This window comes from Anoplopoma fimbria, chromosome 3 (assembly GCF_027596085.1).
Source record: "Anoplopoma fimbria isolate UVic2021 breed Golden Eagle Sablefish chromosome 3, Afim_UVic_2022, whole genome shotgun sequence".
NCBI lineage: Eukaryota > Metazoa > Chordata > Actinopteri > Perciformes > Anoplopomatidae > Anoplopoma > Anoplopoma fimbria.
The window spans coordinates 9,355,909-9,500,087 of NC_072451.1; the positions used below are offsets into that span (position 1 = coordinate 9,355,909).

The 144,179-nt window shown below is 41.2% G+C and overlaps 2 protein-coding genes across 2 annotated transcripts; one reads left to right on the forward strand and one right to left on the reverse strand.

Annotated features, from left to right (window-relative positions):
- The first annotated feature begins 54,250 nt into the window (after positions 1-54,250).
- On the forward strand, positions 54,251-103,461 carry frem1b (Fras1 related extracellular matrix 1b). The gene is given in 36 exon segments (XM_054626102.1): positions 54,251-54,472; positions 54,549-54,643; positions 55,590-55,849; positions 56,983-57,182; positions 58,677-59,000; positions 59,463-59,571; positions 59,708-59,839; positions 67,627-67,971; positions 71,322-71,464; positions 71,591-71,787; positions 71,978-72,068; positions 73,155-73,322; positions 73,526-73,734; positions 81,017-81,110; positions 81,227-81,269; positions 81,272-81,478; positions 82,767-82,961; positions 86,310-86,498; positions 86,578-86,774; positions 86,900-87,125; positions 88,723-88,867; positions 90,698-90,839; positions 91,559-91,763; positions 93,737-94,001; positions 96,490-96,910; positions 98,755-98,956; positions 99,049-99,193; positions 99,608-99,737; positions 99,873-99,945; positions 100,319-100,468; positions 100,553-100,905; positions 101,125-101,169; positions 101,250-101,411; positions 101,655-101,773; positions 102,849-102,934; positions 103,151-103,461. Coding segments are annotated over 36 exon segments (6,483 nt in total). The 3' UTR covers positions 103,345-103,461.
- Positions 103,462-106,317: 2,856 nt separating this feature from the next.
- Positions 106,318-112,939, reverse strand: LOC129088953 (sterile alpha motif domain-containing protein 9). The gene is made up of 3 exons (XM_054596239.1): positions 112,806-112,939; positions 112,345-112,627; positions 106,318-111,891 (listed from the first exon to the last, which is right to left on the reverse strand). The coding sequence occupies exons 1-3, from the start codon at positions 112,878-112,880 to the stop codon at positions 108,281-108,283; spliced, it is 3,969 nt and encodes a 1,322-aa protein (XP_054452214.1). The 5' UTR covers positions 112,881-112,939; the 3' UTR covers positions 106,318-108,280.
- Between the last annotated feature and the right edge of the window lie 31,240 nt (positions 112,940-144,179).

Genomic DNA, 144,179 nt, shown 5'->3' on the forward strand with positions numbered 1-144,179 from the left:
CCGTGTTTTTTATGCTGCTGTATTAATAGTAGATTTTTGCAATGTGATGCTTTGTCTACAATCACTTATTCCTATATTTAGGAATATTTAGGAATGTTGGGCATGTAAGACTATTTTTTATTACATTTGACGGTTGTATTAAAATATATGTCATCGTGCAGAAGTGACAAAAGTATTGTTCTGCAGTGTGGAGTTTAAATACCTAAGTGTCAATACATGATTTTATCTACGCAAAATGTCTGACAGACATTTACCTTTTCAGTGCGTGGACTTCATGTGTAAAAAACAAATGTTCTTATATTATGTGGCACTAAATATAACTATATGCGTGTGATATCCCTACATGAAGAAAATGTGTACTGTATACTCAGTGAAAATGTTTTCCAAATGCTGGTCATTCATTCAACTCCCAGTAGGAGGCAGTGTTGTGTTTCCTGGTTTAATTTACAATTTTAACTTGAAGAGTAAAGTTAACTGAAATCAGTAAAGATGTTTCTTTTTCATTTTTATTTTGACTGCATCTGATTTTACAGAAGGTTTCTACTCACCTACTCACTGACTGTAGACGTCACTGCCTGCTGTCATGTTCCAGTGGTTTTGTGTTTCTGTTGCAATAAAAAAAATAAATAATAATAATTGATGGTAAACTACAACATCTGTGTGACTCGTTTGTCTCTGTGCAAATAACTTGAATGACATACTTTGTGTTTCTGGGGCAGATGAGATAAAGTTAGTATTCATTTACATGGTATTATTATAAAGGCCAGGGTGTCTTAAATTCATTAAATTCAATCTGAAATTGTTTACAAGTACATACTGGGCTGAAGAATCATGGTTTCCCAACCTCAGAAGGGGCTTGGGTTTAAGCCTTTAATATTTCAGTTTATATTATGCTTACATGGTGCATATTCTTAAATAAATGTGCTTAATCAAGTTACCACAAACATAACACAATTCACAGCGAGTGATAGGTTAGGGATTGAAAGGGAGCCTACAGCTCACTTTGCCCCCTGGCCTAGCAGAACATTAAATCTGGCCTTGTATAAAATGTTAAAATCTCTACACAGCAGGGAAAAAGACAGAAAGGCTGAAATGCTACATGTTGATAAAGCTTTGAAAATCATTAACATACAAATTATTATAAAATACAAATGCTGGCAAAAACGGGGCTAATGTCTACAGCAACAAAAATATGTAAAAAGAAATGTAAGTCCTCAAAAAACACTGTCCGTCTGTTTTTTTTTATCTTGATAGTTTGGTAAATTATCATAGTGACAAATTATTTTTTAACAATTTTTTCAGCATTAACAAGAAGCTTGTAAAGACCTCTCATGTGGACCAGATGGGTACACAAACTCCTGGCAGCATGTTGATGCTTCAGTCAAGATCCTGTTAGCAGAACGACCCCCGACACGTTTCTCCAATTTATCCCCAAAATCCGATAAGTTACCCAAATATGTGCATTTCACTTCCTTCCTCTCACTAAACCAGTGAGAGAGAGAAGGGAAAAAAGTCCTGATTGTCAACATCTGTTTTCCCTTTACCCCCCCCCTCTTTGTGGAGCTCGGCGGCGCCCTTGGGCGTCGCAGCAGCAGCAGCACCCTGCCACCCAGCACTGCATCCACCCACCCTCCCATCCATCCATCCGCCCGCCCGCCCGCCGCCTGGCTGGCCTGCTGAAGCTCAGTGAAGCCAAAGTGTCCATATGAAGACACATTAACAGGGATGGTTCACCAGCTGTCCTTCCACTACCACAGTCACCACATCAGCCATATTAAATGACCCTTTTTTTTTTTCCTCTCCTCCACACTCAGTCCAAGAGACCTTGTTCGCGTCGTCTCCCGTGTATTCTCCTGTTGTTCTTCCCCTCATTTTAAAATGTTTAGCTCTGCAGCATCTGCACTTGCGGTACATTAGAGGATTTGGAGCACGGAGCATTTGACAAAAGCCAGGAAGCCTGAGCTCCAAACAAGAGTGTTTGTTTTCATGCGTTTTTTCCCCCTCGTCCTGATTGCTGTCAGATGCCTTTGTGTTCCAGGTGGTTGAGACTGCGGAGGGAGAACCACACAGAGAAATAAATACCACATATCCTCCTTTATTTCTGCTGCTGTTGACGTATATATTGCACTCGGTATGAAGTGTAAATGGGCCAAATGGCTTTGAAATCCACCACATGAACTGATTGCTCTCTTGAGGGCTGGGACCATCTGATTTATTGTAGGAAGTGAATAAGATCAGAGGAGATTCACTGATTCATTGGTGCCATTTAACCTGTCCGTTTGGTTTTCTCGGTTCTGGTAGAATTTCTGGTCTAAAATATGGTGTGCTGTAACAATACCATTTCCCTTCATTGGAACTATGGAGCCCAAACCAAGAAACACAAACCCAGATGAAAAATATATTGAGAGGGGTGTCCACACCCTTTTGCCAATAATGCATATAAAGATTTTCCAATCTCTACCTACTGCAAACATCGACAGTGAGACACTTGAATAAATACAGTTGTTTAAAGGAGATGTTTATTCAGTAATATAAATTAGAGATCCTGAAAAATCTTAATGTCAATGCCTGGACATATTTTTTTGTAATTGCTAGATACCCTTTTTTTTTTTTTTTAAGAAACATTCCTTGTGCTAGCTAGCACATTTTACCACTTTATCTCGTTACATCAGGAGACGTTCTCGTTATTGTGCTGTCTGAACCAACCAAAACCGTGACGTTTTATTTGTATTTACTAGAGCCAGCAATAGCAACAGCAATAGCAACAGCAACGAGACAAAAAACAAAGTTGAAAAGGAATCTTGTCTTATTTCCTGAACCCTAACTACTTTGAAGACGAATGCTCCAATGTACAGATCTCTACCGCATTCCCCGAACGCAGCACAAGGACAGTAATAAGGACCTGCTGGACACGTGCTCTGACAATTAGAGACACACAAAGATCATCCAGGCATCTGGGTCACTGAGCAGAAGAAACAAATCAGTGCAATAATGACTTCATTGTGCTCCAGCAGAGACTGTGAAGAGGCTCAGCTGAATAATCAGTTAAATGATGAGTTGTCAGATGTTAAATATTGTTTAAATACGAACAGTTGTGTCTCTCTGATCCGGGGCCCGTAACACTACATGTCATGCTCCAAAACCACGAAACGGCAGAAAAAAGAAGTGGAACAAGAAGAGGTTTGTTTAGTTTCTCCTCCAAGTTTTTTGAAGTATGTTTGTGGTCCGTTTCACATCATGGAGTTAGTTCCACCTGTCAGTTAACTGCTAACAGGGCCTGAGGCATCAGTACTGTTGCTAGGGTTACCTGCATTTAAGTTTACTTTGAGCTATAATTAAGAACAAAGGTCAAACTGTTGACTGAACTATGTTTAAGGTTAATGTATATACACTATATGGCTGTATGATTCAAGCAGACTGCTGACTAAGAAAAGGGTGAAACCAGAGGTCCTTGAGGAGGTTCAATGGGTTCTGGAAGAGGCAATTGGCCCTCTGGGTGTTTAGAGAATTCCTTAAAGAGGTTTCCAATGTCCTGGAGAGGGTTCCAAGGCTCCTTGAGGACATGGGTTTCGAGCAGAGATTTCCTAAGGATCATTAAGAGGGTTCATACGACTCAGGTAGACGTTTAACCGGACCTTGAAAAAGAACCAGGGGTTCCTGCAGTTTTTGACCTTAAGGGGTTCCAGCGACCATGTACAAGAGGCTATTCCCTGATCCTTGAAGTGTTCCGGGTGTTCTTTAGGGGCCTCCTTGAAGAGGTACCTGGAGTTGTGGATTGGGTTCCAGGGTCCTTGAGAAGATGCCAGAGGTCCAGTGGAAACTGAAATTGTCATTAAGGAAGTTCCAGAGCTCTAGAAGGGTTTTGATGGGTAATTGAAGAGAATCTGGAAATCCCTGAGGAGGTTCTTGGGGTCATGGGAGAGGTTGCAGTAGTCCATGAGGGATTTTGGGGTCCCTAAGAATATAAAAGAGACCCTGGTATGATCCTTAAAATAATCTGAGAAGATCCAGGGCCTCTGTTACAACCCGGCTCTTTCAGGAAAAGGAAGAAACATAAAACCCAATGTTTTAAGGTTTAAAAAGTCATTAATTTAAGAAAAAATGGAGCGCTTTAGTTAAACATAAGTGAAGTTGAGAGTAAACACTGTCTAATCTAATCCTTAAAAAACAAAAGACCCCCTGTTCCTAACATCCAACATCATCCATGAGAGGTTCCCGGAGTCATCGAGGAGGTTAGATGGTACCAGTGGTCCTTGATGATGCTCCAGCTGCCCCTGCTGGGGATTTGAGGAGTCCTTTGAGGGTTCTAGGGTCCAGAAAGGACCTGACACCTTTGTGCGGTCTGAAAACAGCCTTCAGGAGTTTCAGGGGATTTTTTAAAAGAATCCCGGAGTCATGGAGGAGGTTCCAGGGTCTTTGAGGAGAAACCAGAGGTCAGGTGGAGACTTAAATTGTCATAGAGGAAGTTCTAGGGGTGCTGGTGAAGGTTCTGAGTTGTGCTTGAAAGGGTTCCAAGAGTACTTGGGGGCTTTCAAGGTCTTTATCTGGAAACAAAATGCACAGCATCACTGTCGCTATGGTTACCTGTTGTTTATTGCCTTGAGCACTTGTTTAGAACAGTTGACCAGAACAACTGGATAATTACATATTACAGCCAATCAGAGAGCAGGATTTCCCCCTGGCTCTGAGCTGAAATAAATTCAGTAGCTCTGACTGACAACTAAGTGGACTACAGAGACTCTGTGGGATAAAGTGAACAACTGAGGTCAATATATTCTGCTGGAGTCTCCATACAACAGAGTTGACACCTTCACTGTACAAGCAGCTGCTGCACTACAGCATCTATACACTCCGATAGTGTGTGTGTGTGTGTGTGTGTTGTCCAAACATATTGAATGGTGAATGTAGAGGCAGCCACAGTGCCCAGAGGGCTGGCAGACAACATGGACCAGAGTGTGTGTGTGTGTGTGTGTGTGTGTGTGTGTGTGTGTGTGTATGAGTGTGTGTGGAGAGTGTGTGTGGAGGGTTTTTGAGCATCAGCCACGAGCACCATCTGCCTCTCTTGTCACTCAGAGCCAAGATGTTCGGTCAAACCGCTCGCCGGTGAGTTTGGATGTGGTTGTGAAGCTTGGCTCGCTATGTTTGGATTTTTTCCTTATTTTTATTTTCTTATCCATAAACGCTCAGAAACAGTCGATTATCAACAAACTGCTATACAGCCTGAATATTCATCTGTGTGTCAAATAGCAGAGAGATTTACCAAACACTTCTGCCGCCAATTGAACGAAACTGGATCTAGAAACCACCTTTTATTTTGACCCCATAAATCTGCTGTATACTCATGTATTTAATAAAAAAAAAAAATTATGGATTGTAAAAAAATGGCACTGTGTGCATCTCTGAAAACAGGCAGCCTTTTCTCGCTCTCGAGACAATATTAACTCACTGAACAGACCTGTATGTAATTGTATCAGAAAATCTATTAATTCTTAATTACCTTTTAAGTTAACATTTAGTGTTAAAGAACAAACAAAATTTAAATTTATTTATCAGTTGTTTATACAAAAAATGGTACCTAAAGTCATTTTGTGTTTGCTTTTGAGTTTTCGGTGATTTTGGCTGTAAAGACATAAATCATATAATAGACATATTTCTCAAACTTCTAGTGCTTAAATAAAAATTCGTACAGGGAGCAGACAAAATAATAAAAGCACATTGCAGTGAAATAATTGCAAAACCACCATAATCACGTTCTCAAACTGTTAAAATAAACTTTACGCAGCCTAAAGGATTAGGGTGTGTTAGACACTTAATTAAAAATCACTCATTACTATATTAACTGAACATTTACAAATAAAGAAGCTGTTTAAGTGTGTTGGCTCAAGTTCTCTAATCCATAACAGTGAACATCACAATAAATAAAGTTTTACCTAATATATTTTTTTAATAAATAATCTTATATTGTGTGAAGAAGAATAGAATCCAATGGGAATTGGGAAAATTATTTGCAAATTTCAGGGCTACAGGGCTATTACAATGATGGTCTTTTTGTAAAGTACACTTAACGCACTTTTTTATTCTGAAAGGCTTCATTAATTCAAATTGGGTCATGGCAGCTTTCTAAAACTCATAATCTGTCATTTATTTGGTAAAATAATAAAAAAGATATGGTTGAAATAGTATGTCATTGTATCTAAATTTACCCTCAGTGCCGCTGAAAACTGAGAGTCGGTCACATGACTTGAAAACTTTCTTATTTATACAACATTTCAGAAGCTTTAAATTAGGTCATGGTCAAGAAAAGGTCAAGAAATCCGTTTTTGTCCAACCCTGTTTATCCCCACCGGAGGAACAAATGTCACAGGCCACCTGACAAAGATGTTTAATAACAGACAAAACACCTCCGTGTTTCCAGATTAATGAGGAGTTTCAAGCGTGTCCTCTTCAGTTTTATTTCCCTCAGATGACTCTGCATGGCGCCCTTGAAGGCTATTTATACCCCGCGACCTTTAACCGTGTCTTAATGGATTATCAGAAGGCACTCATCAATTCAGCCGGGTGAGGGCTGACGGTCACGTTGGCACCCAACATTAAAGTTTTGGAGTGATTTGTTCGGCGCTTATTCCAGATAAAAAAAAAAGAAGAAGAAAAACACACAGAGGCGGTGCGGTTCCCTCCAAAAGAAAAAAAAACAACCCCCGAAGATACCAGAACGGCAGCCAAATGACGCCGAGGCGGACGGCCGATGCCAAAAGCGCTGCGGTCCTTCCCCTAAAACAAGATATTGTGCAGTTTGTGTTGGCATTGGAACGGACAGGCCGGGGCTGGTAGCCAGAGACCCCGGCTGCGCTGATGTCCATCCTGGCACATCACTGCCGATCAGGAAGAGTGGCGGTTGAGTGGCAGCCAAACCTGTCATCCTCATGTCCTCTGACAGCCAGGATCCCACCCCCACCCCTCAAAAAACACTCAAACCTCCCTCCTTCCGACCAACAGGGTCGGAGGATGGTGCTGTTTGGCATCCATGGTATCGACGCCAAACGGCACCACTCACTAACAGAGGCAACATGCCTGTAGAGTTAGGAGGGAGGAGGCTGAAAATGTCATGACTTCAGTTACATGAGTCAGTTTTCGTTTGATGGTTTTATTGACTGGTATCACAAAGGTTGACTATCATCGGGCCGAGAAGAAACCCATTATATCGCAGTTACATCAAATATCTTACATTTCGGGCACATCATCTCAAACATAGTTACACAAAATGATAGAATTTCATATGAAATTATTTGTCACTGCAGAAACATGACAAAATTCTTTACACAAATAGTTAAAAATAAAGTTTTGTATTCATTTTAATACATTTTGTTGACAGTTAAATAATATGTTCAAATACTAAAACTACTTCTTAAAAATTAAAATGTTTTTCCAGAGATAGCTGTATATACATGACTTAAACAACAAAATTTAAGTTCTTTCAAATTACTCGCATATGTACTGGAGAAGAAATCTTTTCCTGCGAGGGGTTATTGCTGTGGTCGACATGACATTATACGTCCCACAATTTAATAAAGTTCCTGAAATAAATAAAAAAGCCCCATGGCTAAAGCTTCTTTTTCATTTTGCTCAATATTTAAAAACTATTAGTGAAATATTAGCAATTAACTCTGTTTCTGTTGCTAAATAAAAGTTACGGTGTTTGAACACTACAAAAAGTAAAAACATCAACATGCTCTATGTGTATTTTTGCATGTACTGCATGTTACGCAAAATGTCTGAAAGATGCAGGACTGTTGTGCTTTGTAATGACACACAGAGAGCATGAGACATCAATAAAAAACACCCTTCAAATCAATAATGATTGATTATTTTTTTGGTTCTTACCCTCTCAGGCCAAAGCAGCCTCTCTGGCTTGGCAGCTCGTCTCGTCCTGGCAGCTCTGCAGGGTTTCTCCAGCCAGCAGCCAGGGAGCTTCAGCCAACAACACAACAAACACTTTGCCATAGTTTCTCTCTGCAAAGTGTTCAACTGCGTCACAAAAAAGAAAAAAAAACTTCAGTCTTCATTTCTAGAAATCTTCCAAAACACCAAAATTTAGCAGGATCACAACCTGAGGCTGTTTATCAACACAGTGTTGAGTGTAACGCGAATGGAACAGCTCAAACAATTATATACCCTCCCAGAAATTAACTGAAGTGGATTACACCTCATCATACGTCTCAAAAATACTATTGGCAAAATATATATACAATTTACAATGTTTAGAACACAAATCAACAAAGAACCACAGGACCAAACATTTTTGTAAGCACCACTTTCAGGAGAACGTCTTTATGTAAAAAAACAAACATTTGCTCAACCCCTGCTTCTCAAACACAATGAAAACAGGAAGTGTAAATAGCTGGTAGTTACTTCTCAGGCCCTTTGTCCAAGAAGCAGACAGAAGGTAACAAAGTAAGAGTACCACCATCAACTGTATTCACACAGCCTGAAATAAAACACCATAAGGTGAAGAACTTCCATCATACTACTAATTTACTTCGATGACTTCAGCTTGCAGTAAAATGAAGAAGCTAAGTAATCTGAAGTTAGCATGCTAGTTGTATTTCTATAGTTCTTATTTTACATGTAAACTGTAACCATGACAAAAGGGCAAAATAATGTGTTCCCTAAACCTACCTTTCGTTTAGTTGCCTAAAACAAACGTTGAATTATATCAGCAGTGTTCACACTTAATTTGAATGCATAATGTGCCAACACCACGTAAAACGCTGTCAAGAGGATGTGGTGTCCTCCGCTGCTCGCCAGATTTCTGTTGTTTCGATGTGATAGTTGTTGCACTTACCGACGAGGAGACAAGGCTTGGCTGTTTTTCTACAGAATCCCGTCTGAGAAAAAATAATCAAAAAGAAGAAAAATGTGGATTTGTGCCATTAAACATGCCTCCATTACTGGTGAGGGCAAACAGTGGCAGCCGTCAAAGATAGAAAAATACACTAGTATAATGCTTTCTGTTTATTTCATGTGCGTTTCACACAGCATCACAACTTTTGGGGAATTGAGGTAGGAATACGTTATAGTTAAAGTGGCCCTATGCTTTTCCACTTTTTCCCTCTCCTTTAGTGTGTTATATATATTTTTGTACATGTAAAAGGTCCATAGAGTGTAAAACCTGAAGTCCACGCCTAAAAGGAGTTACCCTCCCCCTCAGAATCACTGCTCCTGAGCTGCCTGAAACGGCTCCATTGAATTCTCTCCTTCACTTCCGTAACTTTATGAGGTCATAATGTTACGGAAGTGACGTAAAACTCCCTCCAGATAGTTTGGCCCTCAAACAACAAAAGAGAGAAACAGAGCTCAAGCTCACGTCTACCATGGTATAGTGGTTATGACAACAGTCTCAGACCCAGGTGGCCCGGGTCCGAATCCCGTTGTGACATGTTGTTCAGTTGTCAAGCTCCAGAGGAAGAGTTTTTTGAAATGTGAAACGTTGACCAATCACAACAGAGCGGGCTAGTCGACCAATGAGGGCAGACTTTGCTTTCTGGAGGGATGAGCAAGCGCTATAACGGAGCATTTCAGAGAAAGGGTGAGAAGAAATAAAAGGTGGATTATGAGCATTAACGCATGTAAACATGTTGTAACTGTAACTTGAGATAAAAATATGCACCCAGAAAATAGCACAATAGGGCCTGTTAAAAGGAAAGTAGTTAATTTTCAGTCTGAAGAGTTATGAGCAGTTGTATTACATGAGAGAGGGTTTAACCAGTGTGCAGAAATTATATCACATGTTTTTTTAAGTTTTGTGACATAAATTATCATTATATGTGCCAAATCTGTTGTCCCCTGACTGGGTTAGTCCATCTTCTCAAATACCAGCCACCAAGAAGATGAAAAGGGAAAAAGACATCGCCATTTTCGGACATTTTATAGACCAAAAAGTAATTGATTCATCAAGAAAATAATGAACACGTTTTATGATGAACTTCACTAGAAAAACAGCCTTCAGAATCAGGACTGTTTTAAATTTTTGTTGTCCTGGTGATGTCAGTTAGATTTGATTCAGTCGGAGCTGTGGAATATTAAATCATCCATCTCACTACATCTGAGCCTTTCTTACCATCAGGTGTGCATAAGCTACAGGTTGTATCAACCTCTTTTTTAAATACATACATGTAAAATTATTGGTTATCTTATCAGTATTTTCCAACAGAAGTAAGTAATTATCAGCTATCATATCGGCTGAAAAAATGTATATTGTGTATGCATAAACAATATCAATAAGTAAGTTGAATACAAAATAATCTGTCAAACTTCTTTCTGAAAACAATCCTGTTTTTAGGGCACTGCAAAAACATTTAATTTGTAAAAGGTTTGTAAAGCAGGAGCTAAGTTTACATATATGTTGCAAAAAAATGTACAGGATGTTTTCATTACACAAGCATGTAAAACTTGCATGTTTATATGTCAAAAAGTATGTGGCCTTTGCTGATTAAAACACTTCCAATTTATACTCTGTGCAGTTTCTTTTAGTTATCGCTCTTATGTTTAGCTATAGCTTGCAAACAGTTGTTTCATTCCTAGCTTGTTATTTAAAATGTGTGGCACACTGAGCATTTCACTTGACAAAAAATATGGATATCTTTTTGCCGCAACCTTACCCCAAATACATAATTTGGTCGGCATCACAAACACGTAGCCTCTGTGTTTAGTATTCAACTGGCATGTCATAACATTTGACCACTAGCTAGAAAACTGTACAACTAGATAACTTATGTAGCTAGCATTAGCCCTATGAGGAAGCAAGATATGTAACTTATGAGGCTAATGTTTACAATCAAAGCCAGCTAGTGAATGAGACTGGATGACTAATGTTTGATATGTTTTATCTCATGTGGAGCGTTTCTCTACGCTAGCTAGCGAATATGACCTTCAGTGCGTTCGTAATCCAATATGATGCTACACACTTAACTGGAGCACCGTTGTTTGAAGAAACAGAGCATTATTTCCATATGAATGAACAAACAGGAGTTAAAATGGATTCCTTTCATACACTTTATCGAGTAAAGTGCAAAGTAGCACTTCAAGAGCTTGTTATTAGTGGTGAGGAGAATGATTATGATGAGTCTGTATCAAGAGTATATGAAAAAAGGAATATTTTGCAATCGAACAAATGTTATTGGGGTCAATGCCAAAGACCTATACATTTTTGAAAAGCATCTGAATCTCTGTAAACTTGTGGTTTTCCTTGGTTGAAATGATGTTGTTTGGACTACAGGGCGCATTTGCATGAAACACTTTTCTCTCTGGGGAAACCGTTATAGTTGGTCTGGTTACTGCACAAGTATGTCTATTTACTATAAAGAGTGCTGAAGAAGGGGACGCCACCCACTTTCTATCTCCTGTAAGGAGGGCCAATAATTTGAAATGGTGGGAGCGGGGAGGTTTGGGTGAAAGCTGGATCTTAGATTTCCCCTTCTTCGTATAATGCCCCCTTTGTTGTGACTGCAGATTAGAGACTGGAACTGAAGTTCACAAAATACCTGCTTTCCCCTGAGTGGGCTTCCTGAAAGCTCACTTTTATTCCTCCTACCTTTTCAAATGTTCCTCCCGAGGCAGCCTAGAACTGTCGGCCCAGGCCAGGTGGCTTTCATCTGTTGATTTGGTGGAAGCGGGTGGCTTGCACTCCACCACCCAAATTAGCCTGTCCATCTTGACGACAATACTGCAGAATCTTCTTTGATATACGATCGGCTGCCTGTCGTGATAGGAAATCTTCAACTGTGCATCGTGTAAAATAAACTTCCTACTTTTTCCCCCAAATCCACATCAGTTTTCCACAACCTTTTTGCCATCACTTGTTTGAATCAGCACAGTCCTTAATCCTCAAGTAAGCACCTGTTTTTGCTCCAATTACATTTTATTATTTTGTATGCTATGTAAAGGATAACCAGCCATCTGAAAAACACAACTCCACGAGCTTCAGTACCTTTCAGGTTTCTTCGGTTGGCATGGTGGAGTGGAGAGCCGATATGTTATACCATTATCAAAAAAAATTGCAAACTGTGTAGCCATACCTATGAATGTTGTCCATGCAATATACCAAGTAGTAGGGCTAACAGAACTTTTCATTTCCTTATACTGAACCGTGACCGGACAGATGTCACGGTCTGCAAAACGTAAATGCAAGTGCAAGCTCCGCCGGCTGCCACCTGTTAGCAACGTGTCTTTAGGTTACTAGTGCCGGTGTAATTCCAACACTGGACTACTTAATATGTTTTTAATGTTCCTTGGCTATTAGCCCACACTAAATTAGATCTGCACTTTACTGAGTGCAACTTTTAGTTCTGTTTTTTACCAGATTATCTTCTGTTGAGCCCTTGTCACACCTGGATAAACCTGACATCCAGTTCCAGCTGTAAACTGGTCTATCCTTCCATATCCTAAGCCCACGACCGCCTTACTCAAATTGTATCCTGGATAGCTTGCGGACCAAACAAAGACATTTCAATAATTCAGGCAGCAATATAATTTGGTATGGGAATGCTGAACAATTCTCTGGATGTCTCCTTTCTATCTCCAAGAACTTGCTGCAGAGATATGAGCGACAAAGTATGAAAAAGTCATCTTTAAATAAGAAATGCAGCAGAATGAGGCTGTGAGCTCTCCTCTCGCTCAGAAGACCTGGTCCTTCCAAAATTAGACTGCTCCCTGCTGATGAATGAAGACATTAATTGAAAATGGTCACTATAGGAGATCCCAACATGAGGTTGAGGGCCGTGCCAGCCGGATAAAGTGCTGAAAGAAAAATGAGACGCTGGGAGGAAAAATGTGAGGAGAGGGGGAGTACAGGAGGGAGGGGGGAGGAGAGGGACACAAAGGACAATGTGGGGATTGAAGGTGATCTCTATTTCTCTGTATATTTCTCTGAATTTCAGGTCAGCACGTGATTTCTACTGGAAGATGGCATTAATCATATGCTCACATTTTAACTAGAGGTGTAAAGAAACTAGGTACATTTATTCAAGTACTATGCTTAAGTACAATTCTAAGGTACTTGAGAGGGAATTATTGTACTTTTTACTGCACTGCATTTATCTGATAGTTAAGAGTTTTAAAAACCTGTAATGATCCTGTAAAAATACAATGTATTGTTATAAAGGGAATTAAACCACCTTGCAGTAAATAAAATAGTACATTTGCTCTACTCCAGTCGAGTACATTATTTAAATGGTACTGAGAGGATTATGAATAATTCTAATTGAAAAATATATAAAAATGGAACATTGAAAGAATCCATTTTTGCGTGTAATGAGGTTTTATACCTTTAAGTACATTTTATGTTAATATAGTGCTGCAGGAATGCATCCTGAAACCTTGAAATGAGTTGGCATTTTTGCACTTCTGGTTCCCTCGTCTCGAAGTCTGTGTTTTTTTTTTTAAATGGGTTTTTGGGTAGATGTCGGAAATGCTCCCTGGTCTCACAGAAATACGTGAAATGACCACGGCACATTATGGGGAGGTGGCACATATAGTGTAAAATTGACGGGTCCGCACTACAGAAGCCATACTAGCCTAGGGGTGGATAATCAGACGGACATCGGACTTTCAACCATGAGACCGGTGTTTGTGTCCCAAAGTATTTTTGAGTTATGTGACGTTACAGTCTTGACCTTTTCCCTAAACCTTTAAGTGGTTTTGTTGATTGTTGACTTCATGTACTATCCAGACAACCACACACTTTGTTTCCGCTACAATCCCTTAAAAACACGCAGATTTCTACATTGGAACAGAATGTAAATCACGTGCGGCAAATTTGTCCAGTATGAGCACAATGTCTGGGATACCGGGCCGCTTTTGTGGACTCTCTGGCTCTCCGTTCCCTCAAAGGTCTTCACTGTTTATACATTCAACAAATGTGTGTCGAAGCTGAACGCAGAATTTCCTCTGCAAGCGGATCTGTTGATATAAGATCCGCTTTTTAAAGCTGACATTAATGCTGATATGACGAGGCCCTTACTTTGGCCTTTGGTCTCTTGACCCCCGTACAGCTCTTTTTCTTGTTTTCTATACATTTTTTAGTATATTGTGTTAGATTTTTTTTGTAAAGCACACCTTCTCTGTCTGCCATCCTCCTCCAGCGGCTGTACGTTTCTGCTAGTATCTTCCTGTCTCACCTCCAGCCTGTATGTAAAAACACATTGTTATCCATGTTTTTTATTTTTTTCATAGAACAAGCTGGAACGTGCCACAACACTTCTCTTCCACTCCACGAGAGGCCATGATTCATGATAATGTCTCTGCCCTCCAACCCTGTTTTTAAAAAAACTCGACCTGAGTTCCGACCGTCTCGTACGGTCGTCACAGCTGACTGCAGGCTGCGATCCGTGAACGCCACCAGGCCCGTCCATTTATTTCCCAGGGAAACAATGTGGCTCGCTGCCCTCCCCTCCCCTCCTGCTTTAACCACTGTTTAGCATAATTAATGTGATCGGCCCACAGCGAGGCTCAGTGAGCTTGAGCCTCCTGCCATTGGGAATCACATCGCCGCGCTAACCAGTTTAACGCCACAGTGGCCGAGCGGCTTGCCGTTCATGTGGAGGAACACTGGGTAGAGACATCAACATCTGAACGCATTATCAGCTTCATGCTGCTTTGCAGAGCAGTGAAACTGTAAAATTAATACATATTTGAATTTTAATAGCAATGCATACACTACATGCCTAAATGTTTGGCTCCAACAGCCTCCACTCTTCTGGTTCAGGTCTTTCCACCAAATGTTGCTACAGAGATTTAAATCGTATTCAGACACAAGAGTAATAGGGAGGTCAGGTGACCAAAACCATTATCTTTTCCTGACCTTTATCAAGTTTTTTTTATTTATTTTGCCTCTACATAACAACAGTTTTATAAAGTGAAATTGGTCACGTTTAAACCTGCTACCGTGCGACCATTTTAACATGTTACATACTCAGATTTTGGGCGTTTTATTGATCTTGACAAAATGATTCTATGGCGAAATTGTGGTTTAAAGTTCCAGAGAATATATAAATATACAGTTATTATCTATTCCACGATAATGCCGTGACAATATCCATGAATTTAGCAAAATATTAACCCACACCAAAGCCATAAACCAATAGTATATTTGTAAAATTTGTGCAGATATGCACATATTGCATTTAGCAGAAACATTTTTTACTCAGTCAACAGTCAAGAAAACTGTAAAAACTCAAGCTGTTTGTCAAAGAGGAAAATGTTTTCTAATTTGTCTTGTAACCTGCAAGAAGGAGGATATGTTGCAGTAAATCTGAATTCTCCCACAGCTGGAGAGTTATGATGGAGAGTCTGTTGGTGTTATAAATATAAACTCAGTGGAAACAGGACAGCAGGGTGACCTCAGAGCCGGAGCCAAACCTCCTCCTCCTCCTCTCAGCAGCACATCCAAACTCTAAACACCTACACATCAACACTCTTTATGTTGTGGTTTTAGTTTTTTTCCACCATGCATTATTTTCAAGGTTTTTTTTTTTGTAATTGGAAGGACATAAGATTGTCGTCTTTGTGGGAAGAAACATATGTTGACCAACCCCCCCACCAGATGTCAGACTCCAGGCTCCAACATGCCACTTCTGCTGCTGCTGCTGTGATTCCAACCTCAGCCGCCTTCTCCTGGGTTCACAGCAGACAGCACAGAGACTTTTCAAGTCTGAATCCACTTTTGTAGCTCATTTCATTTCTCTAATGAAAAACAAGCCCTTTCTCTCAAATGCAGATGTGTGCTGTGTTCCAAATACTGATACTCAAATTGAAAGTATCCTTGACCTTCAGGACTCCCTCAGTTGTACGAAAGAGGTTAGACTACTGAAATATGACTATAAGACTATAAAACTAAATTTGATGATATGAGATGGCTAATTTTGCTCTGTTACCGAATTTGGTCTCATAACTTGGGTCAGTGATGCAGCTTATTTACAAAGTACAATAATAAAGAAAACATTTTGTATGTTTTCAATAAATGTTTGGGCTATCTTTTTAGCGACACACATCCAGACAATGGTGGTATGTCTAATGATATGTATTTTTTTTTATCATAAAATAAAGTTTTTACACAAGAGATATAGGGGGCTGGAGGAATGAATCCTAATATAGCGGACATGAGGTAGAACTTTTGCACTACTTTGTCTCGAGGTCAATGTATTTTTTTAATGGGTTAAATGCCTGAAATAAGGTCTGTTGTTAACACAAGAGTCTGTCTCCCGACAGTTCGTGAAATAGTCACAAAATTTAATCTATCGATTTGTGTACATTGCCACAAATTTTCAGATATTTTCGTATCTGTCAGCACGACTTTTTTACATGTCAACGAACTTTAGGTTAGGTCAAACAAAACCACTAAGTTAAGTATAGGAAAAACATCATGGCATGCATTAGAATAAGTATGTACAATTTGGCTTAGGCAACAAAACCCCTTAGTTAGGTTTAGGAAAAACATGGATGGGCTTAGAATAAGAGTGTTATGCAGGTTACAGCAACAAAACATTTTAGTTAGGTCATGATTAGGCTTAAAATGAAGGAAAAAAGGGTTTAGGGAAAAACGTCACAAATCTGTCAACTACAAGACTTTCGGACACGAACACCGGCCAAGATATTTGACCCATCCACCTTCCTTCCCTACCACTTAAAGTAGCTTCATCTAATCTAATTTCCATTGGTATTTTTTTCTTGGTGGCGACCCTTTATTTAAAGACTAAACGTGCAGTCACCACGTAACGTGTTGTTAATTCGTAGTTGCCATATCATGTATATTAGTGTCACCAGGCTGTAACACAAGTTTAAGAGATTTTAACATTGTTACTTTTACGATATGATATACAACTGTAGATACCCAATTTAAGAATTTTGGTAATCCTGGCACTGGCGTCCGCATTTGGTGCACAAGCTACGATCACGTAAAAATACTTTTATGCTCAACGTGCTGTTTGTTGCAGTATTCTCTGAGATGCCAGAAGGCGTACTAAAGAAATGGCCTGCAAAATATTTATTCAAAAGGTGATTATTAAGACGTCCTAAACCCTTTTCAGTCTCAAAATGGCCTTTACTGTCTCTAAATATAGACACATTTAGTGCTCTAAATATTTACAAATATATTTTAAAAAATGCCAAGGCTGGATGGTTTGAGTGTCTCGATAATGGATCAGCAGGGAGGGTGTACTTGAGCATTTAAAAACGAATTGGCAGGCTTCTTAAAATCCTCAGACATGTTTATAGTGCTTTTTATCTGTGAACTATTTGGCCTGGTCACATCTTTCATGGTATCTAAAATAATTTATCCAACAAAAAACAGAAAACCAATCATGCAGACGTCTTTTGGCAGACTTGATTGTTCAAAGACAACATTTTATATGGCTAAGGAAGCTTCACGTCACCAATAAAGAATTAACTCCTCGAGGGAAACTAGAGCAAAGCTTTCACTTCAGAAAGAAAGTGATTCAAAATAAGTGTTGCAGGATGAACATTCAGTGACGAGTTGCCATCTGCAGCCCGCTGGCCCGCTCTTGGCATCGTGTCCGTCAGCGTTCCCGGTGAGTGCAGATTAACAGACAAGCCGAGCAGCCTGGCAGCCGCCGACGCCCCCCAAGAGAGAGCATTATCCGCCCCTCTGCGAGCCCCGATACCACCGCTGCTCCAACAAAACAGCTTTTTCACACCCAAACACCCAGAGGAAGGAAGGTCCTAATAATACCACACAGCACAGAGGACGAGTCACCTCCACCCGCGTCCCCCCGCCACCAGAGAGCTGGGGACACGTCCAACCCCTCTAACAAGGCCCATTGTAGCGCCTCATCTTTATCTCTCCTCTCCTGCTGCTCACAAGCTTGTCACCTCTCCAGCGTTATAAAAAGCCTCAACACGGAAACACCTTCAGCTGTAGGGGCGATAATAAGGAGGTGGCTGCACCTCAAAGGGGAAAGGGAGGCTGAGGGTCAGTGGCCTGAAAAAAAAGCTTGGCTCGGCCCTGGACGCCTGGCCACGTCCTCCTCAGTATGCTTTTGTTTCCTCACATTAAGAATGTCTGTCCTTAAATCTTATTTAAATACTTACATTTTTCAACATTCATCCTCTGCACTTTCTTGCGGAAGGCAGCAGGTCAAAGATAATAGTGTTGTTTGAAAGGAGCATAATCAAACTGGGTTAAATCAACGTGTGACAGTTTCAAAAGGATAAGGACTCACGGGATGAATGATTTATGTGAACATATTTTCATAATCTCGTTTTTTTCCACCATGTTAATTTAGATGAACCGTCTTTTGATTGAATTTACCACATTAAATTGTGATGCTTCCCTTTGCTGAGCATCACATCACTGGGAGGAAAACCGAAAAATATGTCTAGTGTGAATGTTAAACAATTCCTGGCTGCAGGCTGATGTGCGGACCTGCCCTTAAAATATTTAAATTGAATCTGGAACAGAGCCACGGGTGCTTTTTTTTTTTTTAAAAATCGGTGTCTTCCCCTCAGGTTTCTGAGAGTCCCCCCCATTCTCCGCGGCTCCGGGTCACATATTTTCCTAAAATGTAAAACAAAATGTAAATCGGGGCATATTTGAGCATTTAAAGGCGGCGATGCTCAGTGAAATCCTGCCCGTGGGGCGGACTGCGCACGCGGGAGTCATCAGTCATTGCCTGTGACTAGCACCACCTGCTCGCTGGGGACTACAATATGGAGGCCCTCCGTGATTAGCGCCCCATTCTAACTGCTGTGACAGAGGGGCCCCGTTCAGGGGACGGGGGCGTCCTGCCAGGCGACAGGACTGATTAGCGTAGATTAATAGTAGCTAATATCATCAGGGACTTTCTGCTGTGTCGCTAGAGAACACACACTCATTAATAAGTGTTTTTAATTACCGTCATTAGCCCGAGTTTGTCCTCTTCTAAACAGTTCGGTTTGTTTCCATCCCTCTGACAGAAACGTCCCCCGAGCAGCATGGAGAGATAAAACACCTCATATAAGAAAGACTTACGACTTTACAACAATCAGTTACTGAGCGATGACTTTATTTGAAGTGTTTACTTTGTGTGCACAGCAGAGGAGAACATTCATACAGTTTTTCTTATTCAGAACTCAGAGCTGTTCCGCTCTTTTTACCTGCTGAAGCCAGAATCAACTTTATTGGCCAAATATGTGTACACATACAAGGAATATGCCTTTGGTTTGTCATATCTCTCACTGTACATCTAACTTTATGTTGAATAAAGTTGTTTTTTTATGCATAGTTTTGCTATAGCTTGCCCTCAATGTTAGCTCAAACGCCATGGGCAGGGCTTATAATCCCCAAAAAATACTTTGTGCTAATGTGACCACATTTGGTGGACATGTGTAGAGAATAGGTCGTGGCCATTTAGCCAATAGGGGGTGCTTTAGAAGCGTAATTTAACTATAAAGCAAGGAGTCCCAGTCTGTATGTGGGTATGTTCTATGCATTTCTCGAGAACAGTTAATCCAATCTTCACACTTGGCAGGTGTACAGCTGGGGACCATAAGACAAGCAGTGTCATAAATTGGTGCGATTTGGCCAGAAGGTTGCGCTAGAACCATGAAATTTAACGTATGAGCCTTTAATGTTTTGAACCGTAACGACAACGTGCTTCGAATCTCTAAGAGGATGAGGAAAAACTCCCCATGAACCTTTAAACCAACTGATAGAGGTCACACAGCAGCAGCTGGACCAGTGCTGCTCCAAAGCTGAGATGCTCAGTCTTCAGCAGGTCTTTCGCCTTTTCAAATCTGCTGCGACTGAGACATTCCTGTTCTCCACTCTTGGTTACTCCAGCTGGGCTTGATAGGAGCCTTGGATCTTGCCAGTGTCTTCTAAGCCTTCTACTTCTGTTTTTGGAGTGAGGTTCCTCCATCTTGCTTAGTTTTTTTCTGCAGTTTCTGAGTTACTCTCAAACTTAAGAGGGCTCTCCAACACTCTTGAACTTTGATGTTTATTTTAGCTGCACCGTCAGGTAACAAAAGGTGGTCTCCAAGTTCTATACGACCACTGCACTGAATTCCTTCTCAGCAAGGCCTTTGTCTCTGTCTTCATCTGTTCGAATTTGAATCTTTCTGAGCTTTCCGCAGCATTGGGCAGATCTTTGCCGGCTGGGATTTCAGATATTTTGTAGCCCTGACATGTTTAGCCTTAGTCTCATCAAGCTGGATTTTCAGGCATATATCTCCCTCTGCATCAGATCTGCCTCCTGTTCTCGGAGCTGATCGAGGAATTTAATTTCCAGCAGGACTCCTACTCTCTAAGCCTCCTACTTCTGTTTTCTTCTTCCACCTTGAGCTTGAACCCTCTCAAACACAAGAGTGCTCTCCAACACTGTTGAACTCTGCTGTGTCTTTCAGCTGCACCCTCGGACAATGAATGGTCGTCTCCAGGTCGACATGACCACTGCACCCGAGTCCTTTTAAGCAAAAAGTTCTAACTTGATTGCCTCCACTTCATTTTGTCAGGCCTCCTTCTCTGCCTTCATCTGGTCCAAACGGCCACACCCTGAACTGCACTGCACTAGTACTTAGAAATAAACATAAAGCTAAAAACAAGACAACAAGTCTGAACATTAGCATTTAACAACTACATACAGATAGGAATTTATGTCCAGAGAATAAAGTAAAAACAACAACAATTGAACTTCTAGACATTAAGATAGTAGTAAAGGGTGCAGTAATACATATGGGATGGTTCAGGGAAACAGTTTTATAGACTGTACGTGTAGGTGGATATGACAGTATATATAGTATATGTATATTGGCAGTGATATTTACATGTAAACACAGAAACATGGTGTTTCATTGGCCTTACAGACCCTGATCAGCAACAAGTGCTTAGCCCAATCTCTCTAAGAAGACGAGCGGAAACTCACCATAAACTTTTAAACAACCTGATGGACATGTGAAGAAACTTCAGGAAAGACAATTCAAATAGAGAGCTCCTTGGATGATTATGTGTGGGTGTGTTTCTTTTTTCATGAGCGTTCAATTCTGGAGCTGAGCATTAGAAGAGGTTTTTGTACCACTTCTTCTCCTGCTGCTTTGATGGTATAGCGCTTGAGTTCAGCAGAGTGTGCTTGTGGCTTTCTGTGGCCTCTGCCGTCCTCCTTGTTTTCTCTTGCTATGTGCACCCTCCATTGCCCATGTCCTAAATGGGACACTGTTTTTTGCTAACTCCGGTTAACCATGTGATCTCTAAAACCACCAGGACGGTTCATTTACCACAGCAGATTGAAAGTCGGATTGAAAAAGCAGTTTACACTTTAGCCCCACCCCTATCATAACTCATGAACCGTTTTTGTAGACACTTGTGGGAGACAGCATCGCATTCAGCAGAGTTCCTGTTTCATTGCTCCTTGCCGGGTCGATCTGCGAGCTGCCAGTAACCCTCGGCTCGTGGGAAGGTGCAAGGGCCCATTCATCGATTTTGATATAAAATGAACATGAAATGATAATGAACATATACAACAAGGCAAATTATTTGCCTGTGAAAACCTACTTGGCAATAAACCTCATTCTGATTCTGAACTACAGTAGTAGCAGATTCCAGTCACACTTTGTCCATTCCAGTGCCCCACCCTACCAATTATGGTAATGTTGGCTGATTTACACAATCTACATACAATACCAATGCAGGAAGTAGTCTCTATTTGTAATATAATACTTAAGTATGTTTTTTGCAATCAGCTTTTTAAATATAAATGACGGAGTTCAACATCATCACAAATTTCAACACAAAACACATTTTCTGGAGAAACATGATGGTACAGACTTCCTGATTTTAATTCGTTAAAGCCTTAGTCACAGTTCTTAGTTTTATCAAGTTTAGCTCTAGTTTAGAGAACAAATCGTTTTTTCAGTGCATTTCTAATTGTTTTGACTTTTAAGCATTTCCAAGGTTTGCATTAAGCTCAAACTAACTGTTTGAATACAAATGCTCCGGTCACAATTTAGCAAGATTTGACATAAAATATGATGACAGTTGTAGATTATTTATCTATGGCAACTGTCCACAGGACAAATAACACTCTTCTTGTGAAAATAATCCAACTTGGAAGTTTCCTAAAATCTTAGGGCCACATGCCACATTCATGGTATCCAACTCAGTGAACGTCCAATATTCTTCACATTTGTGTTCTTTTTTTAATTCATTTCTCACCTCCACCACATACTCTCCCAATCTTCAGTGTTTATTTGGCTCTGATGTGAACTCGTCTGACAGTCTCTGGGTTTCAAGGCGATCTTGCGTGGCCCTCAGAGATCCAGAGCAGCACAGTCTTTGTTCTCTCTGCCCCCTGTTGCTCATATAAGTTGACAGCTGCTGGGTAATAAGTGTTTAAATGAGATAATTAACGAGCGCTGTCAAATGAGCACAGTCAGCTCTATTAGGGGCCGAGAGCCATCCCTCCTCCTCCTGTTAACACTGAACCGCACACACACAGTGGTTGAGATTATTAAATATAGTAAAAGTACTAATAGCACACTGAAAATACCCCATTATAGTCAAATTCCTGCATTCAAAACCTAAGTAAAAGTTTGTAAAAATGATCAGCTAAATTTACTTTAAGTAAATGTCCTCATTGTGCAAATATTCATGTCACTGTTTTACTATTGTATAAGATATCTCTAGATTAATATTACTGCTGCATTTATATGTATGTTGCATTGTACTGCTGCAGATGTTTTTAAATTCTTTATGTCCTGTTGGTTAATTTAATCTACATCAATGCATCATATTCTATTAGATCCTTCTGCATTTTCCAGCTGATCCAAGAGGCTTTTTAAAGAGTTTTAAGAAGTAAGAGGATTTTCTCAACACATAAAGGAACACTTCATCCTTCTATTACAAACATTCAACATCAACTGGATAGGAAGGGGGATGAAACACTGCAGTTTTTAAAGTAACAAAAGCTGTCTGATAAATGTATCTCACTATCTTAAAGTGCAATGTTTACCTCTCAGATGTAGAGGAATAAAAGTTTAAAGTTGCATAAAATGGAAATACTCAAGAATTTGTACTTAAGCAGTAATTGAGTTATTGTATTTTGTTACATTCCACCATTGTTTGTGACACAGACAGAACAACCTCTATTTCTCCTAGCTGACTAGCAACAGTGGAAATTACAGAAGACACAACTAAAACATTATTTTAATGTTGTTGAAAACACTAACAATGTTGTATCTTTGCATTAATAAGGAATACTCTAAAAGTTAAAATGATTACAGGTAGCTGAAAATATAAAGAATATCTAAACACTATTATGGTGACCAAAAATACATAATTTCAGTATATGTAAACATCTTTAAGCACAGTTTAACGATATGTGTACTGCTGAACGTGCAAACAGTATCCTTGCTAGTACAAAATGATCAGCAGTAAGTAAACAAAAAAATATACACCTCATCATACTTTTGTTGTAGTAGATTCGCCGTATGTCCTGTTATTTTCCTCTCATCACCAACATCTTGTGTGGTTTGTGTTCTCACAGTAGCAGCGGGGCAGCAGAGATGCTACAGAGGCTCCTGAGGGGCCCCCCGTGGCCCCCCTGCTGGGTGCGACTTGGACCAGGACAACGCCTTTGGTCATGCTTCCAAATGTTTCCATTGATGGGCGAGAAGCATGTTGGGCAGTGTTCCCAAAAGAGGATCCTCCCAAACACAGTAGGAGCCAAAACTCAGTCAGGCCTGGACTTGGTGAACGGGCGTCGGGTTCTGTTGGCAGCGGAACGTCTCGTGTTGTGAGAGGGATTCTGCCGCGGCACTATGAGCATGAATTATTGAAGGATTTGTAATGATGATGATGATGGTGGCCAAGCGTTTGTATTCGCCTTTCCTCCTCCTGGCTGTGGACAGCAGATGCTCTGGTCCAGCTTGTAGGATTTTTTCTGATTATAATAAAGTGGTGACATCATTGATACAGCTGGACAAACAAATGTTGATTTCTTTGACTCTACATCTTCAGACTTAAATACACCTCCAGGGTTTATTTGAACCATCTCTCCCAGCTCAAGTTTGTTTAATGAAAAACCAATCTAAAACCAGATATTATAAATTTTATTATGTCATATAATGACCCATTATTCAGGATGAATACTAATATGCTAGTCAGGGTTAAGCTTGAGATGAGCAGCTAAAACGTCCGATAACATCTGGAGAGAAATATCGCGTTAACATGGGCGGAATGTACCGTGAATTTTACAAAATTATAATGTGACATTAACAATAGCTTAACATTTTATAAATATTGCCATGCTAGCCTGCCTGTTTTCAAGGTTTATTCCAGCTGTTTTGTTGCAGGGGTTTTGTCTTAACTTTGTGAGCTCATAGATGACTTCAGCCCCTAAATCAGTTTTTCTTCCAAGAACTGCTAACGTTAGCTAACGTTACTGGGAGACACATATCTGTACTTAAAATCTGGCTGAAAATCGAGCTCATTAACTTATGAGTTTATTTTTTATTTGTATGAATTATTTGGCATTGTTTGTGTTTTGAAGGGTTATAAAATGGTCCACAAATATTTCATCCATATGTTAGCATAGTTTTTATTGACGACATAGACACGCTGTTAGATTTTACCCACTACGCAGCTCGCTCCCTCTCGCTGGTTTTTCAACATTCCGGAGAGACCGCGTGCCTCCCTGCTGACCAAACCAAGAGCAGTAGAGCCATATGGACAAAAGCACTGGGAGCACTGGGAGCAGTGAACAGGAAGGAAGCTTCAGCCAGTTGACATGAAAACAGCATGAGGAGGAGGGTTAAAGGGTATTCCGGAGGTTTAGACAGATATGTGGTTGTCTGATGGATAGAATACACTTTGCTGAGGATCAATAAACTCTTTTGACTCTACAGCCAAGTTAGCCACTCTGTGAGGCTGTTTAGAGCATGTCCACTATCCTAGCTTAGCATGTTAACATTAGCTAATTAGCGGTTAACACAAAGTACAGCTGAGGCTGATGGGTCATGTCATTAGATATTTAGGGCATGAACCAAGATATTGGACACATTCAAATGTTTATATGATGACGCCACTCGACATGTTATTACAATTCATCCTGAACATGAATGTTCCCTTCAGTTTTATGGTATCTTTAATTCATGGGTATCCCTTCGCCATTTTTTTAGATACTTTAGTCTGGACCAACCGATCCCTAGTGCGCTGGAGGCACTTGGGAGAAGCACTTGGCGGATGGATACACTGTGGTGCGTCGAGGAACAGTTCAAGCACATTACTTTGAATAACAGACCTGCTGTTTCCAGTCTTTATGCTAAGCTAGGCTAACAACTACCTGATACCAGCTCTGCACTTCACACACGGACTTATAATGCATCGCATGTAAGTCTAACGTATCTGTTTTCGTGTAATTTCAATCAAAGTTTGAAGTTCGGAGTTTGTCATCAAACCCAACTGTCCCCTGCAACTTTAAAGGTGAGTTTTCACATTTTTGTTTTCTGCTGAAAGTCATGAGCTGTTCCCCACCACATTAAAATCCATTTATAAAATGTGAGATATCAGATTTTGTCCCCTGCCATCCATGAAGAGTTTGTTGTCAGAGGTCAGAGTCACGCCTCGGCTGCAACGTCAGACTCATACTGTCTCCGTCAGATGTGAACAATGTGAGTGACTGATGTGTCTGTTATGGGAGGACAGTGATGGTGAGATGAAAGCAGACAACACACTGTCTTTCCTTTTTTATTCTGCAGACAGCTCCCAGTCGCTGGTGATGTTCTCCAGCAGGTTTGAGTGAATGGGAGGTACTGGGAAGATGGCTGACCCTCGGCCTGAAGAGAGGGGATGCTGTGTTGTGTGTGTGTGTGTGTGTGTGTGTGTGTGTGTGTGTGTGTGTGTGTGTGTGTGTGTGTGTGTGTGTGTGATGAGCATCCACAAACAGACACAAACCAGCTGGTTCTCCCAGTTGGTTTCCATTTGTGAATGATAGAAAGAAAGAAAAAATACAACCAACAAAATGGATTTCAGCTGTCTGGTTGGCAGCTGTGAGCCACTGGTACTTGGCACTGTGTATATATTCAGTGTGTGTGCGTGGGTATTTGTGTGTGCGTGTGTGTGCGTGTGCATGTGCGTGCATTGAAACCATGTCCACGGTGATGGAAACAAATTTGAAAAATCTGTCCGGTTTGTAGCCCTCGCTGTCAAAACACATTGTCTTACTGAATCACTGATGTACATAACAGATAGAATATATGTACATTGTTCTTTTTAAACTCAGTGTATGTATTAACGTATTTTTTTTTTTATTGTGTGGCCTTTTCTGTACTGAGATGCAGCTTTTAGTTGTGGGGAAGTTTTCCTTACAAAATGCAAAACAAGTTTTACTAAATATAATACAAGGGATGTTCGTCTATCTGTTATCTACTTTTAGATTATTTCATGCATCCGTTTGTCTTGGCAGGCTGGTCTCATCAATAATAATAATAATAATTAAGCCTTTATTAGTCCCACAATGGGGAAATTATTTCTCTGCATTTAACCCATCCCGGAGGAGCAGTGGGCTGCAATGAAGCGCCCGGGGAGCAACTTGGGGTTAGGTGTCTTGCTCAAGGACACCTCGGCATGTTGCCGGTAGAGGGGTTTGAACCACCAACCTTGTGGTTACGGGACAAGTGCTCTACCTCATGTGCCACAGCCGCCCCCATCAAACATTCATAGCTATACTTAGGAAAAATGGAAGGAGTATGGCACTTGTTTAAATCTGCCTAGAGCTGGCCGTCCTCACAAACTGAGTGACTGGGCAAGAAGAAGACTGGTGAGGGAGGCCACCAAGACACCTACGACCACTCTGAAGGAGTTAAAAGCTTCAGAGGCTCAGATGGGAGAGACTGTACATACAACAACTGTAGCCTGGGTTCTTCACCAGTCGAAGCGGTATGGGAGAGTGGCAAAGAGAAAGCCACTGTTGAAAAAAGCTCATCTGAAATCTTGCCTGGAATTCGCCCAAAGGCATGTGGGAGACTCCAAGGTCAATTGGAAGAAGGTTCTTTGGTCTGATGAGACAAAAATTGAGCTTTTTGGCCATCAGACTAGACGCTATGTTTGGCGAACACCAAACACTGCACATCACCACAAACACACCATCTCCACCATGAAGCATGGTGGTGGCAGCATCATGCTCTGGGGATGCTTCTCAGCAGCAGGCCCTGGAAGGCTTGTAAAGGTAGAGGGGAACATGAATGCAGAAAAATATCGCCAAATCCTGGAGGATAATCTGACTCAGTCTGCAAGAGCACTACGACTTGGGAGAAGATTTATTTTCCAGCAAGACAACGACCCCAAGCATACAGCAAAAGCTACACAGAAATGGTTCTAAGACAACAAGGTGAATGTTCTGGAGTGGCCAAGTCAAACCCAGATCTCAATCCAATCGAGAATTTGTGGCTGGAATTTGTGGCTGGAATTTGTGGCTGGAAAGAGCTGTTCACGCCGATCCCCGAGCAACCTGACAGAGCTTGAGTTTTGCAAGGAAGAATGGAGAAAAATTGCAGTGTCCAGATGTGCCAGCCTGATTGAGACATATCCACACAGTGCATCTACTAAATACTGACCTGAAGGGGGTGAATATTTATGCAATCATTTACTTTACCTTATATATTTTTAATTAATTGACATTATTTTGTAAAAATCTGTTTTCATTTTGATATTAAAGAGGGTTTTTTTTGCAAATTCTTGTCAAAAAAGCCAAATTATATTGACCATGATTTCATGTATAAAAGCAAAAAAAGGGTGAAACTTCCAAGTAGGTGAATACTTTTTATAGGAATTGTAGATCTTTTACCCAGGAGAGCGCTGTTCATTTCCCATGTGAAACAAGAAGTTAATGTTGATTTATTTGTCCCGTAACTTCCATACTTCAGGAACAGCACCAAGAACTTTTTTCCTAAAGCTAACTTAGTATTTCACAATCTTTTTCTAAACCTATCCAACTTTTTCACGATCTGTTCATAATGCCAGTGTTATACCTACATTGTTTTATAAATTAATTTTTTAGCTCGGCTACTTTTGGCTCTGGAATTTTATATTTATTATTGTCCATAATCCTGTCCTTTGATTTAAAAACAAATTGATAATGAGGAACACCACAGTCCAACTTTTATGTGTGCAGCTTTATCTCTTAAAAGACTAACTTCATGTTTAACTATTTTGCATAAAAGATTTGAGAGAAAAGAAAGTTTGTATTAAAATTGTATTAAATATCTGCAAAAGAATTCTGTTCAGTAATGTTCATTTGAGTTCAAAGCACATGACACTTGTTCATTTGTCCATACGTGTCCATATGTTCCAGATTTGTGTGTGTGTGTGTGTGGCGGTGTTTGCATGCCATCCACCTCACCAGCAGATCAATTAAAAATGGTGAATGAATAAATGAGAAGTGTTTGGGGCCATTTAAGCTGAGTTACCCATTCAACTGAGAACAGCAACCAGACTCCCTGGCAACATCTGGACCCCCCCTCCCTTTATGTATGTATAATAGATGTGTTGGTTCTCTGAGAGGCCTCGGGTGAGAAGAGTCAGCTCTTCTTGTCCCCCCCCCCTGCGATACACTCTGCAGGTTTGATATCTTCAGAAAATAAAGTAGCTGCCATTGCTTCTCCTTGGGAACGCAACGGCAAAAAGAACACTTGAGCGTTACAAAACCTTCTCTAATTACGGTGCAGAAGCATTTTTAAACAACACTGTTCTTTTAAATTTGTGTCAACAAATGTTTTCTACAAACGTTTTTACCGTTTGACATCTCTCTCTTAAATTTTTACACAGGTTTCCCAAATCAGCTCTAAAGAATGAATCCGTCAGCTCTCCATGATGCAGAATACAATTTAAACTGTCTGTAGGCCATCCTGTAGATAAAAAAAAAACATGAAATCACATTGTTGTCACACTACAAATGTTTAATATCATTCCGAGTAAAAGCTTAATGACCATTAAAAAGTTTAGCAAGAAAGTCAACTTTGATCCAGTTGGAGGCAGACGTCATTTCTGTATTAGAAAACATGTTGCAAACACAGGAAGCCAATGCGGAACTGTCTTAAAACTTGCATTCTTTCTACTGACCAGCAGGGGGCGACTCCTCTGGTTGCAAAATAAGTCAGATTGTATAGAAGTCTATGAGAAAATGACACCTCTCTCTTGATTTATTCCCTCAGTAAACATTGTAAACTCGAGTTTATGGTTAACATGATGTTCATTTAGTAAATTATGGTCCATTTAGAGTCAAATAGACTGTAAAGCAGGGTATGCTTTAGGGCGGGCTTACTGTGATTGACAGGTATATCAATACAAGAAGTGACGTCACCCATTGATTTGTGGACTGCTGTTATGAAGCTTTCATAGTTGCCGTCGCCATGTTGTTTTTTTCGCAACAAATTAATAGAAGTTACCATATTCGGAATGCGGAGGAGTGACGTAGTGACACCGGATATGTCTCTGGTAGCATCAGAGACCTGTCAATATGTCTCTGGTAGCATCAGAGACCTGTCAATCACAGTAAGCCCGCCCTAAAGCATACCAAATGAACATCATGCTGTGTTGAAGAAGACAAAAACAGATTGTACCATCATCTATTTGTGGAAAACAGGCCCAGCTCCATAAAGAAGTGTTTTCACAGTTTGTTGTAGAAGAACTGGACTCCCCAACCGTCTCATAAGGCTGGATTGTTGTGGGTGTCCTCATACTTCTGGCTGTGTAGTGTGTAATTAAACTAAATAGTGAAGTAAAGAGATGGGTATGTGTTTTTTTCACGGCCTGATTAAAGGTCTTCTCCTGTGGTCTGTTTAGAGTTCACGCTGCTGTATTAACAACCAATCAGGAGCTGTAAACACAAGTCACTGAGGAGAAACTCATTCATTCGTTCACAGTTTTGGTGACCCTTCACCCGGAGTCATGACATCATTACTGCGACTCTGGAGAACAGCTTACTGTATTAATTAAACACGTGTCTATCTGACTTTATTAGTTTATTTAAGGGACAAAGTGCAGTCGTTAAAACTGCTGCAAATGCTACATAATTGGTTAAAAGCTTTTCCTATCCAGGAGGCAGTGGTGGAGGAAGTAATAAGATACTTTCTAAAAGTATAATAACATTTTTTTTAGTTAAAGTATCAAAAGTAGGAAAATGTCCCCTGTGACTGTTATACTATTATATATTACATCATTAAATCATTATTACTCATTCATTCATGTAAATGCACGATTTTACTGTTGTAGTTGGTCGAGGTGGAGCTCATTTAGATCTATTAATCAACTGATTTAATCCATTAAGTCATCAATTAATTGTTCAGTTTATAAAAATAGTGAGATGTGCCGTTACAATTTAACGAATGACACTTTCAAAATGTTTGTCTAGTCCAAACCTCAACATCATTACTAATACATTACAATAATTAACATTATTAGAAGTGAGAGCAGCAAATGTTCACAATTGTGATCTGGAACAATGAAATGTTTTTGCAAGAAAAATAACCTACCATCGGAATAATTGTCAATACATTTGAATAAATAATACATTTTCTGTCAACCGACAAAATGAAAAATAGTCTAAACATTTCAGCTGAACTTTTTTTTACTAAAGCTGTCAGATAAATGCAGTGGATTAGAAGTAGAAAGTGTTATCAAATGGAAATACTCAAGTAAAGTACAAGTGGGATGTTCCAGTAGCGCACAGAAGTCATGAAGAGGCGGTCGGGTTGATGGTTGGAGGTTTACATCCTAACTTGTGAAGTTAAAGTTATTTAAATATTTGGTTATGTACTGAGAGAGATGGCTGTTTTGGTTGAATATTGAAAAAATCTATGCACTGCACTCATACGAAGGCCATCACAGGAACGTAGCACCCAACCTCCTCACCCTAAGATACTGTCAGCTCTGTTAGCACTGTTGCCAATGTTTGCACTGTTAGCTCTCTTTGCACCGTTAGCTTCTAGCTGCCAGCTCAGCCCTCGCCACGTTAAAAGCCGCGTGGAGGAAGTAGAAATGTTCATAGTTATGTTTAGGGCACTTACTAATTTCAAACTTTTTTTTATATTTGCTGATAACCAGCGAGCAACTTATTTATGTATTTATGTTACTGTGTATTTTCTTACTGAATACCATGAAAACATGCACCCTGTTTTAGTTGCAGGAGGAACAAACGAAACACGCTCATAGAGGTTTTGCAGGTTTTGTTTAGTGTTAACATTTTATCTCTGCGGTGAAGAAAGTGGCATCAACATTTCCTACACAACGTATTTGCTAAACGAAATTAAATATATACAAGCATCGTTTTAGGAGACAGAGTATTTCATTGAATCTGGTCTTTGCAGTGTAATTATTGTTTTCTGAACCGGTTTTCAAATCATTTTTATTTAAAGTATAAAGTGATTTTTAGATTTTTTTACTACTAGATGAGCCTGTTCAGCAGACTTGCTTTGTTTTCCACTTTTCTTTTGTTAAACCTGTAATGAACCTCCACAGTGTTCCTCCTCTGTGGTATGTTCAGTCTGCGGAGCCACAAACATGTCCACTTCATTCCTCTCCAGCTCATTACAAACTACAATTATTATTCTAATGCCATGTATTCATGTATGAATGGGTATCTGTCTGTGTGTGTGTGTGTGTGTGTGTGTGTGTGTGTGTGTGTGTGTGTGTGTGTGTGTGTGTGTGTGTGTGTGCGCGTGTGTGTTTCCAGGCCTGCAGCAGCACAGACTCCTCAAACATGTCACATGTTGTTGTCGGACTGCGAGCTGATCTCAGACCAGCGTCTCGTGACCTCCTCTGCTTTCACATGGCAGTTGTTCAGCGTACCTCCAAACTGATTTCACATCAGTCCAGCAGGTTCCTGTAGGATCCAGATGATCCAGCGCCTGGGGCCGTTTAGTGACCTAAATGAAACACGAGAAGCACATGAAACCAGGATCAACTGCTGGTGACGACCCGCTGTGATGAATCTGACTGTAAACGTCATGCTGTTTGATTGTCCTTGCTGTCATCTGGGGCTTCACCAGCAGGAGGAGCTCTGCTCATGATGCTGCAGGGCAACACACACACACACACACCTACAGTATCCTGTACACACAGGTACGGATACGTTTTTCAAAATGTGGTTTTATGCCGGAGCTTAATTTTTCATCAAATCTGAAACTTTTTTTCTTCCTTCTACTTTACTGAACATGTAACAACAAACAGAGAGAGGAGGATCTGATCATCTCAGCTCACATGAATCATAGATAAAATGTACAACTACTTCTTTCATTTATTAGGGTTAGAGTTAGATGTAAACGTGTGACAGAAAACACAAAAAATGCCAGGAATCAGAATGAAAAATGCAGAAATGCAGTTATAAGATCATGAATAAAATATCATATCAGAGTTGTCTGAAATCATGAAAATACATAAGACAAAACTAGAATCATAATTGGAAATTCAGAGAAACCAAATATGTAATTTTAGCTTCCAGCAGCTGCAGGAAAGCTCAAGTTTTTACAGAAATGCATATTCAGAGTTTTACTTTCTTATTCTCGAAGTGTAAGCATTCAGCTTGATATTTCAGACACTAAAGAATGACAGGTCATAATTCAGTAGCCATTTGAAGACACACAACAGAGTTCTTTTACAGCAAAATCTGAAACTTTTCAATCTTTTACAGAACAAATGTATTTTGTTGTTTTGATGCTTTTACTTGAGTAGAGGCCTCACATTCTCGCCTGTCGGTTGATTAAATGTTATCTGTGTGTCCTTATCAAGTCATTCTGTCTGTCCTTATAGGATAATGTTCTTAGGTAAAGTAACAAGTTATAACATTTCAACTTGTTTCCGATGCAAATCATCTCGTTTGAGGTAGTTTCGTTTAGCGAGATGCTTTACTCAAATTTTTTCAAGATACATTTCGAGAGAAACCTTGAAACAAGTGGATGTCTATATTGAAAATATATGTTACAGAAATCTTCCCACTGTTTTACGAGTAAAGTGATTCGATAAAAGATGAGCAGGTTCTTTATAACATCTCTCGCTGCAATAAAGAGACCTTTTAGGCCTCAAATATAGCCAGAAATAACTAGATTGTTTCAGTGTTGGAACTTTATATATCATCTGAAGTAAATACAAAAAAATCCCTGTGCTTCCTTGTTTTTAATTTTTTAAAAATTGTCTGAGATTTTAATTCAAAAGTGCAAAAATATTCTGTAGTTTAAAGGTTAAATGACAATGAACAACAAAGAATATCCCTCCTCAGCTCGGGGTCATGGAGCTGCTGTGTTTCTGATGAACAGTCCACCAGTAATTGATTAAATTACCAACCACATTAACATAATCAAGTGTTTTTATATTCTCCTCTGTGGGCGAGCGAAGCCCAGAGCTACCCCCCCCACCCTCTCTCTCTCTCTCTCTGTCTCTCTCTCTGTACTCCATCCATCCATCCATCCTCTCTGTCTGTCAGTCAGGCCGTCCGCCCTGTCAGTCTCCATCAGTCTCCGTGGTGACGGGATGCTGGTGGTAACCCGCGGTGATGGGAGGCCACTCTAATATGTAAAGCAGGCCGTCTGGACGCGGGCCGAGCTGTCAGGCGTCCCGGCTGCCTGTAGCTGCGAGGGAGGCCGCCGCTCGGGTCAACCCAAATCTATGCTAATTTGACATTTCCAAACTAATTTGCATATGTACACATCAAAGTTTTTTTTTCATTCCTGTGATCTCCGCTTTTTTTTTTAACCTCCTTTCTCCTTCTGCTGTTTAAAGACGTTCACACACGTGTAAATACAAAGCATCATAACTCAGGTTTATTAGTGGATCAGAAATTCAACTTGATAGTTAACATCACATCACTGCTGCTTTTAAACGCTTACCTGCTGTTTGACTACAACATCGTTGTCATCTCTAGTGAAAATATACTTTTATGAAACATCTCAGAGGGAAATATGATATGTTTTAGTCCACTACATTTATTTTAAATCTTTAGTTACTTTGCAGATTCCCTTTGCTGGTAAAGAGCTCCACCTTTACCAGCTCCAACATGAAAAGTATGAACATAGTGATGCATCATTAATATATATATATATTACACACCAATGTAGGGATTTAAAAGTGACTAATAGAATATTAAATTGAATTCTGTAAAGAAGGAGTAAATAATGACTTACAGTATTCTAGGTAGGAGGAAATGAGGGTTTGGAGTTGCTCAGCTGTGTTTTTGGGGAGCATCCCTTATTTGTAGTTAGCAGGACTGGACAAGACTCTTTATGCTGATTGAAGTTTAGGTACCGATAAAAAAGTTTCACTTATCAATCAAACTATAATCCATTCATTTAAAACCATTCACTTCTAATAATGTTAATGTTGTACTTCAAAGGAACAGAGCCACAGAGTTTAATTATGTGTAAAAACCTAAAAATGATCCGATTGGATCAGGCTTTCCCCAGTTCCAGTCACAGGCTAGATTTCTAAAGCCTAAAAACAGAGCCAAGAGAAGGTGCACAAGTCTAGTTTTCTCTCAGACCACCTAAATTACAATATGCTGAAAGTCTATCACATACCAGACTTTTCCTTTATTTAACTGCACGCCTCTCCTCACAATAAAACACAGAGCTATTTGAAGATGACCCAAAAACATCCTGATAATGTTTCTCTTAACCTCTGCTGTGATGCGGTGCGCTACAGTGGACAGCGCTCGTGTTCGACCTCCATATGCGGCGCAGCTCCGATTACAAACACGATCACGACTCTGTCGCCGTGTCTTGTTTGACATTTGGAGGGTTTGTTCGGCTGCATGGCGCCTCGGGGCGACCAGCACACCACAGTAATTATGTTAGCACTCATTAAGCACACTCGTTGAAACCAGCACCAAACCTCAGTCTGTAAACTGTTGTTTCTGTGGAGTCAGTGGGTTAGTCAGCTACAGCTAGTGCTGGAAGAACTCAGATCTTCTTCTTGAGAAAACCTACCAATATTACAGGGTAGAAAAAAACGTAATTGCAAACTTGTTGTCCGTATGTGCTAAACTGAACGGAGTGTACGTGAGGTTTTCGGGGGGTGAGGAGTTCCTGAAGGTAGAGGGGGGCAAGTCCGTGAAGGCAAAATTTCTGTCAATTTTGGTGCAGTTAAGACAGTTTGCTGAATCTGACTTTGAACACTAATTTTGGACATTGTTTCCTAAGCAAATCCAGGCATTTCAAAGATATGTTTAATGCATGAGAAATACTTTATGAATTAGTAAAACAAACATGAGCTTCTCCACATATTGGAATGACCTCTTTTAGGATAAGAATTAAGCCCAATTTAACCTCTTAGTTGACTCATTTTATGGTCGTGGATCACAACACCTGATTAACTGTTCGATCAATGATATCCGGCTGTTGGACGATTTCTGATTTTGGTTCGTCTGTTGTCTTTGAGCAGTTCAACCATCCGATGGCCGAGCAGCTCTGCTGTTTAGTCTATTTCCTTTCAACGGTCTGAAACATTTAAACATGTTCCTGAGGTGTTCCCTACATATTCTAAGTAATGGTCAGAAACATTTCACCCTTTTCAGCACGATAGCATACAATTGCAATGAAAAAGGGGGGCAAAAAGGTTTCAATTTCTAAAATTTACCAAAAATGTTCTGCACAGAGACGAGAGGAAAAAGGAAAGAAACCAGGGGAAGTTATGATAAAGAACTGTATAAACACAGATTTTCCGCAAAAAAAGGTCATTGTGCATATTGCTAACTAGCTAACAGCTAACTTCTATGAAGCTGGTATATGAGAATCAACGCAGAATGCAAAAATGCTTCATTAATTGAGCCAGGTTTGAACGTCATGCTGCCAAAGCCTCCTGGTCGCTGCAGTGAATGCTAACAAAATAATCCTTGCTATAGGTAGTTCAAATAAGGTGTGTCCAGTAATATTTTTCAGCTTGAAAGAAACTTGAAAATGAAAACACAGTTTGCAACAGAGGCTGATAAAACTGAGTTTAGGTTAAAGTAGCATTACTTGATTTTTTTTTATTAAAAAGTTTTCAGTCTATTTTTACTTCCTATGTTTTGTTTTGATTATCACCTTATAGAGTTGTGGTGGTGATTGTGTCCAATATTCATATCCAATTCTCAGCCCTCAAACAGATTGTATTTTATGTTAAAAGAAAAAAAAAGCATCCCAGAAGGGTGAGGGTTTTTTGTACCTACATTTGCATGACATATAGACATTAATTGGCGTTTTATATATATATGGATCCATCCATATGGATATATATATATATACAGTACCAGTCAAAAGTTTGGACACACCTTCTCTTACTTTGAAGAATCTAAAATATAAAACATATTCTGGTTTGTTGAGCATTTGTTTGTTTACCACATAATTCCATATGTGTTCCTTCATAGTTTGGATGTCTTCAATATTAATCTACAATGTAGAAAAAAACATTGAATGAGAAGGTGTGTCCAAACTTTTGACTGGTACTGTATATCCATATGGATCCATCCATGGATATATATATATATATATATATATATATATATATATCCATAAATAGTGTACATACTGTTCTTCAACATAAACCCACGCTGGTGAATTAACAATAACAAGACAGAACCACAGAATCACTGGGGATGTAAATATGTCGTTGAGCAGCTGCTGTGTTTTACCGGCCAAACTGTCATCATGCGATGTTTTCACACCTTAAAGATCCTGTTGGAACACACACACTTACACACATTTACACACACACACACACCCATGCTGGCATGGCGCTGCTGTTAGCGGCTGCAGAGTGTCTGGGGAGAGGCGGTGGACGGACGGGTCACCCGGCTCCGTTTGGCAGCTCGGCCCCGGCCTTGGCTCGCCTCGCCACTGCCGTCTGCATGCACTCGTGGCGTTGGCAGGTCACACTCAAACCACCGACCCCCCCCCCACCACCACCACCACCAGCGCCTCTCTCTCTGGCTGCAGATTACACACCTACATGCTGGACGGGAGGTGAGGGGGCGATGGGGGGGGAGGGACAGCCCCAACTCCCCCCACACACACACACACAGTCCTGATGTCAGCTGGCTGTGAAAGGCGGAGGCCCGCTCGTTGTGATTAAGCACCAACTGGGCTCCGGCCAGCAGACTGGAGCCCCGCCATGCTGCCCCGTCCCGCTCCTCCACCAGCCAACATCCTCCTCCTTCATCTCCTCCTCCTCCTCCTCCTCACTCTGAGGACATGTCCACACTCAGCTGGCTGAATTTTTCCTTCTCCAGTTTGGCCTCACATCCACACCCAAGAGATTCACACCCAAGAACAGAGCTTATAGCTCGACGAGAGCGGGTGATTGACTTTCAGTTAGCGGTTAGCTCAAAATCAGCTAGATACACAACACATAGACGTCTTTGACAGAGCAACTTCCTCACATTCTGTAGGTAATGTTAGTTTATTTTCTGAATGTTTTAAACTAAACATTTCTAGCCATCTGACACCTTTAACCTTATGATACAGCCTTTTTGTCGATCTGACACTTATTGAAAGAGTTACAGGAATTTTACAGGTGCAACCTTGTCGAATTGTGGTTGAGACTTTTATGTAAAAGTGAGCAGGGGTCTTATTCAGACATGAAAAGACGCTGAACATGCACTTTTACAAAGTCCGGACAGCAGTTTCAACATTTTTTTACTTTTCTTCATATTTTCAACACAACTCAAGTGTTAATCTAACAAAATCAGGTTAACATAAAGGTTAGATACAGTGAGAGACTGTTCAAATTCACTAAGATCACTGTTCATTAAATTATGACATTTTAAGCACAAGAGAACGATAACAGATTAAAAACTCTGGAAATAAAGAAACAAATTTTAAGTTAAAATGAAAAAGAAAAGTCCACCATGCAGTGTTAGTAGAAATAGATTTTAAAAAGTGCTCCACCGTAACAATCAAACCAGCAGGGTAAGATTTACATGAATTCATCCGTGCTTGTGTAACAGGGTCTTTATGGTGTAAACATAATATTCTCTCAGTTTAAAAAGCAGAATCTTCTAATACGTGATGAAACTGATTAGATATGTTAGATAAGATGAGGCGCTCAAGATGGGTATTTAAAGCTCCATTTATTTCATCTCCTGACAAAAAGCGTCACTTTAACAGACAGATGAAGCCAGCCATGTTATTCGGGTTGGAGAAGCAGTGATGCAGGGTGTGTGTGTGTGTGTGTGTGTGTGTGTGTGTGTGTGTGTGTGTGTGTGTGTGTGTGTGTGTGTGTGTGTGTGTGTGTGTGTGTGTGTGTGTGTGTGTGTGTGTGTGTGTGTTGAGTGTGTTGAGTCCTTCAGAGACTGGTTTCTGTTTCTGAATGAGAAGTGCGTCTCTCTTTGAGTCCTACTTCTGTCGTCCTCTGATGAAAGTGGATGTGTGTCCCTGTTGACCATCTCCTCTTCTCTCATCAGGATCCTGCAGCAGCTGCTCCCTCCAACCAAAACCACCAAATACAACCAAACCCACAACAAACAACCGCTCTCATCCCCCCTGCAAAACTATTGGAAAGTGTCAAAACTGTCCGAATATCAGTAAAACATTTGATCTCATCAAGTCCCCATGTGCTATTCTGTTTCCACATTAGAACCGAGCTTCAACCATGGTTCAATTTGAATTTTTTGTCAATGTTCTATCAAACTGAGGTTCAGCTCTGTGAATGATAACTGTTTCCTCTACCCATGATATCCACCATCCACTCTTCTAATCAATGAATCCTCCAAAACAAATGTCATTGCTATTTCCTTCCAGAACGACACATATAAGACCCAGACCAGTCCCTCGGTCCGTCCTTCTTCCACACGGACAAACAGGAAGTTGTTCTGCGTTTGACAAAACAAATTTATTTTCTCTTACTTTGTTCATTATGGCTGCTATATACCCACACACTAAGGGACATTTCTTGTATATAAGATGCAATAAAATGAGAATAGATAAGAAGACTAAATAAATTAAGATAATCCTTAATTGATCCCCAGAAGGGTAATTTGGAACCACAGAAATTACTGATAAAGATAAATAAATAACAATTATGATAATAAAAATAAAAGGTATATACAACTAGAAAGAATAGAAGCAAGAAAAGGAAATTTATAAGAGCAATTAAAGACAAATTAAGACACATGACAACCTACTTGGCAATAAACCTGACATTTACACACCAATCTATATTTCGGGAAAGTTTGTAGTTTGACTAAAATATGCCCGGCACCATGTTTCCATTAATAACCACTTTCATTCATGCAGATATTCTGATCAAGCATCAGCTGAGGCTCATGGCTTTCCTCTGACAACCACAGCCATTGATCTAATATTTAATCAATATAAGATCAATCAAAACACATTGAATCAGATCAGAGGCGAACCACAGAAGTTACATATGAGAGCAGAAACATTGGGGGCTTTAGTCCAGTTCCAAAGATAGAAAACACACGAACACACACACACACACACACACACACACACACACACACACACACACACACACACACACACACACACACACACACACACACACACACACACACACACTCAGGACTCTGGCTGATGATGCATGAAGTCCGGACTGCAGCCAACTCCTCTCCAGCCTCGGCGGGCTAATCGGATGCTACTGCTCGCCTCCTGCTTCGCTGAGCGTGCTCCACAGAATGCACGCCATCAAGCCCCGCCGCTACGCCTCACCCAGCCCATAGCCTCCAGACCATCCATCCACCCTTCCATCCACCCATCCCTCCATCCATCCAGGCCGGTTTTAGGATGGGCTCACGCTGCCTCCAAACACTCATGATGGCAGGGTTTCGGCGGGACCCCGGGGATGGATGGAGAGCACGGAGAAGTCACGTCAGAAGGAGTTTGTGCTGATATTGATGTGAGAAGGATGAAGGAAACATTCCGAGGAGGCAACACAAGGTGAACGTTTTTTAATGCAAATAGTTTGACTGCTGAGCGTTTTCCAAATGGTCCATCATTAAGTCGGTACCAACATGTACTGAACTTGGGACCTTTGTGATATAATTGTGTTTTAAGGATTTTTCCAGGCAGCTGTTACCATGTGTGATGTGGCCTGTGATTGGCTGACACTATCCAGGTGAGACAGGAACCTAAAGATTTAGACTTGAGTCAGCAAAATTCCCTAAGTAATTAATTTATTATTTGCAGCAGTGTTAATCAATAAATCTGGTCAGATAGATTTAAAGCAGGGTCCGTATATTCTTGTAACTTTTTAAAGAGTTTTTAAGAGACTGATTAACAGAGCCTGCCTACTGCAAAAAAAAGGATAAAATCTTTAATTGTCCTTTTCACAAAATTCGTTTCTCCATGCTGACTTGCAAGTTATATATTTCGGAGTGTCCTTGAATGCACCAACAGGAAGAGTGTTCCAGTCCAAAACCCACCTGGCACCACCTGAAACACCACTCGGCTAAAAGTTTGAGTAATCAGACTTTAAAGAATAATCTGCAGGCAGTTTCTTTCCAGACTTCATCTTCTGCTTCACAGAATGATTTGGACCATCTTCAACAGGAAGTAAGGTTGAAATATTTGTTAGATCTTTTTAAATCACTGACAAAACACCGCTTTATCCATCATGCACAGAGAACACAATGAAGGTGTACAATCATTTAACCAGGTTTTTAGCTCTCTAGAAAGAACTTTTGACCCACGAGAGAAAACCAACTTTAAAATCACATTACATTACAGTCATTTAGCAGACGCTTTTATCCAAAGCGACTTACAGTCAGTAGTATATAATATATCATTCACCCATTCACACACTGATGACAGGCTACCATGCAAGGTGCCACCATCAGACCCTAACTAACATTCATCATGCAGTCCACACCGATGGCAAGCCTTCGGGAGCAACTTGGGGTTAAGTGTCTTGCCCAAGGACACATCGACTGCTGAAGCCGGGTATCGAACCACCGACCCTCTGATTGGAGAACTACCTTGCTCTCCACTACGCCACAGCCGCCCCATTTATGACATTGTTAACACAGTGGTGGGAAGTTTGAGTGTTTTGTTGCTAAAGCTAAACTTTGTGCTGTACGACTCCAGTGAGTCTGTAATGTGAAATGTTAACACCAGCAGTTAGTTTGGTAACATTTATAAGCTAAGAAGAAGAAGAAGAAGAGGAAGGTGAAATGTTGTTCAGTGTTGTGCTTTAGAGTGCCAGTATATGACTATTTCCTGAGACCAGTGCATACCAATGCAGACCAGGTGCGGATCGGAATTGCAAATACAATTGGCATAAAGAATACGTTTCTTCTTTTTTTTTAATAACAAAATAAATCATAACAAAATAAACTTACCTTACCTTACCTCATAAATTTAGCTCAATCTCACTTGCCTGGGTTGCTTAAATTATAATCATTCTTATTTTTTTAATTCAACTATTAGGAAATGATGGAACTGATAGGAAGTATAGCTAAGATTTCTGCGCTCTGTCATGGCAGCACTTAATTTGATCTGTTTTTATTTCTTTTAACAGCAATTTGCAGTGAAGTGCAGCAGGTTCTCCTGAAAAGTCATGATTTTTGTGGGGATTATCCGTGAACTCAGACGATTATCGATCTCTAGCAACAATTAAGAAGTTTAAGTCTTTCACTTCAGGGACAGGAATGTTGGTGAATGTTTTCTTCAATCTGAGCGCCGGCTTTAACAACGGTCCTGCACAGTGGAAATGTAATAATTATGCAGCAGGATGCCTTCAGGGTCTGCAGTGATATTAGACCCAGAGTATTTGGCTTCTCAGTGGGTCTCAGCAGGTCTCTCAAGGGCCTTCAGCTACAGGACGCTATCAAAACCCCAAAACCGCTTTGATATCATGTGTGTATTTGGTTGTGTGCCCAGGTTATCCTGCCATGTGTCTCCTGTGTGTGTTTGTGATACTGAGAGCAGACTGCCAAGGGCCCCTTTGGAGGCCCCTGAAGCTCTCTGTTAGCTCGCTGTCTTTCACTAAAGGCCCCCGTTCACATACTTATCAGATCCATGGACTCCATCATCGTTTATGGGTTGATGAAGGAAGGGTGTGTGTGTGTGTGTGTGTGTGTGTGTGTGTGTGTGTGTGTGTGTGTGTGTGTGTGTGTGTGTGGGGGTCGGTCGATGATGTGCGGGTAAAAGGTCAGAGGTCGTCGCTCGGTAACAGGAGGAGGATGACGAGGAGAGGCCGGCTGTCCTCGCGGCAGTGAACGCGCCGTCGAGCCGCTTCCTCATTTCATGTGGAAAAACCAACTAATTACGTGGAAATATGATAATGTATAACGCTGGGGGAGCCGCCCGCCCAGCCCTGCTCATTACCCAGACTCCCTGCTCCTTCCCTCCCTCTCACTCTGTCTCTCTCTCTCTCTCTCTTCTGGTATTTCTCCCAGGGAGTCTCGCCCTTTCACGACTGGCAAAACATTAGCGGCCAGTCCGTCTTGTTTTGCATCAAGGCGACACCTCATTTGCATAATCTGAGGACGAGCTCCACCCTCCCCATCGCTGCCAGGGGAAGGTCAGACCCCCACCCCCCCACCTTACTCCGTCTTCCTCGGGAGGTGATACAGCCCCCCTGCCCCCACACACACACACACACACACACACACACACACACACACACACACACACACACACACACACACACACACACACACACACACCTCCTTCTCTTCTCTCTCTGCATCGCCTCGTCCATTCAGGCGTTTTACCCCTCGCTTCGATGCGGCCTCACCTGATACTGCTGGTCAGGCTTCAGGCAGCTGTGTGTGTGGGTGTGTGTGTCAGTGTGATCCCCCCACAACATCACTCCATCTTCTCCCGGGGGAGTAAGACTCAAGGCGGAGGGTGTCAGTCAGTGCAGTCAGCGATTGTGACCTATTAAAGCTGACAGGTTCCCAGTTTGACTCTGAACCTCCACTGGTCCCCAGTATGACTCTTTAATGGGACTAATGGACTCAACTACACCAAACACACACAGACACTTGGACACCATCAGTACGTCAAAATGTACAGACTTTAACTGCAACAGAGTGTTTGAAGTAGTTTGCCTTGTGTTCCAGCAGAGGGCGCTCGTAAAATTCACTCCGACTCACTACATGACCTTTTGACCTTTCAGTAAACCAAGCTAGTTACTAAGAAAAAGAGCTACATGTAAAACTTGACTTCTGAATAGTACATATAATACTACCTAAAAGGGATGCAACTATCATTATTGATTAGTCTGCAGATTATTCACTTTATATATTGATCAATGTTGTCAATAAATTTCATCGCAGTCTTCCCAGTGTCTTGTTCTGTCCGACCAACAGTTAAAAACCCAAAGATATTTAGTTTAATGTGATACAGAACAGAGTAAGGACATTTATAATGTTTGGAGAAACTGAATCCAGAGAAAATCTGGCATTTTTTCAATATTTTTGATTGATTGATTATCAAAATAGCCTCTGAAATCAATGAATTTGTTTCAGCTCTACTTCATACTTAGTGTCATCATGTACTATATCTTGCAACTTTAAAAGAAATCACGGTACTTTAGTATTTGGTACCAACAAGAAATTGTCCGTTCAAGCTATAACTTTGGATCACCATTGCCAGGTAACGGTCATTTGAGTCTCAGCAAATACAAGGATTTGCTGCTAGTCTTTCTCACATAAGATGGTAAACTGAGTATCTTTTGGGTTTTAGAAGACATCAAAGAGAGATTTGAAGAGGGCTCTTTTAAATTGAGGTAAGCAGTTTTTGCAATTTTCTGATATTTTATAGACAAAATTATTAATAATCATTTAATTGAGGAAAAAACAGTATTTGGCAGATTAATCAATTGTCTTCAGGGTCCTATGCTACCTGAATACATATTATTGAAATTTTGGAAAGACAAAAAAGCAGTTTCAGAGAGAAGCAAACAGAAGGGTCTACAGTATGTGTTTTAAGGATAAATATCCAGGATGTTAAACTGATTCAGCAGTGAAAACAGGTTCAAAAGATAAAGATAGAAGCTAAAGCTACAGATCATAGTGTCAAAGTGAACCACTACATCACCTTAAGATCTAGACAGAAAAAGATTAGGGAACACTGTTCCTGTAAAGCCGGGAAGAGCTTCCTCCGGAGCTCCAGCTCCGTCTCTCTCTTTTGTTGTTTGAGGGCAGGCCAAACTAGCCGGAAGAAGTTTTACGTCACTTCCGTAACATTATGACCTCATAAAGTTACGGAAGTGAAGGAGAGAATTCAATGGAGCCGTTTCAGGCAGCTCAGGAGCAGTGATTCTGAGGGGGAGGGTAACTCATTTTAGGGGTGGACTTCAGGTTTTACACTCTACGGACCTTGTACATGTACAAAAATATATATAACACACTAAAGAAGAGGGAAAAGTGGAAAAGCATAATGGGGCCACTTTAACACTACATGTCATTCACCATTTCACACCAATTCCTACACTGATGACAGGGGCTACCATGCAAGGTACCAACTGCCCATCAGGACATACCATTCACACCCACACATACAACGAAGGCACACACTCCGGGAGCAATAAGTGTCTTGCACAAGGATACATCAACATGGACTGGAGGGATCGAGCAATCGATCTTCTGATTGTAAGACGACCCACTCTACCTCCGAGCCACAGCATTGTGTGTTTATTGGTTCTGTGTTGCATCACTCATAAAACCAGAAGCTTCAGAGATGACCCTGGTTACTATGTCACATGATAAGACAGGTGGGTGATGATGCAGTCAGATAATCAGGTTCTGTTGGTACTTCAGTTTTTACTACAGACAGGAAGTGTAAACCTACTCCTTACATGTGTGTTAATGACGTGGAACACTGTTATTGTTGTTGTTGTGGACCTGAGGAGGCAGTAATGATGGAGGAATATTCAGTGCTTCTCTGTGAATCCCTTAATAAAGACATCCTCCTCTTGCAGCCTCCCGCTGGTTGTGTGAAGGGGCGGGGGGGACTCTTCGTGGGCTGGTGCCACCGAGCTGAACGGGTGCCACGAGGCTGGCAGAGGCCCGCCGCTCTGATTCCACTGCCAACGTGGCGCCGGCGGAGAGGCTTCTGTGGACAGTGCAGCTTTAATCTCTCGCTTTATTCGTGGCTCTGCAGAATCTCTCAGCTTCCACTGGAAGGGTACCTGATAATCACTGAGCTGCCTTTTTCAAAGCAGCGGCGGACCAAACCTCACTTTCTCAGCCAACGGACTTGTCAGAAGGGTCCGCCGCCAACAGAGCGAAGGCCTGCAGTCTCCGGCTCCACCACTGCGGATTCAACACCCAGAAATTCCAGCACTCCGTCAACACACAGCACAAAGTGTTCTCCAAGTTCATGGCCAACAAAGTCCAACTGAGGAATCCTCCTCTTGTTTTCTTCCCTGCCTCCGCTCATCAGCGCAGACTGTTCCAGGATTTAATTATGGTTCAGCGAGGAAGGGAAATTAATTTCAGGCGGTAGAGGAGTCACGGCGTCGGGGCTGACAGGGGGCCCCCTCGGGGGGTGACCAAGGAGGAGGTGGGCAGAGGGCCAAATGCTGTGGCAGAGTCTAAAGCACCACGCAAAGGGTAGCAGTCAGAAACGATCAGAGAGCGCCGGACGGTCAGCTGGAAGTCAGTCAGAGCCGCAGCAACGTTTCTGGCGCCTAAGACACCGAGGCAACCTAAATCCAGAGTGACAGACGCGCCTCAACTTCGGCACAACTTTCTTTATCTGACCTCTCCCTGCCGAGGTCACAGCACAGAAATGTGGAGGCTTTCTTTTTTTTTTTTTTTTTTTTTGTAATTTTATAATTTGTAATACTTTCTACAAAACTTTTTGAGTGGCGTCGCAATAAAACCATTTCAGTCCTTTTCAAGTAAAGAAATTCTGTTCTTGTATGTGAATACTTTATATTCTGGAGGCTCTATGGATCACATTTCTTCTTTTGTGGACAATAAAATCTATAACAGGGAACTAATGAAAAAGAAAATGACTCTACTTCTCTCTTGATTTATTCCCTCAATAAACATTGTAAACATGGGTTTATGGTCTCAATCTCTATTTTTAAGTCTTCTTCAATACAGCCTGATGTTCATTTATTAAATGATGCTCCATCTAGATTCAAATAGACCATAAATCAGGGTATGCTTCAGGGCGGGGCTACTGTGATTGACAGGTTGCTGCATCTATCAGAGCTGTATACTGTATAGCGTCTCTACGTCTCTCCTCAACATTCCAAATATGGTAACTTCTGTTTATTGGTCGTGAAAAAAACAACATGGCGGGACGAAATCGTGCACTCAAGGCTTCAAAACGTCAGTTCTGGTTAGCTTGTTGTTTATACATTTTTAAAAACCCTTAAAGATAGGGTTGGTAATCTTCTTCAAAACCGTTTTTGATATTTATATTGAAATTCTACATCCTGACAACAATCAATAACTCAAAAAAAGACAAAAGAATGCAGTATCCGTGGCTGTCCCAGGACGGTCATAAGCCCCTCCCATCATTTTAAAAGTAATGATTAGTCGGACTACCGGCCTGTCTGCCCGTTCATATTTTACCCGTGCACTCATTGCTCATCATAGGAGTCTTCCACAAGCTGCTAGCTTAACAGCTGTGAGTACTAACATTAGTGATGTTCGTTAAATTCATAATGGTAATTTTGGGGGAGTGGCTTTTGGAGGGAGGCCTAAGGTTCGGAATGTCAGTGCTGCCAGTTTGGCCACTTTTTTGTTAGATTTAGCAACTTTTGGAGCTAAATCTTGCTCGCTTCTTCCATTGGAATAGAGTTGGCAACACTAGACTGTGTTTTTAGGTTGGATAATTTTTTATAATCAAGCGTAGTCTAGCTAGTTTCTCAAGATTACCAACCCTTGCTGTTAACTTCTAATATAGGTTAAATTTGAAAAGTGCCGAAAAAAGAACCTTTATGGGTTGAAACAATCCAACTTATCAGTAGAACAACAAGAAGTAACTCATGTCACCTATGTTCCTCATTTACTCATTTAACATATTACATATAATGCGTTTAACTACTTAATAACAGCAGCCTTTTGTCTACAGTTAGGCTGCAAAGTGAGAGACAACGAAAGCATATATGCAAACAGATTACGAGAGGATTTTTTAAGCAGCAGGGCTTTTGTGAAGTGGAAAAAGATTTAATAGTGTGGATGAGTGCCGGGCTGGAGGAAAGAAGCAGAGGGTTCATTTAAACGACGTGTCACTGATTCCACGTTAATTATTCGTTTGTCTCCACTCAGCCGAGATCAGAGACGTATCTGACGGCAACAGTTGGGTTTGAGGCAGAAAACGGGGAATCAAACACATCTGCTCTGATTTTTCTGGATTAATATTACCGCTGCATTAATGTGTTTGTTGCATTTCAACTTTATATCTTGTTGGCTGGTTTAATAAACAGCAATGCATTATATTCTTTGAGATCATCATATGTTTGTAGCGTCGCTGTCCTGTTAGAACCTTGTATGTCTAACAAGAAGAACAGCCTGTTTTCAGCTTTTTGATGAGGCATTTTCCAGCTGATCAAAGAGGCTTTTTAAAAAAGTTGATTTAGCTTAAGAAGTAGGAGGATTTTCTCAGCACATAAAGGAACACTCTATCTTTCTTTTTTTGTCAAAAACATTCAACATCAACACATATGTGGTTTTCACTTGACAGGAAGGGGATGAAAAGCTATCATCTGAAAAGTAACAATATTTCCCTCTGAGACGTTGCGGGAAAATGAATAAAGTTGCATAAAATGGAAACATGTACAAGTACCTTGAATTAGTACTCAAGTGCAGTACTTGAAGATTCGCACTTCGTTACATTCCACCAAGACAGAACATCCTGATCCGTGTTGCTCCATCCAGCAGATTTCCTCTCTTTCAGATGGATTTCCCAGCAATCATCAGACCCTCCACGGACTACATGTGCTGAAACACTCTGAATGCTGTCAGCACACTGCTCAGAGGAAGCAAAACGAGTCTCCACAGTGCACCACAGAAAGGTACACATTCTTATCAAACTTCAAACAAGATTTCTCAAAAACTGTCAGATACTCAGGAAACTTTGTGACCCCTGACCTTTCCTCTAATGCAACCAATGCAAAATAAATATATAAGTCTACTGGGAGGATTCTTCCTCGTTTTATTGAAGGTGTTGAATTAGTTTATTCTTTTACTGCTGTTACTGCCATTAATCCATTTATTTTGCTACGTCACCTGTAGAAGCTATCCACTGGTCTGTGTGTGTGTGTGTGTGCGTGTGCTTTGTGTGAGTGTGAAAGAAAGGTGAAACAGGTCAACCCTGCTCTGTTTCTTTCACTCACTTGAGCAGCAGCTCAGTGGGGGGGTGACCTGTGTTTGTGCGTTTTACCCAATGAGGGTCAATGAGGGTAACAGACTACAACAGTAACAACAGCATTGTGATAAAAACAAAAGGTCTCCTGGTTCATTTCAGTGGGTTTTTCACAGACCAACAACATGGAGTAAATGGAAGCTGGATTTTTTTTTCCTCTTCTGATGAAGCTAGGCTGGCAGGTTTCCTCCTGCTTCCAGGCTTGTTGATGAGCAGTGGTGGAATGTAACTAAGTGCATTTTCTCAAGCAGTAATTTGAGGTACTTTTACTTAAATTGAGTCTTTCCTCTCAATCTTTAAGTGTAATGTTGAACCTTTTACTCATATACCTTTGTCTGATAGCTTTAGTTTCTTTGCAGATTATTAATACAGAATATAAATGAACTAAGAAATTGTGATGTATCATTTTCAATAAGGTTCAAAAACCAAATGCAAACAATGCCAAAATGTAAACAGGTTCACTGTACTTTAACCCACTCACTTCTCCATGATCTCTTATGTTGTATCTCAGTGAATCTGATCACACAGTCCCTGTTTGTCATTGTGTTTACGGCTGCACAACGGCAAACAGGAAATCAGATGAGGTCCACAGGTAGTTCTGGTCCGATGGGGTCCGGGTCTTTGATGTAGGTCAAAAATGAGAGGAAATGGTGGATTTTCACATGTATCTGCGTCACAGAGAAAGAAACAAAGACAGACAGAGTGTTTGTGGGGCAGTGAGGCTGGGGGCTGTAAAAATAAAAGTCTTGGAAACCACATTTCCTGTCTGCTCTCTCTCTCTCTGGTTTTTGGCTTTGGGACAGACTCGAGGAAACTCGCTCGCTCTTTGTTCTCCCTATCTCACAGTTTACCCCCTCTCTCTCTCTCTCCCTCTCTCTCTCTCTCTCTCTGTGTTGTCGGATGCCAGACGTCTCTGGGTGACGGCAAGCTGTGGGATAGAGGGGAGGGGGTGCTGGCAAAGTGTGAAGTGTGTGTGACAGTATTCCTCTTCCTCTGAGCGTGTGCAGGAGGTGAAGAAGAAGACGAACAACTCCAACAACTTGGAGGTAGGTGCCAACCAGCTTTCACGCACTCTTGGCTGTTGCTCTCTGGTGCCGACACATGCCTAAATCAGGCCTTTACACAGAAAAGAAAAACACGAACTAGAGGAAGAATTTGGGATTTTCTATCTTTAATTCTCTTATGGCTTACTCTGTAAAACACTCGTAAACGCACGCTTTCATGCAGTGTGTGTCCCTTCAGTTTTACAGGCTGAGGATGTGATTAAAGCAGCAGGAGTTCAGAAACTTTCTCTGCAGTGTTTTGTTGCAGGGCTGCAGACATACTGACAGATAAGTAGCTGTTTGAAGAGATAAAGTCACTGTACGGACAGATAAGTAACTGTTTGAAGAGATAAAGTCACTGCACAGACAGATTAAGTAATTGTACTAATAGATAAAGTCACTGTTCTGACAGATAAAGTCACTGTTCTAATAGATAAAGTCACTGTTCTGACAGATAAAGTCACTGTACTTATAGATAAAGTCACTGTATGGACAGATACAGTCACTGTACTGATAGATAAAGTCACTGTACTTATAGACAAAGTCACTGTACTGATAGATAAAGTCACTGTACTGACATAAAGTCACTGTACGGACAGATAAAGTCACTGTACTGATAGATAAAGTCACTGTACTGACATAAAGTCACTGTACGGACAGATAAAGTCACTGTACTGATAGATAAAGTCACTGTACGGACAGATAAAGTCACTGTACAGATAGATAAAGTCACTGTACGGATAGATAAAGTCACTGTATGGACAGATACAGTTACTGTACTGATAGATAAAGTCACTGTACTTATAGATAAAGTCACTGTACTGACATAAAGTCACTGTACTAACAGATAAAGCCACTGTACGGACAGATAAAGTCACTGTACGGATAGATAAAGTCACTGCACTGACATAAAGTCACTGTAATGACTGATAAAGTCACTGTACTGACAGATAAAGTCACTGTACTGACAGATAAAGTCACTGTACGGACATAAAGTCACTGTACTGATAGATAAAGTCACTGCATGGACAGATAAAGTCACTGTTCTGACAGACAAACTCACTGAATAAACAGATATCTCATTCTATGGACACCCCCTAAATGGGGTTGGCGGTGGCACATAGTAGAGCGGGTCGTCCTTTAAACCCAAGGTTGGCTAGTTCGATCCCCATCCCGACTGTCTGATGTCATAGTGTCCTTGAGCGAGACACTGAAAAGCAAGTTTCTTTCACGATGCTTTATAGCAGCCCACTGCTCCTAAAATATGTCCTGTATGTTTATGTAAAAAAAACAGGTTAACTGACTGACAAACAGATAAATTCACATATGGACAGATAAACTTACGCACAAACAGATTAACTCACAAATAGACAGATGAACACAAATAACCAGATATACTTATTAATTAACAAAGAAACTCACATAAAAACAAAAACATTTGTACAAGCAGATAAACACGCATACAGACATATAAACTCACAAATAAGCAGATAAACACAAATATCTCCTGTATACTCCTTTTAACGGATAAAATAATTGTACACATTACACAGAACGGGTTGGCTTAAAATAGAAGCATTAGTTAGCTATAAGACATTGTTATATCAAGTTTAGTTAACTTTATGAACCAAGACCAGCCAAAAGTATTCTTTTAAAGCAAGCTGTTGATCAAGCTCGTAGTAGCTATACGTGTATAGTTGCTGTTGTTGTTAATGAAGCTGTAGTAGCAGTAATTCCAGTAATACCAGAGGAAATTTGTGAAGTGGCAGTAGTAGGAGCAAATATATAACAATAGCTGTTTTGGCTTTAGACGTTTTTCTTAGTGTTATTGCGGTTGCAATTGTTGTAGTTTGTGTTTCCTTTTTTTTAGTGAAGAGTTTAAGTGTCTTGTGCTGCTTTGCAGTTTAAAAACATGAATAACTGAAACTGAAACGTAATACTCAGTATGTTTGGAATGCAAGTAATCCAATTTTAAGGTTTTAAGGTTGAAAACAGCCTGAGTCTAGAAACTGTCAGCATCCGTGTTCAAAGGCCTTGTGTGGGTCTGATGGTGGTCAGATCTGAAGTTAATTATCCTGTTTCATTCAGAACCGTGTTAGTTCACCTCAGACAGTATGTTTCCCATTCAGCAGCAGTGAGTCACTTCCAGCCGTTGCAGCAGCTGGCAGATCATTTAACAGAAGTCTTGCCTCAGCAACGAGTCCTGCTGTTTGGATCCGACGCTCAGTCATTTCTGAAGAGACGGACACCAATCCTCCGGCTGTGCAGGTTGAGATTGGAAAGTGAATTCCTGTTGGAGAGATAGCACGGGAAGTGAGTAGAGGAAATTCTCTATTTCTATCTGTCTTAAGAACTTTTGTTTATACATTATTCTACAAAGGCTTTGTCCAGTGTGCTAGGCTAACTAGATTGTAAATAACACCCAAATTGAGCAAGAATCTACAGCCATGCTAGCAGGTCAGTGAGCTGTACTTGCTTAAATGCTTAGAGGAAAAGACAGGTTCACCAAAATCAAAGGGATTTATCATCCGGGGATCATAACTGTACAACATTTCATGGCAATGCGTCAAACATAGACCGTATATAAGAAGTGAATGTAGTCATCATAACATCACCCATTGGTTTGTATTCTGATGTTATGAAGCCTCAAGTTCGGCGACTTTGCTGTCACCATCTTGGAATACGGCAGTTGCCAAGATGTTGTTTTCTGCAACAAATGAGCAGAAGTTACCATATTTGGAATGTGGAGGAATGAATTAGAGATGCTGTATACGGCAGTGACCTGTCAATCATAGTGAACCCGCCCTAAAGCATACTCTGCTTTATGGTCTTTTTGACTCTAAATGGACCAGTGAACAGAATTGACCATATATGGACTACGGAGGAGTGACGTAGAGATACTGTATACCACTCTGGTAGCAACGTGTCAATCAAATGGTAGCCCCGCCCTAAAGCATACCCTGCTTTATGGTCTATTTGACTCTAAATGGAGCATCATTTACTAAATGAACATCATGCTGTATTGAAGAAGACTTGAAACTAGAGATTGAGACCATAAACTCATGTTTACAATGTTTACTGAGGGAATAAATCAAGAGAGAAGTAGAGTCATTTTCTCATAGACTTCTATATAACTGGAGGAGTTGCCCACCTGCTGGTCAGTAGAGAGAATGCAAGTTTTAAGACACTTCCTCATTGGCTTTACTCTGCAGAACTGGAGGTTGCCGCTTGCACTGGATACAGTTCATAGAATACAAATAACTCTAGGAAAAAAAATGCAATGCCACAATAAAAGGTACTGGTTTGAATCCCTAATCTAAGGCAGAACTAAATCCTCATCAGCACGTTCACAAAGTTCCACAGAGCTGCAGTCACTGTGAGGAAAAAAAACACACACACACACACACACACACACACACACACACACACACACACACACACACACACACACACACACACACACACACACACATCCAGCTGAAAACCTCAAACTAATGAAGCGACGCTCGTCTGGCTGAATGGGAAGTGACACGCCGGCTCCAGTTGGTGCCCTGCTTTGATCCTGAAAACACCCCCGCCTCCCCCTTGTCCTCCTCCCCCGCTCCACCCGGGTCCCATGCCATTTCCAGCACCTTTGAGGGTCAGGCAGATTAACCCCTTGTTTCCTGCAGTGGGCCTTAGTTTTGAAGTGAAATGGAGGGTGAAAGCGCTTTCCGGCTAGGAGTGTGGAGCAGTGGGGGGGAGAAGCTGGGCCGGCCAGCTGCATGCTGGGAGTTTTTTTGTGGGTTTGGGGGACTGAGAGGGGTTTTGTGTTGGCTTTGGGCAGACGTGGGAATTCAGAGCTGCAGCTAATCCTTTTTTAGCAGGAAAAAGTTTCAAGGTATAGATGGTGACGTTGGAGAAGATTCAGGAGTTTGCGTTTACGATACGTGTAAGTATCAACGGATTCAGTGTAAGGGAAGAAGTGTGTGTGTGTGTTGGAAGAGGTCAAGGGTCAGGTTTCCAGCTGTGGTTTTTAGCTTTTAAATGGATCAAGTTGTAAAATTGGAATTGACTCATTTTATTTTAACTTAAAGCTCTACAAAATATATTTTTTATATTAATAGTGCATGCTAAATCACTCAGTCTCAGCGTTTTTATCAAACAAGCTCTGGTAACACTACCTGCTCAGCACACAACAGCAGACAGATAGAACAGCTAAAAAGAGAGGGACTGTTGGTCATAAATTCATCAAGTCTGTTGATCAAGTTTCCCTGTTACTGCTAGGTGTATCTGTAGTCAGCTGTTAGCTTACAAAACTAATTCATACTGTGATGAAATGTCAGTGTTTTCTGTCTCCAAGTGGAGTGAAGTTCTTAACCCACTATCCCTGATAGACATACAAACAACAAATATAGCCAAAAGTTCACATAAAAGAGAAAAAGGGAGGTAATCATTTCAGTGTTTGATCATCCGATAAACCTTCAGATTCATGGATCCATAAAATGGACTTCACTGTCTCATTGTTTTCTGAAAAACCAACACAGTATTCTGAACTCCCAGAAAGCTAGCTAAATTCATTACTATATCATTTTCCCTCCATTTTGGACGAGCGAAGCCAAAAAATGGTAAATGTGAAAATCAGAGTCAGGGTACGGAAATAAGATGAATGATAAGATGAACTGTTTTCCTGTTGTGTAAGAAGTGGTGGAGAAACTCTGAATTGTATTTGTTAATTCTATATCACGTTAATTTAAACTCTCCTCTGCAGGTTCCAGTGACACCAGGCAAAAAACAAGAGGGTGCTGGTCCCAGCAGACTGAATGGAAACGCCTCGCCCTTCATCCTCCATCCTCCAACCGGCTTGCTCTGCTACAGAACAAAACTTCCCACTCTAAACCTGTGTAAAAAGAGGACCTAGTTTATCCAACATGGCTGCCGTCGGCCTGCTGCTGTTGCTGCTGGCGGCGGCGACGCCTGTCTGCGGCGGGAGTCTGGTGGCTGTGAACTCGGGCGTGGAGGTCACTAGGGGTCGCTCGGTGTTCGTCACAGAGAGGGAGCTGAAGATCAGCGTGGGCCCGACCGCAGACTGTAAGGTGGAGGTGGTGATGAACGAACCCGTCAGTCAGAGGGTGGGGAGGCTGACCCCGCAGGTGAGGACGCGCCCGCTGTAGTTACACATGAACAGAACAGTGGGTTTACTGGTGTTTGAATCTGTGGGGTCTGCAGGTGTTTGACTGCAGCTTCCTGGAGGACGAGGTGAAATACGTCCATGACGGCAGTCCTCTGCTGGACGAGGACACAGTGATGCTGAGAGTCTACAGGTCAGTTAGCAACCGTTAGCATTAGTAGCAGTTACACTGGCAGTGGCAGGATGAGTACAGAAATAGTAGTGCAAGTAAAACTAGGTTTAATTTAAACAACGTATTAATGTAACATTTGAGATAATCATAAAAAAAATATATTAAAAATATAATACATGTAGGAGTTCACAAGGCACATCATTTTTTCAGTTTTCACCAAAAAACTGATTTTACACTGCAGTTCTGTTTCAAATGATTTGAAGCATTAAGAAGTTTCCTGTTTCAAAACTGAATGAACTTATTATCTAGGTTTATAATAAAATAATAAACTTTATTTACATTAAGTGTTTTACAGTAAAACAAAAAAATAAACACTGAGAAACTTTAAAATGCACTGAAATGATCAGATAAAATTAAATCAATGAAAACATAAAGATGAAAAATGGAAAATCTAAAACAATAAAAGTATCATCAAAATGTAAATTACGATAGATTCCAACAAAAGCTAAATAAAATGTTGTTTTATTATTTTCCACATGGTTTGTAATGAGGTATTAGAAGGGAAAGAGTATGCAGAACTGCAAATACATTTTTACCAATGCGCCAAAGACAAAGTACTTAAAAATATGATAAAAACTATGCATTGCAAATATGGGTTTATAAGAGAATTTTCAAGACAAATGTATCTATTATCTGTATTATTTAGAAATTCACTCATCCTTTTGGCCTGTTGTAGATATGAAAAGTGAATTGAAAAGTTTGTATCTGTCACTGTTATTGGCTTTGACTTTTAATTTTACTGGAGTAAAAAAATAGAAACCGCTCAAACTTTATTTAAAAATTTCCAGATCAGCTCTTCCCGGCTGTGTATTACACTATGTTGTGAAGAAACAGTGTGTTTGCATAATACATTGAAACTAAATCCCAATGAGTCTTTTTTCACACACTGTGTGGTGTCCCTGTGAAGGTTCACATCCTCAGACACGCTGGTGGAGACGGTGGTTCTGCAGGTTCTGGTGGTTGACTCGGGGTCCAGCGTGGTGGAGCTGGGCACCTCTCCGCTCGTGGTCCCTCTGTTCTATGGTTTATCCAACGCCATCGACGGCTCCGTCCTCAACATCCGGACCACGCCGGACCTGGTCTGCATCGTCAGGCTGATGACCACCGACACCAGCGTCCCCGCTCTGGGTCAGCTGGTGAGGGAGGAGGACTCCACACAGAGGAAGGGTACGTCGCAGTACTGGTTCAAGGTCTGGCTTTAAACAAAATAATATATTTCCTGTTTGGCTGACAGATGACCTCAAACACACCTCTGGCCAACAGTTTAACCACTGTAACCACGTGTTTCAGACTCTGTTAGCTCTCCTGTATCTAATTAAGTTACAAGTAATAATATTAAAATATATTTTATTATTTTAATATTTAAAAGTATTATTTCTTAATATATATATTTTTGAAACAACATTACATCCGTGGTGTACATTGGATAGATTCATGGATGTGAGCAAATCTGTGAAAATAATGATAATAATAAAACTAACATTAATAATACTAATACTACTACTACTACTACTACTACTAATAATAATAATAATAACAATAAAATAAAATAATAATAGGTGGTGTAGTGGTTAGCACTGTCGCCTCACAGCAAGAGGGGCCAGGGTTCAATTCCCGGGCTGGACAACCTTCTGTGTGGAGTTTGCATGTTCTCCCCGTGTCAGCGTGGGTTCTCTCCGGGTTCTCCGGCTTCCTCCCACAGTCCAAAGACATGCAGCTTAGGTGCATTGAAGACTCTAAATTGCCCGTAGGTGTGGATGTGAGTGTGAATGGTTGTCTGTCTCTATATGTCAGCCCTGCGACAGACTGGCGACCTGTCCAGGGTGTACCCTGCCTTCGCCCATTGACAGCTGAGATCGGCTCCAGCACCCCTGCGACCCTTAACTGGATAAGCAGGTTACGGAAAATGAATGAATAGTAATAATTAAATTTGTTTACAGCATGTTGCAGTTCTAAAGTTAAAACGTGTTTCACAGTAAAACAACCAAGTTAGCAGAGAAATGGTAAAATAATCTGACAGGAAATAAGACAAAAAAGGGAAAGATGTAAACAAAGAAAATATGAAAAATGTAATTAAAGTGTTAAACAAACACTACATAAAACATTTAATTTATATGAGTATTGAATAAAAAAATATTTAATCCAATAGAATATGAAAATGAAAAAAAAAATACTGAATGTTAACAAAGATGCTTTTGTTTGTATTTGATGATTTACACATGCACAGAATTAATCTGTAGCTGTTGCATCTCTGCAGCCTGGTTCTTCTCCAATCGTCTCCTTATATTGTCCTCCATCAGGCAGAGAGACGGTGGCGCTCTGTCCCGGAAACAGACCCTGTCGTCATGACACCAAGGAGGTACGTTTCCTCAAAACCAGCTGCCAGGACTTCCTGAGCTCCGGTCTGAAGTACCAGCACCTCAGCCCTCCGTCACCGGAGATCGACTACATCCCCATCAGGGTGGAGCTGAGGGAGCAGGGCACCAGGGCTCTGCTGGAGGTACAGGCAACAATTACTTCCCTTTTCATCACAGTGTAGGAAATAGCGTAAGTTGAAAAAACAACTTGTGGCAACGCAACTGAAAAATGCTCGTATGTAACAAAGGCGACAAACTGCAGCTTCTGTGAGATTAGCGTCTGAGAGGTTTATTGGCAGGCGAAAGGTGACATCCCACTTTCACGTTCTCAGCTCTGTGGAAGTGGAAGGAAGTGAAGCGGGAGGTATGGGAGGGGTTTAAAATGCTCCAAAAAATAACCTAAATGTCAAAACGTCCCTTTGTTAGCACATAAACAGTGTCTTTTTTTAACAAAGACCTGTAATTTATAACACGTCTGATTGTCTTTTCTGGGGCTTACTCTTCAACACCCCGTGTAACATGAGAAGTTGTGGCAGCATGTGTTGATTTCTTAGTGAAACATGTTTTGTTAAAACATACACCGACGTTGAAAAGTCAGGAATCAGCAGTTGTATTGATGTTTTTTATTCTTTACTTTGATAAGAACTTTTTTAACAAAGATAAAAAAAAACCTTTTTTAAATAGTTTGGGCCCCAAAAGAAGAAGAATTAAATTATTCAAACTTCCATCTAGTTGATGTCCCCGCAGTGTTGCATTACGGAGGAGAATACTGTTGAACTTTGATTTTGAATTTGTCTCCTTTGTCTCCTCCGTGGATGATTGAAGAGGCTTAAACTGTAATTTGTTCAGCTGGTATTCCAATAGTGCTGACCCTACACTAACTTTGTGTTTCTATTGTGAAGTTTGAAGAACATCTTAAAGATACAGCTACAACGTTAAACCAAAGGGTTCTCAGAGAAGAACTGGTTTCGAAGTTCATGTTGCAGGCTATATCTATCTGTTTTTGCTGTATATATATAGAGAGAAAGAGCATTCTGTAACTAAGAGATTGAGACCATAAACTCATGTTTACAATGTTTACTGAGGTAATAAATCAAGTTAGAAGTAGAGTAATTTTCTCATAGACTTCAATACAATCTGACTTATTTTGGCTTTACTTCCACATGGTTAGATACCTTCCGTAGCTAAATACCATCAGTAGCTAACCTAGCATAGACTTGCAGACGCTAGTTAATGATATGCTAAGGTACTCTGCTAATGTGAGGCTCTACAGGTTTTTACATTGAAACGCAACGTTGTAGAAACGTATTTCTCCTTACAACCTCTCCAGGTAACGTTTAACCCTGACTTGTTCCAAATACACTTCACCAGCTTGAACATGAAGAAAACCTGGTGATGTGCTCAAGTAAAAATTGTTCTTGAGTCCCTAATCTTGAGACCAGGTAGAGTCTCAAGTCATGTGTGTGTGACTTATTTAATGTGACTTAATTCAAAGTTGTTAACTCAAGTTAACATAGTGTCCCTATAGAGATTTTAAAGAAAGGGAAATTAAATTTGAGAAGGTTCAAAACGGAAAAAAATGTGGCAGCTTTATCTCTGACCTTCACCTTCCCATCCCCTTTGCCCGGCCCCTGCAGGCAGAGTCGGTGTGGTTGCCGGTTCTGATCCATGGCGCAATGCAGAACCAGCCGCCCCAGGCCGCTTTCATGGCCTCCTTCATCCTCGAGGTGGACCAGTTCATCCTCACCCCTCTCACCACGGCCTCCCTGGACGCCAAGGACCATGAGACGCCGCAGGAGAGGCTGGTTTTCAACGTGATGGCCCCGCCTGCTGAGGGCTACGTCACCCACCTGGATGACCACACCAAGCCCATCACGTCCTTCACGTGGCTGGACCTCCACGAGATGAAGGTGGCCTACCAGCCGCCCAACAGCAGCCAATCAAACCGCAGGAACTACGAGGTACTGGAGCTTATGCTAATTATGATAAAGCATAACTTGAAAAACCTATATCTATAAAAATATATGAAGTTTATTGCCAAATAAACCTCAATTTGGGCAAGGTAAATACTTAAAAAAAAAGAAACATTTAAATCAAACATTGGAAAATTCTGAAAATTTAGTAAAAAATAAGATCAAATTTAAAATGGGAGGAGGATTTTTTCTTTAAGTGGAGGCTAGACTCATGAGCATTTACGACTTTTGTACCAAATAATAGCATTTGTATGTCACTGGCGGATTTAAAAAAAATTCTTGTAATGATTTATTCATCTATTTATCAACATCAGGAATCAACTAAACTTTTGGCAAAACATTTGTTTGCAGAATTTCCAGGTAAAACTCAAACTCTTTGCTTAATGAGGTGTTTATATGGTTAAATATTTTCCAGTTTCGAGTCTGTTCTGTCAATCTATTTCATGTTAGGTGGAGTTCCAGGCTATAGACAGTTCCTACATGACCAGCCCACCCATTGTGGTCCACATCTCCATCAGGGTGGCGGAAACAAACGCCCCCAGAGTCTCCTGGAACATGGGTACGAAAGTTTTCACCAGCATAAAACCCTTTACATTGTTTCATCCATAATAATTCCATCATTATGGTCTAACTGAGCACATAATGTTTTGCCTAAACTAAAAAAGGCCCATGTCTTCCTGTCTCTGATGTCTCAGGTTTGGACCTGCTGGAGGGTCAGTCCCGACCAATCACTTGGGAGGAGCTGCAGATAGTGGACAACGACAACATCGATGCAGTCTATCTGGTGGCTGTGGACGGGCCTCTTCATGGACGCCTTAGCGTCAGAGGTGAGGTCAAACAATACATCTCCTAGAGGAATATTTTACTCTTTACTCCACCGCACGTAATTGGTGTATCTGTGCCAACAGCATAGGTACATAGTCACTTACGAGTAACTCGTCTGAACCAGGCGGCAACCTTTGGTTCTGAGAAGTGAAGCCAATGCTGAAGTGTCTTTAAACTAATTCTCTCTACTGACCAGCAGGGGGCTACTCCCGGTTGCAAAAATAATTAGGGTTGTATAGAAGTCTATGAGAAAAGGAATCTACTTCTCTCTTGATTTATTCCCTCAGTAAACATTGTAAACATGAGTTTATGGTCTCAATCTCTAGTTTCAAGCCTTCTTCAATACAGCATGATGTTCATTTAGCAAATGATGCTCCATTTAGAGTCAAATAGACCATAAAGCAGGGTATGCTTTAGGGCGGGGCTACCATTTGATTGACACGTTGCTACCAGAGTGGTATACAGTATCTCTACGTCACTCCTCCGTAGTCCATATATGGTCAATTCTGTTCACTGGTTGCAAAAAGCCAAGATGGCAACGACCAAATTGCCAAACTTAAGTCTTCAAATTGTCAGCCCACAAACTATAGGTGACGTCAATGGTCTGATCTTAGCCTTTCTTACTTACCGTATTTTCCGCACTATAAGGCGCACTTAAAAGCCTTTAACTTTCTCAATAAACGACAGTGCGCCTTATAATCCGGAGCGCCTTATATATGGATTAATTCTGGTTGTGCTTACTGACCTCGAAGCGATTTTGTGTGGTACACGGCGCTCTGTCAACATGTTTTAGTAGACTTAGTAAACTACAAAGCCGCACCGCAGCAGCATTACGGCTACCGTAGTCAGGAGCGTCGCGGAGTAATACATACTGTGCTTCACCATAATAACAGTGTGTGTGTATAAGGACCCCAACATGGCTCCTGTCAAGAGACACGCTTACGACGCGGACTTCAAACTCAAGGCTGTCAGTCACGCAGTAGAACATGGGAATAGAGCAGCTGCGAGAGAATTCAACATTAATGAATCAATGGTACGGAAGTGGAGGAAGTTTGACTGACTGACTGTTTTGTTTCGCTTAATGCGCCTTATAGTCCGGTGCGCCTTATATATGAAAAAAGATCGAAAATAGACCATTCATTGACAGTGCGCCTTATAATCCAGTGCGCCCTATAGTGCGGAAAATACGGTACTTGACATGTTCAAATAAAATTTACAAAATAGTCAATGAATAAATGATGATGTAATATTATAGATTATGATAAAACTTTAATGATCCACAGACAGAAATAGTGAACTTACCCAGCATGTAAAGTATATAAAGTAGTTAATTCTTCAATGTTTAACCCAATAATATAATATGATAATAATATAAAATAAAGTAAATAATAGAAATAGATAAGATGTGACTTTTCCTAAAGTAAAAATCAGAGTTTTTCTACACTGTGGTATTGCTACTTTTACTTAAGTAAAGATCCAAATATTTATTCCATCCCTGGCGGCTGCACTATAATTACTTAAATTACAATGTGTTGGTTTGTTTGAAGTCCTTCACAAAGTATGAAGTGGCTCGTTGTTCACATCAACAGCTGCATGTCCTCGTCCTGTGTATCTCTTAGTTTTTGAATTCCTGCATGAATCAGACCTCTGTTGTGATGCGTTAAAAATGTGTGTCAAAAGCCCAAAGCAGCTGTTTCAAAGCAAAGCAACAAGGTAAATCACCTCAGCGCATTCCTGATTGGATGCAGCACACAAACTGGGTGTAGTAAAACGCATATTGGTACATTTATCCACATGCAGTATACAGATGGAGTCCCATTACTTTAAGGAAGAACCCCGGTTTGATCCTCTGTCCGCCATACCTCGGCCCTTTTAATCCCGTGCTGGTATTCCGACACACCACCACCACCACCATGGGAATTCCCACAGAACGTCTTCTGGCCTTTTCCGCCCTTTTTCCTCCATGTGTTGCCCATCCGTGAGGGACTGTGGTGTGGCTGGGGAAGCATATGTCTAGTGGCCCTGCATGTGTTTCCTAATCAGGTGTAAAATGGGGCCGCGGCCACTTCGCCGGAGGAGGGAGGAAGGGAGGGGGGTGGCGCTGCTGCCGCCTCCCTCTCCGTCCACGTCTGTCCCTTCCAGCCCAGCGCGCCGGGAGATGGCCTCTTTGTTTGGAAAACGGGGAGCCGGACCGAGCAGATTGGAGGGATTTATGCCATTTCATGCTGCCGTGCACAGGGAGCAGATGCACTGTCCCCAAACAGGTTTTCATGCTACCAGCTAGAGGGGGAGGCAGTGAAGAAGGGAGCGGGGATGGGTGAGGTGGCAGGAGCAGGCCCCCCCCCGAGGGCTTCATGCAGGGATTTAACCTTTCATGGCTGCTTTAGGATCAGAGGGGAGCTCAGAGACGGAGGAGGCCTGTTTACAGCTGATTCTCCGGCTCGTTTCATCAAATTTGATATTTAATATGTGATCCTTCACTAATCTAGACACATTCATAAATTATAAATAATTGTGACCTGCAAGAGCACCTCGCAGTGGGCTTCAGTATGGTTATCTGCATTTTAGAGATGATTCGTTTTCTGAAACCACTTGGATTATAGTAAATTCTCACAGTTGAACATTCTCCCGCTCCCTCTACCATTACACACCATATTACACAGGGGATGTGACCCCTTAAACTTGTCTCTGTTTCATTGTTTATCTCACTAAATGCTTTATTTGAAGGAATTTTAAAGGCCTGAAGATGTTGAACAATTCATTTTAAAATATTTGTCCCTTCGTTGCCCTTTAATGGTCTCATGACCCCTTTAGAAGGTTCCAGGTTTCCGAAAATTAAAATTAAAAAGTTTACATGTTTGTTTAATGCAACTGTCACAACTGTTAAAACTTATTTTTGAAATTCTGTGGTTTATCATGGAAGTGGATGATACATTATGATTTAGAGTCTCTGCATCAAGCAGTAATTATTGAACATTCATTAAAATGAGCTTCTTCAAACTCATTTAATCTGTATGAGAGTGTGTAAGTGATAATGATATCACTGTGAGAGTATGAGTCTCCTTTGTTTCTGGGTTAAAGAGGAGAGAGGTTATTGTTTCAAAATATCAACTTTCAACAGCAAAATCTGAGCGTAGAAAAAGACTCACAGCAGCCATGGTCATTTGTTGAAAAAGCTGAGATAACTCATTTTACTGTCCTCTAATGGTCATATGAACTATGACTTTTGCATCTGAGAAACGTATTAAAGAGAGGAGGTTAAAAGGCAAAAGTTGGGACCACAAAGTCCTGCATTCAAAAATGACCTCTTGTAAAAGTACAAAAGAATTAACATCAAAATATACTTCCAAATTAACTCAATTTGCAGACTGAATAATATGTATAAGGAATGAATAGATTTACCAATGCAAATCAGAAAAGAGTGTTTTAACATTACAAAACTGAAAACAGAGAACTGGATACAGCATAGGAGTTGGCATCTCCTTAATTCCTATGAAAGTTGCTCTGTGGCGCACGAAGCAAAATTAATTTGACTTCTAAGGACAAAATTCAGATAAATGACTCAGATTTTCCAGCGATGTTCTACACTCTTGTGCTGTCAAGTTTATTTTAACGTCCGTCCACTGACCGTTGTCCTCCATAGCGCTCTGCTAGGAGCAGCATGGATTCTGCTCAGCACTTCCACACTTTGGAATCCGATTTGAGCAACCAGACGCATCAAACTGAATCTGGAGATGCCAAAAAACTGATTTGAACTAGTCTGAACAAGGTCTTAAGGTATTAAATACTTGTGGTGGAGCAAAAAGTACAATATTTGCCTCTGAGATGTAGTGGAGTAGAAGTATAAAGCACCAGAAAAAGGAAATACTCAAGTACTGTACTTGAGAACAATTTGGAGGTACTTTTACCACTGACTACCTGACTCACCCCAATCTTTCTCTTACCTTAATCGAGTACTGTAATCTAAGTACTTTAAACCTTACCAAACCTTAAGAAATCAGCAACATGCATTGACTTATAGTGATGTCCTAAGTGTCGGATCAGAAAACCCTCACGTGGGTTTGGTTCGTACTGGTCTCTACTGGATTAAATAAGTCAACCCAAAAAATTCCCTCTTTTATGACTTAACCACTTTCACCCTCTAATTATCTTTGTTTCCTGCTTCTCATATTGTAATTTTCAAACTCTCACTTCGTACTGTTTTTCCTTTCTCTGTCTTTCTTTCTTTTACCACTAAACATAAAAATCCTGTGCAGACAAACCCTTATTAACGGTACAGTATAGTAGTCGGCTGATTGTTGAAACTGTTGTCCCACTAGGCATGTTTCCACCCCCTTCCATGTTGGACAGCAGCACCTGCTCCAGCACCATTTTTTTTGTTCCTCAGTTGGACTCTTGTTTATGTTGAAACAAAAGTTTGGCTGTGCTCCTCTTACATGTGGTACGTACATACGAGGCCTGTAGGAAGCAGTCCTCTGGTGGAGTTGTGTCTCTGAGGAGAGCTCCGCTGACCCTCCATGCTGCGACGCTAAGGGGAGGGGGGACAGTCACTGCAGGCTCGGTCCAACGCCTTCAGCCAAATGGATGGCTGCCTGTCCTGATGAGCACACACACACACACACACACACACACACACACACACACACACACACACACACACACACACACACACACACACACCTCCCGTCCCATTTCCTCCGTTATGGGCCTGTTGCCCAACGCCACCTTTGGGCCCAATTACCAAGTTGTTTCCATCCACTTGGACCGGTACCCGCTTCCCCCCCAAGCCCCCACTCGGTAAAGTCGCTAATGAGGTTCGGGGCTCGAGACCGCTCGTCTCTCAATCTGTCTGCTGACCTTGCCCTTCTGTCTCTCTGGCACATGCGAAAGTGAGACAGGAAGCCCACCCGACGCTTGCAAACCGGGGCGGGCCACCGGGAAGGACTCCATGTTTTACGCCAGTGTTTTTTTTCCCCAGCGCAGACCCCCAGCCAGCAAATCACGGTGCCTTTGGGCGCCGAAGAGAAACTTGTTATTTCTAAGTGACAATGGGAGACAAAAAAATAAAGTGGCGCATATGTCGGAGACGGTAATTGAATCAAAAGTGCGAAAAGCTTTGGCTTCGAAAACAGAGCACCGTCCTCGTCATGTGACGCTCTGCTGTTAGCAGTTAGCATGATGTACACATGAGAGGGAGGCCAGCCAGCAGTAGAGAGCCGACAGATGGACACGGCCTACATTCCATCAATATGGGACAGACAAGTTTTTTCATGTTCCATCCAACTCTTCGCCGAGTTCAGACTCCACAAATTATGTTTCAGGCAAAAATGTAAACACATTAATACTAAAAACATGTATGTAAAGATAGATTTTTCTCATTCTGTCTTCAATCATTCACATTAATTAAACGTATTTGTCCACATATTCCTACTTAAATCTGGTGACGTGAATGTAAACATAAATTTACATGAAAGTAGCTTTGCGTAATATGCTTGAAATCTGATATTATATATACAGCGGGTAAAATAAGTATTGAACACATCACCATTTTTCTCAGTAAATATATTTCTAAAGGTGCTATTGACATGAAATTTTCACCAGATGTCGGTAACAGACAACAGTAATCCATATATACAAAGAAAACCAAACAAATAAGTTCAGAAATGAGGTGATGTGTAATCAAATGGAATGACACAGGGAAAAAGTATTGAACACATGAAGAAAGGGAGGTGCAAAAAGGCATGGAAAGCCAAGACACCATCTGAAATCTATCAGTAATTAGAAAGCAATCCTGCCCCTTGTCAGTGAAAATTAATATCAGCTGGTTCAGTCCCAACTGATGGCCTATAAAAAGGTGTCTCATTACCAAGGTGTCACACAAGAAACATCTCACGATGGGTAAAAGCAAAGAGCGCTCTCAAGACCTTCGCAACCTTAGTGTTGCAAAACATACTGATGGCATTGGTTACAGAAGGATTTCTAAACTTCTGAATGTTCCGGTGAGCACTATTGGGGCTATAATCCGGAAGTGGAAAGAACATCATTTCACCATAAACCGGCCACGACCAGGTGCTCCTCGCAAGATTTCTGACAGAGGAGTGAAAATAATTATCAGAAGAGCCAAGGACCACTTGTGGAGAGCTTCAGAAAGACCTAGAATTAGCAGGTACAATTGTTTAAAAGAAAACAATAAGTAATGCACTCAACCGCCATGGCCTGTATGCACGCTCACCACGCAATAATCCATTGCTGAAGAAAAAGCATGTTGAAGCTCGTTTAAAGTTTGCTGCCAACATTTAGACAAGCCTGTGAAATACTGGGAGAATATAGTCTGGTCAGATGAGCCCGAAATTGAACTCTTTGGATGCCATAATACACACCATGTTTGGAGGTCAAATGGTACTGCACATCACCCCAAAAACACCATACCAACAGTGAAGTTTGGAGGTGGGAACATCATGGTGTGGGGCTGTTTTTCAGCATACGGCACTGGCAAACTTCATATAATTGAAGGAAGGATGAATGGAAAAATGTACCGAGACATTCTTGATAAAAAATCTGCTGCCATCTAGCAGGATGATGAAGATGAAACGAGGGTGGACATTTCAGCAAGACAATGATCCCAAACACACAGCCAAGGAAACTCTCAATTGGTTTCAGAGAAAGAAAATAAAGCTGCTAGAATGGCCCAGCCAATCACCTGACTTGAATCCAATAGAAAATCTATGGAAAGAACTAAAGATCAGAGTTCATAGAAGAGGCCCACGGAACCTTCAAGATTTGAAGACTGTGTGGAAGAATGGGCCAAAATCACACCTAAGCAATGCATGCGACTAGTTTCTCCATACAGGAGGCGTCTTGAAGCTGTCATTACCAACAAAGACTTTTGTACGAAGTATTAAATAAATTTCAGTGAGCGTGTTCAATACTTTTTCCCTGTGTCATTCCATTTTATTACACATAACTTAATTTCTGAATTTATTTGTTTTGTTTTCTTTGTGTGTATGGATTACTTGAGTTGTTACCGACATCTGGTGAACATTTCATGTCAATAGCACCTTTAGAAATATATTTACTGAGAAAAATGGTGATGTGCTCAATACTTATTTTACCCGCTGTATTAACAAAAATATAATTAACAATATAATTAGAAATTAATTCAGCAAATGCATGAAAATAAAAACAATGTAAATGCATGTTTCATGCAATGGACTGTGTTCCACTGTTATGAGCATAATCCATTAAAAAACATTATTTGGGTCATAAGCTTCATGATACAACCGTTATAATAAGATAATATCGCTGCAACAGAATCAAATATGAAATCATAAAATATGAATTTACCATTTCGGGACAAATCCATCTTTCCCCAGAGAACAGCCTGATGATTATGGGTTTTTTTTTGTGCGTGGAGTAGAAATCCTTGGTTTGTTCATCTCAAAGTTCATCATCCATTTTGGATAATTTAAAATATATTAAATCTCGTACTTATATATATGTATAACTCTTTACAAGTAATTCATATTCTATGTCAAAAGACGTAGAATATTAATTACGGGAAGTCTTTTGACAATAAATCATACATGTTGGACAGCGCTCTGGACACTGCACCTCTAATTAAAATACGTTCTGTTCTAAAAGTCTTATTTAACACTACAACTGTATCTGTATTAGTATGGAATAAAGTTTTCTTCAGCACATTTATTAGTAAATTATTGGTACACACAGCCTCCTCCCCTGGTATAAACATGTGTGTACAGTCTGATGACGCTTTCCTGTTTCCCCCCAGGCGGGAAGGCGTTCATGTTCCGCGTACGGGACCTGCGGGAGGGCGTGGTGGTCTACCACCACTCGGACAGCGACACCACGCGCGATCACGTCGTGTTCCGCATCAGCGACGGCCTCCACAGCATCCGCCACAGGTTCCCCATCAACGTGCTGCCCAAGGACGACTCGCCGCCGTTCCTCATCAACAACGTGGCGGTGGAGGTGCGGGAGGGCGGCGCCGTGCGGCTGGAGGAGTACTTGCTGCTGGCCTCCGACCTGGACTCCAACGACGACTACATCCTCTACCAGGTGAGCTCCGCCCCCCGGGCGGGGCAGCTGGTCCGGAAGACCTCCGCCCACGAAACAGGTGAGGGAGGGGCATGTTTAGTTTGATTTTGAGAATAAATAAAGACATGTTTGGTTTGTTTTAAAGGTCAAAGGTTGTGACTGTGATTAAAATGATAAATATAGGGCCTCAAAATACATCATGATGTTCTGAACCTTCACATTACATCATCTTTTTTACGATATTCACTTCTTTTGTAACTTATAAAAATATTCTTTTTACAACAGAAAATGTATGTTTTAATGTTATGCTTAGACAGGTATGTACGGTCTAAACTGTATTTGTAAGATCATAGGAAAAGTCTCTTAAAGTTATGGCTTACCTGTTTTATTTTGAAAATCACATTCCTAATAATTATGTTACTTGAAACTGATTTCAGTCTCGAGTATCAACACAACTTTTGATTTTCAGGTGGAATACAAAACTGATTGAAAAGCGCTCAACCATCTTTGACCACTGAAAATCTGCTGCCTAGTTTATTTTTTATTCTTTATTTGTCACGTGCACAACAATTAGAATGGAGCAGTGGTTGGCAATGAAACTCTTCCCTCTGAGAATTCCTCCAACAATGCTGCTCCAAGAAAAAAAACACTAAAATCTCAACAAAAAGTGAAGCAAGAACATAAAATAGTGTAGAGGTTAAACTTTGCTATTCTGCACTAGATAAACTTAACTTCATGTTATCAATCCCTTTAATGAACGTATCTTACATGCATCTAACAGCAGAAGTGGTGAAAGGAAATCTAAACCACAGAGAGTCATTATTAATCCACGCCGTGTGAGTCTACCTACAGTACAGTTTATCAAATGACAAATACAAATCTATACAATTGTATTTGTTCTTAGAAAGGTCATAAAATCATTCAATTTAGCAATTAAATCATATATCCTCTAAATAATAAAGTCCATCAAAATGAAAGAAGTCTACTCGACTAGATAATAAATAGTAAGTAAGTAAGATTTTATTTATATAGCACATTTTAAAACAAAATATATGGATAAGTAATTCCAGATGTCTGGTTGATACCATTGATTTGGTTTTTGCGATGTTCCGGAGTTGGGAAAAAGCAGGTTTGCACAAGCTTGCTTATGTGACCCATGTCACAGTCTTAAGTCCCCTGATCGCCTCTGTTATAAATCACTCTCTCCAAACTGGTCACGTTCCCCCGTCTTAAAGAAAGCCATAATCAGACCACTGCTCTGAAAAAAACACACCCTTGACCCAAAAGTCCTATCACACTACAGGCCCATCTCCAATCTCCCCTTCATATCCAAAGTACTTGAGAAAGCAGTTGCCACCCACCTTCAAAACCACCTCAACCTAAACAACCTCTATGAAAAATTCCAGTCCGGTTTCCGCTCCGCCCACAGCACAGAAACAGCACTCGTAAGAGTTACAAACGACCTCCTGCGGTCATCCGACGCTGGCTCCCCCTCCCTCCTCATCCTTCTGGATCTCTCTGCTGCTTTTGACACAGTCGACCATGACATTCTTCTAAACCGCCTCCACCTCACCACTGGACTCACTGGCACTCCCCTCAGTTGGTTTCAGTCATACCTCAAAAACCGGATAGAATGCATCTCCCTGGGTCCCTCCAAATCGAACCCACACACAGTCACTTGCGGTGTCCCCCAGGGTTCAGTCCTTGGCCCCATCCTCTTTATCCTCTACCTCATCCCCTTGGTCAGGTCATCAGCCGCCACGGTTTTTCATTTCATTGCTATGCCGACGACACACAGCTCTATGTCAATGCCACAGCTGCCAGCCCACCTTCAACATCACCGTCATCCCCATCAAAACTCACCACGTGCCTGGAGGAGATAAAGGTATGGATGGAGCACAATTTCCTCCAACTCAACAGCTCCAAAACCGAAGCCATCCTGATCGGCACCTCTCACCAGACCAAATCATCATCCATAACCAGCATCAGCTTTTCTGGCTCAAATATCCCTCTCTCATCAACAGTAACAAATCTTGGTGTAAAAATGGACCCCCAGCTCACTTTTGAATCCCATATCAACCACCTCTGCAAGACCTCCTTCTATCACCTCCGCAACATTTCCAAACTCCGCCCCATTCTCTCCCTCTCAGACTCCGAAAAACTAGTTCATGCCTTTATCTCCTCCAGACTGGACTACTGTAACGCCCTACTCATCGGGATCCCTAGCAAGAGCCTGCAGAGGCTTCAATACGTACAAAACTCTGCAGCTAGGATCCTGATGAGAGTGCGCAAGCATGAGCACATTACCCCCATCCTCCACTCACTCCACTGGCTTCCGGTTTCCACCCGGATTGAGTACAAGGTTTCCGTCCTCACTCACCAATGCATCCATGGTCATGCCCCCCATACCTCAAAGAACTTCATACATAGCACAACACGCTCCCTCCGCTCCACTCACTCTAACCTCCTCCACATACCCAGAACCAAACTGAGGACCATGGGAGATAGGGCCTTCAGTGTTGCCGCCCACGCCTGTGGAATGCCCTCCCTGACACCTTGAGGGCACCACAATCCACTGATTGTTTTAAAAAAGGTCTTAAAACATTTCTTTTTAAAAAAACCTTTGGCTCCCACTCTTAGATGTTTTTAAAACCCCCTTTTTATTTTTATTTTTGCTTTTAACCTGTAGCCCTTTGAGATCTTCGGATGAAAAGGGCACTATAAATTAAATTTATTATTATTATTATTATTATGTGTGAATCAAAGCTCAGATTTTGGTCAAAGATTACACCCAGGTTTCTTAAGAATGGTTTTACATTGGAGGCTAGAGGGCCGATGCAGGGATTCATTTCAGAGACAAACTTATTAGGTGCAATGAGGAGAACCTCGGTTTTGTCTGAATTTAGCTGAAGGAAGTTAAGTGACATCCAGTCCCTTATAGCAGCCATACAGTTATGGAGGGTACCAATATTACTCCTATCATTTGGCTTGACTGAAAAATACAGCTGCTTGTCATCAGCATAGCAGTGGTGAGAGATGCAATTGAACTGGCTAACCAGGTTTCCTAGAGGTAACATATAAAGTGAGAAAAGGATGGGACCCAGGATAGAATCTTGCGGAACTCCACATTGTATAGAGGCTTATAGAGGTAATGCTTTTGGCTTTTTCTTTATCTCAATGGTATCTGAGATCTTTTCATTTTTTGAGGTCTAAAATATAAATTACAAAAAATGCAAAACATATAAAATATAACTCGACATTGATCCATTAGTCAGTAAAAAATGTCTCCATTTTCAGTTGAATTTTATTTTTATTTCCCTCTCACAGCCTTGTTTTTCTAAAGGGAGTGTAATCAGATTACCTTTTTGTCACTTGTCACCACTTGGCTTGGATGCAGGGTTGTAAATATTGCGTTTGCTGTCCATGCAGGAGATCCTGTGGACAGTTTCCTACAGAGAGATCTGATCCAGGGTCAGATCTACTACCAACACTCGGGAGAGGAGCAGTTCGAGGACTCCTTCGACTTCACGCTGTCTGACAGCCACCAGCCGCCCAACCTCTCCCAGACATATGTGAGTCACCATAGATTATATAAGGAGTAAAAGAAAGTACATCAACTTCAACCTTGAGGTACTTGTACTTCACTTGAGCATTTCTACAGTGGGGTACTAGTACTTTTCTCCTCCCCGTGGATCCAGACGGTGGTGGTCCACGTCTTCCCGGTGAAGGACCAGCTGCCGGTGGAGGTCTCCGGCAGCGTTCGCTCTCTGACGGTGAAGGAGACCGAGGTGGTCTACGTCACCCAGGCTCACCTCCACTTCACGGACAGAGAGCATCCTGACGCGGACCTGACCTATGTCATCACGCAGCCCTGCTTCAGCCCACTGCATCCTGGGTAAGGACAGCACAGGAAAGCCTATCTTAGCGCAAATACTGTTAACCTTGCTCCATCAAAAGCGTTAAAATAAAACTTCCAACACATCCGAATCGATCTGATTCACACATTTATTCTGGGCTTCGGAGAAGAAACACAAGTTGATCCTGAAATTGAAAGAAACCTCCTTTTTATACATTTATATTTTCAGGCTGATGGATGCAGGACGTCTGTTCTACACAGACAGCGCCAACAGCATGAAGAGAGACCACATGGTGCCGGTGTTAAAGTCCTTCACACAGGTTTGAAACACATAAACTTAATCCTGATATATACAAGCAACACGATTCCTACTTAAAGGAATACTTTGTGGGGGGACTGTGGCTCGGAAGGTGGAGCTGATCGTCCCAATTAAGAAGTTCGGCAGTCCCTGGCTCCTCCAGCCAATGTCAATATGTCCTTAGGCAAGACCTTTAACCAGATTGCTCCCGAGACTGTGCCATCAGTATATGAATGGGTGTGAATGGGAAGGACAAGTATTGTAAAGCTCTATTAATTACGTGCAGGCTGGTCTCATTCAGACTTATTTCGTTATATAACTACGAACAATACTGAGGCGCAGTTCTGTAAATGTACCACAATTTTTTTTCATATCTACATAATAATGAATAAGGACATATAGAGACCGTTGAAACATGCACAGGGTGGGCGGGCAGGAGGGGGGAATGGGTCCAACAAACAGCTATCTTCCACCCAGGAGCTGTTTATTTCCCGTGTGAAATAAGAAGTCAAAGTTGATTTATTTGTCACGTAACTTGCGTACTTAAGTAACGGCACTTGGGTAGTTATTTAAACCCAAACAAAGATCTTTTCAGAAACCTGAGTTTCCTGTGAAGACGGATGTTAATAAGACTGTTTGTATGTAACAGAAATTGACACGTGTTGCTGGCTTTGGTAGGGAAACACATGAAAAATGATGTTACTTTTATAGGATAACATACAAACTGTTGTATAAGGATACGTTGCTAAGTGTTACCTTGGGTTCTGGAAGAAAACGTAGTATTTCTGGCATGCCTCCATGCTGAACGGAGAATCAAAAAATGGAAGAAATCCTTCATGAATGAAAGTAAATGGAGACAAATAAATTTGATACATTTACTTAAACTCATCAAGGATTTACTCTGTTTTTGGATTCTCCATCCACCGTTGAGGCATGCAAGAAAAACTATGAAAATTCATGGTAACACACGATGAGTAATTGATATACCAATGGTGATTTTTGTGGACGAAGTATGTATTCAGGAGTTTCATGAAAATAATAATATATATCTGAATAAATGTGATATTGACAAGACGATAAGCCTACATTGTTTCCTGTGCTTTCCCAGCATGCAGTGCACCACATGAAAGTGGCCTTCATGCCCCCCGTGGAGGACATCGGTCCGGAGCCGCTGTTCGTCCAGTTCATCTTCTCCGTCAGCGACCACCACGGCGGCACCGTCTCCGGCCTCTTCTTCAACATCACCATCACCCCCGTAGACGACCAGGCGCCAGAGGTCAGAGGTCAAACATTGACCGGGTTGTTGGTTAGAGTGATGAGCGTTTTATGGGATTGAACAGTCTTAATTAGTTTTTTTTTTTTATGCCATGTGTAGATCTGTGACAGGAAGTTATGTAGTTTTATAATTATCCATTTTTAAGTTCACTCCACATTTTGACTATACAGCTCTGTTAGTTGATCCTCTGTGTGCTTCGTCAGGCCTTCACCAACCTGCTGCGGGTGGAGGAGGGCGGAGGGGCCTTCCTGACCGAGGAACACCTCCTGGTTCAGGACCGGGACAGCCGGGAGGAGGCTCTGAGGGCGGAGGTTCAGACGACGGCTCGCCACGGTCGGCTGGAGCTGCAGGGCCGAGCGCTGCTGCAGGGAGACGGATTCACCCTGCAGGACCTGAGAGGACTCCGAGTCAGGTCAGACACGGGGGCGTTGTACTTGTACTTGGTTTTAAAGTTAATCATCCGCTTAGGTTCGGTTTTAAATAAGGGTTGGGATATGGGGCATTCAAAGGATTTAAAAAAAGTTAATTTATCTAAAACGATAAGCAAAAGCTCGCCACTGGCTCGGTTCGCGTCTATGGAGGAGGCGATCCAGAGACACGGGACTCAGCTCGCCGCCACCACCGCCGAGGTTCACCAAACCTTAGTGAACCAGGGACAGGCTGTGACCGCCTTGACGCACCAGGTTCAACAACTTACGGTGGCCCTCACCCAGGTTCTCGCAGTGACACCGCCGCCATCTGCTCCGACTCACCCGGAGCTGTTACCAGCGTGTTCACTACTGGTCTCGGAGGTCCGAGTCAGCGAGCCGGAACGTTACGCTGGGGATGCTGAGGGCTGTAACCCTTTTCTGACGAACTGCTCCATTTTGTTCGCGTTACAGCCATACACATTCGCCACCGAGGAAGCAAGAGTGGCGTATTCCATTAATCACCTGACGGGGAGAGCCCGCCTGTGGGGAACGGCGGAGTGGGACCGCCGAACGCCCGCCTGCGCTTCCTTCCAGGCGTTCTCCTAGGAATTACGCAAGGTTTTCGGAGTGGTTTCCTTGGGACCAGACGCCACCGGTGGATTGTTGGGGCTCCAACAAGGTAATCAAACCGTCACGGATGATTTACGGACCAAGGCGCGGCTAAGCTCATGGAATATGGCCGCTCAATGCGATGCATACATGCTTGGCTTGGCAGACTACATCAAGGATGAACTCATCTCCTTCGAGCTGCCCACCTCTTTGGACGGACTGATCGAGGTGACCACTAGACTGGACCGTCGCATCCAGGCCAGGCGGCTGGTGAAGCGCCAGGGACGTTTCAGCCACGGCTCATTTTCCTACTCCACGCACACTACCTCTCCGAACCAACCATCGACCATTCCACCTCATCGGGAGACTGAGCCCATGCAGGTGGGACTGAGGAACGTGACCGCAGGGACAACCTATGTATGTACTGTGGTCAGGCTGGCCATTTTTGTTCCCAACTGCCCGGTAAAAGCCAGGGCTCACCAGTAACCAAGGAGGTACTGGTGAGCCGAGCCGTGTCACGACCCTCCTTCTGCCAGAGGCCCCTTTTTCATGCCAAGTTGCTTCTACCCGGGGGGCCCGAGACTATCTCCACCTTCCTGGACTCTGGAGCGGATGCGTCCATCATGGACGAGGGACTCGCTCTGCAGCTGGGAATCGACCAGGTTCCTCTTCTTCGTCCTGTTCCAGCCATCGCCCTCGACGGTCATCTCCTGGGGACCGTCACCCACCAAACCGTCCCAGTCAATCACCACGAAACCATCACCTTCCACATCCTGCAATCACCCCGTATTCCCCTCATCCTGGGGTATCCATGGTTACGACGCCACAACCCCCATATCGACTGGGCTACGGGGGCTTTCCGAGGCTGGAGTCCTTCCTGTCACCTCGTTTGCCTGAAACAAGCCGCCGCACCTCAGGTTCCTGCTCCAGTCAACTCCACACCTGAGCTCACGGGGGTTCCAGTCGAGTACCACGACTTCAAGGAGGCATTCAACAAGACCAAGGCCTTGTCTCTGCCTCCTCACCGTCCATATGACTGCGCCATCGACCTCCGTCCGGGTACTTTTCCTCCCAAGGGTCGTCTATTCTCCCTGTCCGCGCCTGAAAGGGAGGCGATGGATAAATATATTAACGACTGCCTCGCTGCTGGACTCATACGCCCCTCGTCATCTCCTGCAGGAGCAGGGTTTTTCTTCGTGGGAAAGAAGGACAAGACCCTCCGACCCTGCATAGACTACCGGGGCTTGAATGAGATCACCGTCAAGAATCGCTACCCACTACCGCTCATCACTACTGCCTTCGAGCTACTCCAGGGAGCCACCATATTTTCTAAACTTGACCTCCGCAACGCCTATCACCTGGTCCAAATCCGAGAGGGAGATGAGTGGAAGACAGCATTCAACACACCGAAGGGGCATTACGAATATCTGGTGATGCCCTTCAGCTTGACTAATGCTCCCGCAGTCTTCCAGACCCTGGTTAATGACGTTCTCCGGGACATGTTGGACCGACATGTGTTTGTTTATCTAGACGACATCCTCATCTTCTCTAAAACCAAGGAGGAGCATATTCACCACATCCAGTCAGTCCTGCAATGCCTCCTGGAGAACTCCCTATACGTTAAGGCTGAAAAGTGTGAGTTCCACGTACCACCGTCCCTTTCCTAGGTTACATTGTGTCCGGCGGTAACATCGAGATGGATCCCGCAAAGGTGGCCGCTGTCACGTCCTGGTCTGCTCCTGAAACCCGCAAACAACTTCAACGCTTCCTGGGGTTTGCAAATTTCTACAGGAGATTTGTCCGGAACTACAGCACGGTCGCCTCTCCTCTCACCGCCCTCACATCCTCCAAGATCCCTTTTCTCTGGACTTCTGCGGCCGAAGAAGCTTTCCATACCCTCAAGACCAGGTTCACCTCGGCACCCATCCTCCAAGTCCCTGACCCTGACCGACAGTTCGTGGTGGAGGTGGATGCCTCCGACGTAGGAGTTGGGGGCGTTCTGTCCCAGCGTTCGGCCACCTACCAGAAGCTGCATCCCTGCGCTTTTTTTCCCCCCGTCGGCTTTCCCCCGCCGAGAGAAACTACGACATTGGGAACCCAGAATTACTAGCGGTGAAGTTAGCCCTGGAGGAGTGGCGCCACTGGCTAGAGGGGACCAAACTTCCATTCTTGGTGTGGACGGACCATAAGAACCTGGAATACATCCGCACCGCCAAAAGACTGAACTCCCGACAGGCCCGGTGGTCCCTCTTTTTCACGAGGTTCCACTTCATATCGCCCCGTTTTTTTTCAATTCAATTCAGTTTATTTTGTATAGCCCAGAATCACAAATTACAAATTTGCCTCAGAGGGCTTTACAATCTGTGCACATGCGACATCCTCTGTCCTTCCCTCACATCGGCACAGGAAAAACTCTCCTAAAAAAACCCTTTAACAGGGAGAAAAAAGGAAGAAACCTATGGGAGAACGACAGAGGAGGGATCCTTCTCCCAGGATGGACAGAATGCAATAGATGTCATGTGTACAGAATGAACAGCATAACAGAGATACAACACATTCAATGTATATGACATAAATGATTCATATAATAAGACTACTTATAATAACAGCAGCAATTATTACAGTAGAATTATAATTATGAAAATAGGGATAGTAATGTGATTAATAATAATAATCGGTTCTCGCAACATCAAGCCCGATGCCCTCTCCCGCCAGTTTCAGGAGGTGGAGGAGCCGATTCCGGGTCCTATCTCCATTCTTCCGGACTCCTGCCAAGTTGCGGTCCTCAACTGGGAGGTCGAGGAGTCAGTGAGGGCCGCGACGGAGGGTCAACCCGGTCCTAGCGCCTGCCCTTCCAACCACCTGTTCGTCCCGACGTTCTCCAGTGGGCTCACTCCTCCAAACTTGCCTGCCATCTGGGCATCCAGCGAACCCAGGACGTCCTGCGACAGCGCTTCTGGTGGTCCTCACTTCCCGAGGACACCAGGGAGTTTGTCAACGCCTGCCCGACCTGCAACCAACACAAGCCCTCTCACCAGGCTCCCGCAGGTCTCCTGCTTCCTCTTCCAGTACCCCATCGTCCATGGTCACACATCTCCCTGGACTTCGTCACCGGGTTGCCCACGTCCGAAGGCAACACCGCCATCCTGACGGTGGTCGATCGGTTCAGTAAAGTGGCCCACTTCATCCCTCTGCCAAAACTCCCCTCTGCTAAAGAGACCGCCAAACTCATCTCCCTCCATGTCTTCCGCCTACATGGGATCCCGGTCGACATCGTCTCTGACCGGGGTCCCCAGTTCACCTCAATATTCTGGAGGGAGTTCTGTACGTTGCTGGGAGCCACCGTAAGCCTGTCCTCTGGGTTCCACCCACAGTCCAATGGTCAGACTGAGCGGAAGAACCAGGAAATGGAGACCGCACTACGATGCTTGGTTTCCCGGAATCCTACTTCCTGGTCCCAACAGCTGTTGTGGGTGGAGTACCCTGACCAGTTCCGCCACCGGCCTGTCCCCCTTCCAGTGCGCGTACGGCTTCCAACCTCCTTTGTTCCCCGCACTGGAGAAGGAGGTTTCCTGCCCTTCGGTCCAGACCTTCATCCGCCGTTGCCAACAGACCTGGACGAGAGCCAGAACAGCCCTGCTTCGGTCCGCCAACCGCTACTCGAAGGCGGCCAACCGACACCGCACTCCAGCCCCCATCTATCAAGTGGGGGATAAGGTGTGGCTGTCGACCCGGGACCTACCCCTTCGGGTAGAATCAAAGAAGCTGGGTCCTAAGTTCATTGGTCCGTTCGAGGTCGAAAGGGTCATCAACCCGGCAGCAATAAGACTCAAGCTTCCCAGGTCCATGCGCATCCATCCCACGTTCCATGTCTCCAAGGTGAAACCAGTCCGGGAGAGCCCCTTGATGCCAGCTGCTCCTCCTCCGCCTCCTCGTCTCATCGAAGGAGGACCTGTCTACACCATCCATCGCCTTCTTCGCTCTCGCTGCTGGGGTCGGGGCATTCAATACCTGGTGGACTGGGAAGGATACGGTCCTGAGGAGAGGTCATGGGTCCCTGCTCGTCACATTTATGACCATCGATGCATCGCAGACTTCCATCGACAGCACCCGGACCAGCCCTCCAGGACAAAGACCCCGGCCAGAAACATCCAGGAGGCCCCCCGAGTCAGAAAGTGAGGCTTCGTTGTCCGGGGCCGAGGAACCCTTCCTCCAGACCCTCTCCACCCACCCGACTGAAGATCCGGACTCTGCGGCCTCGGAGTCTCACACACACTCACTGCCAGATCGTTCTCCGCATTATGCCAGACCTTCCAGCGTTATTCCCCGGATTGATTTCCCGTTGCCGACACCGCTTGTTTGGACTTCTCCGCCTTGCCTCTGCCCCGGTAACTGACTCAGCCTTCCGTCCCAGACCACGGTATTCCTACCTTGCCTCTGCCCCGTTAACTGACTCAGCCTTCCGTCCCAGACCACGGTATTCCTACCTTGCCTCTGCCCCGGTTAACCGACTCAGCCTTCTGTCCCGACCACGAGATTAGCCTTCGCTCCTCTTGGTTTTTGTCTGCCTGCTCCGCTGACGGATCAGCGCTCTCTAGAGTGGAATATCCCCTGTGAGTTATCTCCTGCCTGTCTACCTGCTGTTTGTACTGCTTTGAATAAAGCTCCTGAACATTACCCTGTCTCCTGGTCGTTGGGTCCACACACCACCCGTTACACTTGGGATACAAACTGAATCCTCATCTGTGTTTACCTAATTTCAGTATAATTTCCATTTCCACAGCACTAATAGCAGAAGGATATTTAGCTACCATGAATGAAAGTCAACACATCCCTCAGAATCGTCACATTAGAAGCATTGTAGCCTTCCATTTTATATGAAGGCTTTTAATGTGAAAAAAACCCACTAGGAAGGTTAGACTTTTGCTGATGGCAGTTTAACATCGATCAAGAGAACAGTAAAGAAAAAAAACATTAATAATGGAATTAATAAGAATTTTATAAACATTTGTTTCAAGCTATTTTTTTGTATACTGGTTTTCATATGATAATTTAGATAATATATAATATTATAATTATATACTGGAGGTGTGGTGTACTATAATAAAAACACTGTTGTCTGACGTAATCTTGGTTTTTATAGAATCGTTGTATCAACGCTGTTTCTATGATCACAGGGTTATGGATCTAGTTAAGAAATATGATCAAGTTGCATCATGGAAAATGTAGGATCCAGTGTTTTTGGAGCTTGCGAATGAATGTCAGGAAATCTCCACCTCTGCTGCAATTACAATATTTTAAAAGTCTCTTTCTCATGAAGATTAAAATCACTTGAGTTTTTCTCTGAGGTCAAGGTGAGGTGCTTGGCAATATATTAATATATAATATAATTTTGTAAAATATGATTTCTGCCAAAATGTCCATTGCTCTTTAGAGCTGTTGAAAAAGTAGACAGTGTCTTTGGTTTTCAATGGCAGAGCAAATGTAATTTAACTAGTGATTTAACACAAACAAATCCAAACAAACTGATTTTTTGTAACTTCTTTCATTTAAATATACAGTGATGTTAAACAAAACGGATATCCCTGTCCCGATGGGTTTCAGGATCACCACCTGCAGTTACACTGAGACCAAACATGATCAAAGCTGTGTGAATATCACAGAGAACCAACACGCTCATTAGATGGTTCTATGATTAAGTTCCATGATTACACGCTGCAGGCCCACATGCACTGACTCCTCTGTAAACTGTTAGTCAGCTCTTTTTTCTGACTGTGCCCTCACTGAAGCCCACAGTAACATCAACTAAAACCTCAGGAGGAAATGACACATTCAGTCAGCTCTCTGTTTTTGTGGGTATGTGGGTATTTGAATGCAGGTGTATCACAGTTATCGGTCCATGTATGAGGTAATCCTGTACCCACAAATATTTTGAAACATTTGGTCAAACAAGCTAAAAAACGTGTTTCAATTTTGAAAATTCTTTTTGACGCTCACTGAAAAACAAAGTATTCTTTTGTTCCAGCAGTGGTCCGATTTTTTTAATGAAACTTTTAGATGTGGTTTTTAGATGTAGCATCTTTCTGCTGTTAATCATGTCTCAAATTTGACCTTTTTTTTTTTTTTTTTTTTTTTTTATTCGCTGTACTGTTTTTGCTGTTTGTTGTGTGCTGTGAAAACTACCTCTATTGTTGGTTGTCTGTATGAGTTGATTTGGAGGCAAATGAGTTTCCCCACTGAGGATAAATGGAGCTTTCTAACCTAACCTGACGAAAAGAGGTGATCTCTGTCCGGGTCAAACTGAACTATGGTTCCGTTGGTTTCTTGTGTGACATGTTTTTTTTTTGGATGGTTTGGACCAGTTACAGGATGTTCTGTCCTCAAAACCAGAGATAGGAGAAACAAGGCGACACATCAAAATAAACTCTGAGAGAGAGGAGGAGACCAAATTATATTTGGTCTTATGACTTTATATAGACAGTTGGAAAACATTCTGATACTTTTCAATAATCTCCAAGAGGATGAGAGAGAGGGAGAGGATTACTAGAGGATATGAGAACCTTTCTAAAAATGTGAAATAATGCTCTATAGAGAAGAACATTTGTAATACCAGAACCACATTTTGTAATTTAAGATGTACTGACAGATGGAGTGCGATGGGTCTTGTGGTTTCAGGTACATCCATGATGACTCTGAGACCACCGAGGATGAAGTCCATCTGAAGGTGACGGACGGTTTGAACTCAGTAGACGTCGTCCTGCCGATACAGGTGAGTTTCCTGTACATATTACATCATCATTAAAGAGAGATAAAGAGTGATATTCTGTCTTCCACTACATCACCACAGAGATGTATGGTCTGTGATGCTTCTCCTGATGTCCTCAGGTCCTGCCGATGAACGACGAACCTCCCCAGCTGGGTGGAGGGCTGCGGGGGAGCTGAGCTGCGAGGAGGCGGGGCGGGTCCAGGTAACGGTGGACTACCTGTCGGCTACAGACCGGGACAGCGATGACTCCAGACTGACCTACATGCTGGCCCGGAGCCCAGGCAGAGGGGAGCTACAGAGAGCCGGATTGACCGTGGACAAGTTCTCCCAGCAGGACCTGCTGCAGGGACACATCTACTATGTCCACACAGGTGAGAGAGCATTATGGAAGACAACGCTGTGTTCGTGGCACGTGGAAAGAAAATGTGTGCTTATCTCTTTCACTTATCTGAGGGGCAGGGACGAAAACAAGTGTGTAGGGAAGCCTATATGGCACTGCATTACATTTTCTCCATATCAGGGCACTTCTAAAGCGCACACAATGGCTTTTTTACTCTTTTGGAAAAGCACCCGAAAGGACACTTCTTCATGTTTTCTCTCCTAGAAGAGCTCCGGATTGGGCACTTTATCATTTATTTCCAGTGGAAGGGCACCCTAGAGGGCACTTAATGGCGTTTTCTCCAGAAGGAAGCACTTTCTCATAATTAATCTACCATATGGGAATCCATAGAAGAACTTGGGGAAGATGGCGGCGCAAAGGAGGCGATGCCCCCAACTTAACCCTTACTTTTTACTACTTTACGTACAGTTAGCTAGTTTAGTCCAATAGTTCCCAGTATGGCGTTTTGGCCCCTCCAAATGGTCACCAGATAAATCAGAGGGGTCAAAAGATGGATTTTTCAAGACATTATTTGACCTGTTTGATCGTTGAGCAATATTACATTTCCATTTGAAAAGTTAAGATTGGAATTTTTTTTGGGTGGAACTGCTACCAACTCAGAGACATCTGAAATCTGAGAATAAGACACCCACACAAGGCCTCATTTACAATCACTACACGTTACATTTTCAATAAATCAAAACTGAAGAAATCAGCGATGAATATCATAATTACTTTATTAAAAAGTTATGCTGTAGTTAAAATGACATGATGCTCATGGTTGTTATAGCTGCACAACAATTGTACCATACAACTGATTCTAATTTTACTTCTATGTTCCCTTTTGACCTTTTGACCTATCAGCCTGACTTTGCTGTTCACTGATCGCTGTATCAGAGCTGTTTTGATGGCTGCCATTGAAATAATTTTGTGCTACTTCACATTAAAAGCTTATGCTCGGCCATACAGGTATGTATTATTGTGAAGCAGCTTTAGGAAATTAAATGTATTGACCACAAAGATAGCAGAGCTTGGTAGCGGTCCAATTCCTTAATAAAAGAAAGGTTCTTCACAACAAGATATGGAAATATGTGGTCAGCTGACATTACAGGGAGTTAAAGTAGAAACAGAGACAGTCACAGTGAGCTGATAGGAGGTAAAGAGCTGCTGTTTGTGAGAACAAAATGAATCGTGTCCTTTTGTATGTCGTCCAGAAGCTCTTCTTCAGACTCATTGTTCTCACAGCATTCAGAAATGAAGCTCTTTGCTTTCTGTTTCAGGAGGAGAGATTGGACCTGAGCCGGTGTTTGACACCGTCACCCTCATCATCTCTGACGGCGAGGCTGGTGGGACGGACGGTTGTTGCCACGGAGACGCCCCGCCCCCTCCCGTGCCTCTCCACGGCACGCTTCCTGTGTACGACCTCAACATCACCGTTCTCCCTGTCAACAACAAAGTACCCACCGTCACTCTGGGTAAGACCTCTGTCATGACACACCTGACAGGTGGAACATGTGAGGAACAGTTTTCCTCCAGGGTTTCTTTTAAAAATCACAGAATTTAGTTTCTTCAAAAAAATATCCGCGCTTGGCTGCTGTAGAATAAAGTATTCAGATATTTTACTTAAGTAAGGGAATAATACCACACTGTAAAATTACTGTTAGTGAGTAAAAGTCCTGCATTGAAAATGTTATTTGAGAAAAAGTATGAAAGCATAATCAGGAAATTGTAGTTTTAGTATTAAGTAAAAAATGTCCCCTGTGACTGTTATACAATTATATATTCTATCATTAGCTTATTATAACTCATGCATTAATGAAAAAGCAGGATTTTACTGTTTATTGTAAAACAGTAATCGATATAATAATGATGAATAATTGTGAGAAACGGGTATTTAAATGATTCTTGAAATTAGAACACCATAAAAAGTATTGTATTTAACTTGATAAACCTGCAGAAAAGGTTATTATTTATGTTGGTTATAATAACACATGCATGTTCAGCACTAACTAAAACCTGAGAAGTGATAAACAGGACATTTTCCAGCTCAGCTTCAGTGTAAATGGAGCCATGTTTCAAAGAAAATGTCTCAATGAGAGACTGAGAGATAAATACACTGGTTGTCGTGTGTGTGTGTGTGTGTGTGTGTGTGTGTGTGTGTGTGTGTGTGTGTGTGTGTGTGTGTGTGTGCTCACTGCTGACAATCCTCTTAATGCTGTGGAGCAGCTCTGACCCTGACAACACGGCGTCACCTATCAGTCCAACACACACTGTGTTCTGGGAGGGGTGTGGGGTGTGTGTGTGTGTGTGTGTGTGTGTGTGGGGGGGGGATACACTTTATGTACACACACACACACACACTCTCTCCTGGGGAGGGTGATAGTTCTCGCCGGAGTCGGAGCCAAGAAAAGGGATTGGAGGAGCTCTGTGGTTATCAATGGAGACCAGTGACCACTGGGATTCACACTGGGATGACTGGGAAATGGTTTGTGTATGTGTGTGTGTGTGTGTGTATGTTTGTGTGTGTGTGAGAGACATTCCAACAGCATGTTCACACTGCAAAAACAAATCTTTATTTGTTTGTGACTCAGTTCTTGAAATCTCTTTTTCCTTCAAATGGAAAAATCTGTGAAATGAATTCACTTGTTTCGATACCAGACAGCTTGATGGAGGAATATAGTCAGACTGAAGTACATGTTCTTGATTCCTTTATTATTGTCTTATTTTGAAGGTCTTGCGACGCAGTTCTTAACATCCATCTTTGAGCTATTGTGTCTGATTCAGAATTCAAGGCTTTAAAAAAATGATGACGCAAAAATGGCGAGGTGGATGGTTAGTTGTGTAAAGTGTTTGACACCAGAGACATCATCTGTTAACATCTTGTCTCAAACCAACAGACAACACTTTTTTATCTTTCAATCAGCACGTGCCACATAACCGCAACTTCCTCGAGTTTGATTCCAGTCTTGAGACCTTTGGTTGCATGTCACACCCATCTCTCTCTGTACTATAAAATAAAGGTAAAAACATAATTAAACATATGCAACACATCTCACATTTAGTGATTCTAGCAGTGTGTCCTCCTTATTCTGACCTCCTTCGAGACCCTGAAGCTCATTTCCAGAAACTTGGGGTTATTTCTCATTTTATAATTCACGATTATATTTAATATGAATTCAACCTTTTCAAGGTAAATCTCAGAGCCGAATAGTTTCTGTTGTGTTTCTTGCAGTGTGGTGTTGTTTAGCTGAGTCCAAAGTCTCATTGTTTGCACATTGCATTATGGGTGATTCATGGCATGTGTGCGTCTTGTTTTCGGCGTTAACGAGGTTGGCGCTGACTTGATTTAAGTGAAATCTGCCTATTGTCTGCTGGTATTACATGTACACACACACGCAAATGGGTGAGATTATCACTCCTGGGTGTGTGTGTGTTTGTGTGTGTGTTCCCCAGGAGACAGTGGACAATGAGCGTCTTTTCAAAACAAAAGCAGAAACAGGCGCATCCCCACGGTCACAATAGGAGTCGTGTACTAGCCGCTTCGCTAGCCGGATTACCGCGGCGCTACCAGCGGCAGGATAACTCTCTAATCCTGCCAGCATATCTCAACATTCATTCAACACCAGCACCACCAGGCAGTGCAGGGTTGGTTGGGGGTGGGGAGGGGGTTAGGGTTGTGCATGTGGTGTTTCTTGATCAAATTAATTAGCAGTGAATAAAGACGCAGCGTAAGAGCATTAGCGCGGCGGAATCCAGCCCTAGCTTGTTTTCTTAGTTTAGTTTATCAGCGAGATCCAGGACTGTCCATCGTTAATGCTCACACACATTCACACAATGTATAAATGCATACATATATATACAGCATAATTAACACATGCACATGGAATGATTGGTAGTATGGATCCAGGTCCAGAGGGGATTGTGTTTTGTTAATTAACAGCAGTGTGAAGGAAGATGGGTGAGCTGTGGATTCATAAGCAGCTGACAATGGTTTGGATGGATGGATGGATGGAAAGACAGACGGATGGATGGATGGACAGATGGATGAACGGAGGGATGGATAGATGGACGAACAGATGGATAGATGAACTGATGGACGGATAGATTATCTGATGGAGTGATAGATGAACTGATGGATAGATGATGGATGACGGATGATGAATGGATGAATGGAGGATGGATGATATATAATTGATGGATGATGCACGGATGGATTTACCGACGGATGAACTGATGGAATAGATGTATAGATGGAAGGATGGACAGACTGATAGATGGACTTATGTCCGAATGGAGGGACTGATGGATGGTTGGATGGTTGGATGGTTGGACAGATGGACGGACATCCAGTGGGAATGACAGCTTTCTGACATGTGCAAACTACCAAGTGGAAGTACTGGGAGTTTTCCTGGTGGGCTGCTACACAGATCAGTGTGATACAGGTGATCGGTTCAGTTGAGGGGGCCCTATGTGGTTTAAATGTGAGGTCCACCTCCCCACGGTTCCCAGGTCCGGTTACCTGGTTCAGTAACATTAAGCCATTTCTTCCTCTCCAGGCTGCATGAGAGCAAACATACCTGGGTGTGTCATTCTTTAACAGTACAGATTGGGGTTATAAGATATGAGGCAGTGTCACGTTATGCAAACAACAACGTAGAAGAAATCCGGGAATGGAATCTATTTCACCCTAGTGACAGTGGAGACCAACTGCTACATCTGTGAAAAAAAAAAAGTGAAATAATTTGAAATAAACAGACGGGACACTGACAATGTTGCTGACTCGTTTTACATGAATAACACGCTGTTGTTATGTGTTGATTAAGGTGATTCCATGTTGGTGGTGGATGAGGGCTCCTCCGTCTGTCTGTGTGGGGGGGTCCTCGGGGCCTCAGACCCTGACAGCCCCCCCGACCGGCTGACCTTTCACCTGGAGACTCCTCCTCTGCACGGCTTCCTGGAGAACACGCTGCCGACGCCCGGATCCGAGAAGAGCAACGCAGGAGTGCGAGTCGGTCAGTGTGTGTGTGTTTGTGTGCGTGTTTGTGTTTGGCACACACCTGACCTGACTCTAGCGTAACTCTCCTTTCCCAGAATCCTTCAGTCTCGTCCACCTGACCTCCGGTTTCATCAACTACGTCCAATCAGAGAGCAAAGGGGTGGAGCCGACCGTTGACCAGTTGTCCATTAGCGTGAGCGACGGGCTGCACCGCTCTGCCCCCGTCCCCTTCTACATCATCATCAATCCAACCAATGACGAGGTGCCTTCGCTGCTGCTCGCCAACTTCACTGTATGTCCAAGACAAATTTATTTTTTACCAAAAACGAACAATGATAAACATTTTTCTTCCATCCATTATCCTCATGGGGGCGCTAGCATAGGTGGAGAGTAATTCCCCTTCTCCGCCTCCCACAGGTGAAGGAGGGCGGGATGAGGGAGCTGACTCCGTCCATACTGAACGGCTTCGACCTGGACGCCCCCCTGGACGTCCTGACCTTCATATTGCTGCAGCCGCCGGCTCACGGCAGCCTGATCAACGGCATCTACGGCACAGAGACCAGCCGCTACAAGGAGATGGGGGCCGACCTCCTCCAGAGGAGCCTCCCCGTCACCTCCTTCACCCTGCAGGAGCTCCGACAAGGTAAGAGGGACGCCTAGGAGGTCGCTGCGTCAAATAGATGTACCGACAAATAGCATAAATTCTGTAAGTAAGTACTGTACTATTAAAGTAGAGCATACCGTTTTAGTTGTTTGCATGATTTTCTTGCCCCTTAGTTGCCCCTACACTTATCACTTTCATAATTAAACTTTTCTAAAATCCTGTTTCAATGTTTATTTCATTGTCAAAAGTAATCCAGTTGTTGTAGATTTTTGCTTACAGTGCAAATAAAAAGCTGCTAGAATCTAACCAACATGACTTCTCATGGTGCAGATTCACCAAAACGTTCTGGCTGCACTAGCTTAAAAATGTTGTTAGCATCACCATTAGCATGTTGGGAACTGTAGTGCTAGAACTCAGTTCATGTTTATCCCACGTACGAGACATAAATCCATGAATATAAGCTTTTCAGCCAATGGTCCACCACATTAGTCCAGACTGAAATATCACAACAGCTATTGGATGGATGTTCATGAACTTGACATTCATAGAGGATGAATCTGTCTGGCTTTGGTGATTCTCTGAATCTTCACATAATGCTACCAGCCGGTCCAAGTTTAAGTGTGTCCAATGTTTCTGTTTATCTGTCATCAGTTCTGTTTGTGTTGTGTTTTACACTGTCACTACATTACACTATTATTCATCCTCTGGAAACCATGAATCTGTACAATATCGCATCACAATCCATTAAATATCTGTTGAGTGATTTCAGTCTGGAGCAAAGTGGCCAGACTGCTATCGTAGCTAAGAACAGTGTCAGAGCACGAATAATGCTGCCGTTCTGACAAATGATAACTTTCTGTATTGCCCAATTTATTTATGCAATGTTGTGATGGCAAATAAAGTCAGTGAAAACTGAGCCAAAAATGGGTGGGAGAGGAGGAAAATGATACATGTTCTTGTACATTAGTTGGCTACTTATCTCTACTTTCTACAAAAAATAAGCAGTAAATAGTCGCCCAAACCGCGATACAATCCCGCGTCCTGCAGCTGTTATATATACTATATTTATATATATGTAGAGCTGCTTACCTGCCTGTTCATCACACCAATTATCATTGGACCAACAGTGTAAATATTGCATTCTGTCTGTCTTGTTGTTTGGTTTGGGAGGACGTCCTCATTTTACGTGTATTTGGCCAATAAAAGATTAGCATGAAAACAAAAAAAGCACTTTAAATTGATAGACGAGGTCCCGCCCTCAGGGAGGACAGCATCAGACCTCCTCTGCCACCACTCCCTCACCTGTCCTGCAGGTGTCACTGTTGAGGCAAATTAAATCATAATTTGGTTGGATTTTTTTCAAAGTAAAAAACATTATAATATTATGAAATATAAACGATACTGAGATTTGTAAATGGTTTATTTCAACCACTTACTGTTGTTCATATTTTGATCTTCCTCTAGAGGCGGAGCTCATCCTCTGTACTAGTATGCGAGTGTATACATAGGTGTAAGTGTGTTTGCACATACAGTTTGTATGCAGATGTTTCTGTGCGTTATCTCTTTAACATTTCTGCGCAAAAATACATTTCTTTATCCCTCCCTCCCCTTCCCCCTCCTCCTCCTCCCTCTGCAGGCATGAGGATCGTGTACATGCACGATGACACGGAAACCCTGGAGGACGCCGTGGCTCTGCGGCTGACAGATGGCGTCCACACAGTCCAGGGGACGGCTCGGGTCACCGTGCTGCCGGTCAACGACGAGAAACCACGACTGCTCAAGTACACGCCAACACGAGCGCACGCACGCACACACACACACACAAACACAAACACGAACGCACGCACACACACAGATGTGAGCCGATATGAGGATTTAGTGCTTAATGCTTGTTAATATGATATTACCAGAAATAAGTGACTGTGAGAGGCTTTAGGTCAAGGTCGCCAGACAGACGCAGAAGTTTTTGCTTTGCGCATATGAGTAGCTTCTATTTTTATAATATATATATATATATATATATATATATATATATATATATATATATATATTTTTTATATATATATATATATATATATTTTTATATATATATATATATATATTATATCATCATTCATTTATAAGTACCTCATACAACTCCAATTCGAAAGACCTAAACCATCCATTTTAATGTCTTTATATCATGCTGGGTAGTTAAATCTATAATAACACATCATCATTTGTTATATCATTTATAATTACTATTAATCAGAATGGGGAAAGTACTTAAAACTGTCAAATAATTGTAGTGGAGTAAAGAGTACTATATTTCCCTCTGAGATATAATGGAGTAGAAGTATAACATTGCGTAAAATGGAAATATTTAAAAGTATAATGTACTTAAAGCGCTTTTTTTTCTTTGGTTGCCTTAACACACAGACCGTAGTTTATTTTGACTCAATCACACACCGTTCTGCTGCCACAAACACTCACTATAGAGCACCAAAAGTGGATTTATCCGCCGCTGAAAATAGTCCCCAACATGACTGAAATGAAATGAAGCTATATATTTAATTTTTTTCAAAGATTATTTTTAAGAAGTCGACAGTATTGAGAGACGGCCTAACATGTTGTTGGTTTGGGTCTAAATATGAGAGCGATGATAACCAAAATATAGAATAACACCAGAATGAAGCTTTGAAATTATATTCCTTGGAACACACTGATGTGTACATATTGTCTTGTTTTACATTTTAATTTGTATTTTTATGTTGATGCCCTCTGACGCGATAATCAAAGGAGTCTGCTAAAGTAAAAATCCAGAAGAGCTAAGCAGGAGGGGACGGGGTCAGGGGAGTCAACACGGGGTGGGAGTACAAGGGGGAGTGACCTGTGTGTGCACATGTGGCGGGTCTCTCTGCATGAGTGGGTGTTCACTCCTTCACCTCAAAGACCCATAATATTTTCATTCCAACGAGCGAGTGATTTGGAATTTGCATCCTTGACTGGGTTCCCCATGCTGTACCCCCCCCCGCCCCCGCCCCCTCACCCTCATGTCCGCTGTCCCCAGATCAGCCGTCGGTGTGCGTGGGTGCGCTGGCACAGGCCCGAGCTGGTACTGTAAAGGCCACTGAGGCAGAAGTAACGCCGGGACTTGGCAGATGCCAGCCTCCCTTGTTTTTCTTTATTTGCGTTCCTGCAGGACGGACGTGGCAGCTTCCTCTCCTGCGTGGATTTTAGTTCCGAGTGAGGAGGCAGCCAGACGCTTTCTGATGTTCACCGACCCCCACACCCCCATCCAACAACACCAATGTCCCACATCTCCATGATCCCCACTTGGAAAAAACCTGCTCTCACACAAACTTCTTCCTGCTTGTGTCTGCAGTTTTATCACATCAAAGTTGGACATTTCAACCACACATCCCGTTTTTTTACTTTCTTCTTGAAAGCTCACTAATACAAAATGAAGTCTAAAGTCTATTTTGCTTGTTAAATAGTTCCAACGCCACTAAAAGAAAAGTCCAGAACTGGATAAAACTAATCCAAACGTCAGCTTAGTTCAAAAAATGAATGTTGAACATGCAGAGTTATAGCTTAGTTATTGTTTTCCTCTTCTTCGTCGGTGTCATCAGGAACTCTGGGTTGGAGTTGGGCTCCGGCGAGAGCAGGGTGATTTCCAGCGTGGCTCTGGAGGCCCAGGACCTGGACACCCCCCCTAACCAGGTGCACTACTTCCTCAACGCCGCGCCGCGTTTTGGAAAACTGCGGCTCAAGGTGAGGAAACAACGCTGTTTCTCTTTTAAGTTTTCCACCTCAATATTGAAGACATTTTGTTTGGTGCTCACCTCTTCACAGGGCTGAAAGAGGCAGTGCTGTACTAAAGTACAGATTCAAGGTACCACTAATGTAATTAGCTTGAGAATTTTCATCTTATTTAACGTTATAATTCCACTACATCCCATAGGTAAATATTGGACTTTTTACTAAACTTACATTTATTTAACAGCTTTAGTTATTTTTTGACTGACAGGAATGTTTAATTGCACTACGAGTACTTTTAATTCAAGTACATTCAGCTGATAATACTTACATACTGTTATAAAAAGTTTTGAATGCAGGACTTTTACTTGAAGTGGATTGTTTTTGCAGTGTTGTATTACTACTTTAACCGAAGTAAAGGATATAAATACTTCATCTGCCACTGGAATTACTGTTTAAGAAAATGTTTTGGGCCTTTAAAAATAAACTATATATTTGTGAGGTGCTTTTAAAGATCTGCAGTAGGAACCAATGGGTTTTGAGCTGAGAGCCACAGACAGGAAGTCAGACTGAATTGAGAGAACACGGTTTTGGTTTTGATCTAAACATGAGATTTGTTGACAACAACAACAAATCTATAGAAATTCATTTCTTCTTTCTTATCATGTAAAGATTTGGCCTTGTTTTGATTAAAAACAGTATATTTATTTTCCACTCCACTTGTGACGGCGCAGACAGAGTCGGGTTGGACCGAGCTGTCGGCGGGTCAGAAATTCACTCAGGAGGACGTTGAGATGAACCGCCTGTGGTACGCTCACACCGGAGCCGCCGCTGCTGCCGGGTTCAAAGGTCACGACAGCTTCCGCTTCACCCTCAGCGACCTGGACAACGAGAGCCCCGCGCAGAGCTTCTTCATCTCCGTCCACACCGTGCGGAAAGGTCAGAGGCTTTGCTTTAGAAAGACTCCTCGTCCAGGGGCGGATTAAAAGTTGAGTTTTCCAAAGTTCTTTCCTGATCTGGAATCAGCAGGAAACGATTTTAGCTCCAGCTGGTTCATTTAGAGTTTGAAGCCGGCATGGACGAAGAGTTCTATAATTGTTCAGAAAATACAACAAGTCGCATGACAACTGACTAAAGTTACAGCAACAATAAGAAGCATGTCCCCCCCCACACACACACACACACACACACACACACACACACACACACACACACACACACACACACACACACACACACACACACACACACACACTGCCTCCACACCTTCCCACACTTGAGCCCCTCTGCGGTCCCTCTGGCCGGTCCTCGTTCATGTATTATTGAGCGACCCCCCCACCCCCACCTCCAGCTCAGCGTGCCAGCTTTGCCAGTTGGGTGAACACGGTGCGACGAGGCCTCGGCCCTTCTGGCTGCGGGCCCTCTGATCCTGGAGGAGCGGAGGTGAGAAATGACCGGCCTCCTCAGCCGGTGAATAATTAACGGAGGAGGAGGTGGAGCAGCTGTGGAGGGGCGCTGGCTCGTGTCCTCTGGGTGCTCCACCTCCTCCTCCAACAACAACGCTCCAAAAAACTGAGACATTGAGGCCTGTTTTTTTTTTTTAAATGTGTTATCTTGCCAAGTTGAATTTGAATTTATCCTCTTTTCAAAGAGATTTCACTTTAACGTTTGCCAGTCGATGGAGATACATCAGCAGTTTTTATTTTAAGCGGTTCAGGTGGGAATTTTAAAGGGACAATGACACTGTTTTGCATATTGGCCTCTGTGAATCCGGGTTGTAGGTGGGAGTAGACAAGTCCCCATCACTGCGGAGGCACCTCCCTTGTATGTATGTGAAGAATTGCTAAGAAAACATTCACACAGATTCCTATAGAACCAGTTATACGTTTAAAATATAGTCACCAAACTCCCATTAACAAACTGTTCTAATCTACAAAAGTACAAGTTTAAACAGACGACGAGAGGTCTCTTCTGTTCTGTGCTTAATTCAACTTAAGAGAAAAACAAAAGGAAAGCAAAAGCCACAAGCCTGTGCTTCATGAAACCTGTTTTACTTTCCTAAACTGCCATTTTTATGTAATCTTCTTATTTCTATCTAATTTCAAGCGGGTTGCCGACACAGTGCTGCCTCAGGGACTCTGCTAAAGGCTGAGCCTGAATCTGAATCTAATAAGATAAAGTTGAAGAACTGCTGGTAAATAATTAGCTTCTTACAGTGTTTTACAAGATAAACAAAATATTATCGTTGTAGCTCACAAATCCATATCTTATGTTTTTACGACTCTAAATACATTTAAAAAATATGTTTATTTTTAAAAATAGAATGCATTTTTTTATGTATAAATATCTGAATTGTATTATTTATCAATATATGAATTAATAACAAATTAATAAAAAATATTACATTTTACAAATGTATATAATAACATAATAAATATGTATAAATTAATATACAGTCTCAAGGCAGGAAAAGATAAAACTGATTTAGAGGAATTTACTGCCTTGCTGCAATTGGTATAAATGAAATAAGTTATCAGCTAAAAGCAGCTTCATCTCTTATGTGAATCAATTATGTTATATACATTGAATGTGTTGTAACTCTGTTATGTTGTTCATTCTGTACACATGACATCTATTGCATTCTGTCCATCCTGGGAGAAGGATCCCTCCTCTGTCGTTCTCCCATAGGTTTCTTCCTTTTTTCTCCCTGCTAAAGGTTTTTTTAGGGGAGTTTTTCCTGTGCCGATGTGAGGGAAGGACAGAGGATGTCCTATGTGTACAGATTGTAAAGCCCTCTGAGGCAAATTTGTGATTTTGGGCTATATAAAATTAAATTGAATTGAATTGAACAAGAACCATGTATGTCGCCCCCCATTCCAATGATTTGACCTTTAACCTCTGGCTGCCTCCAGGCGACTTGGTGCTTCTGAGCAAGGCAGTGCGTCTGATGGAGGGGCATCGCGTCGTCCTGAACACCGACATCCTGCTGGCGTCAGACTCGGCCGGTCGTCCGGAGGAGCTGGTCTACGCGGTGTCGGTCCCACCGCGACACGGCCTCGTCCACGCCGTCCAGCAGCCGGGCGTCCCCCTGACCGCCTTCACACAGTTGGACGTGGCCGCCCACCGGGTCTGCTACACCCACGACAACAGCCACCAGGCGGAGACGGACTTCTTCAGGTGAGAATACACCCGCTCACGATACATGTTTTTAATATTGAAATTAAATCAGCATCATCTTGGTCATTTAGGGCTCTCTGAATGAAAAACATTAAGATCCCAATGGACTATCCTGATTAAAATATAAGCCAAATAAAAAAAAATCATTAAAAACATAACAATATTTGATTTACAAACAAATACAAATACATCGTCTCTAAACCAAACCCATTCTTGTTCCACTGTCTGTGTTGAACAGCTGTTTGACTTTGGCCCTCTCTGTAAAGAGAAGCTATTTTGCAGCACAGCATGCAATTCTGCACACATCAGGAGAAAAAATGGCAAAATGATCGGCCTACATATTGTGAGAGGGAACGATATTTCTGTTGAGAAAAGTATCACACACAACATTTGGCAAGAAAGAAACTGGGCAGCGAGACGAGAGAGAGAGAGAGAGAAAGAGAGATAGAGAGAGCATCCGGAGACGAGAGGCTTTCTCTGCTGCAGTATGTTTATCTGCTTTTCCAGCCAATTTGGCAGCAGCAGGGGGTTTTTTTTAAAGGAGGGAGGGGGAGAGGGGGCTGTGTGTTGGGGTGAGTGTGACCTGGAGTGTGTGCGGACCCCGGGTTTGTCACCCAGACCTCTGCTGCCCCGACCGGCTGGTTTATTCTGGCTCTGAACGAGATGGTCAGATCACAGCCAAGACTCAGAGACTGAGGGACCGGAGGACGGCGAGACGGGGAGACGAAAGGGGGGAGAGAGGCTGACAGACAGAGAGAGATGGACACAAAGAGAAAAAGAGAGAGACAGACAGACAGAAAGACAGACAGAAGGAGAGAAAGAAGGACAAACAGAGAGAAAGACTAACAGAGAGACAGAAAGAGATTAAGAAAGAAAGACAAACATGGACAAATAAGGAGACATGCAGACAGACAGACAGACATGAAGACAAACAGAGGGACAGACAGTATCAGGACAGAGGAGGATGTTAGGTTGCTCTGTCAACTAAGGTGTAGCCAAATCTGAAGACCACACACCTGTGCTTCATTGTGTGTGTGTGAGATTGTGTGTTTGTTGCCGTGACAGCAGATGATGAATGGGCATTACTAGGAGAATAACAACAGGCGTTGGCACGACGACGACGGCCAGAGCGCCGGCCACAGACGGCCATCCCTGGGCAAATATGGCCGACATCGGAGCCAGATGTTACGGCAGGACATGCCTGTGTGTGTGTGTGTGTGTGTGTGTGTGTGTGTGTGTGTGTGTGTGTGTGTGGGTGGGTGGGTGGGTGGGTGGTGGGTGGGTGGGTGTGGTGGCCTGTGTGCCGAGGCCCAGGGCAGTTAGTCAGCTGCAGGGCTAAGAGGCAGATTGTGTTGGCAGAGGGCTGAGAGGGGGACAAAACACACACACACACACACACACACACACCAGAGTGACAATTGACAGTGCAGTGGACCTGAAAAATGAGCCGTGTGTGTCTACAAATGAAAACAGGCCTTTATGTGAGTGATTGATGACTGAAGCTGCCGTCAGTGTTACTAAAGAGACAGTCATGAGATTAATTACTGTCAATAATTTAAAATCAAGCTCCTCACAAAGACACTTATTTAAATGAATTATTAGCATTTCACACACATTTTTTTATATATTTTTAAATCTGTTTTGCAAAATTAAAAAATATTATTCAAACAGCCTCACAATAAAGGAGCTACGCCACTCATTTAGTCTTCAACTTCAATTCAGTTGTGGGACTTTCAAGAGACAGAATCAACAAAGAACGATTCAAATCTGTGCAGCAGAAGAAAAGATATCCCGACTTTAAGTAGTCCAAAAACATTGACTAACGACTGTCATTACCTATCTGTCTCTCATCTCTTCTTTCCAATCATCTTTCTACAAATAAAAGGAGGAAATGCCCCAAAAAAGGGAAGGGAAAGAAAGAAATGCCAAAAGCTAAAACCATCAAAATGTATATATATTTTCTAATCTGTTATTATTTCGTGGGGACATACAGTGAAACGCATCTTCCCAAAATTCAATTCAATTCAGTTTATTTTGTATAGCCCAGAATCACAAATTACAAATTTGCCTCAGAGGGCTTTACAATCTGTACACATGCGACATCCTCTGTCCTTCCCTCACATCGGCACAGGGAAAACTCCCCAAAAGAAAGCAAATGTTCCACAATATGTGGATCTTTTAGAGAAACAGCTGAATTAATACGAAATGAAAACGTATGTAATGATAAAAAGTGAAAACTAACTTTGATTCTGGAGCGACAGAAAAGTTAATTCTACTTTTTGGTCCATAAACTAAAAAAAATGACTTATATTTGGTGTTTCAGTTGCAACTTATGCAACAGAGTCATATTTTTCCTCCTTATAGTAATATTAAATGTGTGATTAACTTGTAATTACGTCCTTAAAGGCTTTACTGATAATGATAGATTGATAAACAGTTGGTATAATCTCAGATCTGCTCCTAACCAAACTGTCTTTTGTCTTCACAGTTTTGTCGTCACCAACGGCGACTCGTCCCGCAGCGGCACCCTCCACTTCACCATCGAGCACGGTGACCGCATCCCGCCGACCCTCCACCTGAACACGGGCCTCCGGCTGCAGGATGGCTCCACGGAGACCGTCTCCTCCGACCGGCTGCAGCTCACCGACCCCGACACCACCGCCGCCAACCTGAGCTACGTCATCACTCAGCTGCCACTCCACGGCAAACTGCTGCTGAGAGGCGTCCCTCTGTCACCGCCGCTGACCTTCTCCCAGACGGACGTGGACGAGTTGAACCTGGCTTACCGGCACGACCCGGGTAGCCCGGCGGACATTGACAGGTTCTACTTCCTGCCGATGGACGGGATCAACAGAGGATACCTTGAGTTTGGACAGCTGAGAGAGGAGCCGGCTGTCTTCAACATACAGGTGAGCACAACACACAATAGTATAGTTTTCTATTTCCTCCACTCAGAACTCAGACAGTCTGTGCTGAGCTGGAAGAAGTACTCGGATAGTTTACTTGATTAAAAGTACGAATACCACACAGCGAAAATACTACACTAGTAAAAGTCCTTCATACAAAGATATTAGCAAGCATAACACTTTATTCCAACTACTAAAAGTAGAAGTTCGTTATGACGAATGGCCCATTTCCGAATTTTATTTTATTTTATTTCAATATATTTTATTTTATTATATTTAATTTTATCTTACATTTTTATAATATTATTTAATATTAACAGCAATAAAAGTGTATATGAAGTAAAAGGCAAAGGTCAACGTTAAAGGTCTTACTGTCTGAGTCACAGATGGATGAATAAGGGCCATGTTGGATTTATTTATTCATGTAAATATACTTTTAAATATATGTATTATTTGTTGAAATTCAGTGATTATATTCCAACGTTGTTATATTTTGATTTCGGGCGGCAACTCATTATTTCATGGAAGATTATTGAATTGTTTAGATCATAAAATAGTGTTGAAGGTGACGTCTCATTTTGTCCCTCCAGCCGTCCAAAATCCCAATACACCCCCGTGTCCTGGGATATTAACAGTAGTGGGAAGCAACTAAAACTAAAATATTTCACGCTTCCACCTTCACAAATGTGAGGATCTACTGCTTTTAATGAATGTATTACATTATTTTGATGTTTGTTTCCTGATTATACTTTTCAATATATTATTAGTACTTTTACTGAAGTAGAGAATCTGAGTACTTCCTCCACCACTTGATTTTAAAGTAAAGCACTTTATCTTTACGTTTGCTGTCCAAAAACGTCCTTCAATTTTCCTTTAGAAATAATTGGGAAATTGGGGAAAAGCAGGAAAGAATATTAAACCAAGAACCAAAGAAAATAGTTGGAGGAAACGTAGAAACTTCAATCATGTACAAGAACATGTTTAATAGTTGTGACATTCAGTTTTTCACTCTTTACTCAGCTGCTTGTTACACATGACAGGAGTGACACCCAGTGGCTGAAATTAAGAACTGCTCGTCTGTTTCTTTTCTACTGTTGATCTCTGACTTCCTGTTACCAAACGTCCAGCAGAGGAAGCTTTATTAGTGTCTCTCTTTCTGTATTCATATAGCTGGTGGACAAAATAACAGGAACATTCTGAGTGATGGATTTACATGTTCGGGACTTCCTGCTTGTCTTCCTCTACATTTCAGAACCAAATGTTAGAGAAGTGATTACTTTGCCGATCATATTTTAAGATAAGATCATTTGAATCCAAACTTTAATCATCCTGAGAAAAATTGTTGGTCAGCAGTTGCAGTACAAAGCAGGAGAGAGTGCAAATATATAGAGCACAAATAAAAACATAATATAAACATTAAATATAATCAATAAGGTACAAAGGTGTCTTGTCTTGTAACATGTGTAAGCTCCTTATTGATGGCTTTTATGAATTTGTGTTTAAATTATTGTATTTTTACTACATTTATGCTGCATTTCTTGTTACTGTTCATCATTACTTTTCACTTGTTCCATAAAACAAGATTAAACAAACACAAAACTGTTCAGCAAAGTTACCAATAACTTTATTAGCCAGATAGATGTAATGTAATGTAAAAAATCTAAAATGACCAGAACCTCTGAATCAAAGTACAGTTTGACATTAAATGTATTTCGTTACATCTCTCTGAGATTTGCAACAGTTCAACCTTGCCTCCATATTTTTTTATATGTTATCTTCCTAAAAATTAGATCTCCTGCGTTCTTCCTAATGCCTTTTTTAAATATAATTCTCCTGCTGTGGATCAGGTGGATCGCGTGGATAGGTTACCTCCCAGTCTGACCAGCAGGCGGAGTCCCAGTACAGTGGTGGATCTGGGCGGTGGGCGATACGGCATCCTCATCACTTCCAAACATCTGCAGGCCTCCGATCCTGACAGCCCCACGGAGGAGCTGGAGTTCTCCATCACCAGACCGCCACACTTTGGCTACCTGGAGAACGCCCTCACAGGTGGGCTGTTAGTTTAAAGCTTTAGTGAGAGATGTTTTAGATATAGATGTTAATTGAATGTTCCCTTGGCTTTAAACTTCCTGTCCTTCCAGGAGCTTACATCAAAGGCCGCTTCACCCAGCGGGACGTGGACCAGCGCTCTGTGGTGTTCGTCCTCCCGGCCGACATGGAGGTGACGGCCGACAGCTTCCTGTTCCGCCTCACTGACCCGGCAGGAAACACCATGCTACCCGAAATGTAGGTTTTGGAGAAGGAAAAGGATTAGACTGATTCACAGGAACTGAAATTTGTTAATTTATTAGAAAAGACTTGGTCCAGTCAGTGTGTCGACTATGACGGGATATTAGGGCCATGGTATTGTAGGTTAACCCCCCCCCCCAGGCTCCATCATTTTATTCTATTGTACCTACAATGGTCCTAATTCACTGCAGTTGTTGACACCTCTAATTAGACAAAAATGATCATGCTTAAGAAGAAATACTCTTAAAGTAGCAATACCACTGTGTAAAAATATTCTGTTACATTCCAAAAAATGTTTAAATGAATAAAAAAAATAGGTGATACTTAAAGTACCAAAAGAAAAAATACTCATTACGCAGAATGATGTTCTGCATAATGAGTATGTTCAGTATATGAAGGGGTCTCCTGCAGACTGGAGCTGTCCTGGTCCCGGGTGGAGCTGTCGGCGACCTGCTACAGAACCTGCGAGACCTCTGGGACGCTCCAGATCCAGATCCAACGCAGCGGGAAGAGCATGGACCCAGCGTACGTCGCCATCCAGGTACGAGTGTGGCGGCCTTCTTCCACAGCCTCCAGAATCTGTGAGCTGCTGTTTGACTTTAAAAGTGCTGCGAATTAAGAATATTATCATAATTACATTAATGAGTGTTGTTGTTATACGTCCTCGTTTGCACAGGTGGAGGAGGGATCGGCTAAACCCGGCAGGGACTTCACTCACAGCACAGCCGGTCTCATCCAGTTCGATCCAGGTCAGACTCTACTGGACTCTGTTCAGGTCCACTGTGCTTCATTTAACATAAGAATCATTTCAAAACTGTGACGGACAGAAAAACTCTCTCCTGGTTGAATCATTGGTGCAAAAAACACTTTAAAAAAACAAGATTCTGCTTCAGAAGAGAAGTCCAAAACAAATCCCAGAGAGCATTGCTGTAGGAAACATCCAATCAGACAGCTTCAGGTGGATTGTTGATCTTTGTAGAACCCATTATGAAAATTCATCAATTTTGAATCATTTTGTATTTTCGGTAAATTTAGCAACTCTTGTGAGGCGTTTGGTTGATGTTTACGGTTCCGGCTGCTCCTGCAATATAGTGATTTATTTTGATCCCGTCTTTTGTTCAGGAGTCAGTTTGAAAACCTGGAACATTTACCTCATGGATGATGGTCTGGAAGAAAACCACGAGACCTTCACTGTCACCCTGAAAAACCCCAAAAACGCCGTCTTGGGACAGAGGAGCTCCGCTAGCGTGGAAATCATCGACCCCAGAGGAGGTAGAGCTATATCGTTTTGTGTTTTTGATTTGTGGTAGTTTTGAAAATCGTTGTCTAATAAACGCTCTTTCTGCTGTCTACTAGGACGCTGCGATCCAGACGACCTGAAGGTGGAAGAGGATGAGACACGACTCCCACCTCCTCCTCCTCCTCCTCCTCCTCCTCCTCCTCATCCTCCTTCCCTCCCAGATCCTCTGGAGAAGGAGGACGCTGTCACTGACATCGAGGCGGAGCTACTGTGGGAGAACCGGCCTCACCCTCCACGAGGCGATGTCCCAAACCGCCGGCCCTACCTGGACTACGGAGACGGGGAACCACAGGACCAGGCGGGCCCCGGCGGCTACGGCCACGTCCGCTACCACAGCAGGCAGCTGCCAGGGGCGGCCACTGGGAGCACTGGGAGAATTGGCCACAGGGTCAGACATGGAGGACTGAAGGTTAGTGTTGCTTCCAGTTATTATTGCTGCTGGAAATTGCTTAAAGGATAATTCTGGATAATTAAAAGTCTGACATATTATAGTCTTTATTCTTCTTTCTTTATCTATTTTTCTTTAACTTTTTTGAGCATGCTGAATTGCTGAAAATGCTTAAATTGATATGTGTGTTAATTTTCTGCAAAAAGCTGATGTTTGAGTGTTTTGACTGCCGTTGTTCAGGTCCATCGGTCCGGAGAGAGGAGGTCTGAGGAGAAGGTCTGGACGGTAAGACTTGCTCGTTTGTCTGCAGTTGGATGAAAAACACACAGACTCACCCGTGTTAACATCCGCCTGGTTCTCCTCAGTTCCACAGTCTGACTCCTCTCCGGGTGGAGGAGCTGAAGCAGGGGGACGCCGGGTGGAGCCAGTTGCATCCCGGTCGCCCCCCGCAGGACCTCCGAGTCAGAGAGCCTCCTCAGATGGACCATCCAGGACCCAGACACCAACCGGAGCTACGCCAGCGCAAGGTGCAAACACACACTTCATCTCAGCTTTCCTGTTTTTATTTTTCCTTGTGAAGAATAAATATCCAATACATCTAAATCAATCTTCAGCTTTTTATAAATGTGAACTACATTTACACTGATCCTTCAACACCCCCATGGTGTTACCGCCTGTAAAAGCTGTATTAGCCAGGCTGACCTATAAACAGTCAGAGTTGGCCTCATTGTTCTGTGTTCAATGTTGTGATAATTCTGCTTTTTTTTTAGACGGGGAAGGCGATCAGCAGCTCCTGTCCTGACGGTTGGACTCACTACAGGAGGAACTGCTACATGGTGGGCTCGTCTGTTGCCAGCTGGGCCAGCGCCGAGAGGAGCTGCTCTCTGCTGTAAATAACACAAAAAGCACACTTTTACTTTTGTTTTATTCATTTTCTAACATCAAAGCATAACAATTATTTTTAAACTGCAGTTTGGGTTTTATCACCAGAGTTTTATCCATAATTTCTATTCCTTTTGATAAAATAAAATAGAATTATGAATGAAAAAATTGTCAGGAAGGTAATATAAACTAAGTTGCAGTAAACTGGATTATCCTCTTAAGCATTAGAGAAGTTTTTTATAAAAATATTTTGTAATCTCTGGAGGTGATAGTGTGCAGGATTCTGTGGTTCAAGGTGTTCTTATGCTGTTTGTCTCATTCGCCTTGAGGATTTTAACAGTGTGGAAGATAAACAGGTTTTATCAGCACCTTTTTTTGTTGTCAAATTTCTTTGAAAAAAATAAGAAGTTATATGTCAACCCAATATTCATATTCTTTTAGCTCTGTTTTTGGTCTCCACCAACTCCTGTGAAAGATATCAGTCTCTTTAGCTGCTAAATGCTCAACTATGTTCTCCTGCTAGTCTCGTTCTGTATCTGTCTGTTGTTTGCTGCTGAGCAGGTAGTTTTCAGTGGCTTTTACTGCTTTTTCACTGAAAAAAATGCTGTGAAATTGGTGAGAGTGAACCAGAACAGTACAGTCGTGGGCCTGGACAGCTAAACAAGCGAAAACTTCTGTAAAGATGAGTGGAGTTCCAGATTCGGTTGATAATTCTCTGAGGTTCATCGCTACCAGTCACACTGACACTTTATACATATTTAAAGTAAAAATATTGATTATAGCTTATTTAAAGAAATATGATAATTTAACCAGATTTTTTTTACAAGGATTTAATCACAACAGTTAAATAAAATCATTGAACAGGGAAATGTGTTCTAGCCTATTCATAATGTACTTAAATGAAAAATAATATGAATAAAAAGTTGATGAAAAGATGAAAACTGTTTAATCTGTTATAATGCTTCTTGTAAATTTAGGCATAAACCTGAGTTAAGGTGCCTGCACATGCATCAAGTTTCAGTTTCTTGAAGTTGTATCAGTATGTGTGAACACAGCTGTAAACGTTTGTCATTGTGTGTCAGGTTTAACAGCAGTCTGACCAGCGTGCGGTCCAGAAGAGACATGGCCTGGCTATGGAAGTTCGCAGGGAGGAAGCCATTTTGGATCGGTGAGTGGCAAGATGGTGACAGCAAAATAGCCGAACTTGAGTCTTCAAGGACTATGTCCACTACTTATATACAGTCTATGGTAAAAAAAATACACTGGATTGAAATTTGTCAAGCAAAACTCAGACGTTAAAGTCAAACAGATTTAGGCTGAGAATATTAGAGTTGCATCTCTGAATCCTTGGCAGTAATTGTTGCTAACTCTGCGTGTCTCTCAGGTCTGTCTGGAGGTGCGGGTCGCTGGATGTGGGCTGATGGTCGGACGCTCTCCTTCTCCAGACTGAGGGGGTCTGAAACCGGCGTCGGCTCGGACTGCGTGCTGGTCGAAAACCCCAGAAGCTGGATCTCCACAAGCTGCTCCCCTGAAACTCAACACACATTCATCTGTTCGTCGCCAGCTCACACTCACTGAGAGGTTTACCGCTACTGTCATAACAGCCTCTGTGAACATGTTAAAGTCATATTTAATGATACGCGATGATGCTGCTCTGTACATTAGTTTTCATATTTTTGTCATAATAAAGATCGCTGCACAAACCGATGTATTGGTCTTTGAATTTTAGATGGAGATCAGCGCTTTTTAATCAGGTACTGAACTTAAGTACAAATTTGAGGTACTTGTATTTTACTTGAGTATTTTCTTTAATGCCGCTTTATACTTCTCTTCCACTACATCTAGGGAAGTATTGTACTCTTTTACTTCACTACATTCATTTGACAGCTTTAATTACTTTACAAGCTAAGATTTTCACACACAAAACAAGAGTTTATAAGATATGTTGGTATTAATTAAACTAACCAACAGTTAATACACATACAGCTTAAACAGTTTTTGGATTAATCAATTAATGGATACGTTTCGGACGTTTCATGGATCTAGCTAAATAAATGTTAAGATTTGTTGTTTCCTTTCAATAATGTTAATTATTGTAATATATTTATCATATTGTGAAATTTGGACTTTTGATTGTGAAGGTGTCACTTTGGGCTCTGGGTAAATGTGACGGCATTTCTTACTATTCATTTAAACCAAACAATTGATCGATTAATGGAGAAAATTATCAGCGGAATAATCCATAATGAAAATAATCATTAGTTAATATATCAAAATGAGCTTCAGCTCAAACAACTACAACAGTAAAACCCTGCTCTAACATTAATGCATGAGTAATAATAAGCTAATGATAATAAGATATAATTGTTTAATAGTCACGGGGACATTTTCTGCATTGAGTACTTAATTTTCTTCATATGGTATTCGTATTTTTACTTAAGATAAGGAACTGAGTACTTCCTCCGACACTGGTTTCCAATCTAGCGTTTAGCATTAAAAAAAGATGTAACTATCTCTATTCTTAATTACATGCCTCATTATGTTGTGAAATAATCAACAGCGCCAGTATTCAGAGAATAAGCTGAATGACCTGTTTTCATTTTTTACATTTTTAATGACCTTTTAGTTCTCAATTGTTATTTCTGGATAATTTACATTTAAAATGATACCATGGGAAAAGTTTTTATCTTTTGAAATAATCTCGTTTCTATCATCCACAGGATTTGTCAATGTCATAATACTAAGTACTAGACCTATTTGGAAATTACCTCCATTGAGTGTTTTTCACGATGTTTCTGCCTGCGACTAACTGCCCCTTGGGTGTGTTTTTTTAACCAGGTGGATTTAGTGATTTGAGGCCATCAGGCAAAATCTGTCTTGCTTTACGTTTCTCCCTATCTCTAACTTGGAATGTTGTTATTGGCAGTTCAATCGGGAGAGACTTCAATAAAATGTAACAATTTATTACACATGCATAAGAATGAATAATACAAGGTCTTTGGCTATTGGACTCCATGGCCAAGCCGTATAACAGAGGGGCACAACTCTGAGATCAGCAAAGCACAATCCCATACAAGAGAATTATTTTATATTGATATATAAAATAAATACCTTACCTACTGCCGCAGAGAACTCCTACGCAGAAACAGAAGATTAGTCATGTGAGAAGGTTACGGGTAAAACTTGTTAGGATCAGCTTGCACGAATTGAAGTTAAGCCATGGTTAAGAGGGGTCTAGTAAATTATCGGATAGGGTAGGGTCTTGATAGACCACAGACAAGGATAGGGGGGTCTCGATAGACCGCAGAACAGGATACAGCGGGTCTAGGTAGACCACAGTAAAGTCAAAAATATTTTTGAAACGGGCCAAAAATATTAAATTGAATGCCATAAATCAAACTGTGAATATATGGAGGTTTGAAATGGCGAACGTCACTGCAGTAGCAAATGAAAGCACACAAGGTGTTTATGAGAACCGGTTTAAGAGGCATGCCAACAGAAACACAAAACAAAGTGAAAGTACTCCAAGCATGTTCCCACGGTGGAGAGTGCTAAACCCCTTTCTCATATAAATCTTGGCTGACTCCATTTATTTCCCCATGGGGGAAAAGGCTTTGCTCTAGGAAAGCATCAGGGTGTGTCAAGTGGGAACTGTTACTGAGACTGGATAGGCCTCTGGACAGATGCTCCGGAAAGTCGGGAATTTGAAACAGGAAAGTGAATCAGCTAGTGTGTTATAATGACCGGGCTAGTGACCGGGCTGTGATAATAAAGTTATGTGTGACAGCTGACCACGTGATGCTTCTCATGAAAGGCATGATATCTTTCGAGGAGGAGCGCCATCTGTTGATGATGTCGACAACAGCTTGATTATCACACCTTACAGAGATGCGCTTTGCATTTCCAGTGCCGGCCCTAGACAAAGCAGGCCATGGCAACGGGATAAATCTCATACAGAGCTGAGGACTTATCAAACTGTGAAAAAGAGGGAGGCCAGTGGCTAGCAAACCATTTGCCTTGATAGAACCCCCCAAAACTCACGGATGGCGCCCCATCCGTATAAAATTTCAGCGAATCAGAGGAATAGACCAGATTGTTGTAAAAAAATATTACGCCATTCCATTGTTCCAGCAGAAGAGACCAAAACCGTAGGTCGGAGCGGCACCTGTCATCAAGAGATATGACATTGTGTAAATTGGACACGGAGGACCCCATGTCCAACAAGCGGGAGATGAAATAGCGTTCCTGGGGAATGACGCGCATGGCTAAATTGAGATGGTCGAAGGGGGAGCGTAACTGTTGTTTGGTTATGTTTTTTGCCGCGCAATATGATTTAGAAATATGATTTAGAAATTAAACGATAACTTCTCGTTTCACATGCTGCATAGACAGAGGTCTCCTGGGGGAAAGACGAGTGTTTGTTTAATCCAACTGCCTCCCCTCCCTCCTCCCCGTCGTGACTGTTTGCTGTCTTTATACTTCCTGGTTAATGATTACGTGGATTACATACAGATATACTATATTGTATTTACCACGCATGTGACATCTTTTATTAGTCCACAGAGTGAAAGTTACGATTATTAACAAGAATTAAGACAATACTGTACGTACAATATGATACTTTTTAATTGCATAGTTAAGAATTTTACATGCATTTCAGTGGCATGTCTAGACTCTTTAGATAGTAGTTAGGCACTGACTCAGGCAGGAGTGGCATGAAGTACATTTGTGCTCATAAACACATGTCAAAAAACATTAAGTTACCATTTCTGACTTCAATACTAATATCTACATTAATAACTAACATTACAGTATCTTACAGCAACAAAATACAAACTAAGGTTCAGTCTCTGAAAAGGCAAACAGCAAATCATGGTTTAGAATTATGGGATGGCTGGACACTGAAACATTTACAGTTCACAAACCATTTTTGGCTAAATCTTGTCCTTACAGAAAACTTTACAACCATCAATCACATTGTTGCACAAAATTTATTTCAGGTTAACTTGTTCGATGAAGTTTATAATGATGTTACAATGTATAGTCAAACAAAAAAAAATACAAAAGTATTAAGGGCTAGATCAATGGTTCTCAAATGACATTTGGGAGCTCCAGAGTTCTCTATTTCTTCAAGAAAAAGTTTACTTTCCCTGTGTTGTGCTTGTGTTGCCCTCATATGTACAAAAATGAACTAAGCTTGACTTTTGAATTATGATATTTGCCAAATGCGTCACATCTGCAAAATAATAATAAAAAAACTCCTCAGAAAGTGGATGATATATGTAAGTATTAAATGTCATTAAATGTAATATAAAAAACAAACAGTAAATAAGCAGCTATATTGAGCAAGAGGATGTTATATAACTCTTCAATCCCTCTGATTATAATATGCTCGTGTGCTTTTATGAGGTGTGTTTAAAGTTCCATGACAGTGAATCACTGGCTGTCACACCTGTTTCTCAAAAGGTACAGTTCATGCGTCAGTTGTTTGTTCAAAAATGAGCTAAGATTAACTCCTGTGATATCTGCACCTTAAAATAAATGAGTAGGAGATTGTTTGGCAACTATGCCACATCTGCAAAATAATTTTAAAAACTTCTCAGAAAATGTATGATAAATGTTAATAAAATATTAAATGTAATTAAAAGGAATATTAAAATCAAACAGTAAATAAGCGGCTATATTGAGCAAGAAGATGTTACATAACCCTGCAATCTGTCTGATTATAATATGCTCGTGTGCTTTTATGAGGTGTGTTTGAAGTTCACTGGCTGCCACACCTGTTTCTCAAAAGGTACAGTTCATGCATCAGTGCTTGTGTTTAACTACGCATATTGTATTTGCACTTGCAGATAAATGAAAAGAAGGTAATTTGGCAAATGTGCCACATTTGCAAGAGACAACAACATCAAAACAACAACTCCCTTGGAAAGTGGATAATAAATGTTAAGAGATTAAACCTCATAAAAAATAATATAAGAGCAAACATCTATAGATAGAGCTACAGGATCATCATAACAACCTGAAATATGTCTGTTTAATCAAATGCCCATGTGCTTTTATGAGGTGTTTTTAAAGTACCATCACAGTGAATCACTGGCTGTCACACCTGTTTCTCAAAAGGTACAGTTCATGCGTCAGTTGTTTGTTCAAAAATGAGATTAACTTCTGTATTATGATATTTGCACTTTAAAATAAATGAATATGATATTGCTTGGCAAATATGCAACATCTGCAAGAGTAAACAAAAACAAAACAACAAATACTCCTTGGAAGATTGATAATAAAGGTTAATAAAACATTAGATGACATAAAAATAATATAAAAACTAACTTCTGCAGCTATATTGAGCTACAGGATCACCATATAACCCTGCAATCTGGCTAATTATCAAATGCTCATGTGCATTTATGAGGTGTGTTTGAAATTCGGTCACAGTTAGTTCACAGATTTTTTCACACTGTGTAGTTCATGTCTTTGCCTTTCTGATGCACTTGTTGTACAATCAGCTACCCTAGTTTTCATACTGGATATCATATGCCAGGGGTCCATTAATGGCAAAGCCAAGGTAGAAAGAAACTTTTTCTGTGCTTGAACCACTTCTTATACCAGCAATTAAAGCTGGACGCACAGGGATTTTCAGTTTGCCATAATTGGCAAACACCTCTCCTTGTTCAGTCGTTCCACTGACTCTGTGAAGGCGGTTAATAATTGCTTTGTTTTTAAATATATCTCCATTCCGCCAAAGTTGCGACAAGGTATCACGGCGCATCTCTTTAAAATTCTCATCTAGTTGGCGTTTAGAAACAAGCCTCTTGAGTCCCTCTTCTTTCCCAAGGTAGAGGAGGGCAATAGTGTTCCTTATTCGAAATGATAAAAACAGGCGCTTCGATTTCCGAATTGCTCTCACATATGTCTCAATTTCTGTGTTTTCATGCCTAGGACTTGGCCAGAGTAACAGCATAGCCAGGTAGTATGGATCTGGGAAGGGATACTGAAGTCCTACTTCTTGGAGCGTTTTCAAAAGTAGAGTAGAGAGGTAGCTGTAACTCTTTACATGTTTAGATTTTCTTCTCAAAACGTAAAGAACTATGTTTGACAAAATGTAATTGATGGTTTCCTTTGTCTTTTGTTTTTGGTTGATAAGTTGTTGTTGTTGTAAGAATGCATAGCATTCTGTGATCTTCTCAATCTCCACGGCAGGATTGTCCAAAAGCTGAAGAATTCCGGAAAATGTATCTGCATGTTTCTCTTCAAGAAACAATCTTCGCTCCTCAATAGCGATTTCCAAATTGAGATGAGGATGTTGTTCTTGTTTTATTTCCTCTGAAGTAGTGCAAAAAAGAGATACATACTTTTTAAAAAGTACACTGACAATCGAAAGAAAATCTAATTTAGAGGTGTTCGCTTTTATATTTGTGAAGTAAAAGACAAGAAGTTCGAAAATTTCTTTTACTTCAGATTTTAAACTCTGTAGAAAGTGTTCGTGTTCTTTGATTATCTCCACATATCTGTTGTTGAACTCATTGTCCTTCTTATACACACTGGTGATTGGGATTGTTTTTTTCAGAAAACTCTGCAAGTACTTCTTCTTCATTGGATGATTTTCCTCAAAGAAGGGCAATCTGCTCAATATCTCAAAGACCAGGAAGGCAATATCCAGCACCCCTACATAGCCATTAACATCATATGACTTTCTGGGATAGTCATCTGACTCATCATCAGCAGCTTCTGTCTCAGGTTTGTCATCTTCATTTGCCAGCTCTTGAGCCCTTTTAAATGCTGCAATAGCATTTTCTGCTATTTTAATGTTTGTTTTTAGGTCCTCTGGATTGCGTGAAGTTTCCTGCTTTTCTCTGTGGTTGTTAGATTTTAAATTGCTTTTGTGAATCTGCCCAATTGTGTCAAATGTGTATGGGTTTTGTCTGATGTTCTTGGCCTTTTCAGCCCATTGCAGAGCCTCTGGGAAGTCACTCTCCTTGATGTACAAATATCTCGCAAGGGCCTGAGGAATAGACGCACTTGTCACAAACCTGGATGATGCTTTCACAAAGATGTCTTGGACAGTTTGTCTCCCTTGATCTTGGTGGATTTTGCCTATAAGAGGAGAAAATGGTTCTCTCTCATCTCCATCTTTCTTGCGCTGCCTTTCAATCAACATTTGTTGAATAGAGAGCATGAATCTGTGTTTGACAACACCAATACTGAAGAACAGATCACAATGAAGAATCTCCATAGTGATATCACTTACTTTTAGTAAGTAGCTTCTCTCCAACTCTTCCAGACATGCAGATGCTATGGAGTGATGAAGGATGCGGATTCCTTTGTATCCTCCCAAGTCTTCAACTGTGTCCATGATGAGAAAGTTTGAGTATGGCTCCATTCTGCCCATTATGCTGTCCCCCGACCATTGTATCATTTTCATCCCCAGAAAATCTTTACAGAGGGAAAGAGAGATTTCTGATTCTGCCATATAAGTGTTAAGTAACACTAGAAAGGCAAACAGTCTGGCCTTATTTGAGCTGTAATCAAAGTTCTCCAGTGTGTTACGAGCAAGATCCTTGATGTACTTTTTGTCAAAGTTGCTCTTCATGATCATGAAGCTGTAAAAGTTTTCAGGTTTTTCATGAGTTTCTTGAAGTTCTTTGAGCTTCTTTTCAAACTCCTTCTGCTCTTCTTGTGTCAATGAAGCAGTTATGAATTGACTTTGTGCTGTGTTCTGCTGTTTGTATTGCTCCTTTGGGCTGTGGGATCGAACACAGTTAAGGATGATGACTTTGCAGTTTGGTGCGTCAACCACATTCATGTTTAAGCCATACTCTACTGCTTTATGTATGCAGTTCACAAGTATGTGAGGATTCTCGGCTTCTTTTGAATCATCGACTAACAGCAAAACTGGAGATGGTTTCTCACTTTCAAGTTTCATGAGCGTACTGACTTGATTGGCAACTTCTTTCTTTGGCAGTGTGTTGTCCTTCAGTACAGCACACCTGAACTCTTGACGGAGATCCCACATCACATGCATTGCTAAAGTGGTACCTCCACAGCCTGGATGATGAAACAGATTGAGTAGGGCACACATGTTTTTGGAATCCCTTAACTGAGACCTTATCATCTTCTTCACATTTTCGTACTTGTCCCGTTTAACAAATGGCTTCTCTTTGTCTTTGTCACAGAAGTAGAAGTTCCACCATTTGACTTTGCCTCCTTTGTAGAATTCCTCCTCAACTCTGATTCTGTGGTCATGAAACTCTGAACTGTTTTCATCAATTGTGTTTTCACACTGATTCATACACAAAATATCCAGAGCTGCCAACAAGTCTTCATCCTTCTGCTTTAGAACAACAAAACTAGAACCAGAAGAGGGAAGCAACCTTTCGGATGACTGATTGAATGGTCCCAGTGCCATTACGGTTCCATTGACCTCACTGAGGGTCAGATCATATATTGATCGTGGGTCGATGTCAGATTCACACTTTTCTTGTACAAGCTTCCGCCATTTCTCATACATGCCCTGAGATTCACAAATAGTGATGATGCTTTCCTCTTTTGTGTGTTTGATGAAAGATTTGTAGATGTCAAAGATTGGGTCTTTTTCAGTGTCCACAGGTGAGAGTAAGAGGAAAATTATGAGACTTCCATTGTGTAAAAGAACGTCAGGGTTGCAAATAAATGAAACCAACTGCTCTACATCTCTGCAAGATTTCCTCAGCCAGTTTTTATAGTCTAACTCCTTGTTTGACTCACCATCAAGGTCATGTCTGCCATTGCAGAAGACCCAGCTGGTGTGTTTGTAGAGGTTAAGGCCTTTTATCACTGTTTCAGTTTGTCCTTGATACTGTGATGGTGTATGCAGATTGGCCACCCTTGACTCTCTGTAGAAATGACACAATCCACCTTGAGCAACAGAGTTAGGGTCAAAGTCCAACACACAAAAGGGTTTCAGCTTATTCAAAAACAGAAGATACTCTACTTGTTCTGGACTACTCTTGTTGACAACAACAATAAATTGGTCATAGTTGTCCAGTGAGTTCCCACCGCAAGTTAACAGATTCTTAAGTTTTTCACCCTGGTTAGCTTCTTTCTTCAAAACGTCTTTCGAAAGACTCTGCTGTTCCAGTTGACCTGTGTAAACAGTAAAATAGATGCATTATTGAGTAAAAGAAGACATTCAGAAAACAACATCTTAGGTAAAGGCTGGTTTTCTTATTGTCATTAAATCCAATGTAAAAAAAAGTAAAACCACAGTGTATTGTTGTGAGACTCTACCAGTTAAGATGTAAATCTTTAAAATCACTTCACAGAAATATATAGTCACAGTAATTTCCTAAACCTCAGGTCAATATAGTTTTTTTCTCAAAAGTACAGTAAGAAATGCAGTGCAATTGTTGGGGACATTGTTTCAGTGGTTTTGGTCTTTGTTTATTTTAAGACTTAATTAAATGTGTCGATTAGAATGTGTCAACAAGCTAATATAAGAAACATTACTAAATAATGCAGACTATCAGCAGAATACAAAAATAATGTATTTTCAAATGAATGCAACTTCACAAATTGAATAAATATCGGTTGTCTTACCCATTTTCTTTTCCAGCTGACGAGCAAGTTCTCGCTGATTGATTTCTTTTAGAATGTCTTTTGTGACCTGTAAAGCCTCCTTGCTTCCATAATGGTCAGTCATTAACTTAGTGGTGTCCATGGTGTCCTTGCCCTCCAGTTTACCTCGAGGAATAGGTCCATGCTTGGATTTACTGTATTCTTGTAAGTAGAAATTAAAATTCTTTAGGTCATCTTTTAGAAGGTTGTCTAGGGTTTTCTGGATCTCCACAGGGATCTTTAGTATGTCTGATGGGACTGTGCTCTGCAGGAAGAAACAGAAATAAATCTTAAGTGTCAACTTTACGAAGTTACCCGTGTCCATATAAAATTTTAAAAAAAGTATTTGTGTGCTAACTAAATATTTGTATTGTATATCAAAATGATCTATACATGCTGGATACAAGAATGCATATACTACAAACATACTGTAGAGATTTTACCATATTAGCTCCTTGTCTCCCGGGTCCTAAGTCGTGTGGATTTGGCTGCTGATTTCCCTCCTTCTCTGAAACCATTTGGAATGGCAGCTGTGCCTTTTCAGATTCCCTTCCCACAATTTTGTCTGTTTTTGATTCAATTTTATATAAGGAATCTGGTTGTTTGATTGCTATGGCCTGAGCCAGACACGATTCATGTTGAGTGGGTTCTGGAGATTCTTTTTGGTCTGTGCTAGTGTGAAGGATTGGTTGCAGTGTTAGCTCAGGTTTTTTGTTCAACTGACGGAGTTCTGCCAGAACCTTCACGGCAGGACCATTTTTCAAATCCAGATCCAGAAAATCCTGCTTTTTGAAGCAAACAAGGCAATCTCCAGACACATCTTCCTGTTGGAGTCGTTCTGCATATTTGCTATATAACCTAACATGCTGCAGTAACCACTGGTTTACTTGCTCCTTTGTCCAGTTTTTCACATATCCTGGGAACTGTGGTTCATGTTGTGATCCTTCTTTCAGACTTTCTAGATAAGATGTGATTTTTACAGCAGGACCATGCTTTATTTTTAATTCCAATATGTCTTTCTTTTCAAAGACAACTAAAATGTCTCCAGACACTTCCTCTTCAAAGAATTTGTCGGCATATGCCTCATGAACTTTGACCACTGTCATCAGCCACAGATGGACGTCTGCCTTGGTCCATTTTTCAATTGAGGGTGGCAGCTCCATTGTTGAGCATCTCAATTTGGATTAACCTAAAGCGAGTTGAGTAAAAGATTAAAATGATGAAATAATAGTAAGAAATCTAGTAAAAATGATGAAAACTGAAATGTGACAATAACAATGATGACCAAATGATCAAAATAAATTAAAGCTGCAAGCAGCGATGATCGGGCCCTCGCACTGCACACGTGGTGGGGTACCGGCGGGACGCAGGCTCAAGAGGCGGCGAACGCCTGCGACAATCGGACACCGCGTCCAATAGTTAGATGCATACAAATACAGAAATTGAACAAATTACTGTAGCGGCCCCTATTGGATGAACGGAACGAAAATTTCAGGGCTTGTTCCAGGATGCGATGCTGACATATTCTGCAAGTTTCGTGATGATAGGCCAAACGGTTCTCAGGTGATGCCTGTTGTTGTACAAAGCCCCTGTTATGTTCACTGCTCCATATCTTGTAAACGCAATGAGATATCAACAAGATTTTTACAACTATTGATGATATTGATTGTGTGATAACACAGAGAAAGTTGGAAGCAATAGGACTCTGCATTTAGGATATGTATGCAAAAATGTGCATACAGATGGAACTGGATATGTGTGTAGAATTTCAAGTCAATCGGACTTACGGGATGAGGGCCGTGGCCTTTCAAAATCGGAATTTTGTAGGGGGCGCTATCGAGTCATGCCTTGTGGACAGATGCTGCAAATTCCGTGGTTATAGGTCAAATGGTATTTACGTTATGTGTATTGATGTAGGAAGCCACGCCCCTATCAAGTTCATTGGTCCATATATTCTAAACGAAATGAGATATCAACAAGCTTTTGATAATTTTTGATGACATTGATCCAATAATGATCCACAGGACATTTGGTGGAAATCAAACTAAGCGTTCAAGAGGAGTTTGCAAAAATGTGTTTTTCAGAAAATACAAAATGGTGGAAATTTTTGGTAGGCGGAGCTTAGGGTCCCAAGAGGATTATTTGTAGAGCTCATGGAGGTGCATAAGTGTGTGAAATTTCAAGTCAAATGGACTGGTGTCCGAATGAAAGTTTGTCATTTTCAGGCATTTTAAGGCATTCAGGCCTCCTACAGAATTTATGCAATCGACTTCAAATTTGGTCAGGATGATCTTTAGAGCTTCATGATCAAATGTTACTAAAATGGTGAGTTTTGATCCAAGGACCTTGGCGTGGCGTGGCCACCAATTTGTGGCGGTCGCCATGAAAAAGGAAGTTGTTGTAACTCCAAGGTACATAGTCCAATCTGGCCAAAATCTCTTGTGCATGATGCTGGTTCAGGGCTGAATTCCAATGCAAAAAAAATCACAAAAGCATAGCGCCACCTACTGGCAAAAGGAAATGACAAGCTTTATACTTTGATGTACTGCCCCTAGCCAGTGAACCAAATCGACTTCAAATTTGGTAAGGAAAGCCTTAAGACCTTCTTGATGCATCATCCTAAATATTGTTGGATTTCATTGAACCCCGTTGCCGTGGCAACGCTTTGTTCGCCATGAAAAAGGAAGTTGATTTTTCTGTGGCTTGGGATGCTCATGAACTCATGGATCTTCTCACACGTGTAATAGGTGATGTAAATAAATATTTCGTATCAGATTTGTGCTTTGCCGTTTAAAATTGCCTCGATAGCGCCCCCTACAAATTTTCAAATAAGCTGCCCCAGCGCTACGTTTGACCTAGATGCATGAATTTTGGTAGGCGTATGTATCTCATGTGGACTTAAAAAAAAAGCCTCTTGGGACCATGGTCCAAACCAAACCGGAAGTCAGCCATTTAGATTTTTGTGTGCATTTTCGTCACTTTTTCGGCCATTTACAGGCGCTACACTTTGACGAACTCCTCCTAGGGAATTCATCAGATCCACTTCAAATTTGGTCAGTACAATCTAAAGACCTTAGTGATTAAAAGTTATCAAAGGTTTGTTGTTTCGCGGAATGCCGTTACCGTGGCGACGCGTTGTTCGCCATGAAAACGAAGGTGTTTTTAAAGGTCTAAAAATGCTTGAAACACAACCACAGTTGGCACACACAGTAAGAGTACAAAATGTAGTTGCCTGATATGATTTTAATGCATCAGAGTGAAAAGTCGTCTCGATAGCACCCCCTGCAAAATTTCGATTTTGAGAGGCTACGGCCCTCCGCCTGTATGTCCGATTGACTTGAAATTTTACACACATATCCAGTTCCATCTGCTCTACAAACCACTCACTCTAACTCTTAGGCTCTGCCTCCTAGATTTTCCGCCATTTTGAATTTTGTTAAAAACACATTTTTGCATACATATCCTAAATGAAAAAACCAAATAGGTCCCTAGTGCTGCATAAGAGGTAAGAAAACTGCTGTGCAGAGTAAGTTTGGAACTTGTTAATACAAACTATTTCATGTCCTGACAGACACCTCATGCTCTAATAATCCGTGTCTTAAATTACATTTCTAGCATTGGATCATTTAAAGCTATGTCTGTATAGGAGAAAAACAATATTATAACAGTGTGATTAAGTGGGTGACATAATGTCTGTCTCTGCCTCTGCTTCTATACCCTCTGCGGTTCTCCAGGTCAAAGTGTCTCTAGACAGTTTGATGGACATTCTAACCAGCCTATCAGATATCGGGGATTGTGTGGCCAGAGTTGAACACCTGCTAAAGGAACTTAAAACACTGGAGGAGAAGGCTCTGGTAAATCTCTCTCTCTCTCTCTTACACACACACACACACACACACACACACACACACACACACACACACACACACACACACTACTTAAGGTAATTTCAAGCAGTCAAAACCAAACATATACACTACTTCACCCTTGTATGATTTGTAACTAATTACTTTATTCTTAGCAATTAAATCATGTATTAATGCTTTATTTATCACATTCAAGTGATTTATAAAGAACAACTGATAAGTACAAGTCTCAGCATCCTTATCTTTTAGCTCTTTCGGTCATCAGGAAAATCCTCCAATGTACCAAAATGAATTCATAAAAAAACAAATAGACATGCATGAGTCCTATTGCTTTAAAACTTTCTCTGTGTTATCACACAATCAATATCGTCAATAGTTATACAAATCTTGTTGATATCTCATTGCGTTTACAAGATATGCAGCAGTGAACATAATAGGGGCTTTGTACAACAACAGGCATCACCTGAGAACCGTTTGGCCTATCATCACGAAACTTGCAGAATATGTTGGCATCGCATCCTGGAACAAACCCTGAAATGTTCATTCCGTTCATCCAATAGGGTAATTTGTTCAATTTCTGTATTTGTATGCATCTAACTATTGGACGCGGTGTCCGATTGTCGCAGGCGTTCGCCGCCTCTTGAGCCCGCGTCCCGCCGGTTTCTGACGCGCACACAGTGCGAGGGCCCGATCATCGCTGCTTGCAGCTTTGATTTAGATTCTATTTGTATTCAGTTGGTTTAATAAAAACATGTAGTTGAGGAGGAGTTCAGAGGAGGATCAGAGAAGAAGAACAGACCACATCTCAGAAACTCTTCAGTCCTTATTTGATCTTTAGAAAGGAACCAAAGTGACTTTAGAGTTCAGTCTCACCAGAAGAAGTTACATAAATACTAGTTATTAATAATACTAGTAGACCAAAGAGTCCTTCAGGAGTCCCTCAGAGAAAAGAGTCGCTTACTAACCTTTAGATGAAGAGAAGAAGAAGCTGCGACATCACGAGCTGCAGAGTTAAACTAAAGTGAGAACAGGAAGGGAGCGGCCGTGGGAGGAGAGAGGAAATGTTTTAAGAGACATGATACGTCCTTTCCTCTGTAGCGGCACATGAAGTGACGTCTGTTTCTGATGACGGCAGCACAGCTGGAGCTGCAGACAGCACAGCTGGATAAGTATCCTTTAAGGGTTTTAAAAAATATATGACTCCAAACACAAAAGACACATTATATCAACCACCCAAGACCACATTTATTAATATGTCCTGGATTGCAGATGATAAACTCTTTAGGAAAAGCAATACTAACAGAGATATGTGTTAATGCTAATTAACCCTTCAAATGCACTACAGTTCACTCAGTGCCATTCAGCAGCTGAATGTAGGACATCATTAGGTGTGTTGATAAACTACCAGCTGTAACTCATGACGTTTATGATAAAAAAAAATAAAGGTACCAGGCCTAAAGAAGTGTCAGACAAAAGATTTTCACTAAGAAAAAGAAGAAGATGTCCCTAAACGCTTTGCTGAGCGCTTAATTAATATATAATATGCTGCAGCACGAGCAGGAGCATTCAAGACGCAGAAGGGCGAATTTAAAGCATGCAATAGTGTGTTTAATAAAGGTATGCATCATACACACATCAAGTTTAATGCTGTATGAGTGGTTTCACAAATTAGAAGAATTAAATGTTATATAACTTGGAATCACAGTTTAGAAAAGCTAGGTGTGGGAAGTAACTATATACAGGCTGGGGCGCCAGTCCATGGAGGCCATTTTGAGGATTCTGCCATCAAAGAACACACAAGGCTGGTTGGCACACGGCTCATCATACAGTGTGGTGTCCCGGGCCTTCAATGTTCCAAAGTCAACAGTCTGCAGACTGGCGCACACAGTGCGAGGGCCCGATCATCGCTGTTTTTATTTTTCAATGTTGTGAGTTTTTCAATGAAACAAAATGTAATTAAGACACTTTTTTGGTAGAGGTTTTTCACAATTTGTATTAAAAAATCAAAATAAATTGAAATGTACACCATTGTTCTGTCCCATAATGATTTTTTTTGTCTGTAATACTCTTATAAATTATATTTTCAAAGTAAGCCTTGTAGAATCTCCTAATGAAAAGATAAACATATTTGCATACTTTTCTACTCTCTGCAGTCGGTGCTTGTCAGTCTCCACCAATCATTTACATTACATTTACATGTAATCCTGATAGATAGGATGTGGTGCACTCTTGTAGTCATATACAGTCATGTCCACATTTAGTATCAAACACTATCTTTTTTACTGAGTTTGTTTTTATGTATTGCACTCTACATACAATTTACCTACTGACACATTTAGCAATTTCCTGTCAAAAGCTCAAGTCAGAGAAATAAATAAATAAGAAAGCAGTCCTGAGATTTTACACAAATGCTTACCACAACAGATATAAATTAAAATCGGATATTCAGAGGAAGTTGTTGTTTAGTATTTAAATTGAGAAGTGTGTTTCAAAGCATGAAAAGACAGATAATTTCCCTCCATTTAAATCCTTTGTCGCCTCATTAAACTGGATTTCAACCACTGACCATCTCTCCTCGAATATGAGATTAGTAATATATTTCCTTAACAGATTTAACCTGCATGGTCTATTGCTGAAATTAATACTGCTCTACGCAGTGAAAATGTTACCTTCCGTGATGTCTTCACCCTGATTGCCAACACCTCCACATCTCGTCAGGAAGCATCGAGAGGACTCAGAAGCCTATAAACCCAGAAGTCTCTTTCGTGACTTTAAATGAGAAAAAAGCCGATGTACAAGGCAAAAACAAAACCGTGGGCAGGCAGAGGTAAAAAAAAAAAAAAAAGTCTGGCAGAGAGGTTGAGGTAGAGACATGGCCTGGGCAAAACTGTTTACATCTGAAAAAATCAAGGCTTGAAAAAGTGGCTTGAGAGCTTTGCAAAACCACAAGACAATCTGGTAAAGGCTTGACGGAGACTGAGGCTTCCTGATATGGCACGATTGCACCTATCACTACTGCAGGGAGCAGCTCTACAGAGACACACCGACACACAGCAAGGCCACTGGAGAGCTGGAGAACCAGATCCGTCTGCTTTATAAACACAGTGGTTATATCAACAGAATAATAAAACCTTTGTGGAGTTCACCAATGTTTTGACCGCGAGTAAACTCAACCATGTTGTGTTTTTCAGTGCTAGATTTAGTGATTTGATTGGAATACTCTACAGTAGAAGTCCTGCATTGAAATGAAATACTGTTCATATCAAGTGAAGAGTAAAAAGAGAGGCATTATCAGCACAATGTACTTAAATTGACTTAACCTCCATTCACTGGGCAGCTTTGAATTTTATATGATTCTGGATAGTTGGATAGATGAGTTGGACTTTTTTTTTGTTAAGTGTTTTGAGGGCGTGATTCAATACTTTACATATCTTAACATAATGACAGATTAAAGTTGTTTGGGCCCCTTTTAGTTTCGGCGCCCAGACTGCCCCTTTTTTCCCCTGAACAGGATGTAGGCCTATTTCGCCAATGTTTCTGACCTTAATAGCTACGGCTTGTATGTCATGGCAGGTGTATGCTCAGTACGTAAGCGGCTCTCAAGAAAGCTGCAAACAGCAACTCTACACACCCGGCATTCGGAAAAAAAGGCATGTTTTGAACAGGCATTGCACTAGTTTTATCAAAGTATCAAAGTAAACATACTCATTATGCTGCACACAAAATATGAACAATACGTGCAATATCTGTAATATACAAGTTGTAATGCAAACACTTGAGTTAATAGTGGGTAATGCAAAGGTAATGGTTTGGTAATGTTCATATGAAAACATGTAACAGTTTGCAATAAAGAACATGTAAACCTGTACCTTTACATGGAGAGCTGAGGTTTTTGTGATATTATGAGGGGGAGTTCGGTGTTCAGCAAAGTCTGAGTCTAATATCCACTTTCGGAGTGTGGTAATCTAGAGTGCATTTAGTGCCCGTCCAACTCCACTTTTGCGATGGATAAAAGACGCACAATCTGGGCGCAAAGTGCGGCCCAAGGGGTTGTATTCAGCCTGTTAATTAATCAGAGGTGTGTATTGTGAGTAGAATAAGTTTATCTTCATTTTACTGTTGGACTTCACAAGGCTCTAGAGTTTTTGGAAATGTTATATCACACAAGTTAAAAATAATCCTACATAGCCGTCCCTAGAATTTTCATACTTAAGACTTAAGATTTAATTACCGTATTTTGAGCAGTTACAGGTTGGAACTATTGTCACAATAAGGTCTGCGCTTCAAATTTCTCAGAAATTACTTGATTCAATTTCACTTGAAACAGCTCAGCACAAAAGTTCTTAATTAATGACGAAATACTCATTACTTTTTATTCAATTAACACAGGAGTCTACAAAAAAATGCTCGTTGGCAATGGCGGGGGTCAAATCTCCACTGATCTACCCCGATCACTTTTTTTTCTGTAAAAAATCTTGTGTGTCAAGAGGCATTACCACTCTTTTCTCTTTTAGTTTCATTGATCTTTGTTTTAGAAAGGTAGAGAAAAAGGTGAACTTCAATGAACAAAGCTTTACATCATAAAAGCACAACTAACTACAGCACAACTAGTTAAAATTCAGTGAGGCAGAACGAAAACAGACAGACGAGTTTAATTAATCCGCACTGAACATATGGAAAAACACATTCACAAGACATTTAAAACATAAATTAAAAATATGAATATAATTTACAAGAAACTGAAAAGGTGAAAGAAAGAGAGTGTTAATAATTTTGTGCTCCTCATGGAATTAAAAGCAAGGAGAACAAAATTGTTCTAAAAAAGCGTTTAAAGGTGTGACTTTGAAGATTTAATAGACGCGACAGCCTTTTACAATACATTACATAACATTAATGTCAGGAAAGATCTAAGTCTAGAATGGAACCCTAAACCTGCAGAAAAAAAAACCCCGTCAATGTCATGTTCTCTGCGTCAGCAAAATGGTGCAATACTGCCACCACAAGGACAGCAGTGGGAGACCATCAAATTGGTTAGAAATGAATGATCTCCTGCAATTTCATTGAAATTGTTTACATCTGGAACAGAACGATGAGTCTTCCTCATCAACACAACATCTATTATGGTGCTTCACTTGAACTGTAACAATTCAATAAGTAAATTGATAAATCAATTAGTAAACAAACTCCTGTTAGACTTTCATAAAATCCTTCAATAAAGTTATACAAAGCAAAAGTGAATCAGACTCTGGGTTAAATACTGATGAAATCTGAAGGCTTTACAGCAGTAAATTTATGTAATTTAGAATACATTTAAACATACAGTATGAGTGTGTAGAGAGTGAGAGGTACATTTGTTTTTCTGTGTTTCATTCCAGTTGAGAAAATTAAGTGTGAGTGAGCCTTGTCACGTCCATAGTAGTTGGTCACTAACGAAGCCCATGCCCATGATGTCCTTATCTTCCAGTTTGCTCCAAGGAATGGGTCCTTACCCTTATACTCTGAGTCAGTGTAATGTCTTAGTTACAAATGAAAAGACTGCAGATTGTAGCAAGTTTATCTAGAGTATTCTTGATCAATGTAGGCAACTACAAATTGTCCTGACAGGTCCTCATCGATAAACATGGTGTTTTTTTATGACTTTTTGGACATACATTACTTACATAAATTTCTTGCACATATTATACTATGGCTTTTTAAGACTTTTTTTTAGATACTAAATCATGACTTTTTACACATAATATATTATGACTTTTTAATGAAATTTTTTCACACAAAATATGGCTTTTTTATGACTTTTTCTACTATACTATGACTATTTTGGACACACTAAACTATGATATGTTTATGACTTGTTTTGACATACTATGCTATGGCTTTTATAAGACTATATACGACATAGTGTACTATGTATTTTTAGACATCCTATACTTAACCTTGTTGTAAGATTTTTTTAGATACTATAGTTTAACCTTTTAACACTTTTTAATGATTTTTTGACATCCGATACTATGGCTTTTTAATTCATTTTTTTGACCTAGTACTATAACCTTTTTTCAACATATTATGCCATGGCTTTTCCTTTCATTTTTAAATGATAGTATATTATGCCTTTTTTTGACTAACTATTCTATCTATTTCACTCGACAAACAGCTCGACTATGTCTTTTTGAAGTCTTTTTACCACATGCTATACTATGGCTTTTTAAGACTTTTTTTGACATACTATATTATGGCGTTTTAGGACTTTTTGAACGTACTATACTATGACTTTTTGGACACACTATAATATCATTTTTAATGATTTTTTGACTACCATACTCTGGTTTACTCATTACTTTTTTGACATACTATAATATGACTTATATATTCGACACAATATACTATGGCTTTTCTGAGACTTTTTTCAACATACTATATTATGACTTTTTTGACATACTATAATATAACTTTTTAATGTTTATTGACATACAATACAATGGCTTTTTTATGACTTTTTCGACTATACTTTTTTTTTTAAAGACTTTTAATGCCAAATGATACTATTGTTTTTTATAGAACTTTTATGCCATACTGTACTGTGACTTTTTTCCGACATATTAAGCTATGGCTTTTTAATACTTTTGTTTTAACATAATATATTATGACTTTTTAAATACTTTTTAAATGAACTATCCTATGAACTATCCTACAACTAGGAGCTGCACTGTGGTGCCTTCACGTAATGTCAGCTGTGATTGGCTTTAGCCACCCTGCGACCCCGACAAGGATAAGAGGTTGCGGATAATGATGGATGGATATGCTAAAGCTATTTTCTGTTATACGAAATACTAATTAAAACTATTACTTTTTAAAAAATATACTATACTATAACTTAATGTTTACAATATTATTATTATTATTATTATTATATTATATTCCTTTATTGACAGGAATTGATTGATTAATATGACAATTTTAAACATGGTATATGATGAGATAGACATACTATAAAATTACCTTTTTGCCTTCTATACAATGGTTTTTCTCAACATACTAAACAAGGTTTTTTATGACTTTTTCCACAAGAGTCACTAAATAATGATTTTTTTTTAACATACTATACACTTTTATTATTTATTATCTTATTCTTTACTTTTTATGACATTTTTTGACATATTATACTATGAGCTTTTTTCTACTTACAACACTGACTTTTTTTCGACAATCTTAACTATGACAATTTTAGACATTTAATTATAGTATTTGTTTCAATAAACTGTACTATGACTTTTTAGGATTTTGTGCAACAAACTATATCACTACTTTTTTGTTCTTTTGCGATACTATACAATGGCGTTTTATGAAATACTATAGGATCACATATTAGGATTTTTTTCAACATACTATACTATGTGTCTAAACCCAAAGACATTTTAGGCATACTACTGTAAACTGTAAACTTTGACATACGACACTATGAATCTTTTTGGACTTCCTAACCTATGACGTTTTATAATTTTTTTTCTATGTTCTATAATATGACTTTTTCATTACTTTTTGACATAGTGTTGTGCTCAGTTGTTTCTGGACATAAAAACAGAACTCAGACAAAATCAGGAAACTAGTTGAAGTAGAGTTTATTCAAACAAGATGAAATAGAGACTATAATAAGCCAGTCCAGAGTCTCACATCAGAGCAGAGCAGATAAAGAGAACACGGCCAAGGCCTTGAGAAAGTTGAGGAGGAGCTGGGAGAGGCAGGTAGGAATGGATCTCAGGCAGAGAATGAATCTAAGGCACAGGTAGAAAATGACTTTCTTTGTGTCTTTTTTCACCATACTTTACTTGAATTTGGTAATGAATTCTTGACATAATATACTACAACTTTTTTCACTTAAGATTTCTTTTTTTTAATGTATACTACTGTATACTGTGACATACTACACAATTTATTTTTTAGACTTACTATGCTATCACGTTTTTTTTACACTTTTCAACATACTATAATATTACTTTGTCAGTTATTTTTCAGTTTACTATACCTTAAAGTACTTTGACTCCATGACTTTTTTGACACACTTTGTACCCAAAATCAGAACTCATGACAGAACTCCGACAAGATCCGGAAAGTAGTTAAAGTAGAGTTTACTCAAACAAGACGGTGTGGATATTTAAGGAAACTGGTCCAAAGTCTCACAGCAGCATAAGGAAGGCAAAGAGAGCAGGGCCACGGGATAGACATATAGGGCCTCTGCCACTTAGCTAAGAGACATCCCATGATATTGGAAGAAGAAGCAGAATTGTATGGCACCTGGTGAAGGGCCTGCGTCGATCCACTTTGTCATAGCTCTGCTTTTGACACTACTGAGCCCTGACCAGATATCAGTTGGCCAGCTTCTGGAACTGTTCAAGCTTGTCTCACATCTTCAATACATCTTTTGACCTCTTTAGGTCATTCCCCAGGCCTACTTCCAGCACATCAAGCGGACCCTGTACTGAAAGACTACACAGGAGCACAAATTTAGGGAAAACCTTTTGGGTCACCTCTCCGTAGGCAAAAAGTAGAAGGGGGAGTCACTGGTCCTAGTGTGCCCCTAAGTCTTCCTAAGACTTCTCAGCATGAATTTAATGGTATTGTTGAAACATTCAACAAGGCCATCCATCTATAGGTGATAGGGTCTAGTCTTCACTTCTCTCATCCCCAGCAGGTTGCAGACTTACCTTAGGAAGTTAGAGGAACCCCCTATGCAGAATGCCTCAGGAAATCTTGTAGGGTGGTCACAAACTACAAAAAATATACTTGCCTTGCAGAGTATGACTACAATGTCCATAGCAATGCGGGTGAAAGCGTGTCTATCACTGACATGGTGATAAGAGGACCTGTTCCTACCTGGTGCTCTTGCCAATAAAAGCAAGTTAAGTAACCTAAGTCACCTACCCAAGGTACACACCAATCTAGCCGCAAGACTTTAGGCTTCAAGCTCTTTGGAACAAAGAACCGTTCTTCCATCCTGTTGCAGCGATACAGTTCCTCACCCTATGGGAGAAACGACTCCCTGCTACCTCTGTGACCTCAGTAGAGTGAGGGACACACTTAGGAAATTAGGACACTAGACTTGGGTCCTGCCTATGAAGCTGGGCTATGTCATTAGTATGACCATTAGCTAATCACTTTCTGGCTCTGGAACTGACTAAACGATTATTGTTCCCCTTAATGTATCCTGAATCCTCTGCCCTCTTCCTTGCACAACACAACTTCTCTGTCTGCAAAAGGTTGGTCACCCCACCCTAGACGTGGCTCTGCATGGTGCTCACTGTGTTTGGAACTGGTGTCTGCAATCATACCCTTACATGCGACACTGGGTTTCAATTCCTCTCGACTGGCTGTTTTATTCCAAAGGACGGGCAGATCCTTGCCTAACACCATTTTGTAAGGCAGTTTCAAAACTGAAATAAACACATAATGTTAACAGATGTTGCGTTGACTTGCATGGTTTAATCAAGCTCTACTAAGTAAAAAGGAGTATTGGGTCAAGGTAAGTTAAAACGCTATCGTGATGTGTTCAAATGTGATACTGTAAAATGTAGTTTTTGGAGAGAAACAGTATTTTGGATGAAATGTTTTTCACATTAATATAAAATAGATATTACAGAGGGAGTTATGACCTGTTTCAGTTCCTAACAGTAGCTCTAAGCAGCTTACAATACTAATTAAAACTACTAATGTCAAGTTTTTTTAATAAAAATACAATAACTTATTTCCTATTCATTTGAATTACATTTTTCTGCAAATCACTTTAAGCATGTAAACAAACCACTAACCAGTCAGCTGTGCACTAGGAATCAGACTGGTTAACACTTAAGAGATTGTTGATATTTGGGAACTTCCTACGTTAGTACTTTTTAAGTGCAAAACACGTTTGACACAATTTAACTTACAGCATCCAGGTAACGTTCAGCTCCCTGGCTTTCTCCCTCCAGCCAGCTGCCACCTTACATTTTGTGACATCTTGTGGATGGATAATTGAGTCCTTATTTCTCATAAAAGGAGAGAAAAAAAACTATGAATATTAGAGAGAATAAAAACACAATACATATTTGCCTACATATAAAGGGTTAGAAAAACAAGCAAAACTGGCCCAGTGCACCAAGTAAACAAATCTTGAATTCTACCATTAGACTGATGGCTAGTTGGCTTTATACATGCATCCTAACTAAGACTTATAGCAGTTTACTGATGTCGTTGCTGTTGTGTTTTTCTTTTGTAGGCTTGGCAGAAACCTATCAATGAATTAAAAGTGTTGCTTAAGATAAATTATACGCCTGCAAAAAATGATTTAGTTTGAGCAAACAGATCTATTCCCTGCTCAATATATGCATTTGGATGATTGCTTTATCCATATTAATGTGCAATTATAACCCCTCTCAATTAGTTAGTTTTTTGCTTGCATGTTTTTCCCTTGTTGGTGACTTTAAAAATATCTCGTTGTCATATTTGCTTAAATTGTCACTATACCCTGCCAGTTGTACATGAGACAGATAATCAGGTTCCTCTGCCATCTTTTTAGTGCTCCTTATGGAATTTGCAAGATTCCGCTGCGCTTGAAGAAAAACATCCAGAGCCAAGGAATTTCTAAAGAAAGATTCTGTTACTATATTGCTTATTTCTCTTCCCAAAAGTTTTCAGTATGATATTTTAGTGAAATGATTAACTGTAAAATAAGATTAATAAGTTTGCTCTGGCCGCTGGGCAGTTCTTGGTTTTGGCTTGACTGTTTTCAACATGATGGCTGGGTCACAAAATGTATCATTTTACAGCCAAACAGTAACCAAAATACATTTCTGAAAACATTTGAGGTGGCGGCTGTGGCACAGTGGAGAGCAGGGTCGTTCTCCATTCAAAGGATCAGTGGTTCAATACCTGGCTTTGGCAGTGTGTAATATAAGCTTTGAGCTACTGATTGTAAGTTGCTTTGGATAAAAGCATCTGCCAAATGACTGTAATGTAATGTAAATAAGCAATGCATTAACAGAATGTTGATTCATATTTGATCAGCGCTTCCATGTTTGACAGTTTAATTGAAATTCAACAGCAGTGATTAACACTGTATAAGAGACTCCTCGGATTGGTTGTGTTCTTTCGGGCTCTGTGGAATCTTGCAAAGGCCATTGACAGCACTAAAAGGAGGCAGAGGAACCTTAGTTTTCACTGATTATCTGTCTATCTTTTTCTGTACTACAGTGAGGATAAAGAAACAGTTTGAGCAAGCATGTTAATTTTTTTATTTTTATAAAAGTTAGCAATCTCAGCTTTAAACTGTTGCATGATATTGTACAAAAGTAATAGTGAAATTGTTTACATGATAATTTGGCCTCATATCGAGCATTTAATGATTAAGTTTAAAGTTTGACAACTGCTGCTTACTTAATGTAACTCATATCTTTAGGTTTTCTGGACTGACATTTTCTAGTCAATTCATGACTTTGAGTTTACTCATGACATGAGTTGCCCAAACATAGTTCTTTTTAGGTTTGAAAACTTCAAATGAATTATCTACTTAACTTTTTTCAATTTGGAGGCAACTTTCCTGACTTATTTATTTTCAAAGTAAATTCAACTTATTACAATTCACAGTGTGCTTCCTAGTTGGATTACATCTGGTCCAGTTACAGGTGGGAAGTTCAGAAAGATTGTGTGGTTCAGAAGATTGCTCACTAACTTTTGCCTGCTGGCTAAACTCCTGAGCCTCCTCCCTTTGACAGTCCATTGGCACTTAGGAATTCTTTGGACTAGTTGGTCTCTGCATGGGTGCCTATTACTGGCCTGGAGCCACCACTGCCAAAATTTGTAAAACAGTCCAGTTTGAATATCAAGAAAGGTTTAGGTAGGCAGACTCAGCATACTGATTGAGTTCACAGAGTTGAATATTAACTTGCATGCCTTTTCAATACATGTTCAACTCAGGCAAAATTACTAAAAAATAACATGGAAAATAACTTCACAAATCAAATCAAGGCACATATTTATGTCAGCACAGCTTCACCACTCCTCTCTGTCCAGGAGCAAAATTCAAACTTGCCCTATACTGTGTGTTCAATTCACACCTAGGCAGCCTCGACCATATAACACAACAACGAAGGTTGACCCACACAGTAACCTTAATACAAAGAAATCCCTAACATTTTTGGGCTGAGCTCAATTAACATTACCGATTGGTTCTGTGTAAGGTAGGAAAATCCTCACACATTGCTGTGGAATGCATAAAACAAACAAAATAAATATTTGACCAGAAAAGCAAAACCCTCCACATGGTATGGCCCAGTGATGTCAGCCATGACACCACCAACAACTTAAAATCAGGAAATGCTGGGCTGGCCCCTCCAATTGAGTAGTCCTGCATGGAAGGTCTGCACAATTGAACAACCAAATGGTAATAACGAACAAAGGCACAAACACATAAACACAGCTACAACCTGCAACTTATTTGAGGTAACTAATACTACTTAATGGCTGTGTCTTTGCCTTGATGTGCTTTGATGCAAACAGTAACATAATGCTACAACAAACAAACCCAGGATGGTAAGTGATGTAATGTTACAATAGCAATAGTAAATTATAGCAACATAAACACTTGTGAAAAATAATCTTCTGTAATATAAAATATATAACTCTATTGTCAGCCTATCATCTTGCTTCTGTTTCCTTTTAAAACAGATTCTGTCTCGTACATTCATGCTGATTATTACACGTGCCCCTCATCAGCCAAGTGTCTGTGTGTGTGTGTTTACTACAAACGACACAATTGGCAAACGTTCACGTTACCTTTTTTCCTGTCTCTCATCAGTAGGAGCTAGCAATATCCTATTCCTCAGCAAAGGCGTAAACACCTTTTCCCATTTGTTCTCCTGCTCAGGCAACTCCATCTGCTACCCCTGGTCACTCTGTGGAAGTAACCACCTTATGGACGTCATGCAACCTCGAGCTAAATCCAACAGGTGATCGAGGCGCTTTTCGAAACTATACCACTGTTTCATTCTCTCTGCGTCCCCTGTTTGATGGGGAAACTATGACCATAAATACTACAATACTGTTGGGCCTCGATAAGCCTTAGGGAGGGGGGGATAAAGGAGCATGTTCAACTTTCTCAGATGCTCTAAAGCAGTGGTTCTCAACCTTTTTTCAGTGATGTACCCCCCTGTGAAATACTTTTTTAGCCAAGTACCCCCTAACCAGCGCAAAGCATTTTTGGTTGAAAAAAAGATGTAATACTAAGCGCTCTGCCAACAGTGTCTGATTTATTAAACTGTCAACACTGACGATTGCATAGTTGCATTAAATTCAGTTTATGAACTTACTCTTATATTTTATTGAATATTTATTAAATAACAATGTTTAAAGGATTTTTGAATGGATGCTAATTTTAAATATATTTTTTAAAAATCTCACGTACCCCCTGGAGTGCCTTCACGTACCCCCAGGGGTACACGTACCTCCATTTGAGAACCACTGCTCTAAAGGACAGAACTGGTTTAATTTTGGAGATCTCGATAACAATTGATAACAACATGGCTAGACTACTTTCTTGACATGTTGCTCCAGGCTGAAGTTACCTCTCCGAACGCCAACAGTTCATTCGCATCAATAAGTTCAACTCTGACACAGCCCCAGTCTCTCAAGGTGTCCCCCAAGGTTTGGTATTCGGTTCCCTCCTCTTCATCCTCTACATGCTCCCCCTTGGTAACATCATACGCCACCATGGTCTACATTTACACTGCTATGCTGACGACACCCAGTTCTACATCTCCACCAAATCCATCAGCCCCACCAACCACTCCACCATCACCAACTGCCTCACAGATATAAAGACCTGAATGCAAGCCAACTTTCTCAAACTCTACAGCGACAAATCTGAAATCCTCATCATCAAATCACTAAACAAATCCCCCCACAACTTCTCCCTCTGCATCGATAGCGCCACTGTTGCTGCCTCCACACATATGCATAATCTTTGTGTCATTTTTGATCTAACCCCCTCTTTCGAACGCCACGTCAATCACATAACTAAAACCGCCGTCTAAAAAACATTGCTAAACCACGCCCCTCCCTCTCCTCCTCAGCAGCTCCTCAGCATCTTGTACGGCACAGCCACCAAATCATCAACAAACTACAATACATCCAAAACTCTGCTGCCCGTCTGCTCTCCTAATCCCGCACCGGAGACCACATTACCCCAGTCCTTCAGAACCTCCACTGGCTCCCCATACAACAAAGAATACAGTTCAAGATGTTCCTCATAACATACAAAGCCCTTCACAACCTGGCACCTTCATACCTTTTGGACCTCCTACACCAACACACTCCCACAAGCAACCTCAGATCCACCGATGCCAACCTCTTCACCCCCTACTCGGTCTAAGCACCGAACCTGGAGGGACGGGGCCTTCCCCATTGCTGCCCCCCTCCCTCTGGAACTCTCTCCCTCAGCACCTCAGACATTCCCTGTCACTCGCCACTTTCAAAACTGCACTTAAAACTCATCTATTTAGGACTTCCGGTTAGAGGATGTAGTGAGTTGACGCACGTGGAGAGGCTCCCGACCAATTTGGATATTTTACCTTTAAGACCTCCTTTGTTTTTTATTTTTGCCGCACAGCAAGTTGTCGAACGTGCTATGAACACATCTGGGTAAAGAAATGACATCGAAACATAATAAGCAAGGAGGATTACAAACTCACACAACTCGGGCTACTTCGCTATCTGCAAAGCTAGCTAAAATGACTGCGGGCTCCGACTCATCCTCAGGTGAGACAACTCACCCAGCCCTCGAAGGTGGACCGCACCGGACCGCTACCAGAACGTGGTTCCACCAAGTCCAGGCCTTTTATTGTGTGCTTTCACAACTACTCAGATAAGGAAAAAATATTAAGATGTGCCATGAAACACGAATTAAAGTACCATAACGTGACTCTGAGAGTTTACCAGGACATGAGTGTGACCCTTGCCAGAAAGAGAGCGGCTTTTAATGACATTAAACAGAAACTGTACAGAAAAGGGATCCGCTTCGGACTGTTGCACCCGGCCCGCCTGCGTGTCACCTTTGAAGGAGAATCCATCTACTTCGACACCCCCGAAGAAGCAAAAGCCTTCTACGACCGACGGATAACCGGTTAAAGAAGTCACGGCATCAAAAGATGGTCCCAGAAGCAGGCGCACATAGGCCTGCATGTATGTACACTACCCGTTTCGTGATAAGTGGACGTTTTTTCTTTTTGTCTGTTTTTCTCCAACTTTTTTGGGTGAAATGCGACATTTTACCAAATCTTACAACTCCACTTTTCCTAATTCACCTCTAGACTCAGTGTATGAGAACATTCTCAACACCCAACCAAAGGTAAAAGGATTTATATCCCAAATATATCAAATCATCAACTCATCAACTCAATTACTGAGACTAACATTGGTAAAATCAAAGCGGATTGGGAAAAATAACTTTGCACGAGCATTCCAGATTCATTTTGGAACCAAGCCCTTATAAGGGTCAATAAAAGCTCATCGCGTGCACGGTTAAACTTACTACATTTCAAGGTACTGCATCGCCTGCACTACTCTAACTCCAAACTTTCGAAAATGTACTCTAATGTGGTAGATAGCTGCAATAGATGTCATAATTCACCAGCAGATCTTACTCACATGTTTTGGAGCTGTCCACAACTCACAACTTACTGGGACAAAATATTCAAAGTCTTATCAGACTCGCCTTGGTCCAGCCCCTAGATATGCTGCTATATGCCTAGACAGCCGGGGAACTACCTAGGATACACTGAGCTCCTCTCTCCTCTTCTCTCACTCCCTCTTTATGTATTAATCTCCTATTTATGCACATTACTGATTTTGCTTCTTCCCCGGAGTTCTTGTGCTTTCTCGCCTCGCAGGTTCCCAGGAATCGGGGTTATATTTGGACTGTCATCGTGCCACCTGCTGAAGCCCCGCTGACACCCACTACTACTACCACTATCATTATTAGTCACATTACTATTATTATTGCCTGTACTATTACGCTTATTGACTTGCTTCTACCCTGGAGTCTTTGTGCTTTCTCGCTTCGCAGGCTTCTATAAATCGTGGCTGTACCTGGACCGTGGTCATGCATCCTGCTACGACCCTGCTGACACCGACTGCTACCACCATTATTATTACTAGTCACATTACTATTACTATTACCTGTACCATTAAGCATTTTAGCTTTACTTCCACCCTGAAGCCCTTTTTGCTTTCTCGCTCTGCAGGTTTCCATGAATCGTTGTGGTACCTGGACCGTAGTCGTGCCTCCTGCTGTGAGCCGACTGACACCCACTGCTACTTCGATTATTATTATTAATCACATTACTATCCCTATTTTCATAATTATAATTCTACTATAATAATTGCTGCTGTTATTATAAGTAGTCTTATTATATGAATAATTTATGTCATATACATTGAATGTGTTGTATCTCTGTTATGCTGTTCATTCTGTACACATGACATCTATTGCATTCTGTCCATCCTGGGAGAAGGATCCCTCCTCTGTCGTTCTCCCATAGGTTTCTTCCTTTTTTCTCCCTGTTAAAGGGGTTTTTTAGGGGAGTTTTTCCTGTGCCGATGTGAGGGAAGGACAGAGGATGTCGCATGTGTACAGATTGTAAAGCCCTCTGAGGCAAATTTGTAATTTGCGATTCTGGGCTATACAAAATAAACTGAATTAAATTGAATTGAATTAAAAGGCTAATAGCTGTTTATTGTTTATTTAGAGCCCAGAACCGTACCTTTTTTTAGTAGCTTGGAGAACTGTACTAAGCAAGATTCGCATATGTTCAGTGACAACAAGATCTCTAAGGAAGAGGGTAAGGTTGGGGCAGTGACTGAGGCACATAACCTGAGAGGAAGACCTAGTGACGCAGTGCAGGTGTATTCATTCATAAAGAATTTGAGATGTTGCCTTCAGGCAAACATTACATTACATTACAGTCATTTAGCAGACGCTTTTATCCAAAGCGACTTACAATCAGTAGTATATTACATATCATTCACCCATTCACACACTGATGACAGGCTACCATGCAAGGTGCCACCATCAGACTCTAACTAACATTCATCATCCAGTCCACACCGATGGCAAGCCTTCGGGAGCAACTTGGGGTTAAGTGTCTTGCCCAAGGACACATCGACTGCCGAAGCCGGGTATCAAACCACCGACCCTCTGATTGGAGAACTACCTTGCTCTCCACTACGCCACAGCCGCCCCAAACGGTTTAGAATGCTAATTTGCAAGCTAAATCGGAAGAAAAATAATAAATTGTGACTTGATTATTTATTATCCGGTTTTATTACACCTGGTTTTATTATTCGAAACTGTTGTCTTTTGGCCCTTTTTTCTCCCTTCTTTTGCCCAGTTCATCTGTTACAACACCCGTGATCTTGACCAATAGAAACACAGGGTGTGACACTAAACGGTGACTGTTTGTTTGCAGGTGTATTCAGTGATTGACTTCTAAGAGGTGAATATCAACAAAGTATCTCTAGCTGAAATATTTTATATTACTACTAGGTTTTATGTCTCCAGGTCAAACATTTGATCTAGATTGAATCAATCATTGAGGAACATATACAAGCAGTATAAAGTATGAACAATGTACCAGGCCCTCTCTTCATGAGGTAAATAACATATAACCTATCTATGACTTATATTCATTAGGAATACGTTTTGATCGTAACTGTCCAACTTCTATACATTATTGCTCTCTATACTGAATGTAAAGAACACTGTTAATCCAGCAAATGCATTTTTGTGTGTTGAGTTTGTTGTGGTTCATTTCAAGGAGGTAAAGAATAACTTCCCAATTTCACGGTCCCAGTGAGGACACTGAGGACATGAAGGCAAGTGTATAAATGCCAAGTTTGAGATTATGTACTTCAAGGACTCTGACATCCAGATAAGAAATGGTCTTGTTAAAGAGAGTGTTAGATATGAGAGGCTGTATTCAAACAGAGGTCTTATAGTTCCTCTGTCGTGCTGCAGGTGTCACTCTTGTATTTGTGTAAATGTACATGTGCAATGACGGATGCAGTCAAAGGGAGGCCCTGTTGTTAAAGGAATGGAGACTGTTGTTGGGGCAGGAGAACCAATCCCGTTCCTATGTTGTTCTGATACCTGTAATAAACCCTGATAGAAGCAAGACAATCCAGAAACAACAGTAATAATCAAAGGCTGATACTTAGATTCAACCACCAGCATTACGTTTAATAACATATAGTTAGGCTGCATAGTTCTCCACTTCTATAAACCAGAACGTTTCAGTATGTTATTGTTAAAGCAACACAGAGACACACGTCTTCATCTTTTAGGTGCATGCAACTGTGAGGGCAGTTCAGTCGGACAATAGTGGGAAGAAAATTGCTGATAATAAAGATTTTATTTTACATTTAGATGTGATGGCTATTAATATTCAGTGCAGTTAGATTAATAGGAGATGTAGAGAGTCAACAGAATAAAGCGAAAACAGAGATAATGGAATCCCACACTGCTAACAGCGCTATAGCTTCTGCCGGACCAGGTCTCTCTAGTCCCTCAAAAAAAAACTATTTTCTCCTAAACCAGAAGACGGGAAGTTGGTGGTGAATAATCTGCTGGAGAACAGACTGTAGGATGTAGCACAATTCCTTAGCTTTCTGAGGGAACGGTCCATTGGAAACAAAAGCAGAACCTGTGATACTAGCTACACCTTATGTCAACGGTTTCCTGTTCGGATGTTTGGTGAGTCAAATAATGAATAATGCCACTCTGCTATACAAATCCCTGTAATAATGCAATGTATAAATTAAGCACTTTTTAAAACATCAAAAGTTGACCAAACTACTCTACGATCAAATATAGCAATGACGATAAAAACAAGACAGTAAAAAATATACAAATATCGTTAAACCATAAGAACAACGAACACCATAAACACAGCTCCCATTATCTCCCTGTAACATACAGGAATCTAAACAACTTAATACTGGTTCGGACTCCAATTATCAGTCCCCCCCACAAAATTACAAAGATTGAAAAATAAAGATTTTTTGTTTTAAACCAACAATACTTTGGTCTTGGTCATATCAAATATACATAACATTAATACACTATGTTATAGATATTTCTATCTCCGGTCACTGTTATATTGCACTGCATATTGTTTGATGTGTTTGCTTTTCCTTTACAACAAGAGTTCTCAAACAGTCATAAAACGTACCATTTATAATAATATGGTTGAAACTTTCTCTAATACTTTAATTAAGGTATTACAACTGGGGATCTTGCAAACAACTTCAACTCAAAAATAAGAAAAGACAGCATTGCATCTATTAAAAGTAAAAATGTAAAAAAACAAAAAGCTTGCGGAAGAAATGGAGTGGTAGTCAACTTCAAGAGTAAGTTTTGCCAGGCAAAGCAACAGTGGACATAGAAACTTCTTCATGAAATCCACTGACTGACTACAACCAAAAAATAAAGCAGGTCGGACTGTATTTCTCCTATAAAATCATTAACAATAATATCAGCAATGCTGAAGTGTTTCTTTCTGCTATTGATCAACTTATTAAACCTCATCTCAACCCCCATCGGAGATGCTTTCCACTGAATATTGTGAGCAATTCGACACATTCTACAATATAAAAATTATTGACATCAGACAGATCATTAGTGTATCAAGATCTGGAAATGAGCCCTCCCTCCAAATCTCCAAGAATATTACATCACTTTGACCCCGTAGACCTTAAAATAACTGAGGTCCTCCATCTGCTGCTTTGTACCACTCCTTTTTAGAATGTTTTAACAGCACTTCATGTAAAACAAATTATTAACTGCTCTATTCTTCTTTGTGTCCTGCAACATTGAAAAACAGCTTACAGTCATTAGACCACTTTTAAAGAAAAGCAACCCTTGCCTCTTTAGAACAGATCATGTTCATATTAGAGACTCTTATAAGAGGCCAATCTAACCATAAAAAAATACAGAGGTTACCATAAAGGATAATTCCCTGTATTGTGTCTTTACAACTTTGGTATTATTTCTGCCAGTAATTTTTAGCAGTTGTAGTAACGTTAAATAAAAGATACTGACAGATTAGACAGAACCAGAAACATGAGGTGTCAGGTGATTGCAAACAAACCCCAAGATTAGTCAAACCTAATTGGCAGAGACAACAAAGGTGACAGCTAAATTATTACTCTAACTGTTGATCATAAATATCCCCATCAGACTTTAATGTAGTAATGTCACTGGGTTTTTGGGATATCAGCAGCTCCTTTGGTGAATACAGTGTTGTTATAACTCACATATTAGTCAAAACTACTAAAAGAAGGATCAAGTTGCACCTGGAAATTATCCCTTAATGAAGCACTGTGGCTGAACTGTTTATGAGGGCTGACATTATTTAGTGAGTAAATTTCGTTCAGAGGAAACAGATAGCAAGGCAACCCTTGTCTTGCCGTTGTTTTAGCATTAGTGTAAAAATAAACTCCAGAGAATCGGTTGTTGAGAGATGAACCGCAAACCCAGCAGGGGCTTATTGTGAAACCAAAACCCAGAGCAGCGGCCTTCAATTTACCCAAGGCATTTTGATCATTGCCAACCCCCTGATCCACTTCTAACCCCGGCCGCACTCGCCTCACAGACTCGACCCCAACTAATGGCACCTTGTAAAGTTGGAGACGAGAGCGGGGGGGCGGGCGTTGGAGAAGCCGCGGCCTTCTCAAAATAGCAGCGGATCAATGGGGACATCATCAGAGGGATGCTGCCATTAGCTTCTGGCGAGGCCTGCTATTACTGAGAGATCACTTGCAATGAGGAGCTGTAATGTGGCCTGAGGCGAGACCCCCCCGCCAGTACCACACACTCGCTCTCACACACACAACACACAAGATGCCACAGAGACGCGGTGGCTGCTGAGTGAGGGGAGCACTTCTGCAGGCAGTTCTTATTAAAGGGACATAATGTGTAGTGTGTAAGCGGGGTTTAATGTCGCTGATGCTCTGGTGAACAAAATGTTTGCAAGTGTGTGTTTAATGTCTTCTGGAAAAATAGAAAAAAAGGAACCACAATGTTTGTGTCTTAATTATACAGTGGTGAAAATCAACACTTATCTTAAAGGACACACACACACACACACCTCCTGGTTTTAATTGCCAGTTGGTAATTGTTGCCATGTCGACAGCAACTTGTACTCTCTTTAACATAAGGGAAATAAAGTATGTTAAGACGCAGAAAGCAAAGAGTAAAAAACATGTTTCAAAGTTTTACCTTTAAAACATTTTGTTCTTTAATAGAGGTCTTATTTTATTTCAGCTAGACATCTGTTTCTCAGAATGAGGTGGATAGTGCAGCTGAGGTTGCTGGTTCACTATTCGGTTGATCAACGGTATGAACCCCAGCGTCCATGTCAAAGTGTCCTTGGGCAAGAAACTAAACCCCAAATGGCTCCTGAAGGCTGAACCAATGATTACATTATCTCCTGATGAGAAGTTTGTATCGCAGCAATCTGTCGTCAGTATATGTGCGTGTCAATGGGTAAACGTTGGCACGTAGTGTAAACACAGACTTTATATTTAAGTGGACGTAGTCATCGTTACGTCACCCATTGGTTGATAGACTGCCGTTATGAAACCTTAAGTTCGGCTATTTCGCCGTCACCATCTTGGAATACGGCCGTCTCAATCTTGGCATTTTTGCATCTGATGAACAGAACTTACCATATTTGGAAGGCAAAGGGGTGAAGTACAGGTTCTGGTAGCAGAAGCAACCTGTCAATCACACTAAAGCCCTAAAGCATACCCTGCTTTATGGTCTATTTTTCTCTAAATGGATCATAATTTGCTGTATTGAAGAAGACTTGAAACTAGAGATTGAGACCATAAACTCATATTTACAATGTTTACTGAGGAAATAAATCAAGAGAAAAGTAGAGTCATTTTCTCATAGACTTCTATACAATCAGATTTTTTTGCAACCGGAGGATTCGCCCCATGCTGGTCAGTAGAGATAACGTAACTTTTAAAGCACTACCGCATCGGCTTCACTTTTCAGATTCGAAGGTTGCCGCCTTGTTCAGACTGAGTGGTACCAAACCTGACAACCTTGCTGTTGCTCACAGTAGCTCACAAATAAATATTTCCATATACGCAAAAATGCTTGACAAGCTTTACTATAAGATCTGTTTGAATATGCATTGCTTGGTAAAGCAATTAAAACCTTAAGTCTTGCAGTTTTAAAATAATTTGGGCACAAAACCAGCATAAATAGAAATTATGTGATATGCGAATTGATGTCATCACAAATCTATGGCATACACAATAAGGCACACACAACAGTAGCGCCCTAATTGTTTGGGTATTGCCCTGTGTTTCACACACTCCACATGGTTAAGTGTTAATCAAAGATTTAATCCTTTTCATCCTTTCTGGCAAGCAAACAGTCTCATATAGAAATCTAACTTCAGCTCAAAGACTGCTGCGTGTTTATGTCAGCCTTAAAAAAAAAGCCATGTCATTGGAACAGACAGATTAGGAGCCACAGGTTGTATTGTGTTTCTGTTAAGGCATTATAGCAAGTACTTATGAACACATCAAAGGTTCATGACAGACGAAGCTCTGCTAGCTCTATTTAAATGGACTTCTGTCTTCAGCTTCACATGCTTTCTAGTATAATCCCATAATGTGTGTGTATATCTCTTTTTTTCCCCAGTGGTGTTCCCACATGTATGTGTAGACCTGTGAAGGAGAAGAAGACATAGTGTGCATGTCTTAATTTGTCGGTCCTTCTCTCTGTGGTTACATCAGTTTATCTCTCCTTTGTGTCTATATTCAGCTTTTAGCTTCGTATGGTTACAACCAGTGTCATTGTGTAGCTTTTTTCAGCCTCACTGTTGCTGTCTGTTATTTTGTTTCCAATATTGCACATAAATCAAAAAGCATTATTTGTTAGTTGTTACAAATTGGAAGCCTACAATAATTTGATTCATCTGAAGCATCAATCACAAAACAAAACAAGCAGTACAAAAATAATTCAATCCTACCTGATTTACCTCCAGTTTATGGGGCTACCTTGCCATGTTTTACCGCCCATTCATTCAATAATTTCAAATCTATACATAAGCCTAGAAAATCATTGAGGTTTCCTTGGTTTGCAATAAGATGCAGAGATCAATAAGTAAGAATCAAAAAAGGAAAACAAGATTAAGTGGTTTGAGATTATCTACTAGAATTCTCGGTAGGTAGTAAGAGTGTCCATCTTGAAAAGGTTGCTGCAGTTAATTCGATGTGTTTGTTGCACAAGTAAAGGCAGATTTTCCAAGTACAGAGTAAAGCCTCAGGACTTTAACATCAGACAGTCAGTCAGTAGAGCGAGGTTGGGGGGTTTTGTGGTCCAGTCGGTGGAAGTCCAATAAAGGGATTTATGTATCAAAAGATTTATCCCGCTGGAAGAGAGTTGGGGTCTAATGTTGTCTTTTGCGGAGAAGTTTGTACTAAGCTGTAATAGCTCTCCTGTGATTTGTCACTGTCGACACAGTTTGCTACAGAATTCGAATGTCTTTGTCAAAGTTGATGTTGATGCGAAAGATTCTCCAGATTTACCCCACAACTGAATCAGTTGATCACAGCAAATACCATTGAAATAAGTTGATTTCAGTGTGAAATTATACTAAATACTGATGGTCTTTCTATGTGCAAACTCTGGCATTTGTTTTCCCTGATGTCCAATGTGCACACTTTGGATCCCAGGGAACTGGACGTGCAAACTTGTCGTCTTGGCTCGTGTATTTCTTTATTCCATTCGCTGTGTAGATGGATGTTCCCCACATGTTCCCAGAGCTGAGAATCATCCGCCTCCATATGGAATGGATAAAAATATCAGCGATGCGAGCGCCGCTGTGGGAGGACATTTGTACAAGTGTCACATCTCTGCTCCGCTGTAACTTCCTGACCGACTTGGTTCCGGTGTTTAATCTCTGGCAAAGATTTACGAGGTGAATCCTCTTCCTGTTCTTCCTCGATGTCTGTCTCTTCAGTAATCCAGCTCTTGTCTATCTTTGTTTTTTTTTATTGCCATTGTGTTTAAATCCTAACTGTGGTCATTTTTTTCCCTTCCTGAAGTCTATTTCTTGATCTGTACTTGGTGTTTCATTGTCTTTCTTTTCCTTTCTGTTACCACTCCGTTCACGTTCTCTTGGATTGTTCTTGTTGGTGTTTCTCATGGCATTCACATTTGCAACGGAGCTCAAGGCCTCGTTACGCTGACGGTTTTAGCGTCTGGTTCGGTGCAATTTGATGAACAAAAATGAGTTATGCTTCATTATGCATTCAGTAGTCCTGGTGCTCCTGATGTACCAGTTCTTTCAGGAAGTTTGTTAATTTTTGTGAGGTTCTTCAATAATTCTTCACTCCAATGTCTGACTGCCCTCTCACATTCTGTGGGAAAACACTTGACATGAAATTCGAACAAAACCCAAACAATCACACGCAAGGAGAGTTTTAAGGATTCTTTTGTTTCAAAACTTTGGTTTTATTATCAAACAGTTTTGGCAATCATTCCTCCCTGTTATAAAAAACATTGTTTTAACAAGTTAATTGCTAAGAACCTATCCTAAAAAATCCACTGTAGACTTAAAGTTGTTGGATTCATTAAGGGTACCTCTGCTCACTCGAGTGTCGAGCACAAGTTACTGTAGGACAGTTGCACTTCTCTAAACTGAATGTTAAATTGAAGGAACTCAAGCTTATGTGTGCTTGTTTCTACACAGTCTGAGTTATGGACTCAACTGTGATTTATTAGGACAAGGCTTACAGTATGTCAACACCGGGAAGTCAGTCCAAACGGGCAAACAAATTCCGATAAGGGGCACGCATGAAATCCAAATCAGAAAAGCAGAGATTCAAGACAATAAAGGCATTGCAATGCGTAGAGTTTCTTCTGTCCTGATGTCAATAGGGAGTTTGTTCCACCATTGTGGAGACAGGACAGTAAACTTTGTTGAGCAGTAGCCAGATCCCCTTCGTCATGAGGGAGTGTCAAGTAGGATTGGCTGTAGCAGAGCATAGTGGACCGGCTGGGGTGTACGGTTTTGACCATGTCCTGGATGTAAGTTCACAACATGACCATACGCAAGTACTGGTGTCTTTAGCGGGATTGGAGCAGCCAACAGGAGCCAGAGCAGGGATGCGGAGGAGGAGCAGTCGCCTGATATAAGACGGAATTGTCAAGTCGTTTGACGTTGCCCCTACTCTAAACGATTTACATGGAGGCGTGGGAGGTTCAATTTTGCCAACCCATCGCTAGAAAGCAACATAACTGCATGAATCTAATGGCACTTTGAAGTTGACCGGTGATGCGTTGCCCTGACAACGTACTTTGTGCTGGCGTTTTAAGAGTGGAGTGGCACGAGTAACAAGAGAAAGTAAAAAAAAAAAAAAAGACATTGCGATAATGACATTTCATGATTTATATGTAAAATTAATTTCTTAAAATTCGGATTTAAAAGATTAAAGAGAAGCGTCAAGAGTCTCAAACTTTTTTAATTGAGAAAACCACTGCTTCTTGTCACATTGCCGAACTAATCAGTCCACTTAAACTCGGTGGTCTGGACGGATTCAAAGGTCTGGACCCAGGCAAGAGGAGCAGGGTAGTGATGGAGAACTTGGGTAGGGTGAAGACAAGCCGGACTGCTGCATTCTAGATGAGCTGCAGATGAACTGCAAAACCAAACTGTTGTTGTTTCCATGCTTTTTTTTTGCTTTTTTTGGCTGACATGTAGTTTGTTGCAACACACACTTAGGATTGCCAAGTAACTGACTACTGAGTATGTTGAGATTGTAAATTCTGATCTTGCAACAGTGTTTCCTCGTGATAAAAAGAGTAAATATGTTGGGAAAAAACTAAGTACTGTATTTGATTACATTTTAAAGGTAGTTGAAAATCCCACTCTCTTCTTTACCACATCTGTCCAACACCTGCATGGGGTGATGTAACTTTTATATAAAAACCACGATCGCGTCATCAAACATGCATTTTTAAGCCCATCTTCAAGCAATTAGGCCACAACTTGCCATGATGGACTATTGACAGCTTTAGCCGAGCTCATTGAGGTTAATGTGTTTCCAAGAGCCTCACAGCAGAATGTTGTAAACAGTAACATGAGGCAGTTTGTGCTGTTGGCCCTAAACCCTCCTCTCTCTGCCTCTGAGAGACACACAGATGACCGTTATCTTTTTGGTTTGGTTTAGAATCTTACCCTCAGATGCCACAGATTAGATATTATAGTAGGAAGAAAACAAAACAACAATAACCAAGAAAATGAACAATAAACATACACTAAATAAAAAGATAAATAGATATTGTACGTTAGAAAGGGAATAGGTAGAAATGAACACTTATAAGGCCCCCTTCTCTAACTTGAATATCCGAAAGCTGGGGTCGGTAGCATTGGAGGAAAACAGCAACACTTGATTTAAAAAAAAAGTATCCAGTTGAAAGACCCGGCCCAGTGTTGCTAACTCTTTTGCAATGAAAGTAGCTAGCAGCGCTAGCTCCAAAAGCGGCTAAATCGGCCCCCCTCCAAAGACATTTCCCCCCAATTCTCATTATGAATGTAAACAAAGAACATTGCTATTGTTAGTAATTACAGCTGTTAAGCTAGCAGCTTGTGGAAGACACATATTGATGATCTATTGATGTCACACTATTTAAATAACTTCTATATAATTAAGTGCTTTCTTTTCTGATGCTGTTTTGCTTTCGAACATCTCTGGAAGTGAAGTCCGGCTCCACACAGCTTCCTGAGCAGGTTATCGCTGGAGACCCGCCCCTCCTCCACCCTAATTGGTAGGAAGGAAGCAGACCGGCTATAGTGTTGTTCTTGGCTAAGCCACCGCCTTCACAAACACAAGCGTACTCGCAGACACATAAAGGACGCACACAAACAGTTTCACTATCGCAACGTGTGTGCGAGTTGTGCGTCAGGCCGCGTAGTTGAGGAAGTCATCGGTCCATGCTGTAAGACAGGGTCTGCACTGAGGGCAGCTCTGTTTGGGTTTTTGAGGAAATCAGAGTGGACTGCACCCTCATCTGCACTATTGTGTGTTCAATTTAGGTCAGAGTGCAGGCCAAAGGTCAGGGGTCAGTGTTTTTGATAACCAGGCTCAGTGCTGCATCAGAATTGCTTTCTTCTCATTTGCCCTGGCTCAATTCTTGAATGAGAATATTTTTATTTTTTCAAAACAATACGTTCAAATCTCTTGACAATCAGTTTGTTATTCACAACATATTTTGATTTCTCATTAATTAAAGCAAATTGCATGTGTTTTGGCACCTGTGAGCAAAAAGAGTGACTACGATTGTTAACTCAGTGAGATTGTCCTTCTCTTTATATTATGAGTTGGCAAAATGATTGATGCATACATACATACATACATGTTTATTTCATAAATATCTATGACATGGTGTTACACACTGTGAGGAGGTACACAATGTTTTTGTTGTAGTTTTTAAGGGGGGGGGGCATGTTTATCATTTTGTGGCATGTTTTCTATTCACTGTATCTCCACTGCATCACAGAATGTGACAAGCTAATCCATGTACACACTCCAATGTGTGTTTTGTGAGTTCCTCAGCTGTGATTTTAAGAGATCATTTTTCAAAATGAATAATGTGATTGTTCTTTCTCCTGCCAACACCAATGGACTTGCTGCCACATTAACCACCTGTGTTTACATATATCCTGCACTGAATGAATGATATACTATATCTTAATAAAGGTAATGTTAGATCCAATTTTGCAGGCTTGACGGACAATTTCTCAAATGTACTTCTTAAATCAACCAAAGGCTTCTAAATGATTCAGTCACTAGTCATTAGTGCTGCCTATGGTGGACCTGCTAGAATAGTCATGAACTAGAAAACCT

Coding starts and splice junctions, on each gene's coding strand:
- LOC129088953 (XM_054596239.1), bottom strand. CDS start 112,880: ATGGTTTCAGAGAAGGAGGGAAATCAGCAGCCAAATCCACACGACTTA. Junction 112,628..112,805: donor GGAGACAAGGAGCTAATATG/GTAAAATCTCTA, acceptor TTCTTCCTGCAG/AGCACAGTCCCATCAGACAT. Junction 111,892..112,344: donor TCAGCTGGAAAAGAAAATGG/GTAAGACAACCG, acceptor CTGTTTACACAG/GTCAACTGGAACAGCAGAGT.